This window comes from Nycticebus coucang, chromosome 14, assembly GCF_027406575.1.
Source record: "Nycticebus coucang isolate mNycCou1 chromosome 14, mNycCou1.pri, whole genome shotgun sequence".
In the NCBI taxonomy this organism is placed as follows: Eukaryota; Metazoa; Chordata; class Mammalia; order Primates; family Lorisidae; genus Nycticebus; species Nycticebus coucang.
The window spans coordinates 55101121-55245299 of record NC_069793.1 but is presented as its reverse complement, the minus strand read 5'-3'; the positions used below and the strand labels follow the sequence as shown (position 1 = coordinate 55245299).

At 40.7% G+C, this 144179-nt stretch overlaps 3 protein-coding genes, 1 non-coding gene and 1 pseudogene across 6 annotated transcripts in view; 4 read left to right on the top strand and 1 right to left on the bottom strand.

Annotated features, from left to right (window-relative positions):
* Positions 1-35433: 35433 nt before the first annotated feature.
* LOC128565105 (protein S100-A10-like) lies at positions 35434-35980 on the top strand (annotated as a pseudogene). Its single transcript, XR_008374209.1, has one exon. The product of XR_008374209.1 is annotated as a protein S100-A10-like (transcript).
* An 11918-nt stretch (positions 35981-47898) lies between these two features.
* IPO7 (importin 7) lies at positions 47899-114683 on the top strand. Of its 2 annotated transcripts, XM_053561352.1 has the most exons (25): positions 47899-48133; positions 74351-74432; positions 77613-77766; positions 78327-78485; positions 82249-82405; positions 86785-86874; positions 88884-88978; positions 89091-89175; positions 91739-91873; positions 92621-92720; positions 93630-93706; positions 94006-94122; positions 97818-97907; positions 98450-98615; positions 99441-99601; positions 100753-100881; positions 104137-104203; positions 104292-104417; positions 104661-104758; positions 106200-106295; positions 106979-107199; positions 107298-107503; positions 108341-108547; positions 111044-111160; positions 112552-114683. In XM_053561352.1, the coding sequence occupies exons 1-25, from the start codon at positions 48050-48052 to the stop codon at positions 112647-112649; spliced, it is 3117 nt and encodes a 1038-aa protein (XP_053417327.1). In that variant the 5' UTR covers positions 47899-48049; the 3' UTR covers positions 112650-114683. The 2 variants fall into 2 exon arrangements, with proteins under 2 accessions (XP_053417327.1, XP_053417328.1); XM_053561353.1 differs by lacking the exons at positions 47899-48133; positions 74351-74432 and adding an exon at positions 75266-75281.
* Positions 72562-72854, bottom strand: LOC128565107 (non-histone chromosomal protein HMG-17-like). The gene has a single exon (XM_053561362.1). It carries the CDS (start codon positions 72852-72854, stop codon positions 72582-72584), a length of 273 nt encoding a protein of 90 aa, XP_053417337.1. The 3' UTR covers positions 72562-72581.
* Positions 98190-98373, top strand: LOC128566200 (small nucleolar RNA SNORA23). Its single transcript, XR_008374488.1, has one exon. It is a non-coding gene; the product is annotated as a small nucleolar RNA SNORA23 (small nucleolar RNA).
* Positions 114684-121694: 7011 nt separating the features above from the next.
* Positions 121695-144179, top strand: part of ZNF143 (zinc finger protein 143) — a 69956-nt gene continuing 47471 nt past the window's right edge. Inside the window, exons 1-6 of the mRNA XM_053561354.1 lie at positions 121695-121780; positions 138880-138994; positions 139347-139439; positions 140268-140351; positions 140835-140915; positions 143995-144179. The exon at positions 143995-144179 is cut by the window's right edge and continues 12 nt beyond it. Of these exons, the coding sequence (XP_053417329.1) occupies positions 121739-121780; positions 138880-138994; positions 139347-139439; positions 140268-140351; positions 140835-140915; positions 143995-144179 (600 nt within the window). The 5' untranslated portion in view covers positions 121695-121738. The remainder of the gene's footprint in view (positions 121781-138879; positions 138995-139346; positions 139440-140267; positions 140352-140834; positions 140916-143994) is intronic.

The window sequence follows — 144179 nt, the reverse complement described above, 5'->3', positions numbered from 1 at the left end:
CTGTAGAGAGACTGAAATATAGAATGGTTATATGGGTACTATTGTAAAGTCGAAAATCATAAGTCCAACCATTCTAAGTTATAGCTCATTTGAATACCATAATAACCACCACCACCCCCAGTCCATGAGTCCCCATGATGCTCAGCAGAATACACCCATTGAATTACAAATACATGAATGGTCCCCTCATGGTACCTTATAGACAAGAAAACTGAGACCCAGAGGCATCAAGTGATTTTTCCTATAAACATAGCTCATTTGTGATAGAGTTAAAAAGACAACTCAGATTTCTTATCATTTGTCCAAAGGAAGGGACGATTCTATTCTTTCTTACTACTAACTACTACTTTTGAAACTCACTCCCCCTATGCCCCCTACCTAGGCCCTTAACTTACAGTCTTTGCAGTTCTTAGCCAGCCTTTCACCTAGCTCTCATGTGAGATAAAACAACAGCCTTCTACATCAAGGCTCAGGGGACGCAGGCCACAGTGTCCTCCCACTTTCTCACCACGTTCTGCTCTAGTTCCCAGTAGCCACAAAGCATGTCTTCCACTCAGCACACTTCCACTGTGAGAAGCTAATCTCTCCTGGTTTACCTTCCCTTGACCAGACAGCAAGAAAATCACAGAACTCTGACAGATCTCTTCAAAGAAATCCTCATTTATCAAACTTTCTCTCTCTCTCTTTTTTTATTGTGAGACAGAGTCTCACTTTGTTGCCCTCGGTAGAATGCTGTGGTGTCATAGCTCACAGCAACCTCAGACTCTTGGGCTCAAGTGATTCTCTTGCCTCAGCTTCCCAAGTAGCTGGGACTATAGGCACCTGCTACAACAGCCAGCTATTTTTAGAAATGTGGTCTTGTTCTTGCTCAGGCTGGTCTAGAACTCCTGACCTCAGGCAATCCACCTGCCTCAGCTTCCCAGAGTGCTGGGATTACAGGCATGAGACACCTTGCCTGGCTTCAAATTTCCTCTTCTTGATATTCTTTTCTGGGGCCAAAAGTGGGTGACGGGCTATGGGTTTCGGAACTGATTTGGTGATAACCCCTTGAGCAAGTCCTACATAAATGATCAGACAGGTCTCTTTATAACATAGGGGTACTTTCCATCTATTGTTCTAAGTTCCCCAAAGCAGGAAAACAGGAAGATCTCATTTAACATCCTGTTTCAATTGTATTTATTCTTTTCCAGTCATCTTTGTTTCTTAATGCATTCCAGTTGAAATTTTTTTTTTTTTTTGGTTTTTGGCCGGGGCTAGGTTTGAACCCGCCACCTCCAGCATATGGGACCGGCACCCTACTCTTTGAGCCACAGGTGCTGCCCCCAGTTGAAATTTTTTAATTTAATTTTTATTAGATTATGAATTTCAATGAAAGAACACATAACTCTTACATATTTGAGTTTGTTAGACCTTGTTGGAGAACTGGTCTCTGTTTCCCTACTTCTTCTGCAGGCTCAGTCTTAATCTAATCACTGAACAAAATCCTGCTGAGGAGGCGGGAGGAACTGATGACACTTTAGTCCCCAACTCTGCGATTTTTTTTTTTTTTGAGATAGTCTCAAACTGTCACCCTGAGTAGAGTGCCATATTGTCATACCTCACAGCAACCTCAAACTCGGGGTCAAACGATTCTCTTACCTCGGTTTTTATTTTTCTTTCTTTTTTTTTTTTTTTTAGTAGAGACAGGCTCTCACTCTTGCTCAGGCTGGTCTTGAACTTGTGAGCTCAAGCAATCCACCCACCTCAGCCTAGAGTCCTCCCAGAGTCTTAGGATTACAGGCGTGAGCTACCATGCCTAACCAAACACCAGGCGTCCTCAAACTTTTTAAACATGGGGCCAATTCACTGTCCCTCAGACCGTTGGAGGGCCAGACTATAGTTTAAAAAAAAAAACTTTGAACTTCGAAATTCCTATGCACACTGCACATATCTTATTTTGAAGTAAAAAACAAAATGGGAACAAATACAATTCACACCGCTTCATGTGGCCCGCGGGCCGCAGTTTGAGGACGCCTGCTCTAGGATTTTCTTTCAAAACTGTTGCTAGTCTGAACTTTTCCCTATCAGTTCTCTCAAATAACTGACCTTCAGTCTCTTTCTTGAGATCTAACCCTGCCTTGGACTCTAGACCCAATACGTGGATTTCAATCTTGTGCTTTAGATCCTGTCCTGATATGCTTCCCAGTATCTTGATCCCCCTACAATTGAGGCCTGTGTGCTCCTTTCAATTCCCCATTCCTTAGTAATGGAATCTCTCTGAACTTTAGTCCAGTGGCTGGGATTCTACTGCTGGCTGGAATTCTGTTTGAAATCCTGATGAGTACCTCCTGTCTCAGAATTCTCTGTCTCCTACTAAGACAACATATTTCCTATTTGGCCCCAGCTGCTAATTGCTTGCCTATATTACTGCTTGCTATTTGTCATTGTGCCCTTCCAGTGGCAAAATTGGCCTGCCCAGTGCTATTGGCAGCTGACACAGTGTCCCATTGTGGTACCAGATCCCAATGTCCTCCTCCAAGTCAGCCCTAGGCCACCACAGGAATCAAGCCAGGCATGGGCTAATTCCCATGAGTGGAATGTCTTTTTGTTTTTATTTTTTGAGACAGAGTCTTACTCTGTCACCCTAGGTAGAGTTCTATAACATCACAGCTCATAGCAACCTCAAACTCCTGGGCTCAAGAAATCCTCTTGCCGGGCGGTGCCTGTGGCTCAAGGAGTAGGGTGCCGGTCCCATATGCTGGAGGTGGCGGGTTCAAACCTAGCCCCGGCCAAAAACTACAAAAAAAAATCCTCTTGCCTCAGCCTCTTGAGCTAGGACTGCAGGTGCCCACCACAACACCTAGCTGTTTTATTTTTTTTTTCTATGTTTATTAGAGATGGGGTCTTGCTCTTGCTCATTCTGGAGTCAAACTCCTGAGCTCAAGCAACCCACCTACCTGGGCCTCCTGGAGTGCTGGGATTACAGGCTATATATAGGATTATAGCTGCCACACCTGGCCAAGTGGAATGTTTTTCATGTAACTGCTCTAAACAGTACAACCCTTGAGACCAAATCAGGAAAAGTATAGCTCCTTGTGGATTAGTATTAATCAGGAACAGATGGTTGAGTCACCTGCTGTATTCATTCAGTAACACTCAACCTGGAGCAGAGACTGTTGAGTACTGGGTCCCCATTCAGTGAATGAGTATGTAGTGGATATTTTGCCTACCTAGCATCCTTTGTTGTGGTCAGATACCATAATTTTCCTGCCCCATTTCAATCCATAGAGTTCTGGTAGGATCGACCCAAATCCTAGCTTTAGCACTAGCCAATCAGGGCAACACCACACCCTTGGACCCAATGATTATTTCAGGCATGTGTACATGACCTAAGCTGGGTGATGACAGTCTCATCTGGGAATTTTATTGGAGTTCTTGGAAAAGAGGCACTTTCTTCTGGGGTTACTAAATTGGTACAATGTAACCTGGAGTTGCTGGTGGCCTTTTTTTTTTTTTTTTTTTTGAGACAGAGTCTCACTATGTCACCCTTGGTAGAGTGCTGCGGCATCACAACTCACGGCGACCTCAAACTCTTGGGCTTAAGCGCCCAAGGATCTGGCTTATTCCTTTCCATAGCCAAAGGCAACTGTCTTCTACTATTTCCACTTCTGCTTCAGGTAGTCACCTCCATTATCAAAGTAATGTGCTTATGCTATTTCCTGATATATCTGCTTTAAACATGATTTATTGCTTTCCTATTGTGGTAGATGAGGATGTAGCTCTCCTACAAATACACCACATACACACAACCACTTCTCCTTCCAAAGCCTTCCAAAGTGGTTAAGTATTAATTTTGGTTCACATCAATAGTCAATGTTTATATTATGATTAATATGTATAATTTTCAAAGATAAGTCAGGAAATGTACTATGATTCCTTTCTTGAAAAACTCTAGTGAATAAGAGTTCATTTTGCTTCATCTGCACTAACACCAGGTAATAACTTCAAAATTATGTTTTCTGATCTTAAAAGTAAACATGTTCGTGATGGGAAAAAAAATTTTTTTTTGAGACAGAGCCTCAAGCTGTCCCCCTGGGTAGAGTGCCATGGCCTCATAGCTCAGGGCAACCTCCAACTCCTGGGCTCAAGCAATTCTCCTGCCTCTACCTCCCAAGTAGCTGGGATTACAGGTGCCTGCCACAACGCCTGGCTATTTTTTGGTTACAGCCATTGTTGTTTGGCGCCCGGGGCTGGATTCGAACACGCCAGCTCAAGTGTATGTAGGTGGCACCTTAGCCACTTGAGCCACAGGCACCAAGCCGGAAAAAATTTTTTTAATTAAAATCATCAGTTGGCCGGGAGTGGTGGCTTACACCTGTAATCCTAGCACTCGGAGAGCTTGAGCTCAAGACCAGCCTGAGCAAAAGAGAGACCCCATCTCTACTAAAAACAGAAAAACTGAGGCAAGAGGATAGCTTGAGCCCAAGTTGGAGGTTATGCTGTGTATGTTGGAGGTTGCTGTGAGTTATGACTCCATGGCACTCTACCCAGGGCAACAGCTTGAGACTCTTTCTCAAAAAAAAAAAAAAGGCTCGGCACCCGTAGCTCAGTGAGTAGGATGCCAGCCATATACACGGAGGGTGGCGGGTTCTAGCCCAGCCCAGACCAGCTAATACAACGACAACTCCAACCAAAAAATAGCCAGGCGTTGTGGCGGGTGCCTGTAGCTCCAGCTATTTGGAAGGCTGAGGCAGGAGGATCACTTGAAGCCAGGAGTTTGAGGCTGTGAGGTAGGCTGAAACCAAGGCACTCTAACCTGGGCAAAACAGTGAGACTCTGTCAAAAAAAAAAGAAAAAAAAAGAATTACAACCAAAGCTAAGATTTGCTGAACTCTTCCTTATGTGTTAGGCTATGCCAGCAACACCAAGGTGGGCATGGAATCATTCCCATTTTATTCATATGCAAAGTGTTTGGCCAGATTATGGGACTGGGGTGGAGGTGGGGCAACATTCATAGGGCTCTAAACCCCGGCGGCTGTCCAAAACTAACCTCACCTCTGCCCTGTGCTGAGGCCGCAAATCCTCAATTTACTGAGCAGGGTCTTGCAGAGCCTAAGCACTGCGCTCGGGGGCCTTTATCAAACTGCCAATCCCCTTCTGAACCCTCACGAAGGACACGTGAGGGCAGAAGCAGGCGCGCGGCAGGCGGCCCGGGGCAGCGGGAAAGCGGCGCGGCCTTCCGCGGAGGCCGGAGCCCAGCGGCCCTGGGGCGGAAGCGGCTGAGTCACGGCGTGGGCAGGGATGCTGCCTGTTCCGAGAGGGCCCCAGACGCCCGCGACTCCAGCGTCCGCACCTCCAGCGCAGTCGGGAACCACCAGCGAGGCGGTGACCGGAAGAGCTGAGTCAGCGCAGGCGACAGGAGCGACGCCGGCGGGGAGGGGCGGACGCGCCCAGCGCGCGCTGCGGCTCCCGGCCCGGCGCCTCCCGAGTCCGACTAGCCCGCGCCGTCAGCCCGATCCCGCCCGGAGATTGGAATGTGAAGCTGGAATTTGCCCCAAGCACCAAATACTGCATGCAGGTTTCCGCGGAAGTTAGGGACGTTGTGAGAAGAGACAGCAATGTCTCCAAGACTGGGTAGATTTTGAGGATCAAAGCCACTTGCCTAGGGCCAAAAATGATGTGTCTGTCTCGGTTCCAAAGTGCAGTAAATACTAATTAAAACAAAACAAGCACACACACTTTTTTAATGCAAGAGCAAAACTTTTGGAATTCATAAAGAAAATGAATCTTGGTTTACAATATGAAGTTCCAACAGGTTGTATGTAAGCTGTGCAGAGGGAAGTTTTCATAGGTGCCTGATAAACTTGATCCAAATGGACCAGGACTCAGTTTATCTTCTCATTTCTCCTCACTTCTACATTACTGAGGCCACATTCATTTTTGCATAATGATGCCTTTTTTGCATATGCTTTACTGTTTTTGTTCAAATTTCTCTTCTAGCCAAAATTAACTATACTAGAGAGTTTTCTGGAAAAATAACACCTAATTGCAGTCCCTAAACCATGAACCATGTTTACTTTTGCTTCTCTTGTTACACTTTTGTTCACAGAGTTTTTTATGTAGCTGCAGCAAAGTTAATTTTCAATAGGTGATATTAATGTAAACATTTGCCCATGTCTCACGGATTTTCAGGTTCATTAGTTTTAAGAATTGCATTATGCTCACCACATAAACTACCAAATTGGCCTTCTATTGATGTGCCTGTTGGTTGTTTATGGACTGGAGTTGTTCTCCCTTCCTTTTTTCTGATTGCCAGCTGTTGTCCTCTGTCAGGAAATATTCTCACTGGACAAAACGGTGGAACCCTGTGTGGAAAAGTGGCTACCAACCATTGCACTACAGGGAAAATGGTTTTCTTTTTAAGAGTTGGCATCATTTCCCCAAATATTCTTTTGATATTTTATCCCAGTTGGATAAACACCACCTTTCTTTAATGCTATATAACTGATTGTTGGACATAATTTAAAAGGGTAGACCTTTGCAGAACTCTGACAGAAGTGGGATTCAGAGTTATGTCTGAGATAGTTTCAGTTTCAACAAGCAATTTGGTATTCAATTTCAGTGGTACTGTTTACTAGCTGTGTGACTAATAGCAAGCTATTTAACCTCTCTGTGTCAATTTTCTCACCTGAAACATGGGGATAACAATACTTCATAAGAGCACTTGGGAGGCTGAGGTGGGTGGATTGCCTGAACTCACAGGTTCTAGACCAGCCTGAGCCAGAGTGAGACCCTGTCTCTAAAAACCAGGCGTTGTGGCGGGTACCATGGCAGGTGCCTATAGTCCCAGCTACTTGGGAGGCTAAGGCAAGAGGATCACTTGAACCCACGAGTTTGAGGTTGCTGTGAGCTATGATGCTACAGCACTCTACCCATGACAACAGCTTGAAACTCTGTCTTAAAAAAAGAAAGTTCAGGGCAGTGCCTGTGGCTCAAAGGAGTAGGGCACCGGCCCCATATGCCGGAGGTGGCAGGTTCAAACCCAGCCCAGGTCAAAAACTGCAAAGAAAAAAAAAAGTTCAATACTTTTGTTAAAAGTGAGTAAATAATAGTATAAGATGCAAGCTGGGTTCCATAACTATCTGTATAGTACTTTCAGAAGCACAACAAATTACATTAATTTATTTTTGAATCAAAAGAAAAATGAACATAATCCAGCCTGGATTATATTTGTCTCTACCCCTATGTGGGAACATAGAATTTTAATACATGTACATTATGGGAGAAGGGCGCATGAAGGTAAAAGTGACCAGGGATACAATGTCATGATGTATCTTTTATAAAGTTTAGTTCAATTCAACAGAATGGAAAAGTCTTAAAGAAGAATCCAGAGCACCCTGGGAGACCGAGGCAGGTAGACTGCCTGAGCTCAGGAGTTTAAGACCAGCTTGAGCAAGAGTGAGACCCCATATTTAAAAAAATAGCCAGGCGTTGTGGCTGGCACCTGTAGTCCCAGCTATTCGGGAGCCCAAGAGTTTGAGGTTGCTGTGAGCTATGATGCCATTGCACTCTACAGAGGGCAACAGAGTGGGACTGTCACAAACAAAAAAAAAGCTGAGTGAGAAAACCCAAGAAAAAAGGGATATGTACTGAATAATTCCATATATAGATCTTAGAAAATGGAAACCAGACAATAGTCAGAGATCAGTGGTTATCTAGGAGGTTGATGTGTGGAAGGATATAGGAAGATTCCAAAGATCACAAGGAAGCTTTTGAGGAGGCACATGGATTCACTGCTTAACTGTGGCCACGTTCTCATTGGTGTATAAATATGTCAAAACATAAAATTGAGCACTTAAAAAGAAAGACTCCTAGATCAGAGACAAAGAACTTTATTACTCACCACATAGCAGACAGCATGAGCTTCATATTTTCATCAGTTCCTCTGGCCTCCACAAATTACACGAGGCTAATGTGAAGGCAGACCCAGGTGGAGGCTGTGCACACAGTGGGTTCATGTCACAGCTTAGGAATTTTCAATGTAGGAAACCCCAGTCTTTTAAAGGGGGGTGTTAGCAAACCTGTCCAACTCCTAGAAAAAGATACTATCTCCATTTTCTTTTTTTAAGACAGAGCCTCAGGCTGTCACCCTGGGTAGAGTGCTGTGGCATCACAGCTCACAGCAACTTCCAACTAACTCCTGGGCTCAAGCGATTCTCTTGCCTCCACCTCCCAAATAGCTGGGACTATAGGCACCCGCCACAATGCCTGGCTATTTTTTGGTTGCAGCCATCATTGTTTGGTGGGTCCGGGCTGGATTTGAACCTGCCAGCTCAAATGTATGTGGCTGGCACCTTAGCCACTTGAGCCACAGGTGCTGAGCCAATATCTCCATTTTCTAATGCTGTTTGCTATACATTCCTTTTTCTTTCTTCTTCTTCTTTTTTTGTTTTTGAGACAGTCTCACTCTGTCATGCTGGGTTGAGTGCTGTGATATCATAGCTCACAGCAACCTCAAATTCTTGGGCTCAAGAGATCCTCTTGCCTCAGTCTCCTCAGTAGCTGGGACAACAGGCAACTGCCACAACACCTGCTAGTTTTTTTTTAATTTTTTTAGTAGAAATGGGGTCTCGTTCTTGCTCAGTCTGGTCTCAAACTTCTGAACTCAGGTGATCCACTCACCTTGGCCTCCCAGAGTGCTAGGATTACAGCATGAGCCACCATTCCCAGCCTCTACAAATATTCTTGGAAAGATAGTCTGGATCAAAAGCTGTCACCAGACATGTGGAAACCTGATAGGCCCATAGAGAGTTTTGTCTGTAAACGGAACAGATGTTAAAGTCTGAGAAGAACTGTCACCACAGTTAGAGCTGAAATTTGAGACGAGCCTGATAGGATCACCACTTGGAAGTGGTTGAAAGATATATTCTATTCCTTGCACACAGATGCACTTTTTTTTTTTTTGCAGTTTTTGGCCAGGGCTGGGTTTGAACCCGCCACATCTGGCATATGGGGCCAGCACCCTATTTTTTTGAGCCATAGATGCCACCCCAGATCCACGTTTTTTTTTTTTTTTTGTAGAGACAGAGTCTCACTTTATGGCCCTTGGTAGAGTGCCATGGCATCACACAGATCACAGCAACCTCCAACTCCTGGGCCCAAGTGATTCTCTTGCCTCAGCCTCCCAAGTAGCTGGGACTACAGGCGCCCGCCACAACGCCCAGCTATTTTTTGGTTGCAGTTTGGCCGGGGCCGCGTTTGAACCCGCCACCCTAGGCATATGGGGCTGGTGCCTTACCGACTGAGCCACAGGCACCGCCCCAGATCCACTTTTAATCTCCATTAAATCCAATTTTTAGCACAGTTCCCTCATCCTCAGCCAACACTATGGCTAATCTGGGTTGCTTGCCTAGGAAAGAAGCCTAGACCTTTATACTCAAGAGGTTTAACACAGTTTCCTCACCCTGGTTGGTCTGTGAGTGTTGCAATTACCGTGTTTTGCCGTGTATAATGTGCTCCCATGTATAACGAACACCTATGTTTTTGACCCAGACTTATAAGACAAAAATCTTTCATTTTAATTTCTTAAAAGAGAGCAGAAGTGACTGTGCAGTGGTGCCTCCTTCTCTTGTGAGAGGCACAGAGCTGGTGGCTGCAGAGAAGCCAGGAGCAAGCCCAGGTAGCAGGTGAGAGTGGTCTGGATAACCTGAGCACTTCACCTCCCCCAGCTGTCCCCTCCCAGCCCTCCCTTATCCCCACATTCTCTCATTTCCTATTTCCACCCTATTGGTCGAAATGTGCTCACAGCTGCTCAACTGATAACTGTGGCAGACTTATTTCCCAGGAAGCTAGTGTGAGGGTCCAATGCTGGTCCTGCCTTACCTGGGCTCCTGATGGTAGATCCCTGCCTTTTCCAGTCTGTCTAATCTCTCCTGCAGCTGGCCCCATTCTGAGGGGCCCAAGTCACTGCACGGAAGAGGGAGACTTCCTGATGACACCCCAGGGAAGTAATCTGTATTTTCATTTTTATTTAGTGACTAGACTATTACTTCTTTGAGTCATCTAGACCTTGAACACTCATTAATGTCAGGATGAATGACACTAGCCTTTCTTTTTTTTTTTTTTTTTTTAAGGCTTTGCTAATCCAGAATATTGACCTCAGTTTTTCTCATTTACTGTCTTTCCTTTGGTATATTCTCTCACATCCACCGTTTGAATTGTCTCAATTATCCTAAAGCTTACAAATCTGCAATTCCCATGGTGATACCTGGTTGAGTGCTTTGTTTTTTTCAGCTTTTGGCTCGGGGCAGGTTTGAACCCACCACCTCCAGTATATGGGGCCGGTGCCCTACTCCTTTGAGCCACAGGTGCCGCCCCGACACTAGCCTTTCTTAAACTCAAAAACCCTACGAATCACCTGGAGGACTGGTTAAAATGAGACTCCTGAACCACCCAAATGCACTAAATCAACTCTCCCCGGGGGAAAGACGTGGATATCCATTCTATTAAGCATCCTAAATGCATTTCCCTACTGCCAAGTTTGGGGATTTATACTAACTCAACACATCCGGTGTTCAGAGAAGTCATAGGTTCATTATGGACTCATCTATGAACTTACTTATACTGTTTATGGACTCTCAGGTACTGTTGAGATTTTATGCTTTGCTGCCAGGTACCCCTCGCAGACAGAAACTTCATTAGGACAGAGGTCCAAGGTCACAACAATGGGCTACTAGTAGAACCAGGTCTCAGAACCCCGGTCTCCCACACCCTAGCTCAGGGATCATCTTTCTGGGTGCTGTATCCTCAGGGCTCAGAATGAAGCCAGCTGCGCTAGAGAAGAGGCAGCCCAGAGAGCGCAGGGCAGGATCGACCATCCAGAGCCCGGGGCAGGCAGGGCCAGCCCTGGACCCTCGCGCTAGTTAACTTCCTGGGAAATAAGCCTGGCGGGGTTCTCACCAGAGCGACCGTGGTCATGTTCCCACCGACGGACCTGGGTGGAATAGGAAATGAGAGGATATGAGGATGAGGGTGGCCCTAGAGGGGACATTTGGGGGAGGCTGGGCCCTCAGGTTGTGGGACCACTCTCACCTTCTCCTGGACTTGCTCCCAGCTTTGCAGCAGCCATCTCGGGCCTTGTGAGAAGGAGGCACCTCCTGGCACCCCCTGAGGCCACTTATGCCCTCTTTTCCCCGAGGTTCTGATCCTAATCGTCATGCCGCGACAACAGCATGCCCCTCTGCCAAGATGGAGGTGGTGGCAGTGTCCCATGCCACTGGCCGGGTGCCTGCCCCGGGAGGGATGCCCAGGAAGGGGGGTAGCGCGCAAGGGACACAATCGCCACATTCCAGGTTATTTTTTATATAGGTATCGTTATTGCTTTTTAGAGTTATACTTTTAAGGTGTAAGCATAAATAAATGAATTAAAACATTTACATAGATATGGAATTAGTACTACCAATGTACAAGGCATATCCTTATTTTTCCCTCAAAAATTTAGACCAAAAAAGTATGCATTATACACAGCAAAATATGGTAGCTGTTCACTATCATCACTGGAAACAGAAGTATCATGTTAGTAAGGGTTGATTATCCCTACCTTATATTTAACATGTATAGCAATTTCTTGTTTTGCCTCCTGGCTCACTGGACTAAGAATTCTAAAGTGACCAAGATAATAGTGGTGGCTTTAAATTCAAACTTTCTGTGTTCCAAGTGAATAGAGCAAATCTCACTTTCACAATTTGTTCCCAGATCCATTTATTCTAACCATTTGGAATACATATCAATATTCGTTCAGCACATAAATACATCCTAGAGCACAGTACCCTAAACCCCCAGGGTTCCATCTCCAAGCTGATGAATGAGGTGAGCATTTAACTGGCCACTTCCATTCCATTCACAACAGCTTTTAGATAGGGAATATGGAAGGAAGAGTGGACTTCATTGCCTCTCACCTGCTCCCACTGTTGTGGGTTTCATGGCCTCTCACCTGCTCCCACTGTTGTACTTGATTTGTCATAAAAAGAGTCCCTGTACTGAGGCAATGTTGTATGGAATCATACGATGGTACATCAGGGATTCTGTAAGCCCTAAAATAGTGAAAAGTCCTCCTAGACTCCTTGAAAATGTTTTCTTTTTCCTTTCTTTTTTTTTTTTGAAGAGGGGGTGACAAAGTCTCACTCTGTTGCCTGGGATAAAGTGCACAATTAGTATAGTGTTTTCAATATATTAGACCAAAGCGATGACCTCTTAAGAGATCAAGGTCACTGTGAAGTATATAATGACAGAAGACTGAAGAGTTAGAACCTAGGATCAAGACAGTAAATGTGATAGTAAATAGTAGAAAGTAATGTCTTTACCATTAAAGGCAAGCTGCTTTTAGTCTTTTCTTTCTACAGGCGCACAGCCACACACAAATTGTTAGAAGCTATGTTAATATGTTCCTTGTGTTCAAGCTTTATTTATTTTATTTTATTTTATTTTTTGAGACAGAGTCTCACTATGTTACCTTTGGTAGAGTGCTATCGCACCACAGCTCACAGCAACCTCAAGCGATTCTCTTGCCTTGGCCTCCCAAGTAGCTGGAACTACAGGTGCCCACCACAATGCCTGGCTATTTTTTGTTGTTATTGTTGTAGTTGTCATTGTTTAGCAGGCCCAGACTGGGTTCAAACCTGCCAGCCCCAATGTACGTGGCCAGTGCCCCAACCACTGAGCTACAGGCACCCAGTCTGTGTTCAAACTTTAAAAGAGCCACCCTCTCAAAATGACATTAGGACCAGTTCCAGTTGTGCTCTTACTAGGAGATTAAATCTAAGTCATAAGCAGGTACCTCCATGTCAAATATATTCTCACCAATTTTGACTTCTGCTTTAATCCCCTGCTCATATTATCCAGATCCTGTAATTCTTTTTATATGTAATTAGTTTTCTTTTGGAGAAGAAAAGTTATTTCCCATCCTGTACTGTGCTGAGACCCAACCGGGTCATCAACATGAGCCTGGAGGCCGTAAAGAATGGCAGGGATAGATCTTTTTTTTTTAAAACACCTGCATATTTTATTTAACATGATTATTTAAATTAGGTAAGATTAATAAATATTCATTGGAAGATTGTAACAATCATATGTGCTACAGTAGGCAGGAATAAATCTTTTTTTTTTTTTTTTCCTCCTTATTTTTTTGAGACGGATCTCTTTCTGTTGCCCGGGCTGAAGTATAACAGCATTATCATAACTCACTGCAACCTCAGACTGCTGGGCTCAAATGATCCTCCTCAGTCTCCTGACTGGCTGAGACTACAGCCACATGCCACCACACCCAGCTAATCTTTCTATTTTTTTTTTTTTTTGTAGAGACAGAGTCTCACTTTACTGCCCTCGGTAGAGTGCCATGATGTCACCGGACTCACAGCAACCTTGGGCTCTTGGGCTTATGTGATTCTCTTGCCTCAGCCTCCCGAGCAGCTGGGACTACAGGCACCTGCCACAACGCCCGGCTATTTTTTGGTTGCAGTTTGGCCGGGGCTGGGTTTGAACCCACCACCCTCTGTATATGGGGCCGGCGCCCTACTCACTGAGCCACAGGTGCCGCCCTAATCTTTCTATTTTTTATGGAGATGGGGTCTCACTCTTGCTGAGGCTGGTCTCAAACTCCTGGCCTAAAGCAATGAACTCCCGAAGTGCTAGGATCACATGTGTGAGCCTGGTGACTGGTCTTCAGGGTCCCACTTTCTATCAGTCATCTCAACACTTAAAGAGTCTTGTTGAGGCTTTAAAGCAAATGCTACCCTTAAGATAGAACATTGGCCTGATGAGCTAGGTCTACCCAATTGTTACAGGTGCTGAGAATCTTCTGAAATGCTGTCATAGAGGCCCTTTCTTTCTTTCTTTTTTTTTTTTTTCTAGGACACATTAAAATTTGCTTTAATACTTCTTTGGGGGAAAAAAACCCCCACACTTGTAGTGAATGAACAAGAAACATTTTCTTTTTTTTTTTTTTTTTGTAGAGACAGAGTCTCACTTTATGTCCCTCAGTAGAGTGCCGTGGCCTCACACAGCTCACAGCAACCTCCAACTCCTGGGCTTAAGCGATTCTCTTGCCTCAGCCTCCCGAGCAGCTGGGACTACAGGCGCCCGCCACAACGCCCGGCTATCCTTTGGTTGCAGTTTGGCCGGGGCCAGGTTTGAACCCACCACCCTCGGTATATGGGGCCAGCATCCTACCGACTGAGCCACAGGCGCCGCCCAAAAAGAAACATTTTTATGCTGTTATTTGTGTCTACCATGCCATGAATTCATAGGGGAAGAGGTTCCAGCAGCTCAGGGAGGCACCTTACCATTTAATGTGACAAAGTGTTGATTGACATTTGAATTCGTGGGAAATAGGTCCCAGCACCTTGTATCACTGTTACATGGGACTATTGGTTATCTTGTGTGCCCCTGCTGTACCCATATTATGCCATGAGCTCATGGGGAATAAATAGGTTCTTGCTCCTAAAAACATGGGTCCACTAGTACTCCTGTGTGCTATGTTATATGCTTATTATGCCATGAATTCATAGGGAATGGGTTCTAGGAGCTCAGGCTCCTTTCCGTTAGTTCTCACAAAGTGGGCTTCTCTGGGTGCGCAAGCTGGCGCTTCAGTTGAACCCAGGTACCTTTCTCTTTGGCTTCCTTCTTTTTCTGATCATTTTCCTTCACACGTTTCAGGAAGCTATCTCGGCTCTTAGAGTGCTTAATATGCTCAATACGAACATTAATCCTCTTTGCGAGGATCTTGCCCTTAACTTGTTTGTTTACAACAATGCCAACAGCATGCTGGATAACACTGTAAACTCTTCCAGTTTTGCCATGTAACATTTGTATGGCATGTCTTTTTGAACAGTGCCTATTCCCTTGATGTCCACAATATCACCTTGCTTGTAGATTCGCATATATGTGGCCAAAGGAACAACTCCATGTTTTCTAAAAGGCCTAGAGAACATGTACCGGGTGCCTCTCCTCTTTCCCTTTGTGTTTGTCATTTTGGTGAATTACTGGAAGATGGTGTTTCTGGCCCAAAGGCGAGGCCCTTTCTTTCATTTACATTTTTTTTTTTTTGAGACAAAGTCTCACTATGTCGCCCTCAGTAGAGTGCTAAGACGCCACAGCTCACAGCAACCTCAAACTCTTGGGCTTAAACGATTCTCTTGTCTCAGCCTCCCAAGTAGCTGGGACTACAGGGGCCTGACACAACACATGGCTATTTTTTGGTTACAGTTGTCATTTTTGTTTAGTAGGCCTGGGCTGGGCTCAAACCCACCAGCCTTGGTATATGTGGCTGGCGCCCTACTCACTGAGCTATGGGCGCCAAGCCCATTTACACCTTATTGTGAGTTGTGGCTGACTTACAAGAGCTTTTGTTTTTTTCTTGAAGTCTTCCAATGTTAATAAAAAGTGCACCCACTCTACAGTTCTTAAAATTATCATTGCCCCATAGTTCTTCAAGTGCCATGACCACTGCATAGCCCAACCCCTTCCTTTACAATCAACACAGGTGAGATTCTTAGCAAATGTGATGCCAATACAAGTCAGAGGTTTTCACCACCTCATTTATAGACAGCTATATAGTTCTCATTGCCATAGCAATGGTAGGTAATGCAATTTCTTCCTAATTGTCTGCTTTCTAAGACCATTTTGTGTAACAACGTTCTTAGCCGGGATTTCCCTGAGAGCAGAACCTGAGACAAAGGCTTATGTATTTATAGCAGAGTGCGATTCCAGAGAACAGAAGTGAGAGACATGGGATTAGAACAAGGAAAGAAGGAAGAGTCAATAAAAAAAATGAGCTATGCAGGCTCGGCGGCCATAGCTTAGTGGTTAGGGTGCCAGCCACATATACCAAGGCTTGCGGATTCGAACCCAGCCCGGGGCCAGCTAACCAACAATGACAACTACAACAACAAAATACCTGGGCATTTTGGCAGACACCTGTAGTCCCAACTACTTGGGAGGCTGAGGCAAGAGAATCACTTAACCCAGAGAGTTTGAGGTTGCTGTGAGCTATGATGCAACAGCACTCTACTGAGGGCAACATAGTGAGACTCTGTTTCAAAAAAAAAATTTTTTTTTAAAGAAGTTTAAAGCAGGGCGGTGCCTGTGGCTCAGTGAGTAGGATGCTGGTCCCATATACCGAGGGTGGCGGGTTCAAACCCAGCCCCAGCTGAGCTGCAACAAAAAAATTGCTGGGCGTGTGGCAGGCGCCTGTAGTCCCAGCTGCTTGGGAGGCTGAGGCAGGAGAATCACGGAAGCCCAAGAGCTGTGATGTCATGGCACTTTACTGAGGGCCGTAAAGTAAGACTCTGTCTCTACAAAAAAAAAAAAAAAAGAAGTTTAAAGCACAGTAAGTATATTCTTTTTTTTACCTTTTTTTTTTTTTTTGGATCAACATAATTTAAGTGTGCCATAGAAATTTTAACTATAGGTTCAAGTGTGCTGTTAGATTAAAAAAGGTTGAAAACATTGACTTAAACCTTTATTATCTCTCATTTAGACTATTCCAATTCACTTTTATTTTGTTTATCTGCTCTTAATATCACTCCTTCCAAGTCAACTCTCGTATTAGTACCAAAGTGACCTGTGTAAAATACAGGTAATTATCTAGTTCAAATAATGAGTATAATAGTGACGATGATAAAAAAAATTGCAATAATGGGCTCAGTGCCCGTAGCACAGTGGTTACGGTGCCAGCCACATACACTGAGGCTGGTGGGTTCGAATCTGCCCTTGGCCAACTAAAACAACCATGACAACTCCAACAACAACAACAAAAAGTAGCTGGGCATTGTAGCGGGTGCCTGTAGTCCCAGCTCCTGGGAAACTGAGGCAAGAGAATCGCTTAAGCCCAGGAGTTAGAGGTTGCTGTGAGCTGTGACGGCACAGCACTCTACCAAGGGAAACATAGTGAGACTCTGTTTCTAAAAAAAAATAATAATAAATGTCCTGAACATTTATTATTTTCCAGGTTCTACGTGTAGACCTTTATGTGCATTTTCTCATTTCTCACAAGTCATTGAGCTAAATATTTAAATTTGCATAATGAGAAACTGAGTCTCACTGAAGTTAAATCATTTGTCCAAGGTCCTTCATGTGCAGTATGGTAGAGATCAAATTCAAATCCAAGACTTTTTAGTTCAAATCTTATCTTTTTTTTTTTTCTGAGACAGAGTCTCACTGTGTCTCCCTCGGTGGAGTGCTGTGCTGTCAAAGCTCACAGCAACCTCAATCTTGGGGCTTAAGCGAGTATCTTGCCTCAGCCTCCCAAGTAGCTGGGACTACAGGTGCCCACCACAATGCCTGGCTATGTTTGGTTGCAGTTGTCATTGTTGTTTAGCAGGCCCAGGCCAGGCTCAAACCCACCAGCTTTGGTGTATGTGGCCGGCGCCCTACTCACTGAGCTATGGGCGCCAAGCCTCAAGTCTTATCTTTTTAACCATTCCACAATTCTGTCTTAATAGTCTTAACTTGTCTTAACATGTATTTTTACCTATGGTACAAAGTCTAACATGATAGTCATTTTGGCACTAACTGACCTTTCTGAATTCATCTCCTACTGTTGTTTTTCCCTTTCCATTCCAATGTGACCCATATTCTCATCAATCTACGTTTCTATGCTTTCTTTCTGGAATGCTCTTCACCCTAGCTCCATTTAGGGCTGCAGTCTCCAACCTCCAGGCTGCAGACCAGTACTAGTCCATGGCCTGTTAGGAACTGGGCCACATAGCAGGAGGAGAGTGGCAGGCTAGTAAAGCTTCATCTGAATTTACAGCTGCTCCCCAGGGCTCACATCATTGCTTGAGCTGCACCTCCTATCAGATTCCCCCTCCCCTGCATCCTACCCCCAAAACTGGTCAGTGGAAAAATTGTCTTCCATGGTGCAAAAAAGGTTGGGGACTGCTGATTTAGGGTAGTATCTCTTACTCATCCTCTACTTTGAGAAATTATGGCATATAGTCATTTGAAAAGTCTACCTAGTCTCCTTGAAAATGTTTTCTTTTTCCATTTCCTTTCTTTTTTTTGGGAGGGGGAGGTTGGGGTGACAAGGTTTCACTCTGTTGCCTGGGATAGAGTGCAGTGCCATCATCATAGTGCACTGCAGCCTTTGATTCCTGGGCTCAAGTGATCCTCCTGCCTCAGCCCTCTGAGTAGCTTGGACCACAGGTACACATCACCACATCTGGCTTATTTTTCATTTGTTTGTTTTGTGTAGAGACAAGGTCTCACTGTGTTGCATAGGCTGAGACTGTGGCCATGGTACAGGAGAGTGCTGGGCTGGCATTGTCGGGTGTGGGGCTAGTAACTGGATGAAGTAATGGCCTCACCCAGTGCAGCCTTAGCTTCATTGGAAGGACTGAGCATATTAGTGGCAGCTGAAGAAAAGCTATTTATTATTTTAAATAACTTTTAATTATGGGTCAGGTACAGGAGCTCATGCTTGTAATCCTATCACTCTGGGAGGCTGAGGCAGGAAGATTGTTTGAACTCAGGAGTTTGCGACCGGCAAGGGTGAGACCCCGTGTCTTCTAAAAATAGAAAAATTTAGCCAGGTGTTGTGGTGGGCACCTGTAGTCCCAGCTACTGGAGGCTGAGATTGAGGATCATTTGAACCCAGGAGTTTCAAGTTTCTGTGAGCTAGGCTGATGCCACAGCACTTTAGCCTGGGTGACAGATGCGACTCTGTCTCAACAAAAAAAAAACAACCCAGCAATACACTTTTAATAATGGTGTAATTACAGATTTCACAGGTAGTTGCAACAATAGTACTGACAAGCCCCATGCACTCTTTACCCAATCACCCAATTTCCCATTACCTCTTACACAAGCATAGTAAGAACACTTTTTTTTTTTTTGAGACAGTCACTTTATTGCACTCAATAGAGTGAGTGCTCTGGTTTCATAGCTCACAGCAACCTCAAACTCTTGTGCTAAAGTGATTCTCTCGCCTCAGCCTCCTGAGTAGCTGAGACTATGGGCACTCACCACAATGCCCAGCTATTTTTAGAGATGGACTCTTGCTCTGGTTTAGGCTTGTCTTGAACCCATAATATCAGGCAATCCACCTGCCTCAACCTCCCAGAGTTCTAGGCTTACAGGCATCAGCCGCCGCGCCCAGCCCAACTTTATTTATTTATTTTTTTTGAGACAGAGTTTCACCTTGTTGCCCTTTGGCCTCCCAAGTAGGTGGCACAACAGGCACTCACTACAACGCCCAGCTATTTTTAGAGACAGGGTCTTACTCTTGCTCGGGCTGGTCCTGAGCTCAAGCAATCCACCTGCCTCAGCCTCCCAGAGTGTTAGGATTACAGGTGTGAGCCACCACGCCCAGCCTGTTCTATGTTATTTTCATTACCTATGTAGATTCTTGTAACCAGTGCAATCAAGATACAGGGCTAGTTTATCACCACAACTATCTCCCTGTGCTATCCCTTCATAGTCACACCTATCTCTTTCCTTCACCCTGTTACCATCTCTAATTCTTGATTACCACTAATTTATTCTCTACTTCTATAATTTTATCATCTTGCCACTGTTAATTTTTTAATTGATTCTTTTTCAATATGGAATTTTAACATTTATCTGGAGTGACAGATGGGACACAATGACAATTACAACCAAAAAATAGCCAGGTGTTGTGCTTAGTAACTGTGATGATTTATCTTAGTTATTCTTATTTGTTTACTGATACATTTTTTTAATGTAGGTGATCCTATAACTCCCAAATAATCACAGCTTCTCTTCTTTCCAAATCCTACCTTTCCCCCTTTTTCCTTATCTTACAGCTTTGGCTAAAACCTCCCTTTTATTGCTAAAATGTGTCAAATCATATCCATAGCTTTGGTAATACTGTAGCAGTACTGCATCCCTAGATTCACCTTTCTTTGTAAGTTATGGGAGTTTTTGCAAATACACAATTGGCTATTGCTAACTATTAATATTTTATGTAGATTTCTTTTACATAGATATAATAATAAATTAGGTCTACAATTTAATTTTCTCTCTTTTTTTTTCTTTTTTAAGAGACAGAGTCTCGAGCGGCGCCTGTGGCTCAGTGAGTAGGGTGCCGACCCCATATGCCGAGGGTGGCGGGTTCAAACCCAGCCCTGGCCAAACTGCAACAAAAAAATAGCCGGGCGTTGTGGCAGGCGCCTGTAGTCCCAGCTGCTCGGGAGACTGAGGCAAGAGAATCGTGTAAGCCCAAGAGTTAGAGGTTGCTGTGAGCCGTGTGACGCCACGGCACTCTACCCGAGGGCGGTACAGTGAGACTCTGTCTCTACAAAAAAAAAAAAAAGAGAGAGACAGAGTCTCATTTTATCGCCCTCAGTAGAGTGCTGTGGCGTCACAGCTCACAGCAACCTCCAGTTCCTGGGCTTAGGAGATTCTCTTGCCTCAGGCTCCGGAGAAGCTGGGACTACAGGTACCCACCACAATGCCCAGCTATTTTTTTGTTGCAGTTTGGCTGGGGCTGGGTTCGAACCCGCCACCCTCTGTATATGGGGCCTGTGCCCTACTCACTGAGCCACAGGCGCCACCCAGGTCTATACTTTAATTTTCTTTCACTGTTCTTATCTGGGTTTGGAAACAGCATTATACTAACTTCATCCAATGAGATGTGTAGGTTTTTGCTCTTCATTTTTTTGAGACAGAGTTTCACTCTGTAGCCCAGGCTAGAGTACCATGGTGTCAGCCTAGCTCATAGCAACCTCTAACTCCTGGGTTCAAGCGATCTTCCTGCCTCAGCTTCCTGATTAGCTGGGAGTACAGGTGCCAGCCCTAACACCCAGCTAATTTTTCTATTTTAAGTAGAGAGGGGGCTGTACTCTTGCTCAGGCTGGTCTCAAACTCCTGAGCTTAAGAGATCCTCCTGCCTCAGCCTCCCAAAGTGCTAGGATTATAGGTGTGAGCCACTATGCCTGTTCTTAGGCTTTTATTATTATTTTTTCTTTTTTGAGACAGAGTCTTAAGCTGTCGCCCGGGGTAGAGTGCCATGGCATCATAGCTCACAGCAATCTCAAACTCTTGGACTTAAGTGGTTCTCTTGCCTCAGCCTCCAGAGTAGCTGGTACTACAAGCACCCACCACAATACCTGGATATTTTTTGGTTGTAATTGTCATTGTCATTTGGCAGGCCCAGGCTGGATTCGAACCTGCCAGCTCCGGTGTATGTGGCCGGAGCCCTAGCTGCTGAGCTACAGGGGCTGAGCCTCAGCTATTTTGTTGTTTTTGTTGTCACTGTTGCTTAGCAGGCCCTGGCCAGGTTGGAACCCACCAGCCCCAGTGCATGTGGCCAGCACCCTAACCACTGAGCTACAGGCACCAAGCCTACGCTTTCATTATTATATCTATTTTTTAAACGAGTATCAGTCTATTGAAGCTTCTTTTCTATGTTTAGATATGAATTTACAGGCTCAGCTCCTGTAGCTCAGCAGCTAGGGCACCAGCCACATACACCAAGGGTGGCTAGTTAGAACTCAGCCCCAGCCAGGTAAACAATAATGACAACTGCAACCAAAAAATAGCCGGGCGTTGTGGCGGGCACCTGTAGTCCCAGCTACTTGGCAGGCTGAGGCAAGAGAATCGCTTGAGCCCAAGAGCTTGAGGTTGCTGTGAGCTGTGACGCCTTGGCACTCTACCGAAGGCGACATAGTGAGACTCTGTCTCCAAAAAAAAAATAAATAAAATATATATATATATATATGAATTTAGATACACAAATACAATCATGTTACAATTGCCTGCAGTATACAAGTACGGATGCATGCTGTACAGGTTTATAGCATTGGCTACATGGTCTAGGTTTCTGTAACTACACTCTGTGATAGTCCCAAAATAATGAAATTGACTAAAGACACATTTTTCAGAATGTATCCCCATTGTTGAGTGACATAGGACTGTAATATAATTCATCATATCAACAGAATAAGGTGGGTGGCACCTGTGGCTCAAAGGAGTAGGGTGCCAGCCCCATATACCAGAGGTGGCATGTTCAAACCCAGCCCTGGCCAAAAACTGCAAAAAACAAACAAACAAACAAAAAACAGAATAAGGATGAAAATCCATATGACGGTATCAATAACTGTAGATAAATATTTGACAAAATTGAACACCCTGTTCATATTAAAAACTCTAAGAAATGAATGAACTCTAGGAATAAACATGAACTTTTCAACCTGATAATGTAAATCTATGGAAAAATCTGTAGAAGGCAATGAAATGCACAGTGAGAGAAATCTGACTAGGTTTGCCTAGATAAGAATGGAGGGATTACTAAGGGGCATATAGACATTTAATAAAGTATTTTTTCCCATTTATTTTTTATTTGTATGTATGCATCAGGTACAAATGCAATTTTGCTACATTGCTATATTGCATTGTGGTGAAGTCAGGGCCTTCAGAGTATCCATCTTGGGAGCAAAGCACACTGTACCCGCCAAGCAACCTCCCATCATTCCAACATCCCCCACCTCCCCATCTGTCCAACTGTCTGTTGTCTACCATTTCTACCTCTGCTTCCATGTGTACTCATTATTTAGCTCCCACTTATAAATGAGAACATGGTGCTTGTCTTTCTGTGTCTGAGTTGTTTCAATTAAGATAATGGCCTCGGGGCAGCGCCTGTGGCTCAGTGAGTAGGGCGCCGGCCCCATATGCCGAGGGTGGCAGGTTCAAACCCAGCCCTGGCCAAACTGCAACAACAACAAAAAAAAAATAGCCGGGCATTGTGGCGGGCGCCTGTAGTCCCAGCTGCTCGGGAGGCTGAGGCAAGAGAATCGCGTAAGCCCAAGAGTTAGAGGTTGCTGTGAGCCGTGTGACACCACGGCACTCTACCCGAGGGCGGTACAGTGAGACTCCGTCTCTACAAAAAAAAAAAAAAAAGATAATGGCCTCTACTTCCATCCATGTGGCTACAAAAGACATGATTTAATTCTTTTTTATGGCTGAATGGTATTCCATTATGTATAAAGTATATATAACACATTTTCTTTAGCCAGTCCACTACTGATGGACACAGGTTTATTCCATACCTTTACTGTTGTGAACATTGTGAATAGTGCTGCAATAAACATACAAGTATGTTTTTGTTATACTGATTTCTTTTCCTTTGGGGAGACACCGAGTAGTGGGATTGCTGGATCATATGGTAGTTCTATGGGAAATCTCCATACTGTTTTCCATAGAGGTTATGCTAGTCGACATTCCCACTAACAGTGTAGAAGTGTTTTCTTTCCTCTACATTCTCACCAAATTGTTATTTTTTGTCTTCTGATTGGTGTAAGATGATATCTCATTGTGATTTTAATTTGCCTTTCTCTGATGATTAATGATGTTGAACTTTTTTTCCTATGCGTTTTGGACATTTGTTTGTCTTCTTTTGAAAAAATATCTATTTTTATGTTTTTAGCCTTTTAATGAGGTTATTTGGATGTTTTTATTGAGTTGTTGGAATTTCTTGTAAATTCCGAATATTTGTCCCTTGTCTGATGTATAGTTTGCAAATATTTTCCTCCATTCTTCAGGTTGTCTATTTCACTATGTTGGTTATTTATTTTGCTATGCAGAAGCTTTGTAGTTTAATTAAGTCCCATTTGACTATTTTTGTTTTCGTCCCCTGTGCTTTTGAAGTCTTAGTCATGAATTCTTTGCCTAAAACCAATGTCTAGGAAGCTTTTCCCAGGTTTTCTTCTAGCATTTTTATAGTTTTGGGTTGACATTTAAGGCTTGAATCCATCTTCAGTTGACTTTTTTTTTTTTTTTTTTAGAGACAGAGTCTCACTCTGTCACCCTTGGTAGAGTACCGTGGTGTCACAGCTCACAACAACCTCCAGCTCTTGGGCTTAGGTAATTCTCCTGCCTCAGCCTCCCGAGCAGCTGGGACCATACGCACCCGCCACAACGCCTGGCTATTTTTTTTTTATTGCAGTTTGGCCGAGGCTGGGTTTGAATCCACCACCCTCAATATATGGGGCCAGCGCCCTACTCGCTGAGCCACAGGCGCAGCCCTTGAGTTGATTTTTTTGTATGGTGAGAGACAGGGATCCGGTTTTGTTCTTCTGTATATGGCAATTCAATTTTCCCACCATCATTTATTGAAAAGGGTGTATGTTCTTTTCCTCAGTGTATGTTCTTGTTGACTGTCAAACACCAGTTGGCTGTTAAGTATGTGGGTTTATTTCTGAGTTCCCTGTTCCATTTTATTGGTCTGTATATCTACTTTTATGTCAATAGCACACTGTTTTGGTTTCCATAGCCTTCTATTAATAGTATAATTTGAAGTCAGGCAATGTGATACCTCTAGCTTTGTTCTTTTTGCTCAAGATTGCTTTGGCTGTTCAGGTACTTTTTTGGTCCATATGAACTTTAGAATTATTTTTCTAATTCTGTGAAAAATGATGTTGGTATTTTGACAGGAATTGCATTAAACTTATAAATTGCTTTGGTCAGTAGGGTCATTTTAATAATATTAATTTTTCTAATCCATGAGCATAGATTTTGCTTCTTCATTTGTGTGTGTGACCACCAATTTCTTTCATCAGTGTTTAATGGTTTTCTTTGTAGAGATCTTTTACCTCCTTGCTTATATATATTCCTAGGTATTTTTTTCTTTTGTATCTACTGTAAATGGGGTTGCCTTCTTGATTTTGTTCTCGGCTAGACTGTTACTGGTATACAGAAGTGGTACTGATTTCTGTATGTTGATCTTGTATACTCAAACTTTACTGAATTCATTTATCAAATCTAAGAAATTTTTGGTGGAGACTTTATGGTTTTCTAGCTATAAGATCATGTCATTAGCCAGGCATTGTGGCCAGTGCTTGTAGTCTTAGTTACTTGGGAGGCTAATCCAGGAGAATTCCTCGAACCCAGGTATTTGAGGTTGCTGTGAGCTAGGCTGAGGCCATGACACTTTAGTTCAGGCAACAGAGCAAGACCATCTCAAAAAAAAAAAAAAGAATAGTGAAAGTGGACATTCTTGTCTTATTCCATCTTCTCAAGAGAATGCTTTCAACTTTCCCCTAGTTAAGTAGGATGTTGGGGCCAGGTGAGGAGGCTCACACCTGTAGTCCTAGCACTCTGGGAAGCCTGAGCTCACAGGTTCGAGCCCAGCCTGAGTAAGAGGGAGACCCTATCTCTAAAAAAAAATAGCCGGGTGTTGTGGCGGGCACCTGTAGTCCCAGCTACTTGGGAGGCTGAGGCAAGAGAATTGCTTGAGCCCAAGACTTGGAGGTTGCTGTGAGCTATGATGCTACAGCACTCTACTAAGGGTGACAAAGTAAGACTCTGTCTCAAAAAAAAAAAAAGGTAGTATGTTGGCTGTGAGTTTGTCATACATGGCCTTTGTCATTTTAAGGTATAAGTCTTCTATGCCTATTTTGTTGAGGATTTTCATCAGAAAGGGATGCCAAATTTTATTGAATGCTTTTTCTTTTCTTTATTAAGTCAAATACACATAGATCATAAATACATTTATACATATGTGGGGTACAATGTGTTGATTTTTTTTTAATACAATCTGATGTGGTCACATCAAATGAATGCTTTTTCTATATCTGTTGAGATAATCATGTGGTTTTTGTCCTTAACTCTGTCACATTTATTGTCTCGCATATGTCAAACCATCCTTGCATCCCTGGTATAAAACATATTTGATCAAAGTGTATTATCTTTTTCAAGGTGTGTTGAATGTGATTTGCTAGTATTCTGTTGAGGATTTTTGTAACATAGATAATTTCTGAGGGAACAGATATGTTCATTATGATGATTGTGATAATGGTTTCATGGATATGTGTACATGTCAAAAATATCAAGTTATAAGGCAGGGTGAAGTGGCTCACCCCTATAATCCTAGCACTCTGGGGGGCCAAAGCCGGTAGATTGCCTGAGCTCACAGGTTCAAGATCAGCCTGAGCCAGAGCAAGACCATGTCTCTAAAAAACAGCTGGGCATTGTGGCAGGTGCCACAAAGTAGTCCCAGCTACTTTGGAGACTGAGACAAGAGAATTGCTTGAGCCCAAGAGTTTGAGGTTGCTGTGAGCTATGATGCCATGGCACTCTACCAAGGATGAGAAAGTGAGACTCTGTCTCAAAAAAAAAAAAAATCAAGTTATAATCTTTAAACATGTACAGTTTATAGTCAATTATATTTCAATAAAGCAAAAATAAAACAAACCCTTGGCCAGGCATGATGGTTCATTCCTGTAATTATAGCACTTTGGGAGGTTGAGGCAGGAGGATTTCTTGAGTCCAGGAATCTGAGATTTCAGTGAGCTAATGTTGATGGCTACAGAGTGAAGCCTTGTCTCCAAACAAGTAAATAAAAACCCTATGACCAAAGAATAAAAAAAAAAAAAGAACCTGTTTTTATTTGTAGAAGACTGAATTATATATACAAAAGGAATCTTTGAAAGAGAACTACTAAAATCAGTAAGTTAGTTTAGCAGGGTTACAGGATATAAAGTCAAAATGCAAAAATTGATTGTGTCTTTAGATACAAGCAACTAACAGTCGGAGAATGAAATTTTAAAATATCCTTAACAATATCAGAAAAAGCATAAAGTATGTAGGAATACATTTAATAAAATTTGCACAAAGGCTATACATTGAAAATTAATAATATTAAAATTTTTTGAAATTCCAAACAGCTTTCTATACTACCCAGAAAGAGGTCTATATAGTGTTGATCTGGATTCCCATTAAAGGAAACTTTTCACAATATCCGGAGCCCTTGATGTCTTGCAAATGAAAGAGGAGGATGTCCTCAAATTCCTTACAGCCAGAACCCACTTAGATGCCCCAACCTTGACTTCCAAATGGAACAGTACATCTGCAGAAGGAAAAGTGATGGCACCTACATCGTAAATCTAAAGCGGACCTGGCAGAAGCTTCTGATGGTAGCTCATACCATTGTTGCCTTTGAAAACCCTGGTGATGTTAGTGTCATATCCTCCAGGAATACTGGCCAGAGAGCTGTGCTGAAATTTGCTACTGCCACTGGCGCCGGTCCTATTGCTGGTCGCTGAACTCCTGGAAACTTCACTAACTAGATCCAGGCAGTGTTCTGGGAGCTGTGTCTTCTGGAGGTTATTGATCCCAGAGCTGACCGCCAGCCTCTCACCTGCCTACCATTGCTTTGTGTCACACAGATTTTCCTCTGCATTATGTGGATATCACCATCCCATGCAACAACAAGAGAGCTCTCGCAGTGGTCTGATGTGGTGGATGCCTGATCTCCACTTCTACAGAGATACTGAAGAGATTGAAAAGGAAGATCAGGCTGCTACTGAGAAAGCTGTGACCAAGGAGGAATTCCAGGGTGAATGGACTTCTCCAGCTCCTGAGTTTACTGCTACTCAGCCTGAGGTTGCAGACTGGTCCGAAGGTGTGCAGATACCCTCTGTGCCTATTCAGCAGGTCCTCACTGAAGATGGGGCACTCAGCTTGCCACAGAAGATTAGTCTGCAGCTTCCACTGCTTAGGCCACTGTATGAATAGGAACAACCAGGGAGTGGTCTTAAGCTGTTCTTCCACAAGTTCTTGTTCATTTTTTTTTTTTTTTTTTCAGACAGGGTCTCACTATGTTGCCCAGGCTGGAGTGCAGTGGCTATTCACAGGCACAATCCCGCTACTGATCAGCACGGGAGTTTTGACCTGTTCCGTTTCTGACCTGGGCTGGTTCACCCCTCCTTACGTAACCTGGTGGCCCCCGGCTCCTGGAACGTCACCATGTTGATGCCGATCTTAGTGTGGATACCCCATTGGCATAGCGCACTACAGCCCAGAACTCCTATACTCAAGTGATCCTCGCGTCTCAGCCTCCTGAGTAGCTGGGACTATAAGCACGCACCACTGCATCTGGCATTCCACAAGTTCTTAAACAAGATGGAAGTAAGGTTGACAGAAAATAAACATCAGTTTTAAAAAATGCTAAATAGGGCAGTGCCTGTGGCTCAAAGCAGTCGGGCGCTGGCCCCATATGCCAGAGGTGGCAGGTTCAAACCCAGCCCTGGCCAAAAACTGCAAAAAAAAAATTTTATAAAAAAAAAAAAATGCTAAATAAATGGAGATATATACTGTGTTTATGGATTAGAATACTCAATATTATTTAAATGTTAATTTTACCTAAATTGATGGAATATTATTTAAATGTTAATTTTATCCAGATTAAATGGAATAACTGACTTTTTTTTTTTTTTTACTATAAGTTAACTAGCTGAATTTTCTTTTCTTTTCTTTTTATTTTTTCTTACTATGTTGTCCTCGGTAGAGTGCTATGACTTCTCAGCTCACAGCAACCTCAAACTCTTGGGCTTAAGCTATTCTCTTGCCTCAGCCTCCCAAGTAGCTAGGCACCTGCCACAATGCCCAGCTATTTTCTTGTTGTAGTTGTCATTGTTGTTTAGCTGGCCCAGGCCAGACTCCAACCCACCAGCCTTGGTGCATGTGGCTGGCACCGTAACCACTGTGCCACGGGTGCCGAACCTAGCTGAATTTTCTAATTATACACGGAAGTATAAATAACCTGGACTAGTCTAAACAATTTTGAAAAAGAGTAACAAAGTTGAAGGATTTACAATATCTGACTTTAAGATGTACTACAAAAGTGGAAACAACCTAAATACCCCCCAACCCAGGAAAAGATTAACAAGCTGTGGTATATGTATACCATGGAATACTATTCAGCCATTAAAAAAAATGGAGACCAGGGCGGCGCCTGTGGCTCAGTGAGTAGGGCACTGGCCCCATATGCCAAGGGTGGTGGGTTCAAACCCAGCCCTGGCCAAACTGCAACAAAAAAATAGCCGGGCGTTGTGGTGAGCGCCTGTAGTCCCAGCTGCTCGGGAGGCTGAGGCAAGAGAATCGCATAAGCCCAAGAGTTAGAGGTTGCTGTGAGCCGTGTGATGCCACGGCACTCTACCCGAGGGCGGTACAGTAAGACTCTGTCTCTACAAAAAACAAAACAAAACAAACAAAAAAAAAAATGGAGACTTTACAGCCTTCATATTAACCTGGATGGAAGTAGAACACATTGTTCTTAGCAAGGCATCATAAGAATGGAGAAGCGGGCAGCGCCTGTGGCTCAGTGAATAGGGCGCCGGCCCCATATACCGAGTGTGGCGGGTTCAAACCCAGCCCTGGCCAAACTGCAACAAAAAAATAGCCGGGCATTGTGGCGGGCACTTGTAGTCCCAGCTACTCGGGAGGCTGAGGCAGGAGAATCGCCTAAGCCCAGGAGTTGGAGGTTGCTGTGAGCTGTGTGACACCACCGCACTCTACCGAGGGCAATAAAGTGAAACTCTGTCTCTACAAAAAAAAAAAAGAATGGAGAAGCATGAATCCTATGTATTCAATTTTGATATGAGGACAATTAATGACAATGATGTGGTGGGGGTGGGGGAAAGGAAGAACAGAGAGGGAAGGAGGGAGGGGGTGGGGTCTCATTGCGTGCACAATTATAAGAAGGACTTTACCTAATAAATACAATCAGTGTAACCTGGTTTCTTGTACACTCAATGAATCCCCAACAACAACAATAATAATAATAATAATAAAAGACATATTAGAAAAGTACATTAATGAGGAGATGGTACACAAAGCTAAGCATATCAATGAAACAAGTATTAACCCCTCCCCCATAAATCTACATATTTGGTCAACTGATTTTCAATAAAGGGGTCAAGGTAATTCAATGGTCAAAATAGAAATTTTCAGACTGGGCTCAGTGGCTCATACCTGTAATCCTAGCACTTTGGGAGCCCAGGCAGGAAGATTGCTTGAGGCTAGGAGTTTGAGACCAGCCTGGGCAACATAGTGAGATTCCTTCATTCCTGGGAAAGTGAGGGAGAAAATAAAGAAAAAAGTTTCAACAAACTGTGCTGCACTAATTAACTGGATAGTCACATAAAAAACAATTAGCCTCAATCTTTACTTCATACCATGTACAAAAACGAACTTAAAATAGATTATAGACCAAAATATGAACGCTAAAACTATAAAACTTCTAAGAGGCTGGGCATGTAACTCAGGCCTGTAATTCTAACCCTTTGGACGGCTGAGGTTAGAGGACTGCTTGAGGCTAGAAATTGTAGACCAACCTGAGCAACATAGCAAGACTCTGTCTCTACAAAAAGAAAAATTAGTTGGATGGAAGTCATGGCACGTGCCTGTAGTTCTAGGTCCTTGGGAGGCTGAGGCAGGTGGATTGCTTGAGCCCAGGAGTTTGAGTGAGGTTACAGTGAGCTATGATTGTTCATGGTACTTTAACCTGAATGACAGAGTTAGACTCTGTCTAAAACGAAACAAAAAACCCCAAAACCTTTCTCAGAGAAAACATAGGAGAAATCTTTACTATCTTGGGGTGAGAAAGGTTTTTTATATAGAGCACAAAAACAAAACCATATTAGAAACAATAGATAAGTCACACTTTATCAAAAGAGAAAAGCTGCTTTGTAAAAGATCAAATAAAAATATGAAAAGACAAGACACAGAGTGAAAGGAAATATCTATAATTCAGAAATCTAACAAAAAGAATTGTATCTGAGATTTCCCATAACTCAGTAACAGGAGACAATAAATATATATATATATATTTTTGAGACAGAGTTTCACTATGTCACCCTTAGTAGAATGCTGTGGTGTCACAGCTCACAGCAACCTCCAACTCTTGGGCTAAGCTATTCTCTTGCCTCAGCCTCCCAAGTAGGTGGGACTACGGGTGCCTGCCACAACACCTGGTATTTTCTTGTTACAGTTGTCATAGTTGTTTAGCTGTCCTGTCCAGGCTCAAACCCGCCTGCATCCCCTGGGTGCATGTGGCTAGTGCCATAACCACTGTGCTACAGGCACCGAGCCAATAACCCAGATTTTTAAATGGGCAAAAAATTTAAACACTTTACAAAAGATGATACAAATAGTCGAAGGCATATGAAAAGGTGCTCAACATCATTAGTCATCAGAGAAATATATGTTGTAAAGAATGACATACCAGTACATGTCTGCTCGACTGGATACACTTAATAAGACTGAGAATTCCAACTGTTGGTGAAGATATGGAACGACAGGATGCCTATTAATTGTTGGCGAGAATGTCGAATTGTACAAACCATATGAGAAATAGTTGGGCAGTTTCTTACATTTACAATGCAAACCAGCCATTCTATTCCCAATTATTTACCAGAGAAATGAAAATACATATCTGCACCAAGATTTGTATGCACAAATATGCATGTCAGCTTTATTCACAGTAGCTAGCTGGAAATGACCCAAATGTTCATCAACAGATGAATGGATAATTATTGAATCAAGTTGATGGACTGCCATTTAGCAACAGGAAGGATGGAAATACTGATTCACTCAACATCTTCAAAATAATCTCAGAAACATGCTGAGTGAAAAAGCCAGACAGAAAAAGTACTTATTAAATGATTCCATTAACGTGAAATTCTAAAGAAGACAAATCTATATGAAATTCTAAGGAAGGGTGGTGCCTGTGGCTCAAAGGGGTAGGGCACTGGCTCCATATACTGGAGGTGGCAGGTTCAAACCCAGCCCCGGCCAAGAATTGCAAAAAAAAAAGAAATTCTAAGGAAGACAAACCTGATTGATAAAGACCATCAGTGGTTGTGGTCAGGGGCTGGGTGTACGTGGATTGACTGGGCATGGTGGTGGAGATACTCTATATGTTGGTTCTGATGGTGTTACATGGGTATATACCTTTGGGAAAATTTATTGAATGGTAAGCTTTAAATGAGTTCTTTTTATTGTACACAAATTATATCTTGAGGAAGTTGAACTTTTAATTTTTTTATGTCATTTGGAGTAGCAGTTCTCTACCTGTGGGTTGCAACCCCTTTGGACTCTATTAAATGTTTGAGGCAAAAAAAAAAAAAAAAAGGTTTGAGGCATTAGGAAGGTTGAGAACCACTGATTTGGAGTGTTAATTTCAATTTTGCATAAATCAGTATACTTAAAAGAAATGTAATGATAAAATGATCTTCAATGACAATGTTCAATACAAGATGACCTTTCTTTTTCTTTTTCTTTTCTTTTTTTTTTTTGATTTTTGGCCGGGGCTGGGTTTGAACCCGCCACCTTTGGCATATGGGACCGGCGCTCTACTCCTTGAGCCACAGGCGCCGCCCTCTTTTTCTTTTCTTAACTTTCAGGGATGAACAAAATTGTCTTTTATCTTTTCTTTACATATATTAAGTTTTATACACATAATGATATCAAGCTGCTGAATGTGCAGACTCACAGCTACTGGGAACAACTTTCCAAAAGATGATACAAATAGTCAAAGGCATATGAAAAGATGCTCAACATCATTAGTCATCAGAGAAATATATATTGTGAAGAAAGACATACCAATACATGTCCACTCAACTGGATACACTTAATAAGACTGAGAATCCCAACTGCAGAAAATAAGACTGAGGGTGGGAGGAGCAACATGGCAGCCAAGTAACAGCTTCTTTGCAACCAGGCCCGTGAGATGGGGACAGAAGACTTCAGGCATCTCTGCCCAGAAACATCCCTCTGGGGACACAGGGAGATAGGGAGAGACTTCTGGACCCCACAAAGAGGACAAAAGCAGTGGAGAACTGGCAGGTGGTTACATTCGGTCTGAGGCTGCCACAGCTGTAACTACAACAGCAGCGAGATTGCAGAGAGGAAAGGCTTTACCTGTGGGCTGTTTTGTTTTTTTGGACTTGGGCACACCGTTGAACTACCTCGGGAGAACTTGGGCGAGAGTGCAGATGACTTTAAGCATTGTCTAGGACTCCAGACTGAGCCGCTGAGCCACATTGGAGATAATATTGTTTAGCTGTGGGCCATCCACACAGACATTGTGGGATAACTGCCCCTGCAGGCTCTGCCCTCGGTGTCACAGAGTGAAGATTAGGCCCGGGGATCTTGGGGCGAGTAATTTAGGACTGAGCAGCCTAAAGGCGGGGACTAAGACACCGGAGAAGAGCAGGGATTTCAGTGGTTGGCAGCAACAGGACTGCCTTACAACCTTGGCCCTCAGGGGAATATAGTGAGACCAGTTTTGGTGCACGGATAAGCAGGCAGCCACTTCAGGAGAGATCCCAGCGACAAGTGCTTTCCTGGGAAAGCTTCTGCTTAGCCAAGGTTAACAGTTTAAAGTGTCTTTTAAGTGGGCGGAGGAGAGATTTAGGGTCTCAACCCTGCAGGCTTTGAGAAATCAGCAGAGACCTCCAATCTCCATCTCGGACAGCTGTATCAGCATTGTGATTAACATCTCATGCCCCAGAAGATCACCTGTTGCCCAAACAATATTCAGCAAGATATATATACTGCTTTGTTTTGATTTTTGTTTTTATTTCAACATTTTCCCTCTAGATTTCTCTTCCCCTCCTTTTTTTCTTTCTTCATTTTTTCAGTTTAAATATAATTTGCCATTGTTGCTTTTATTACCAATTAGAACTTCATTTTTGCTAGTGTTTCTGCCTCTATTATTTGGTTTTTCTCCCATTTGGTTTTATCCTGTAAGATTTTTTGTTTGATTTATAGTATTTTTGTTTTTCCTCTCTACTTGGTGGAGGTGGGGTACTGTGTCTGAACAGGCTGGCAAAGAACTGCTAACCTCAAGGGAACTGCTCAACCCAGCACTCCCAGAGATTGGGGATTTTTAAGGTTGGGTCAAAGTACCCTACTGTACATCTATATTACTCCTGTTTCCCTCTTTCTGTGGCTCTCTTTTTTTGTTAATATTCCCTTTTACTTACCCCATTTCCATTCTCTTTTTTCTTTTTCTAAATCTTTTTTTCCTTCTTGCTCTTCAATCTTCTCCTCCTTGTGATCCTGTACCAAAAGGGCTCATCAAAACCTTAGGCCAGAGACATGGTAACTTAAAGAGCAAGAAGAAGTGAAAGGAAAATTAGGGCAAGGAAACAGATAAAAGAAAACACTTATGAGGAAGAATCATCAGAAAACTCCTGGCAACATGAAAAACCAGTCCAGAGCAACCTCCTCAAGGGACCAGGAGGTAGTTCCACCTATAAAGAAATGTTAGAAATGACAGAAAGGGAATTTAAAACACAGATGATGAAAACAATGAAGGAAATGGCTGAGAAAGTGGAAAATAACCAAAAGGAAATCCAAAAACAGAATCAAATAAGAGATGAACGATGAAGAACATAGAAAGGATATGAGTGGCGCCTGTGGCTCAGTGAGTAGGGCGCTGGCCCCATATACCAAGGGTGGTGGGTTCAAACCCAGCCCCGGCCAAACTGCAACAAAAATATAGCCGGGAGTTGTGGTGGGCGCCTATAGTCCCAGCTGCTCGGGAGGCTGAGGCAAGAGAATCACCTAAGCCCAGCAGTTGGAGATTGCTGTGGGCTGTAATGCCATGGCACTCTACCAAGGGCATAAAGTGAGACCCTGTCTCTACAAAAAAAAAAGAATATAGAAAGGATATAACAGAGCTAAAGGAATTGAAGCAGTCTATTAGGAAACTTAAAGATGCAATAGAAAGTATCAACAGATTAGACTGTGCAGAAGAAAGAATCTCAGAGGTAGAGGACAAAGCTCTTGACATATCTCAGATAGTTAAAGAGGCAGAAAAGAAGAGAGAGAAAGCAGAGCATACATTGACAGAATTATGGGACTTTATGAAATGTTCAAACATATGAGTTATAGGTATCCCAGAAGGGGAAGAAGAATCCCCCAGAGGAATGGAAACCATACTAAAGAATATTATAAATGAAAATTTCCCAAATATTACCAAAGATTCTGACACATTTCTTTCAGAGGGATATCGGACGCCAGGTCACCTCAATTCTAACTGAGCTTCTCCAAGACACATTGTGATGAACTTGTCCAAAGTCAAGACAAAAGAAAAGATTCTGCAAGCTGCCAGGAGTAAGCGCCAGTTGACCTACAGGGGCAAATCCATCAGGGTGACTGCAGACTTCACTAATGAAACTTTTCAAGCAAGAAGACAATGGTCATCTACCTTTAATCTACTTAAACAGAGCAATTTCCAGCCCAGAATTCTATATTCTGCTAAGCTAAGCTTTAAAATTGATGGAGAAATCAAATCATTTACTGATATCCAAACATTAAGGAAATTCGCCACAATAAGACAGCTCTACAGAAAATACTTCAGCCTGTTCTACACATTGACCATCACAATAACTCAACAGCAAAATAAGAACTCAGAAATTAAAGGACAGAACCTAACTTCCACAATGATGCAAAAGATAAAACTAAGCAATGGACTCTCACAAAATAAGATGAATAGAACACTACCACGCTTATCAATTATCTCAATAAATGCTAATGGCTTGAATTTCCCACTGAAGAGGCATAGATTAGCTGACTGGTTTAAAAAACACAAGCGGGCGCCCCAGCCAGCTAGCGTCCGCCGCGCCTCTCGGCCCAGTAGATCTCACCAACATGCCATCTCAGATGGAGCACACCATGGAAACCATGATGTTCACATTTCACAAATTTGCCAGGGATAAAGACTACTTAACAAAGGAGGACCTCAGAGTGCTCATGGAGAAGGAGTTCCTGGGATTTTTGGAAAATCAAAAAGACCCTCTGTCCTTAGACAAAATAATGAAGGACCTGGACCAGTGCTGAGATGGCAAAGTGGGCTTCCAGAGCTTCTTTTCCCTAATTGCGGGCCTCACCATTGCATGCAACAACTATTTTGTAGTACACATGAAGCAGAAGGGAAAGAAGTAGGCAGAACTGAGCAATTATTCTGCCCTGAAAAGTGTTCTCTCAAAGGATTGCTTCAAACATCTGCCGCACAGCTTCTCCCTATATAAGGATTTCATGAGCAGATCAGGATCCTTAGAATATATACAAATAAAATCCAACTCCCATTTGTCAAGCAGAGAAGAAAAAGTTAATTAAATGCCAGATGAGCTTTTGTTTTTTACATTGTTTGCATCCACTTGCCCTCAATAAACATAATCCTTTTTTTAGTTCCAAATTTAAAATAAATAAATAAATAAAAGTAAAAAACACAAGCCATCCATTTGCTGTCTACAGGAAACACACTTAGCTTCAAAAGACAAATTAAAACTTCGAGTTAAGGATTGGAAGACAATTTTTCAGGCAAACGGAATTCAGAAGAAAAGAAGAGTTACAATCCTATTTTCAGATACATGTGGATTTAAAGCAACTAAAGTCAAAAAAGACAAAGATGGTCACTTTATATTGGTCAAGGAAAAATACAACAAGAAGACGTTTCAATTCTAAATATTTATGCACCCAATTTAAATGCTCTCGGATTCTTGAAACAGACCTTACTTAGTCTGAGCAATGTGATATCCTATAACACCATAATAACAGAGGACTTTGACACTCCTCTTACAGAGCTGGACAGATCTTCTAAACAGAAATTAAACAAAGACTTAAATGAGACCCTAGAACAACTGTGCTTGATAGATGCATATAGAACACTCCATCCCAAAGATGAAGAATATATATTCTTCTCATCATCCCATGGAACATTCTCCAAAATTGATCATATCCTAGGACACAAAACAAACCTCAACAGAATCAAAAGAAATGAAATTTTACCTTGTGTCTTTTCAGACCACAAGGCACTACAGGTGGAACTCAACTCCAGCAAAAACATTCAACCCCACACAAAGGCACAGACATTAAACAACCTTATGTGAAATGATAGTTGACTGCAGGAAGAAATCTTTTATTTCATTAACTTCCTTGAGCATAACAACAATGAAGACACAAGCTACAAAAACCTGTGGGATTGGCTTAGTGCCTATAGCTCAAGAGTTGTATACCAGAGCTGGCAGGTTCAAATATAGCCTGGGCCTGCCAAACGACAATGACAACTACAACCAAAAAATATCCAGGTGTAGTGGCAGGTGCCTGTAGTCCCATCTACTTGGGAGGCTGAGGCAAGAGAATCACTTAAGCCCAGGAGTTGGAGGTTGCTGTGAGCTGTGACACCATGGCACTCTACCCAGGGCAACAGCTTGAGGCTCTGTCTCAAAAAAAAAAAAAAAACCTGTGGGATGCAGCAAAAGCAGTCCTGAGAGGAAAATTGATTGCTTTAGATGCCTACATTCAAAAAAACAGAAAGATAGTGCATCAACAAACTCACAAGCCATCTTATGGAACTGGAAAAAAACAATCTAAGCCTAAACCAGCAGAAGAAAAGAAATACCCAAAATTAAATCAGAGATCAATGAAATTGAAAACAAAAGAATCATTCAGAGAATTAATGAAACAAGGAGTTGTTTTTTTGAAAAAATAAATAAAATAGATAAAGCTTTGGCCAGAATAACTAAAAATAGAAAAGTAACATCTCGAGTAACCTCACTCAGAAATGTTAAAGGGGAAATAACTGATGCCACAGAGATACAAGAGATTATCTCTGAATACTACCAGAAACTCAATGCCCAGAAATTTGACAATGTGAAGAAAATGGATCAATATTTGGAATCACACCTTCTTAGGGCGGAAGAAATAGCCAAGAAGAAATAGACCTCCTGAACAGACCAATTTCAAGTACTAAGATCAAAGAGACAATAAAAACTCTCCCAACAAAAAAATGCCCTGGTCTGGATGGAAAAGATGAGTTTTTTCCCATACTGCAGAAATTATTCCAAAAAATTGAGGAGGAAGGAATCTTCCCCAACACATTCTATGAAGCAAACGTTACCCTGATACTAAAACCAGGAAAAGACCCAACTAAAAAAGAGAACTTCAGACCAATTTCACTAATGAATATAGATGTAAAAATTCACAACAAAAATCCTAGCCAATAGATTACAGCTTATCATCAAAAAAGTCATACATCATGATCAAGTAGGTTTCATCTCAGTGATGCAAGGCTGATAACGCAAATCGATAAACGTTATTCACTGTATCAACAGAAGCAAAATCGATAAACGTTATTCACTGTATCAACAGAAGCAAAAACAAAGACCATATGGTCCTCTCAATAGATGCAGAAAAAGCATTTGATAAAATCCAGCATCCTTTTCTAATTAGAAAGCTGAAGAGAATAGGCACAGGTGGCACATTTCTTAAACTGATCAAAGCTATCTATGACAAACCCACAGCTAATATTTTACTGAATGAAGTAAAACTGAAAGCTTTTCCACTTAAAACTAGAACCAGACAAGGTTGTCCTCTGTCACCATTACTATTCAACATAGTGCTGGAAGTCCTAGCCAATACAATTAGGCAAGACAAGGAAATAAAGGGAATCCAAATGGAAGCAGAGGAGGTCAAACTCTCTCTCTTTGCTGATGATATGATCTTATACTTAGAGAACCCCAAAGACTCAACCACAAGACTCTTAGAAGTTATCAAAAAATACAGTAATGTTTCAGGATGTAAAATCAATGTCCTGAAGTCAGTAGCCTTTGTATACACCAATAACAGCCAAGATGAGAGGTTAATTAAGGACACAACTCCCTTCACCATAATTTCAAAGAAAATGAAATGCCTAGAATATACCTGACAACCTCTATAAAGAAAATTATGAAATCCTAAGAAAGGAAATAGCAGAGGATATTAACAAATGGAAGAACATATCATGCTCATGGCTGGGAAGAATCAACATTGTTAAAATATCTATAATTCCCAAAGCTATCTACCGATTCAATGCCATCCCTATTAAAATACCAACATTGTGGGCGGCACCTGTGGCTCAGTCGGTAGGGCGCTGGCTCCATATACTGAGGGTGGCGGGTTCAAACCCAGCCCTGGCTGAACTGTAACCAAAAAATAGACTGGCGTTATGGCGGGCGCCTGTAGTCCCAGCTACTTGGGAGGCTGAGGCAAGAGAATCGCTGAAGCCCAGGAGTTGGAGGTTGCTGTGAGCTGTATGATGCCATGGCACCCTACCAAGGGCCATAAAGTGAAACTCTGTCTCTACAAAAAAAAAATAAAATAAAATAAAATACCAACATTGTACTTTTAAGACTTGGAAAAAATGATTCTTCGTTTTGCGTGGAATCAGAAAAAAACCCATATAGTTAAGGCAGTTCTTAGTAATAAAAATAAAGCCAGGGGCATCAGCATACCAGATTTTAGGCTGCACTACAAGACCGTAGTGGTCAAGACAGCATGGTACTGGCACAAAAATAGAGACATAGACATTTGGAATCGAATAGAAAACCAGGAAATAAAACTAACATCTTACAACCATCTAATCTTCGATAAACCTAAAAAGATCAGACCTGGGGGAAAGACTCCCTATTCAATAAATGGTGCTGGGAGAACTGGATATCCATATGTAAAAGACTGAAACTGGACCCACACCTTTCCCCACTCACAGAAATTGATTCCAGATGGACAAAGGACTTAAATTTAAGGCATGAAACAATAAAAATCCTCAAAGAAAACATAGGAAAAACACTGGAAGAAAACAGCCTGGGAAAGACTTCATGAGGAAGACTGCCATGGCAATCACAACAACAACAAAAATAAACAAACGGGACTTAATTAAACTGAAAAGCTTCTGTACGGCTAGGGAGACAACATCCAAAACAAATAGACAACTACACAATGGGAAAGGATATTTGCATATTTTGAATCATACAAAAGCTCGATAACTAGGATCGATAGAGAACTCAAATTAATCCATGTGAAAAAAGCCAACAATCCCATATATCAATGGGGGAGAGAGATGAATAGAACATTCTCTAAAGAAGATAGATGAATGGCTAGCAAACATATGAAAAAATGCTCGTTTCTAATTATTAGTGAAATGCAAATCAAAACCACCCTGTAATATCATCTAACCCCAGCAAGAATGGCCCACATCACAAAATCTCAAAACTGCAGATGCTGGTGTGGATGTGGAGAGAAAGGAACACTTTTACACTGCTGGTGGGACTGCAAACTAATACAACAAATTTGAAGGAAGTATGGAGAACCCTCACAGAACTCAAGCTAGACCTCCCATTTGATCCTGCAATCCCATTACTGAGCATCTACCCAGAAGGAAAAAAAATCCTTTTATCATAAGGACAGTTGCACTAGATTATTTATCGCAACTCAATTTACAATTGCCAAAATGTGAGAACAGCCTAAATGGCCCCCCAACCCAGGAATGGATTAACAAGCTATGGTATATGTACACCATGGAATACTATTCAGCCATTAAAAAAATGGCGACTTTACAGCCTTCGTGCTAACCTGGATGGAAGTGGAAGACATTATTCTTAGTAAAGCTTCACAGGAATGGAGAAGCATTAATCCTATGTATTCAATTTTGATATGAGGACAATTAATGACGATTAATGACATGGTGAGGGGTGGGGGAAGGGAGAGCAGAGAGAGAGAAGGAGGGATGGGAGTAGGGGAAAGGAAGAGCAAAGGGAGGTGAGGGAAGGAGAGACGGGTGGGGTCTTGGTGTGTGACACACCTTTTGGGGGCAAGGCACAATTGTAAGAGGGACTTTAGCTAATAAATGCAATCAGTGTAACCTGGTTTCTTATACCCTCAATGAATCCTTAACAATAAAAAAAAAAAGAAAAAGAAGAAGAAAAGAAGACTGAGAATTGCAACTGCAGAAAAAGATTTTCTGGGCTCAGCGCTGGTTTCTCAGTGGTTACGGCACTGGCCACATGCACTGGGGCTGGTACCTGGCCTGGGTCTGCTAAACAACAATGACAACTGCAGCAAAAAATAGTTGGGCGTTGTGGTGGGTGCCTGTAGTCCCAGCTATTTGGGAGGCTGAGGCAAGAGAATTGCTTAAGCCCAAGAGTTGGAGGTTGCTGTGAGCTGTGATGCCAAAGCAGTCTAATGAGGGCGACATGAGACTGTCTCAAAAAAACAAAAAAAAGCAAGAAAAAAAGAGAAAGATTTTCTGCAGAAGATCCTCATTTCTTCTGCTTATAATCCTAGCACTCTGGGGAGGATTGCTTGAGCTCAGGAGTTTAAGACTAGCCTGAACAAAAGTGAGACTCCATCTTTACTGAAAATAGAAAAATTGAGGCAAGAGGATCACTTGAGCCCAAGTTGGAGTTTGCTGTGAGCTATGACAGAACAGCACTCTACCCAGGGCAACAGCTTGAGACTCTGTCTAAAAAAAAAAGAAAAAAGTAATAATAATAATGATAAATAAAATTAAAAAACGTTCTTCCCTGCCCTCTTAGCTTCCTTTTTTCTCAGCCCTTTCCCAGCCACCAATAACAATTTAAGTTTATACTGAGCTTTATAGTTACAAGGCCCTTTCAAACCTTATTTTATCCTCAGAATAATTTCGGTGGCTTGTGATATGACTATTTACTTGCTTGACAGAAGGAAAAAAGAACTGAGGACCAGTGAGAAAAAGAGTTTTAACCATAGCCACACGGTTTTTTAAAATGCTTCAGGATAGAATTGATAACTCTTTTCTTGGCTTCTATGTCTTTTACCCCTACATTTTGAATTGTTTGGCGAAAAAAAATATTTCCAAGGTGTAAAAATGAATTCCCTGGGGCGGTGCCTGTGGCTCAAGGAGTAGGGCGCCGGTCCCATATGCTGGAGATGGTGGGTTCAAACCCAGCCCCGGCCAAAAAAAAATGAATTCCATGTATCACTTATTTACAAATATAGTGATTACGTTTGCTGAAAAAACTAAATTTTATGAAAAATTTTGTCTAAAATATTTTGGAGATTTGAAAGAGGTATAACATAGGAAATACAGGATGTGGGTTTTAAGTAATTACAAGATTTCTTGACAGAATCCAGCCACCTCAGACATATCAGAGAGGGACTCTGAGATGCCATTGAGAGCTGGGTACTGGTTACTTAATTATCATCAAAGATCTCCTCATTGTATTCATCTACAAAAGCCTCCAGTGGAAGGTGTAAAGGGAAGACTAATTCTTTTCATTCCCTTATAACTCTTATGGACACTTCCCAAACACCCTTTCCACTCTCTTACCTCCAGTCAGAGCTTTTTGAGCAAAAGAACTGCTATTTCTAAGATCAGTTAACCAATTCACCCCTGAATTTTTCATTATCTCTTCCTTATTTTTATGTAATTTGATCCTAGCACAAAACTAGCTTTTTTTCTTTGAGACAGAGTCTTATTTTGTCACCCTTGGTAGAGTGCGGTGGCATCACAGCTCATAGCAACCTCAAACTCTTGGGCTTAAGCGAGTCTCTTGCCTCAGTCTCCCAAGTAGCTGGGACTACAGGTGCCCACCAAAACGCCTGGCTATATTTTGGGTGTGGTTGTCATTGTTATTTGGCAGGCCCGGGCTGGATTTGAACCCGCCAGCTCCGGTGTATGTGGCTGGCACCCTAGCTGCTGAGCTACAGGTGCTGAGCCTCAAAACTACCTTTGAAACTTTAAACTTGGACAGGTGCAATGGCTCCCAGTGGCTCATGCCTGTCATGCTAGCACTCTGGGAGGCTGAGGCAGGAGGATCCCTGGAGCTCAAGAGTTTGAGGTCATCCTGAGCAACAGCTAGACCCTATCTCTACTAAAAATAGAAAAACTAGCCCGGCATTTAGGAAGGTACCTGTGGTCACAGTGATTGGGGAGGCTGAGGCAAGTAGACTGCTTGAGCCCAAGAGATTGAGGTTGCTGTGAGCTATGATGACACTGTGCCACTCTATCCAGGGCAACAGACTAAGACTCTGTCTCATAAAAAGAGAAAAAGAGAAAGAAACCTTAACCTTGCCTAAGATGGTAACTATGTTGGCTGTGGCGCTGCAGAGTAGGAATCTGGAGTGCAGTGAGGTTAATTTTTTTTTTTTTTTTTTTGAGACAGAGTCTCACTATGTCGTCCTCAGTGGTGCTGTGGTGTCACAGCTCACAGCAACCTCCAACTCTTGGGCTTAAGTGATTCTCTTGCCTCAGCCTCCCAAGTAGCTGGGACTACAGGCACCTGTCTGGCTATGTTTTTTGTTGCACCCTGGGTGCATGTGGTCAGCGCCATAACCACTGTGCAACCGGCACTGAGCCACAGTGAGGTTACTTAATTATGTTAAGACAGGCCTGGGTGGCATCTGTGGCTCAGTGAGTAGGGCGGATGACCCCACATACCGAGGGTGGTGGGTTCAAACCCAGCCCCGGCTGAACTGCAGCTGCTTGGGAGGCTGAGGCAGGAGAATCGCGGAAGCCCAAGAGCTAGAGGTTGCTGTGAGTCCTGTGACATCATGGCACTCTACCGAAGGCGGTAAAGTGAGGCTCTGTCTCTACCAAAAAAAAAAAAAAAAAAGACGGGCCTAACAAAACACTTTCTCCATTAATCATCTCACATTTATTTATTCAGTATCCACTAATTTTTTTTTTTTTTTTTTGTAGAGACAGAGTCTCACTGCACCGCCCTCGGGTAGAGTGCCGTGGCGTCTGGCGTCACACAGCTCACAGCAACCTCCAACTCCTGGGCTTACGCGATTCTCCTGCCTCAGCCTCCCGAGTAGCTGGGACTACAGGCGCCCGCCACAACGCCCGGCTATTTTTTTGTTGCAGTTTGGCCGGGGCTGGGTTTGAACTCGCCACCCTCAGCATATGGGGCCGGCGCCCTACTCACTGAGCCACAGGTGCCACCCGGTATCCACTAATTTTTGATACAGTTCACATCAAAATTTCCAGCCATATAAGTGACACTTTTTATGTCACTAGCTTAACAAAATAAATCTACAAATAAGTTGTGTGTTCCTGAGTGGTCTTGGGCCCAATCTCTTTTTGTGGATACAGGAACTCTGTCTCCTTGACAGGGTCTTTGTACCTGGCATGTTCTGTTCTTTCTGAAGGAAGAGACACAGGCTTCACTCCAGCTGTAATCTGCAAGCTTTGCTGGCTTCCACTCCCCAGTGCTATAGCTTAAGAATGATACTTTTCACTGCCACTTCTCCCTTTCAGTTTTGGGGAGTGGGAATTAACATTTTTGGACCTCCTGTGTGCTAGGTTCTTTACATACATTGTGCTGTGTTATAATCTTCACAATTCCATGGTATGCAGGTCAATTCTGGAATCCAAAATAGATATGTAATATTGTAAAAAGGACTAGTTTTGGAATCATAAGGTTTCAATTCTAGCTTAGCCACTTATAAATCATTTCTGGTTTATTCTTTCTTTTCTTCATTTATTCACTGAAGTATTTACTGAACTTCCTACTAGTCATTCAAGCTCTGTGGTAGGTGAGGATACAAAGGTGAAAAGAACATATTCATGTTTTCAAGGCCCTCTCTTTGGGGAGCAGGGCAGGGGGAAGAAAATTCTTAACAGATTGTATTGGTACAATTATAGACAAGTTATTATTATGAAAATGTCATGATTTTTTTTTCACTGAGCTTTAGGCTCTACATTTGAAAATCAGGAATAATTACACTTCATTTCCAGGCACAGGGACTGGCACATTAAATGTATTAATTTTGCAAAGCCCACTATTTGAGGGAAAAGCTTTTGTGTGCCTCCCTTTCTTTCTTTTTTTCTTTCCCTTCTTTTCCCCTCCTCTTCTCTTTCTCTCCCCTCTCCTTCCTTCCTCTTCCCTTCCTTTTTTTATAAACTAAAAACAGTAAGTGGGGCCAGTGCTCAAGCCTGTAAATCTTAGCACTTTGGAAAGCAGCAGCAGCAGCACTTTGGAAGCCCAGCGGGGCAGAGTGGGCTACAGTGAGATCTTATCTCTACAAAAGTTTTTTTTAAAAATTAGCTGGGTGTTAGTGACACATGCTGGTAGTATCAGCTATTGAGGAGGCTGAGGCCAGAGGATTGCTTGAGCTTGGGAGTTGGAGGTTATAGTGAACTATGATGACATCCTTGCACTCTAGCCAGAGCAACAAGGAGAGATCCTGTCTCAAAAACAACAACAAAAAACCCCCAACAGTAAGTGACCATGTAAAAAACTGTATTTGAACGCTTGTGACCATGTTGTGAAATATTTGTAACCTAACAATAAATGACCATGTAAAAAATTCTATTTGAGGCGGGGTGAGCTGGCTCGCGCCTGTAATCCTAGCACTCTGGGAGGCCGAGGCAGGTGGATTGCTCGATTTCAAGAGTTCGAGACCAGACTGAGCAAAGAGCAAGACCCCGTTGATGTGCTGGGGAAATGAAGAATGTGGAATTAATGAGAATTTTCTGAGAGGAAGGGTAGAAAAGTACAAGAATAGACATGCAGAAGACATATATGGGCAAAAGGGTTTGTTCTGGCAGGATTATCACATAGATTAAAGAAGGTTATTGAGGTATCCACGATACGTGGAAGAATAAGGAGCAGTACGTCCATAGGCAGCATGGCATCCCAGAAAGAGCACTGGACTAGGAATTCACAGACCTCAGGTGTCATTTATAGAATGGGAACTGTTCGTTTTTGTTCAGTCTTATTAGTATGTTTTTCATGAAGACATTTTAAAACTGTAAATGATATAGAATATTGTAATTGCATTATTAATTATATATTGGGTGGCACCTGTGGCTCAAAGGAGTAGGGCGCCGGCCCCATGTGCCGGAGGTGGCGGGTTCAAACCCACCCTCGGCCAAAACCACACACACACAAAAAATCATATATTAACTGTAAAATGAAATTGTATCTACATATACTTTTTTTTCTTGGAAACAGAATCTCACTATGTCAGCCTAGACTGCTATTGTGTCACAGTTCACAGCAATCTCCAACTCTTGGGCTTAAGCAATTCTCTTGCTTCAGCCTCCCAAGTAGCTGGGAGTAGTCACCCGCCACAATGCCTCGCTATTTTTCTGTTGCAGTTGTCATTGCTGCTTAGCTGGCCCATTGCTGGGTTTGAACCCGCCAGCCTTGGTGTTTGTGGCTGGTACTGTAACCACTGTGCTAAGGGCGCTGAGCCATACATATACTCTTAATTTTCTCATATAAGTGTGAATAAACAGTACTAGCTTCGGAGCCATAATATATTCATTAATTAAAAAATACTGTCAAAAGCAAAAAAAAAGCAAGACCCTATCTCAAAAAAAAAAAAATAGCCAAGTGTTGTGGCAGGCGCCTGTAGTACCAGCTACTCAGGAGGCTGAGGCAAGGGGATCACATGAGCTCAGGAGTTTGAGGTTGCTATAAGCCAGGAGTTAGATACCATGGCACTCTAACCTGGGTGACAAAGTGAGACTCGGTTTCAAAAATAAATAAAATTGGATGCTTATAATTAATCATATCTATTAATATAACTTGATCACAGTAATAATAGATATAAAAGGAAATTACTCAAAGTCTCACTATCCTAGAAAATAAATGATTTGCATTTGCCAGCCTTGCTTCCCCAGTCTTTGTCCATGCTCCAAACTGTGTCCCTACATAATCGCTTTCCCATTGCTACAAAGTATATCATATTTATAATTTTTAATGGCTTTGAAGTATTTAATTGATTGGGTTCTTCTAATTTATTTAATCATTTCCATATTGTTAGACATTTCTCTTCTTCTTCTTTTTTTTTTTTTGAGACAGAGACTCAAACTTTGTTGCCCTGAGTACAGTGCCATGGCATCACAGCTCACAGCAACCTCAAATTCTTGGGCTCAAGCAATCCTCTTGCTTCATCCTCCCAGGACTACAGGCTCCTACAACAACGCCAGGCTATTTTTAAGGAGGAAGTCTCGCTCTGGCTCAGGCTGGTCTGGAACCTGTGAGCTCAGGTAATACACTTGTCTTGGACTCTCAGAGTGCTAGGATTACAGTTGTGAGCCACCTGACAGGGCTTGTTTGACATTTCTCCTTTTTTTTTTTTGTGGTTTTTGGCCAGGGCTAGGTTTGAACCCGCCACCTCTGGCATATGGGACCGGCGCCCTACTCCTTGAGCCACAGGTGCCACCCCGACATTTCTCTTGATAGGCAGAGTCATGCAGTGGAGAGGATGAAAAGTTGGAAAATATATCTTAGGTTTGAACTTCTTATAAGTGACCTCGGGCAAGTTATTTAACTTTCTGAAACCATTTCTTTGAATATTTTTAAAAAGCTGAGGTTTGTTTTTGTTTGTTTTCCGTTTTTTTTCTTTGTTACAGACAGACCCAAGGACCCATCTCCCTATGTTAAGCAGGCTCAGGTGCAGTGGCTCTTCATATGTCCCATTATAAGGCACTGCAGGTTCAAACTCCTGGTCTCAATTATCCTCCTGCCTCAGCTTCCATAGTATGTAGGCGTGCACTACCCTGCCTGGCTAAGAAGGTGAGTTTTTTTTTTTTTTTTTTAAGACAGAGTCTCACTATATCGCCCTCTGTAGAGCACTTTCGCATCACAGCTCACAGCAACCTCCAACTGCTGGGCTTAAGTGATTCTCTTGCCTTTGCCTCCCAGGTAGCCTGGACTACAGGCGCCTGCCACAGTGCCTGGCTATTTTTTGTTGTAGCTGTCGTTGTTTTAGCAGGTCTAGGCTGTGTTGGAACCCGCCAACCTCGGTCTATGTGGCTGGCACCGTAATCACTGTGCTTTGGACGCCACACCAGATGGTGAGTTTTAACAGGGATTATGCTTTTCCTCTGCAGATGGAGGTGATTTATGTAAGCTGCTAGCTAAAATTTGGATACTCAATAAAAAGCAATAACTTCAATATCTGGTAATTACAAATAGGTCGTGTGATAAATATCCTTTACACATAAAGCCCACTTAAATAACTGTGCTGTTTCCTTAGGATGAACTCTCATGAATGGGATTACATTTTTATAGCATTTAGAAACACATCTCAAATTGCTTTTCAAAAAGTTTCACAGCTACTAGCAATGAATTGCACCACACATTGCATCATAGTCCCTTTATGTTCTCCGTACACATATTATGTGAAATCTTTGTAATTGACTGTTTTAATTTTCTTTTTGTGAAGTTCGAACATTTTCAGTCGGAGGACAGCTCAGGCAGCCACGTGGACTGCGGGCCGCGTTTGTGGACTACATCTCCCAAGGTGCTCAGCGGCGCGCTGACAGGAAGTGGCCGGAGCATCTCCCGCCTCCACGCCAAGGCGAAGAGGTTCTATCCGGGGCCTTGGCGCTTCTCTTTCCTTTCGCGCCGGTTGCCGCTGCGGAGCACGGCGGGTCCATGTGCGCAGTGAGTGGCCCTATTCCTGGCCCAGTAAGCACTTGAGCTCCTGGTTTGACCGAGTCCGCGCCGCGATGGACCCCAACACCATTATCGAGGCCCTGCGGGGCACCATGGACCCAGCCCTGCGTGAGGCCGCGGAGCGCCAGCTCAATGAAGTAAGGACGCCGGGCTGGCGGTGGTGGCGGGCGGGCAGACAGTCTGTGGCAGGCCGAGCCCCGGGGCCTGGCCCGAGGCGCTGACGGCGTCGCTGGGGGCCCAGCTGGAGGGGTGGAGCGGAGATCTGACGGCGAGTGCCACTCCGGGAAGCCTCAGTGTGGTGCGGCGGTGGTGGTTGCCGCCAGTGCTGCCTTCGCGTCGGATCCTGAGCTGGGCCTCTGGCAGTGGTCGAAGCATGAGGAACCGGCTGAGGCGAGGCAGGCGTGACGGGGTGGACACATGGCCGGCTCGGCTGGCCGGCAGCTCTCTGGCTCTTTACTCGCTCGTTCCTCGCGCCCAGGAGGGGGCGAAACTTACTGGGAGGTTTTTCAGACAGTTCACGACCAGTCTCGCCGGCGCCGGGTCTAGAGGTGCTCCTGGGAATGCAGACTGGTCCATTGAGGGCTGCGCTTGTCAGCCTTGTCACTTAGCTGGGTTAATCAGTGACCTGTCTCTCGGGCACAACTTCTCCTCTCCGAGTGAGCTGTTTTGGGAAAGCTTTTCAGGGGAAAGTCAGCGCCTCTTTGGCAGAGCAAGGGTAGTAAGTAGTACGGGGATACTCGCATTAGTTTCGATCTTTGCTTTTCTACTGTCATAATGCCTCTGTTGGAAGGGTCAGGTGAAGTGCACCTTTCTAGGTATATCAACACCACTGATTTCTTAAGTGACCTTGGGCTAGTTGTTTAACCTCTTAATCCTGAGTTTCCCATTCATAAAATTACGCCATTAAGGTTGCTGTGACAGCCAAGAGAGACAATGTAAGTCTGAGTGCCTTGAAACGTGCCAAGCTCCTTCTCAATTCAGATCATTGTATTCACGAAGGGTTAGTTTCTTTTTACACTGTATTTTTGGGTGACCACCCTTTAAAAAACAGCTTTATTATGCGGATATTTCATTATATTATCTTCGGCATCATTTTTCGTTTATAAATTTTTGCAGTTTTATATATTAATGATGAGTATTTTAAAGCCGCCTTAAAAGGGCTGCAGTTAACTTCTATGCCAGTTAATAACTGTCTTTAGAGTACTACTGAATCTACCAGCTTTGGTGTACATTTTTTAACTTTAAAATAGAAATTCAGTTATTTTATTCTTTTCTTAGCTAGTAGGTAAAGAATTTTAAAACATTATATTTTTATATTACCAGAAATAGCAGGCATATTACTAATAGTACATACTCAGTATATAGTGCTGTACTGAAGATCCTTGCCCTCTTGGAACTTACAGTTCAAGAAGACCACCCTCTGAGTTTAGACAAATTTAAATGTAAAATTATTTAAAAATAAAAAGTTGATTCTATTTTATATGTATGTGGAGACCATTATTATACTAAGACTGATGGTTACAGGGTCAAATTCTTAGACTCAAAGTCACCTTGAGAGGAGCTTACATTTCTTTGGGATATAAAATAGTGAGTTGAAACAAATTCCTACTTTGAGCCCTTGGTAACCATGGAGAGAGTTCTGGATTACTTTTGTTTTGTGATAGACACGGGTTAAGATGAACATTATTTTGCTTATGGAGTAGTAATGCAGTTGTAAGTCTAGAACACCTGAAGGTTTAGTCATGGTGATTTCTATCATGACTTTGCTCTAATAGCACATTATTTCGTAGTTTCAGTTTTTTGTTTTTTGTTTTTTTTGCAGTTTTTGGCCGGGGCTGGGTTTGAACCCGCCACCTCCAGCATACGGGGCCAGTGCCCTACCCCTTTGAGCCACAGGCACCACCCTAGCACATTATTTTGACTAAACATACTTGTATGTAATCATTTAAAAAAAAATTACTGCTTGAAAGAGTTTTTTCCTTTATATGAAAATTGGATAAATGATACTTCCTGAAAATGTGAAATTCATTTATTCTTCAAGCAGGTATTATATGTCTAGTTATATGAACATCTTATAATACAGACCTGGAGTGAGCATTTTTTTTTAGAGAGATAATCTCACTGTATTGCCCTCTGTAGAGTACGTGACGTCACAGCTCACAGCAACTTCCAAATCCTGGGCTTAGGCAATTCTCTTGCCTCAGCCTCCCGAGTAGCTGGGACTACAGGGGCCCGCCAGAATGCCTGGCTATTTTTTTGTTGCAGTTTGGCCAGGGCCGGGTTTGAACCCACCACCCTTGGTATATGGGGCCAGTGCCCTACCCGCTGAGCTACAGGCACCGCCCTGAGTAAGCATTTCACAAGCTAGTTTTTGGAAGAGAAATGATCAAAATAGTATTCAAAGCCTTTTTTACTTAATCATTCAGTTGCTGTTTTGGAATACTATGGGACAGTGAACACTGCTTATCTTTTTTGTCAAAATGTATTATTTGGCCTGTATTTCTGTGATTATTAGCTGTTTACATTTTGTGAATTTCTTTCAGTTATTACACACCTATATTTTTAGTAATTTTTTTTTTTTGTTTTTTTGTAGAGACAGAGTCTCACTTTATGGCCCTCGGTAGAGTGCCATGGCCTCACACAGCTCACAGCAACCTCCAACTCCTGGGCTTAAGCGATTCTCTTGCCTCAGCCTCCCGAGTAGCTGGGACTACAGGCGCCCGCCACAACACCCAGCTATTTTTTTGGTTGCAGTTTTGGCTGGGGCCGGGTTTGAACCCGCCACCCTCGGTATATGGGGCCGGCGCCTTACCGACTGAGCCACAGGCGCCGCCCCTTTAGTAATTTTTTTAAGGTAACTTTTCTATTAGAATATTTATTCTTATCCTTAATCTTTATTTCATTTTAACACACTGTTTTCTCCCTCCTTTCTTCCATTTGTTTTGACTTCCTTGTGGCAGAACTTTCATTGTGAAAACAGATTCCAGATAAGTCTTAAATATAGTAAGGATGAGGAAGTAACATTTTATTTCTGGGAGGCTCTTGCTTTGGAGAAGATAGATAAAGGAATCATTCTGTGATGTTTCCTATTTCACTGAAGCTGTGTTTTGGTTCGTTTAGTTAAAAGAAAAAGATCACTGATATTTGAATGAATCTCTAGGCTAAATGAAGTAATAACTGACTCTGTAAAAACTGTAAATGTTAAAAAAAGTATTAATAATGTAGATAGCTTCAAAGCAAAACAGTGCTACTGCTTCAGAGCCTTTGTTCTTAATTGTTATTAATATATATGCTTGGAACTCAGTAATCTACCTGATTGTTCTCTAACTTCTTTCTATCCCTGTTCTAATTTCTCATTATTAAGGAATTCCTTGAGTGCCATATTCCCTATCTCCCTTCACTTGTTTATTTTTCTCTATAACACTGATGTATCATACATATTTTACCAATTTTCAAACATTATTATTATTATTTATTTATTTATTTATTTTTAGAAAGAGTCTCAAGCTGTCGCCCTTGGTAGAGTGCTGTGGCGTCACGGCTCACAGTAACCTCAAACTCTTGGGATTAAGTGAGTCTCTTGCCTCAGCCTCCCAGGTAGCTGGGACTACAGGTGCCTGCCACAACGCCCAGCTATTTTTTGTTTGTTTGTTTTGGTTGCAGTTGTCATTGTTGCTTTAGCTGGCTCAGGCCAGTTTCTAACCCACAAGCCTAGGTGGCTGACTGGTGCCTGATGCACTGAGCCACGGGCGGCTCCTTTGAACAAGTTATTTTAGAGATGGGAGTCTTGCTGTGTTGCCCCAGCTGGAATATAGTGGCTGTTCACAGGCCTCAAGTGATCCTCCTGCCTCTGTCTCCTGAGTAGCTAGCATTATAGGCTGGGTGTGGTGGCTCCTTATTTTGCTTATTTTTGTTCTCCCCACCATAATTTTAACTTTCATGAGGTCAGGAGTTTTTGTTACTATTATTCTTGATTTACTGATCTTAGAGTTTATTTGCTGACTTCCTACTATTATACTAGGGAATAGTAGAGGCTATAGTTCTGTGACACCACTCCCACCTAAAGGATTTTTTTTTTTACTACATATAGGTAAAATTAAAATTCCATTATGCTATTAAGGATCACAGTGAGGACTGTCTTTCTGGAATGTATTTTGAGGATACATTTCACTTACTACTGTTCCTCACTGACTTACTTGATAGTATGCTGGTATTTTGGTGCCTTTCTTTTTGTTTTTTGGACCACTATTATAACTTTGGCTCCCATTGTTGTTTCTCAATCTTTCTATCGAAACTTTGCCTTGAAGCCTGGAGAAAGCAATTGAAAAGTTCAAATGAGGCCAGGCACGGTATCTCATACCTGTAATCCCAGCACATTGGGAGGCTGAGGTGGGTGGATGAGTCCGAGACCAGCCTGAGCTAAAGTGTGACTCCATCTCTAAAAATAGCTGGGTGTTATGGCGGGCACATTTAGTCCCAGCTACTTGGGTGGCTGAAGCAAGAGAGTTGCTTGAGCCCAGTAGTTTGAGGTTGCTGTGAGCTATGGTGCTAAGGTACTCTATGGAGGGCAACATAGTAAGACTGTCTCAAAAACAAACAAAAAAAAGGTTCAAAAGTTCTTAGAAATGAAATTGAAGGCCCCTTAGCTATTTTATTGTTGTGAACTAGCTGAGTGATCTTGCGAAAGTTATTTAACTTCTAAGCACCAATTTCCTTATGTATATAATGAACATAGTACTGGTATCTTTATCTCATTGTATTATATATGCATTGAGTGAGGTGACACATATAAAAAATTTGGGAGAAGTGTTTGGCCCCTACTAAGTCCTCCATATTATTTTGAGCTACTGCTTATGTGTTAATTGATTAACAAACAAATTGAAGGTGCCAAACAGTTTGTTTCTTACTTCAGTCTACTGTCTTGGTAGTTGTGCATCATAGTGAAAAATGATGCTTTGGGCCAGGCACAGTGGCTCACACCTGTAATCCTAGCACTCTTGGAGGTCAAGGCAGGAGGATCCCTTGAGCTGGTTCTAAACCAGCCTGAGTAAGAGTGAGACACCATCTCTACTAAAAATAGAAAATTAGCCACACACTGTGGTGGGTGGGTACCTGTACTTGGGAGGCTGAGGCGGGAGGATCATTTGAGCCCAGGAGTTTTAGGTTGCTGTGAGCTAAGCTGACGCCATGGCATTGCAGCCCAGGCAACAAACAGAGGGGGACTTTGTCTCCTCCAAAAATAATAATAAATAAAAGTGTTTTTAAAAATGAGGCTTTGGTCTCAGCACCCATAGCACAGTGGTTATGGTGCCAGCCACATATGCCGAGGCTGGTGGGTTCCAACCCAGCCCAGGCCTGCTAAACAACAATGACAACTGCAACAAAAACATTCGGGTGTTGTGGTGGGCACCTGTAGTTCCAGCTACGTGGGAGGCCGAGGCAAGAGAATCTCTTAAGCCCATGACTTTGAGGTTGCTGTGAGCTGTGATGCCATAGCACTCTACCAAGGAGGACATAGTGAGATTCTGTCTCAATAAAAAAAAGAGGCTTTGGATACTGAGATCAGTAAGAAGCATTATCATCGCAGTGAGAGTTGGCACAATTATAGGCACAGTGCCTGGCATGTAATAGGCTCTCAGTAAATATTTGTTGAATGAAGAAAGAAATAAGTAAGAGCATGAGTAATTGAGATGTTAAGAATACTCATCATTGAACCTTTAAAAAGATTTGTTTTAAGGCTGGCTATGTGTCTTTTTAATTAAATGCTATGCTTTTGGGATTAATTGACATGTATATATTTAGAAGTGGCATTTTTAAAAAAGTACTTTGTTTAGGTAATTTAAAATATGTGACATTTTTACTATTTATTCACTCAATAAACAGTTGAGTGTTTATTATGTTCCAGAGAGTATTTGGTCTTGAGGATACAAAGACTGCCCTATCCTACACATGTACACACACATACATGCAGAGACACTTGTTTCTTCATTTGTAATATAGAAATAAAACATCTGAAGTTTTTTGGCAGATTCTGGTAATAGTAATCACTTGGCCTTCTTTCTACTTTAGCTGACAAGTGTTCTTCTATGGAAGCCTTTCTATAGGCAACTCTTTACTCATGCTGCTTACCGTCCTCGGTAGAGTGCTGTGACGTCACAGGACTCACAGCAACCTCCACCTCTTGGGCTTACGCGATTCTCCTGCCTCAGCCTCCTGAGCAGCTGGGACTACAGGCACCCACCACAACGCCCAGCTATTTTTTGGTTGCAGTTTGGCCGGGGCTGCTTTTGAACCCACCACCCTCGGTATATGGGGCCGGCGCCCTACTCACTGAGCCACAGACACTGTTTTCCAGGAAGGTTTTCCCTATATTCCAGCTTATGTTGACCTTTCCCTACTTTAATCTTCTGTGGTACTGTGTTAATGTACAACTAACATCTAATCTTACATTTTATTTTACATATTTTAATTAATTTCTGAAACAGAATCTCACTCTGCTGCTCAGGCTAGAGTGTCATGGTGTCATACTAGCTCACAACAATCTCAAACTCTTGGGTTCAAGTGATCCTCTTGCCTCTGCTTCCTTAGTAGCTGGGACTACAAGTATCCACCACAATGCCAGCTAATTTTTCCTATTTTTGGTAGAGACAGGGTCTCCTCTTGCTCAGGCAATTCTCTAATTCAAGCATTCCTCCTGCCTTGCCTTCCAGAATGCTAGGGTTACAGGCTGGAGCCACCACACCCTGCGACTCATTTTAATTTTACTCGAAGGAGTTGATAGTTAACCTTCTACTACTTAGCTCTAGTGGGAATAAAATCTATTTAACCAATAGATAAAAGTTTTTTTTTTGTTGTTGTTGTTTTTTTTTAACCCCTGGAAGTTAGGGAAGAGTTGACACTCCAAATAATTGTTTTTTGTTATTTAAAACATATTTGAGGAAAAAGTGAGGTCCTATGATACGGAGATACTGTCCTTGATTGAGTGTATCCAACACTGTTCATAAGAGAAAGTCCTGCTCTTGTGAAGCTTACATTTGAAATGAAGTTTTAAATGTAATGCTAAGGAATTTCTTTTGAAATATTTATCCTGAATAATAGTTCCTAGTCTAGTTCATTTAACAGCACATCTGTGCGCTAGGCGTGGAGCTAAGTAGTTAGAAATAGATGCAGAGAAACTAATGATTCTTGCTTTTCTGGAACTATATAGTCACCATATCACTGGCCCTTACAATACATGTAGTCAGTACTATAATAGAACTATGTATAAGTTTTCTGTGAGAAAACTATTAAAATCTGACTTTGGTGAAGGCAGATGTGATCTCAACATCAGTAATCCCTCCTGTTATATGTGTAGCCATAGTGAAATTAGAAGTCTTATCTATTAGCCATTTAAACCTTCAGTTCCAAAGCTGAGTGTGCTATAAAATGGTCACGTAGGTTATCAAAGGACTTATGAAATGTTTTTTTTTTTTTGTAGAGACAGAGTCTCACTGTACCACCCTCGGGTAGAGTGCTGTGGCGTCACACGGCTCACAGCAACCTCTAACTCTTGGACTTACGCGATTCTCTTGCCTCAGCCTCCCGAGTAGCTGGGACTACAGGCGCCTGCCACAATGCCCGGCTATTTTTTGGTTGCAGTTTAGCCAGGGCTGGGTTTGAACCCGCCACCCTCGGCATATGGGGCCGGCGCCCTACTCACTGAGCCACAGGTGCCCCCGGACTTATGAAATGTTTAATTAATTAAAATCTTAGGTCTGGAAGAGTAGAAAATAATGGCATATTTATAGGATAATTTGGCATATCTAGAAATTAAGCACAATATTTGAGGATTTAGTGTGTATTTTTAGAAGACCAGAATACTAGTTTGAGAAGTAATATTCCTTAGCCAGGAATATTGAGAGGTAAATACTATTCTGAATTTGAGAGAGGGAAAGTCGCTGGATACTTTGTTATTCAGTGACATAGCATGTTAAAGATCTGAATATAGTGCTACATTAAGATTTGTAGGAAGGCTGGGTGTGGTAGCCCATGCCTGTAATTCTAGCACTTTAGGAGGCTGTTATGAGAGGATTGGTTGAGACCAGGAGTTCCAGACCAGCCTGAGCAACATAGTGAAACTGTCTTTTCAAAATGTAGAAAATGAGGCCCGGTAGGGTGGCTCATGCCTGTAATCCCAACTCTCTGGGAGGTCAAGGCGGGTGGACTGCTTGAGCTCAGGAGTTCAAGACTAGCCTGCATAAGAGTGAGACTCCATCTCAAAGGCTGAGGCAGGAGGATCACTCGAGTCCAAGAGTTTAAGGTTGCTGTGAGCTACGATGCCATAGCACTCTACCAAGGGCAACAAAGTGAGACTCTCTCTCAAAAGGGTAGGGGGGAAGTTTAGAAAATAAGCTGGGCATAATGGTGCTTTCCTGTAGCTACTAGCATCTCAGGAGGCTGAGTGAGGCAGGAGGATCATTTGACCTCAGGAGTTTGAGGTTGCAGTGAGCTATAATGATGCCATTGTACTCTAGTCTGGGCTACAGAATGAGACCCTGTCTCAAAAAAAAAATTGTAAAGAGGCCGGGCACAGTGGCTCACTCCTGTAATCCTAGTACTCTGGGAAGCCAAATCTGGTGGATAGCCTGAACTCAGCAGTTTGTGACAAGCCTGTGTAAGAATAAGACCCCAGTAGAAAAACTAGATGGGCGTTGTTATGGGCTCCTATAGTCCCAGCTACTCCGGAGGCTGAGAGGCAAGGGGATCGCTTGAGCCCAGGAGTTTAAGGTTGCTGTGAGCTATAGTCACCCGAGTGAGACTGTCTTAAAAATTGTAAGGAAACAATGATTTTCTTTTTCGGATATAGTAGATGAATATATAATTTCATGTGTGAGTGGCACATTAATGAGTCTGATTGAAAGTGAGCTTTTTCTTTTGGTTGTGAAATAATTTATAATAAAGAAGTTTTTTAAAACTCCTTAGTTGGAAAGCCTGTTAAGTATTGAGTATTAGTGTTATTTAATGAAAGCAGGAGAATACATTGAAGAGTCTCAGCCTGGTCCTGATTATCCCACATTGATGACTTAAGCTCATTATGCCTCATAGGTATAGTAGGTAAAGTGGCTGTAGTATTTACCTTTAGTAAAGGGCCCGTGGTGGCTCATGATTGTAATCCTAGCACTCTGGAAGGCCAAGGCCAGTGGATTGCCTGACATCACGAGTTTGAGACCAGCCTGAGCCAGAGTGAGACCTTGTCTCTAAAAAATAGCCAGATGTTGGGCGGGCGCCTGTAGTCCCAGCTAGTAGGGAAGCTGAGGCAAGACTCTATCTCCAAAAAAAAAATAAGAAATTCTTTAGTAAAAAGGAAGGGTTAGAAATTATTTGGCTTTTGAAATTACCTGGGTTATATGTATTCATTTTATGTAAAAAAAAAAAAACAAAACAATGTCCTTAAGTCTCCTCTCTCTTTCTTGTAAATGTTTGGAAGTACATCAGCTAATTGAAGGTCTCTGATCGTATTTCAGTGGAGAGAAAGAATTAAAAGTTATGGTCTTGAGAGTAAGCTTTAGACTCAGCGCGCGTAGCTCAGTGAGTAGGGGTTTGAGCCTGGGCCTGCTGAACAGCAATGACAACCGCAACCAAAAAACAGCCGGTGTTGTGGTGGGCGCCTGTGGTCCCAGCTACTTGGGAAGCTGAAGCAAGAGAATCGCTTAAGCCCAAGACTTTGGAGTTGCTGTGAGCTGTGATGCAAAGGCATTCTACTGAGGGCAACATAGTGAGACTCTGTCTCAAAAAATAATAATAATAAAAATAAAAAGAAAGAGTAAGCTTTAAAAGATACTGACATTAAGGTGATTGCATCAGAAAATGTGGGTGTAGAAGGAAAACTGATTTTAGAGAAAACATGAGTTAAAGTTTAAGTCTGATCTGAGGAGCTAGCTGGTAAACATCAAGAAGAAAAAGTCTAGCACACAATGGAAATGTGGCACTGAAGTTTAGAAGAGAAAGCAGCAATGGAAAAGTGATTTTTTTTTTTTTACTACAGGTGATTAGACAGGAGTATGATAGAAGTTGGGGTGGACTGCAGTGCTACACTTTGAGCTATACCTATTGTGGGAACTTGTAGAAACATCTGAAAAAGGAGATTGGAGATTGTGTGCATAAAAGTAGGAAAGAAGCCAGCAAAAGAGAATTTCAAGTAAGAAGACTGTGGTAACTTCCCTTTTCCTACATAAATTTCATAAATTTTCTACCAGTGAGCATGAATTACTTTTTGTAAACAAGTAAAAAAGCTATTAGAAAAAGAAATAGGTATTGACATTTATTTCTAAATGAGAGAAGTTAAAGCAAACTGAAGACTTTCTGGGGTAGCGGAAGCTTTTAAAGAATTGGTAAACCGGGTGGCGCCTGTGGCTCAGTGAGCAGGGCGCCGGCCCCATATACTGAGGGTGGCGGGTTCAAACCCGGCCCCGGCCAAACTGCAACCAAAATATAGCCGGGCGTTGTGGCGGGCGCCTGTAGTCCCAGCTACTCGGGAGGCTGAGGCAGGAGAATCACCTAGGCCCAGGAGTTGGAGGTTGCTGTGAGCTGTGTGAGGCCACGGCACTCTACCGAGGGCCATAAAGTGAGACTCTGTCTCTACAAAAAAAAAAAAAGAAAAAAAAAAAAAAGAATTGGTAAACCTTGGGGAAAGCAATTTCTGATTACAAGGTTAGTGAGTGGAATATTAATAAGAGTTCAGGTTAAGATTGTAAGTTAAAAGGGTGGCGGTGTTGGGAAATTTGATGTACACATGTGTGCTTTTCTTCTTCTACACTTGTATAGTTAGCGACATTCTGAGGAGGACAGAGGAGGCAGGGGGGAAGCTGCCTGTGGAGTAGAAAAGTGGAGTAGGTTTTTCAGGCCTGTTACTACTGGCTGTGATAATAGTGATTTATAGACTTTGTATTGCTTCAAGACCTCATCTTCTTACAGTATAGATCTGCTCATGTAAAAGCTTTTTAAAAAGTTCACATGTGGGTGGCACCTGGGGCTCAGTGAGTAGGGCACCAGCCCCATATACCGAGGGTGGCGGGTTTGAACCCTGCCCTGGCCAAACTGCAACAAAAAAATAGCTGGGCGTTGTGGTGGGCACCTGTGGTCCCAGCTACTTGGGAGGCTGAGGCAAGAGAATCGCCTAAGCCCAAGAGCTGGAGGTTGCTGTGAGCTGTGATGCCATGGCACTCTACCAAGGGCAACAAAGTGAGACTCTGTCTCTCTCTCTTTTTAATTTTTTTTTATTGTTAAATCATAACTGTGTGCATTAGTGCAATCAAGGGATTAAAAGAAATTTACATGTATTAGCTCTTGGTTATCACATTTGACCTATTTTTTTTTTTTTTTTTTTTTACCTATTCATTTTTGTTTTAACATTCTTTTTCATTCTCCTAGTAATCTCTTTAACATAATCTATTCTGCTTTCCTATTTAATATTTTTCTCCTTATCTCTAGGTTTATGTCCTTTAGGGTCTAACTTGAAATTTTACTATGTAGTACAATTAGAATTAATCTCCCAAAGTCACTTTACGTATTACCTTTTTTTTTTTTTTTTGTAGAGACGGAGTCTCACTTTATGGCCCTCGGTAGAGTGCCGTGGCCTCACACAGCTCACAGCAACCTCCAACTCCTGGGCTTAAGCGATTCTCTTGCCTCAGCCTCCCGAGTAGCTGGGACTACAGGCGCCCACCACAACGCCTGGCTATTTTTGGTTGCAGTTTGGCCGGGGCCGGGCTCGAACCCGCCACCCTTGGTATATGGGGCCGGCGCCCTAATGACTGAGCCACAGGTGCCGCCCACGTATTACCTTTTATCTCCAGTATCTGGCATGTTGTAAGGGGGATGGACTTTAAAGGAGATGGAGAACAGAGTTGAAATTGGTGAGGATTTTGATGAAATGGGGTAGAGGTAACAGATAATGAAGAGATTCAAAATTGTCTAGAAATGTGGCTTATTGTTATGGTTAGGCACTTTTTCTTTTTTAAGACAGAGTCTCACTTTGTTGCCCTTGGTAGGGTGCCATGGCGTCATAGCTCACAGCAACCTCAAAGTCTTGGGCTTGAGCAATACTCTTGCCTCACCCTCCTGAGTAGATGGGGACTACAGGCACCTGCCACAATGCTCAGCTATTTTTAGAGTTGGGGTCTTGCTCTTGCTTAGACTGGTCTCAAACCTGTGATTTCAGGCAATCCATGCACGTCTACCTCCCAGAGTGCTAGGATTATAGGCATGAGTCACTGTGTCTAGCCTGGATAGTCACTTTTTAACTTGAGCATTGAGAGTTTTAACCCTAATTAATGATATATAATGACTCATTGGTTGTTTCAATTCTTCTAGAAGATGGAGCATCCAGAAATTACATTTATACTTTGACACATAAAATAATCTATTGTAGCATCTTCTGAAGCCTAGATTGATGCTTGATAAACTGTTGGTGATACCATGATTATGCCAATTTTAAAGGTTTTAAGGTGTTTTGTTTTTTTTTTTCTGGTTTTTGTGATAAAGATTGATATTCATGATTTTTTTCTTTTCATTTTCTTTTTTTTATTGTTAAATCATAGCTGTGTACATTAGTGCAATCAAGGGGTACAATGTGCTGGTTTCATATACAATCTGAAATATTCTCATCAAATTGTTCAACATAGCCTTCATGGCATTTTCTTAGTTATTGTATGTAGACATTTGTATTCTGCCTTTAGTAAGTTTCGCCTGTACCCATTATAAGATGCACCATAGGTGTGGCCCCACCCATTACCCTCCCTTCACCCTAACCTCCCCACTCCCTTCCCCTTCCTTGGCCCTTTCCTCATAGTCTTGTGCTATAGTTGGGTTATAGCCTTCATGTGATAGCTATAATTTAGCTTCGTAGTAAGGCTGAGTACATCGGATACTTTTTCTTCCATTCCTGGGATACTCTGCTAAGAAGAATATGTTCCAGCTCCATCCATGTAAACATGAAAGAGGTAAAGTCTCCATCTTTCTTTAAGGCTGCATAATATTCCATGGTATACATGTACCACAATTTGCTACTCCATTCGTGGGTCGATGGGCACTTGGACTTCTTCCATGACTTAGCAATTATGAATTGGGCTGCAATAAACATTCTGATACAGATGTCTTTGTTATATTGTGATTTTTGGTCTTCTGGGTATAAACCTAGTAAAGGAATTATAGGATCGAATGGTAGGTCTATTTTTAGGTCTCTAAGTATTCTCCAAACATCCTTCCAGAAGGAACGTATTAGTGTGCATTCACACCAGCAGTGTAGAAGTGTGCCCTTTTCTCCACATCCACGCCAACATCTCTGGTTTTGGGATTTTTGTTATGTGGGCTACTCTTACTGGGGTTAGGTGATATCTCAAAGTAGTTTTGATTTGCATTTCTCTGATGATTAAGGATGATGAGCTTTTTTTCATGTGTTTGTAGATCGTGCTTCTGTCTTCTTTAGAGAAGTTTCTCTTCAAGTACCTTGCCCATCCTGAGATGGGAACAAGTGTTCTTTTTTTTTGCTAATACGTTTGAATTCTCTGTGGATTCTGCTTATTAAACCTTTATCGGAGGTATAACCTGCAAATATCTTCTCCTATTCTGAGGGCTGTCTGCTTGCTTTACTCACTATGTTCTTGGCTGTGCAGAAGCTTTTTAGTTTGATCAGGTCCCAGTAGTGTATTTTTGATACTGCTTCAATTGCCTGGGGAGTCCTCCTCATAAAATATTCACCCAGGCCGATTCCTTCAAGAGTTTTCCCTGCACTTTCTTCAAGTATTTTTATGGTTTCATGTCTTAAGTTTAAATCTTTTATCCAGTGAGAGTCTATCTTAGTTAATGGTGAAAGGTGTGGGTCCAGTTTCAATCTTCTACAGGTTGCCAGCCAGTTCACCCAGCACCATTTTTTTTTTGTGTGTGTGGTTTTTGGCCAGGGCTGGGTTTGAACCCGCCACCTCCGGCATATGGGACCGGCGCCCTACTCCTTGAGCCACAGGCGCCGCCCAGCAGTAAGGAAAGAATTTTTTTTTTTTTTTTTGGTTTTTGGCCAGGGCTAGGTTTGAACCCGCCACCTCCAGCATATGGGACCGGCGCACTACTCCTTGAGCCACAGGCACCGCCAGTCCCAGAACCATTTGTTAAATAGGGAATCTTTTCCTCACTGTGAATGTTTTTAATTGGCTTGTCAAAGATCAAATAACAGTAAGTAGCTGGATTTATCTCTTGGTTCTCTATTCTGACATCTATTTCTCTGTTTTTGTGCCAATACCATGCTGTTTTGATCACTATCGATTTATAGAACAGTCTCAGGTCTGGTAGCGTGATTCCTCCTGCTGTGTTTTTATGGCTGAGTAATGTTTTGGCTATTCGAGGTTTTTTCTGATTCCATATAAAATGAAGTATTATTTTTTCAAGATCTTTAAAATATGACAATGGAGCTTTAATAGGAATTGCATTAAAATTATATATTGCTTTGGGAAGTATAGACATTTTAACATTGTTGATTCTTCCCAGCCATGAGCGTGGTATGTTTTTCCATTTGTTAACATCTTCAGCTATTTTTTTTTTTTTTTTTGTAGAGACAGAGTCTTACTTTACTGCCCTCGGTAGAGTACCGTGGTGTCACACGGCTCACAGCAACCTCCAGCTCTTGGGCTTATGTGATTCTCTTGCCTCAGCCTCCCGAGCAGCTGGGACTACAAGCGCCTGCCACAAAGCCCGGCTATTTTTTTGTTGCAGTTTGGCTGGGGCTGGGTTTGAACCTGCCACCCTTGGTATATGGGGCCGGCGCCTTACCAACTGAGCCACAGATGCCGCCCCTCTTTTCTTAAAGTTTCATAGTTCTCTTTGTAGAGATTGTTCACGTCCTTTGTTAGGTATACTCCCAAATATTTCATCTTCTTTGGCACTACTGTGAAAGGAATAGAGTCCTTGACTGTTTTTTTCAGCTTGGTTATTGTTGGTATATATAAAGGCTACAGATTTATGGGTGTTGATTTTGTAGCCTGAGATATTGCTGTATTCCTTGATCACTTCTAAAAGTTTTGTAGTAGAATCCCTAGTGTTTTCCAGATATACGATCATATCATCTGCAAAGAGTGTAAGTTTGATCTCTTCTTACCCTATGTGGATACCCTTGATCGCCTTTTCTTCTCTAATTGCAATGGCTAAAACTTCCATTACAATGTTAAAGAACAATGGAGACAATGGGCAACCTTGCCTGGTTCCTGATCTAAGTAGAAATGATTTCAATTTAACTCCATTCAATACGATATTGGCTGTGGGTTTGCTGTAGATGGCCTCTATTAGTTTAAGAAATGCCCCTTCTATACCAATTTTCTTTTTTTTTTTTTTTTGTAGAGACAGAGTCTCACTTCATGGCCCTCGGTAGAGTGCCGTGGCCTCACCCAGCTCACAGCAACCTCCAACTCCTGGGCCCTATACCAATTTTCTTAAGTGTTCTGATCTTGAAGGGATGCTGGATATTATCAAAAGCTTTTTCTGAATCAATTGAAAGAATCATATGGTCTTTATTTTTTAGTTTGTTTATGTGCTGAATTACATTTATAGATTTACGTATATTGAACCAGCCTTGAGACCCTGGGATAAATCCCACTTGGTCGTGGTGTATAATTTTTTTGATGTGTTGTTGGATTCTGTTTGTTAGGATCTTATTGAGTATTTTTGCATCAATATTCATTAGTAATATTGGTCTATAATTTTCTTTTCTTGTTGGGTCTTTCCCTGGTTTGGGGCTCAAGGTGATGGTTGCTTCATAGAATGTGTTGGGTACCATTCTTTCTTTTTCTATATATTTGTAAGAGGTTTAGTAATATAGGTACTAGTTCTTCTTTAAAGGTTTGGTAGAATTCTAACGTAAAGCCATCTGGTCCTGGGCTTTTCTTTTTAGGGAGATTTTGTATAGTTGATGCTATTTCAGAACTTGATACAGGCCTGTTCAACATTTCCACTTCATTCTGGCTAAGTCTTGGTAGGTGGCGTACTTCCAGGTATTGGTCGATTTCTTTCAGATTTTTATATTTCTGAGAGTAGAGTTTCTTGTAGTATTTGTTAAGGATTTTTTTAATTTCTGAGGGGTCTGTTGTTATTTCATCATTACTATTTCTGATTGAAATTAGAGAATTTACTCTTTTTTCCTGGTTAGGTTGGCCAAAGGTTTATCTATTTTATTGATCTTTTCAAAAAACTAACTTTTGGATTTATTGATCTGTTGTATAATTATTTTGTTTTCAATTTCATTTAATTCTCTGATTTTGGTTATTTCTTTTCTTCTGCTGGGTTTGGGGTTGGAGTGTTCTTCCTTCTCCAGTTGCTTGAGATGTCCCATTAAGTTATTGACTTCCTCTCTTTCCGTTTTCTTGAGGAAGGCTTGCAGTGCTATAAATTTCCCTCTTAGGACTGCCTTTGCAGTATCCCAAAGGTTCTGGTAATTCGTGTCTTGATTGTTGTTTTGTTCCAAAAATTTGGTGATTTCCTTCTTAATCTCGTCTATAACCCATGTATCCTTCAGCATAAGGTTGTTTAGCTTCCATGTTTTTGTATGGGTATGCAGGTTCCTGTTGTTATTGAGTTCAACTTTTATTCCATGATGGTCTGAGAAGATGCAAGGAATAATTTCTAGTTTTTTAAATTTGCCGAGGTTAATTTGTGGCCTAGGATGTGGTCGATTTTGGAGTATGTTCTGTGGGCTGATGAGAAGAATGTGTATTCAGTTTTGTTGGGATGAAATGTTCTGTAGATGTCTGTTAAGTCCAGATGTTGAATAGTTAAGTTTAAATCTAAAATTTCTTTGCTTAGCTTTTTTTTGGAGGATCTATCCAGCACTGCTAAAGGGGTATTAAAATCTCCAACTACTATGGAACTGGAGGAAATCAAGTTCCTCATGTCTGTTAGAGTTTCTCTTATAAATTGAGGTGCGTTCTGGTTGGGTGCATAAATATTAATAATTGAAATTTCATCATATTGAGTATTACCTTTAACAAATATGAAGTGTCCATCCTTATCCTTCCTTATTTCAGTTGGTTTAAAGCCTATTGTGTCTGTGAATAGGATAGAAATGCCTGCTTTTTTCTGCTTTCCATTTGCCTGGAGAATAGATGACCATCCCTTCCCCTTGAGTCTGTATTTGTCTTTTAATGTAAAATGCGATTCTTGTATGCAGCAGATATCTGGCTTGAGTTTTTGTATACAGTCAGCCAACCTGTGCCTCTTTAGAGGACAATTTAAACCATTCACATTAATTGAGAATATTGATAAGCCTTTCGAGAGACTGGTGGACATTTTTAATTATTTTGCGACTGTGGAAGTTGGAATTTGATCAAAATTTTTTGGATGGGTTTACTTTTGTGGTGGAGGATTACACTGGTCTTTATGGAGGATAGGTCTGAAAATATCCTGGAGAGCTGGTTTAGTTATATGGCAAATTTCTTCAACATGTGAATGTCGTTAAGTATTTAATTTCTCTGTCATAAATGAAACTCAGTTTAGCTGGGTACAGGATCCTGGGTTGAAAGTTATTTTGTTTTAGGAGATTAAAAGTCTGACCATCCTCTTCTGGCTTGAAAGGTTTCAGCAGAGAGATCTGCAGTTATTCTAATAGTCTTGCCCTTGTAGGTGATGGTTTTCTTTCGTCTGGCTGCTTTCAGTATTTTCTCCTTCATATTAACTTTAGTGAGATTGATTATGATGTGTCTGGGGGATGTCTTATTTGGGTTGAGTCGTGCTGGAGTTCTGAAACTGTCTGCTATCTGAATTTCAGAATCTCTTGGCACGTCTGAAAAGTTCTTTTTCATAATCTCATGGAGAAGAGACTCTGTGCCTTGTGAAGCCACTTTGTTGCTTTCGGGGATCCCTATAAGATGAATATAGATTTTCTTCGAATTATCCCAGAGCTCTCTGAGAGAGCGATCTGTTTTTGCCCTTCATTTCTCTTCTTCTTTGAGAGTTTGGGAGTGTTCGAAAGCTTTGTCTTCAATGTCAGAAATCCTTTCTTCTGCTTGGTCCATCCTGTTACTGAGGGATTCTACTGTGTTTATCAGATCTTTGAGGGCTTCAACTTCTTGTCTCAATGTGTCAAAATCTTTGGTCATTTGGTCTTTGAATTCATTGAATTCTTGATACATCTTTTGGGTTACTGCTTGGAATTCTAATTCGATCTTATTTGCTATCCATATTCTGAATTCGATTTCTGACATCTCAGCTATTTGTGCATGGGATCTTGTGGTGTATCTGCCCCATTGATCTTTGGGGGAGTTGATCTACTCTGATTATTCATATTGCCGGAGTTTTCCTGTTGATTTCGCCTCATGATTGTTTTTCACCATTGCCTCTGGCCGTCCTCAGAGTTGGGGAGGTGTCTCTCCAAGATTAGACCCCAGCGGTATCACTCTATTGTTGGTGGATCTTTGTAGGGAGTGACCCTGTGTAGTTCCTCTGAGGCTGTCCCTGCCAGGGAGTTTTGGTTGTAGAAGCAGCTTCAGAGTGTGACACAGCCAGATCCAGCAACAGGGCAGGAGGTGGTGCGCTCGGTTCTGGGAGTGCCTGGCGCCCCAGTGACTTTGGCACAGAGAGCCCAAGGCTCCAGCAGTCTCTGGCCAGGAGAAGGGCTCTGCGCAGAGGCAGGGAGGCTCCAGAGTGTACGCTGCTACCAGAGTCCTTGGCCAGACGAGCTGGCCGGTGTGGAGGCAGGGAGGGTTCAGGAGGGAGGACGCAGTGTTGCGTGGCTCCTGCAGTTCCTGGTCATGGCATGCGGAGGCCTGACGGTCGTGGGTTGGGGGTCATGGTGCAGGTTTTGTGAAGGTCCAGGCAGCGCCAAGCCCAGGAGTTTGAGGTTGGTATGAGCTGTGACGCCACGGCACTCTACCCAGGGCAACAGCCCGAGACTCCAGTGTGCCAAAACCCATCTCACTCTGCCCCTGAGGGTTAAGGCTGTAAGGCAGCTCAGTCCCCACCTTGAGGCTGCTCAGTCACTAGGTTACTAGCTCCCACCCGATCTTTGCTCTGTGACCCTGAGGGCGGAGCTTGCTGGGGCAGTTCTCTCACAATGGTTCCCTGCTGCCCACAGCTGAACGCTAGCTCCATCCGGCTCAGCAGCTCAGTCTGGGGCCCTAGACAATGCCCAGAGATCTCTGCACTCCTGCTTAAGCTCTCCCCAAGGCAGTTCAGCTGAGTGCCAAGTCCAAAAACACTGAAACAGTTCACAGGTAAGGCCTTTCCGGTTTGCAGTCTCACTGCTGCTTGTACTTATGGCTGATGGCGGGATTAGGTCGATCGAACACATGCAACCACTTGCCAGTTTTCCACTGTTTTTTGTCCTCCTCTTGGGGTCCAAAAGTCCTTTGCTGATTCCCTGTATCCTCAAAGGGATGTTTATAGGCAGATCCCACCAGCCAGAGATGCCTGGAGTCTTATCTCCCCAGACTCCAATGATTTTTTTTTTTTTTGCATAGAGACAGTCTCACTTTATTGTCCTCTGTAGAGAGCTGTGGCATCACACAGCTCACAGCAATCTTAGGTGATTCTCTCGCCTTAGCCTCCTGAGTAGCCGGGACTACAGGCACCGACCACAACTCCCGGCTATTTTTTTTTGTTGCAGTTTGGCTGGGGCCCGGTTTAAACCCACCACCCTTGGTATATGGGACCAGCGCCCTACCCACTGAGCCACAGGCGCCACCCGATATTAATGATTTTTTAAATTTACTTTTAAAATGACCACAAAACATGAAGAAAGCTCTTTTTAATATGCCATAGTTTGCTATATCCAGGAATGTTAGAAAGTTATTAGACATCAACCAATGCTTAAAAGAATAGTTTTTCCTACTTTGAAGAGTTAATGTATGTCTTTTATTTGATCTGTGTTTTATAATTGTACAGATCTGAGGCTTTTTTCTCTCCCATCTTAAACTTTATTGAAATATAATTTATATAAGATAAAATTCACCTGTTTTAAGTGGTAATGGTTTTCAGTAGATTTATCTAGTTGTACATCCATCACCACAGTAGGGATGGTTACATCCCTTATAACCAGTTTGTAGTTTATCCTCCTTTCAGCCTCCTTCCTCCGTTTTCTTAAGATTCTGGTAAATAATATTTAATATTGCTCTAGATTTGTTAAATTTGGGTGAATATAAGGCTTCCTATTTCAGGGATTTCGAATAGGTGGAGATATGTGTGGAGTAGCTAGGTAGATGTCCCAGGTTTTAGTTTGCTTGTGGTTTCCCTCCTGACTGAAATATCCTTTCTTTCTAACTCTTAATCTAGCTCATTGTCTGAAAGTTAGGCTTTTTTCATCATTTGTACTTCTAAAATTTATAATTGTATGGGTTTGAAGGTAGTAAATGAAGTTAAATGTTTATTTTCATAGTTCAATTTCATTGATTTTTTTAAGAATAACTGTTGAATTCCCTCATTTAACATTTGCAATTCAATGCTTTTTAGTATATCTACAGATTTATAGAACCATCACTCCAATCTTGAGGATATTTTCAGAATCCCAAAAAGAAAATTCATACCCTTTAGCAGTCGCTCTCTATTCTGGCCCCTCCACCCCAGCCTTAGGCAGCCATCCATCAGTTTGCTTTCTGTTATATGAATTTGCCTATTCCCAGCCTTTCATGTAATTGAAATAATATGTAGTCTTTTGTGACTGGCTTATTTCATATAGGATGTTTTCAAGGTTCATGCATGTACTTCATTCTTTTTTTTTGAGACAGAGTCTCACTATGTGGCCCTCAGTAGAGTGTCATGGCATCACAGCTCACAGCAATCTCAAACTCTTTGGCTTAAGCGATTCTCTTGCCTCAGCCTCCCAAGTAGCTGGGACTAAGGCGCCTGCCACAACACTGGGCTATTTTTATTTTTTGGTTGTAGTTGTCAATGTTGTTTGGCAGGCCTGGGCAGGATTTGAACCCACCAGCTCAGGTGTATGTGGCTGGTGCCCTAGCCGCTGAGCTACAGGTGGCGAGCTAGTACTTCATTCTTTTTATTGCTGAATAGTATTCTTTTTTTTTTTTTTTTGGCTGGGGCTGGGTTTGAACCCACCACCTCCGGCATATGGGGCCAGTGCCCGAGTCCTTTGAGCCACAGGCGCTGCCCCCTGCTGAATAGTATTCTATCAAATATGAATATGCTACATTTTATTCATTCATCTGTTTATAGACATGTAGATTGTTTCCAGTTTGAGGCTATTTTTTTTTTTTTTTTTTTGTTGAGACAGAGTTTCGCTTTATTGCCGGGGCATCACACAGCTCACAGCAACCTCCAACTCCTGGGCTTAGGCAATTCTCCTGCCTCAGCCTCCCGAGTAGCTGGGACTACAGGCGCCCGCCACAATGCCCGGCTATTTTTTTGTTGCAGTTTGGCTAGGGCTGGGTTTGAACCTGCCACCCTCAGCATATGGGGCCGGCGCCCTGCTCATTGAGCCACAGGCGCCGCCCAGTTTGAGGCTATTATTAATAATGCTTTTGGGGTTACTTTTTTATTTTGAGACAGAGTCTCATTCTTTGCCCTGGGTAGAGGGCTGTGTGGCATCGTAGCTCATAGGAACCTCAAACTCTTGGGCTCAACAGTTCTCTTGTCTCAGCCTCCCAGGAGCTGGGACTATAGGTACCCAGACAGTTTTTCTGTTTTTAGTAGAGATAGGGTCTCATTTTTGCTCAGGCTAGTCTCAAACTTCTGGCTTTAATGCATCATCCTGCCTTGACCTCCCAGAGTGCTAGGATTATAGGTGCGAGCCACTCCCACTCACTCACTTTATGTTGTTGTTGAGACAGAGTCTGACTTTATCGCTCTGGGTAGAGTGCTGTGGCATCACACAGCTCACAGCAACCTTCATCTCCTGGGCTTAGGCGATTCTCTTGCCTCAACCTCCCAAGTAGCTGGGACTACAGGTGCCCGCCACAACACCCAGCTATTTTTTTGTTGCAGTTTGGCCGGGGCCAGGTTTGAACCTGCCACCCTCGGTATATGGGGCTGGTGACCTACCCACTGAGCCACAGGCATTGCCCCACTCACTCACTTTTTACCTAGTTTTACATGTGAATAACTACCACCCAGACTAAGATATAGATATACATATACACACATATGTAAAATATTTATATATATGAAACATTTTCATTGGCTTACGAAGTTCCTTTGATACTCATTTCTGTTTTTCCCATGCTTAAGAGAAGTTGTGTACACAAAACCACATTACATGGGTTTCATGGGTAATTTAGGAACTAAAGAACAACTCAGCCGTATTCCCGTTATGCCTACTGATGATGTTAGAACATATTCTTTAAGAGAGATGAGATTTGTTATGTCTTGAAATTTTGCTAAAATATTTTTCATATATTATTTACCCCGTACAGCCATCATGTGAAGTAGATTGTATTTATTCTCTCTGTCTCTCTCTCTTTTTTTTTTTTTTTTTTTTGAGACAGAGTCTCATTTTCTCACCTTTGGTAGAGTGCCATGGCCTCATAGCTCACAGCAACCTCAAACTCTTGGGCTCAGTCTCCTAAGTAGCTGGGACTACAGGCGCCTACCACAACGCCTGTCATTTTTAGAGACGAGGTTTGGCTATGGTTCAGGCTTGTCTCGATCTCATGATCTCAGGCAGTCCACCCATCTAGGCCTTCCATAGTGCTAGGATTACAGGCATGAGCCTATTCTCTGTTTTTTTTTTGTTTTTGTAGAGACAGAGTCTCACTGTACCGCCCTGGAGTAGAGTGCCGTGGCGTCACACGGCTCACAACAACCTCTAACTCTTGGGCTTACGCAATTTTCTTGCCTCAGCCTCCCGAGCAGCTGGGACTACAGGAGCGTGCCACAACGCCCGGCTATTTTTCTGTTGCAGTTTGGCCAGGGCTGGGTCCGAACCCGCCACCCTCGGCATATGGGGCCAGCGCCCTACTCACTGAGCCACAGGCGCCGCCCTATTCTCATTTTTTAATTGAGACTTAGATCTACTGAATCAACCTGCTCAAGGCTTAACTATTTAGGAAGTGGCATCACCTAGATTTACACAAGACTATCTGATTGCAGCAGTCAATTCCAGGAATTCATAAATTAATGCAGAAGATATGTGGTGTCATGTAAATGACCCGAAAAGCACCATAGTACATAGTAGTATGGATAGTAATATCCTTTGTGGGCTTATCTGTCTATCCCTTACATATTAATGCTCTTTATCACTCTGCATTGCCCCTCAGCAATAACATTTGCTTCCAAGGCATTTATTGACTCTTTCAATTCATTCAGTAATTGCTTTTTTAGTATCTTAAATGCCAAGCATCATAAGGAATTGAGCAAACATAGTCCCCACTCAGTGGAATGTAAAGTCTAATTAATAGATGAAACAGCCATAACACGAGTCTGCAAATATGATAATTACAGACATGTGATAAGCATTATCAGGAAAAAGAATGGGGGTTATGAGTATAGTATGAGGCCCTATTGTGTCTTTTTTTTGTTTGTTTTTTATAGAGACAGAGTCTCACTTTATGGCCCTCAGTAGAGTGCCGTGGCCTCACATAGCTCACAGCAACCTCCAACTCCTGGGCTTAAGCGATTCTCTTGCCTCAGCCTCCCGAGTAGCTGGGACTACAGGTGCCCGCCACAATGCCTGGCTATTTTTTGGTTGCAGTTTGGCCAGGGCCGGGTTTGAACCCGCCGCCCTGGGTATATGGGGCCGGCGCCTTACCCACTGAGCCACAGGCGCCACCCCGGGCCTATTGTGTCTTGAGTGGTGAGACAGGGATTCTTTTTTTTTTTTCCAAGCCAAACTGTATCCAGCTTTATTAAAGATACTTTTCGTAAACAATCATGGTATTTCAGGCAGGACATGGGCAGACGATCGTTAACAGTATACAACAACTTTTAAACTCCCTTCTTCAATGTTCTACCAAAAATCAGAAAGCCACTATAAAACCCAATGAAGTCTTCATTTGATGCTCTGAACAGGGAAGTTTAGAATGAGGGTTGACATTTCACATTTAGCATGTTGTTTAACAACTTTTCACAAGCTGACCCTGACTTTCAGGAAATGAAATGAAAATGGTAGAATTTATCTGAAGATCCAACAATCTACAAATGGAACTGCTGCTCTTTTGAGGGATGCCATCTCAGTGGTATTATTGAAAAAGTCCAGATTCCTTGATATACTGGTAACCAATTATTGGGGGTCAGGTCACAAGAGGTGACTGGGTTTAAGGTGACTGGGTTTATGCTGAAGACTGAGGGAGAATAGGACATAAAAACAAATTAGTTTTTCCATACCACAAGGCATTTGTGCCAAGGTAGCTGTGTGTCAACATCAGGGAATCCCTCCTCTTGGGAGCCAAGAGGAAGTCTCTCAAAACTAGAGGGAAAAAACATTTTCCCTCATATCAATCTAGCTTTGGAGAAATTCTATTAGTGACATATGCCCCTTCCCCAAAAAACAATGAAGTGTTCTGTGTGCTAACAACATAGCTTAAAAAACAAACAAAATTCTGCATTTTTATAAAACTTGATAAAAAATAGTATTTCAAACTGTACAGTCACCAGAAGTACGCAGTTATCAAAAATGCACACACTTCACTTGGCATCTCCAGCACCTTCAGCTTTCTGTGCCTGATCTGTTTTGGCATCTCTGTTTTCTGCAGGGTTATTCCCTTCCTTGCCAGCGTCAGCTTTTCCCTTTTTCCCTTTGGATACCTTCTCTCCCTTCTTTGCAGGGGCCTTTTTAGGCTTGGGCTCTGGCTTTGGAGGAGCAGGTTTAGCAGACAACCTTGCGGGTCTTCTCTGTGGTTTGTCCTTTGCCTTGACTTTATCTCCTTTAGCATCCCCTTCAGCCTTTCTCTTGGGCATGGTGGCAACGGCGGCGGGACGTAGGCCCTGTATGCAGGGATGCAGCGACGCGCGAGCTTTGGTTGGTCTGGGGGGTCGTTCTCGCCTCCTCTTCTTCACACTGCTCGAGAGACAGGGATTCTTTAAGGAAAATGTTTAAGCTGAGACCCAAAGAATGAAGCTGTGAACCAGTTTAACTATGGTAGAGCATGTGAGAGAAGAACATTATAGGTAAAATGTCACAGCATTTACAAAGACTGTGAAATGGGGTGATTTGGTTTTCTTTTTGCTTTTATTATTTTAATTGACATATGGTAATTATGCATAGCTATGGGGTACAGCTTGATATTTTGATACATGTATACAAGATGCAATGATCAAATCAGGAAAATTAGTGTATCCATCACTTCAAACACATGTCATTTCTTTGAGTTGGGAGCATTCAAAATCCACTCTTCTAGCTGTTTGAAAATATACCATAAATTGTTAATTATGGTCACCTTACAGTGCTATGGAACACTAGAATTTATTTTTACTATCTAGCTATTATTTTGTATCTATATACAAAATGTATTGGTATAAATGAATCTAAAGAAGGCTAGTAAGGTAGAGCAATTGGTGGGGTGTGGGTGAAAAACTTTGTTAAAATGAGGCTGTAGAAAGAGGCCCGGGCAAAGTATCTTTAGGCAGGGCCTTGGGAGGTGCAGTAGGAAGTTGTTAAAAGGGTTTGATTTACAATTTTAAATGACTATGGGTTGCTGTGTAGAGAATGGTTGGGGACACAAATAGTTAAATAAGTCTTGACGGCTGGAGTAGGTCAGTGCTATTGGGGATGGAGAAAGTGAATGCATTAAAAAAAAAAAAAACAAGCATTTTGGATGTAGAATTGACAGAATTTGATGTATTAAATTGGGTCAAAAAAGAGAAGTGGTGAGGATTGGTGGTACAGCGAAGTGCAGCAACAGCTTTTAGGGGGAAAGATGCCCAGCCCTTGGGGCTCATGCCTGTAATTCTAGCACTCTGGGATGCCAAGGATGGTTTGAGACCAAACTGAGCAAGAGTGAGACCCCATCTCTACCAAAAATAGAAAAATTAGCTGGGTGTGGTGGTGTGTGCCTGTCGCGCAGCTGTGCTCTGGAGACTGAGGAAGGAGAATCACTTGAGTCTACGAGTTTGCAGTGTGCTATAATGAATGATGCTACTGCACTGTAGCCTGGGCAACAGAACAAAACCTTGTCAAAAAAAAACCCAAAAAACTGTTTTGGGATAAATGGGAAGTGCAGTGGTATGCAGCAGGCAAATACAAACATCTAAAATGTTTTTAGTATTTAAATAAATAATCCAATTCATTTGAGTGCAATATAGGGGAAGGCAGTGATGAGAAATAAGCCCGGAACAAGTTATTGAGAGTCTTCTATGCAAGCTAAGCAATGGAAAAATATTGAAGTTCCTTAGATCTTGTTATTTAAAGTATTGTTTATTTGCAGAAATTTAAAATGTACTTTTTTTATTTGTAGGCACACAAGTCTCTGAATTTTGTTTCAACACTGCTCCAGATTACTATGTCAGAACAACTGGATTTACCTGTGAGACAGGCAGGCAAGTTTCCTCAGTTATTTTCTCGAGTATGTGTAATATATTATTTAAAGTATTCATAATTGAATAGCAGAAGTATCTTGGTATGACCCTTCAGTGATTTTTTTCCCCTGAGAATTTGTTTACCTTCAGTGTTTACAGCAAACAGTAAGTGCCTTATTAGTTGGTGGCAGAGTGTAAAGGAATAATCTGACATTTAGTTGAATTAAAAGAGAAGCTACAAGAAATTGATGGGGTTTATTGAAAGCTTCTATATATGCTCAGTTTTCTTCCCTGATAGTCTGATTCTGAGACACAAACCTGTTTATGCTATTATTCCTTACACTTTTTGCTTTTACTGTTTCAGCAGTTCAAAAAGTACTATTTCTTAGTTCCTGTTTAACATATTGAGCAGTTCCCTCAGTATCTGTGAAAATGTGGTTCACTGTTTGTGAATATTATTAGTCTGTAAAATAATGGAATTCACACCTTTAATTTCCCCTTAGTTTATTTGAATGTGTAATAATTTTGGTAAAGGAAATATAAAGTACCAAATAGCTTTACTGTTCTAGAAAAACAGATTATATATTTTTGTTATTTCTTGCTGTTTTTCCCATATTTATTTTGTTAAAAATTTTTTTTTTTTGCTTTGCTTACTATACTTAATGTTGTATAGTAAGCATTTCCCTTTTCTTTACATAGTTTTAGTCTTCATTTTCATATTTTAATGGCTAAATTATCATAATGTGCCGTATGCAATGAACTGTTTCTCAATTGTTAGAATTTAATCTCAGGTCTATTTTGTTAACAGTTATATTTCCAGTGCCTAAAATATTGCCTGGCACACTGTAGGTGCCCAGGAAACAAATGAATGTAAGTTGTTTATGATTTACTTATTTATTTATTTTTACCTGGACTGTACTAGACAGATACTATTTTTAAATTTTTTTCTTTTTTCTTTTTTATTCTCAAATGCATGAATCAGATATGATTTATTAAAAAGAATTAGTTTTATGTAAGTTGCACAATAATGGAACATTTTTGTACCTATATAATATAGTAGTTTGGCCGAACCCTGATCAGCAATAAATCTTTTTTTTCTTTTTTAATTTCTAATTCAGTAGAAAAGGGCCACTTTGATTATGCCTTTTTTCTTTTATATTTAAGTCATTTCTTTTACAAGTGAAGTTTATGTTTTTTAGGTAAGAATCTTTGCCTTTAAATCAAATTTTTTTTTTACAACTTAAATTTTAAGAAGTTACAACTAGCATTTAGGAGGGATCTTAACATGTTCTGGGGACTTTGTGTGTATTAGAAAATTAAGTTTTGCTAGACAATTGTTTAGATGCGTATAAAACTGGCAATAAACTTTGGAATTGGTTTAAAAAATTAAATTGCATCCTTGGAATAATTGAATCATACTCTAATGCTTTGGTCCCTAGACTGTTAAGGGACCTGGGTAGAAGAATTGTCTTCCTTCGATCCGGTTCCTGGCGCCAAATTTGGGGACTACTGCTCTAATGCATGACTTATGGTAGTTTCATCTGCTAGACTTTGATTTAATTCATTCTGTCTATAAGAAGAGCCTCAAACATTCTATATGGAATAGACTGAATCATGAGATCCTTGCAGTGCAGTTCTCAGTTGTTTATGTCTTTTGTTTTAAGCACAAAACTTAAATTAAGTCAAGTATATATCCCATTCTTTTATTTATTGAGATGGGAAGAAATACTCAGAGCTACATCCAGAAACACTGAGATTATTATCAGGTCTTAATTTTAGTCTTGGTTCTGTTTTGGAGGAAAAAAAAATTCTGTAGTATTACCTGGACTATGTTGGTTCCATATACTGAGTCAGCATTCTTTATTGGAGGTGTAGTTTATCTTAAAACTTTGCTGAGGAGTATTGTAATGTCTAGTCTTAATCCTTTTTGAAGTACTGTGCTATAAGATGGGCATATTAATTTGATTCCCAGAATAAAGCAAACTAGAGTATAAAAATGCTAATTCTGTCAGTTATCCTTGTTCAAATAGATACAAGACTCCAGGTAAGAATTTCAGATCAGAGAAGAGCCAGTGTTTTTTTTTTTGAGACAGTCTCACTATGTCGCCCTGGGTAGAGTGCCATGGTGTCACAGCTCATAGCAACCTCAAACTCTTGGGCTTAAGCTATTCTCTTGGCTCAGCCTTCTGAGTAGCTGGGACACAGGCACCCACTACAACGCCCAGCTATTTTTTTTTTGTTGTTGTTGTTGCAGTTGTCACTGTTGATAAGCAGGCCCAGGCTGGGCTCGAACCCACCAGCTCCAGTGATGTGGCCAGCGCCCTACTCACTAAGATATGGGTGCAGAGCCAGAGCCAGGGTTTTGCAAAATATAGGAATTAATTAATTTTTAATAGAAATTAATTCTATTTCCCTTTACAGCACATCCTGTATATTTGCGATGCCCTTCCCCCTTCTCTCTCTTAGGGCTGGGTAAAAAGCATTGTTAGCAACCTAGATTTTGCTACATCAGTTAACTTTTGTCAAGTAGCAATGTGCAAAGGTAGCAGTGTAGTAGCTGACAGAAAATAATGATGTCTAAATTTTTGAACACAGCCAATTCTCCCATGAAATACCATGAATTTGAAGTGGCATATGATTGAAATACTTAGATTTATGGACTAAAACAGTGATAAAAATTGTTTATCACCTTTGTGTGGTTAATTATAACAGCTATGTGTGTAGGATGATTTTGTCTTTAGAAGCTTCATTTAGAAAACAATTAACTCTAATAGAAAACAGTATAAAATGGGCAGTGCCTGTGGCTCAAGGAGTAGGGTGCCGGTTCCATATGCCGGAGGTGGTGGGTTCAAACCCAGCCCCAGCCAAAAACCACAAAAAAAAAAAAAAGAGGAAACAGTATAAAAAAATGTTTTGGGTAAATGTGATGTAAAAAAATCTTGTAAAGTTACGTTTGTGGTATGTTTATTTGCAAGGTTCTCTCAGACGATGTCTTTAATAACAACTTTGTGGGTAATTGCTATAACTGTTAAATTTATATTTTATGGACCTTAAAAAATAATTTAATGTAATATTTTGTTTATAAAAGGATAGCTTTATGAACAATGGTCTGAAAGAAATGCTTAAGGTATGGACACTTAACAGGCTTTTTCATGGTGCTTTCATAGTAAACATTTTTTGTCAAACTGATCTGTATTTTAGGTGTTATCTATTTGAAAAATATGATAACACAGTATTGGCCTGATCAGGAAACGGCACCAGGGGATATATCTCCCTATACTATTCCAGAAGAAGATCGACATTGTATTCGGGAAAATATTGTAGAGGCCATTATCCACTCTCCTGAACTCATCAGGTATGTATATTTTTTAAATTCACCCATTGTTGCAGGTATGTAATTTTGAGGGGGGTTTATGTATAGCCTGTCACTTTTGAATTAGTAAACCTAAACAACAAATGCTGTTAAAGTAGAATGAATGCCTTTTGATTTATTTCCTTACTGCAGTTGAATTTTCTATTTATAAAACAAAAATATATATATAAAACCTGTGACAAAACAGGATGATCAGATAAAAAGAGGGTAAAAAAAGCTATGGAATACTATTTTATACTTTATATTATATAGTCTTAATATATGAAAACTCTTATTTTTGTAGGATTTTACAGAATTTTTAATGAATATAATTGATATTTTAAAAATAAAACTTGTCAGTTGCCAGGGATGCATTTTAAAAATATTTGTTGGGTTTCTTTTAAATGAGTAGAAACTAGTAATTTTTGCTAAGTGACTTATTTTTAATCTGCATTCTGTGTACAAGGAGTGGGGTGCCGGTTTCAATTAGGTTTCATTGTGTAAGCCTGCAAAATCTTGTCTAAGTAGGATTTCCTTGTCTTTGCTGTTTATTTTATTTTCAGGGTACAGCTTACTACATGCATTTATCACATCATCAAACATGATTACCCAAGCCGCTGGACTGCCATTGTGGACAAGATTGGCTTTTATCTTCAGTCTGATAACAGTGCTTGTTGGCTAGGAATTCTTCTTTGCCTTTATCAGCTTGTGAAAAATTATGAGTAAGCATCTCTCAATTTTAATTTAGTATTTTCTTTTTGAAGTAGCATTTTTATTATAATTGTGCAGTTTCTTCTGCTGATTCTAAGGAACTCCTTGTGCCCTTTTTTCTTAGTCACTATCTCTTTACCTGTTCATAAACTCTAATGGGCTATTCAGTAGGTCCTGATAGAAGGCCTTCAGATAAGCTTTTCATTTATTTTCTAAAAGTGAAAATGATTGGAGTACATTGAGCTTTAGAGCTCTTCTTTTTTCGAGACAAGAGTCTCAAGCTGTCGCCCTGGCATCACAGCCCACAGCAACCTCAAACTCTTGGGCTTAAGCAATTCTCTTGCCTCAGCCTTCTGAGTAGCTGGGACTACAGGCACCTGCCACAATGCCCAGCTATTTTTTTGTTGTTGCAGTTGTCATTGTTGTTTTAGCTTGGCCCCAGCTGGGTTCGAACCTGCCAACCTTGGTGTATGTGGCCAGTGCCCTACCCACAGAGCTAAAGGGTGCTGCCCAGCATTAGAGCTCTTTATTCTGGCTTTCTCTCTGGGTTTTTATCTTAATTTGGGTTCTTAATAAACTTGAAGAATCTACCTTTAATTCTTTAAGAATATGTTAAAATTTCATGTTATCTTTTTAAATCAATGTATTTTGAGGAATTTATAATTACTGAATGCATTTTATACATACTTGAGCAAATTGTGGTTCATGTCAGTAATTAGAATCAGTAAGAAAGATTTTAGGCCAAGGAATCATTTTAGATTTGGGTTTAGGGATCAGGAAAAAAAAAAAATTAACCTAGAAAGCTGAGGTATAGAATTAGGAGTGGTAAGCCAAATGTTGGAGGAATTTTCTCTTAAGTGTGTGGTGAAAGTAATGAAATTGATAGGCACGTGAATGTTTTGATGTGGAAAAATTAGGAGGAAGGCGCAAGGAAGACTTATTTTTTTTTAATAACATGATGGTGACTTTTCTGTTCCTAACAGCTACACAGATGCCATTGTGAGCCCTCTGATACTGGGACCTGTAATTATTCTCCAATAGCCTCTTTGGGTCCCATCTCAAAGTAGCTGGTGAACTGCTGCTTATGTTGTAAGCAGGATAGAAATATACTGTTCACAGCATTGGTACTGATGTTTTCTTGTGTTCCCTCCAGCTTCCCATCTTCCTGCTAAATTAAGGTCCAGTTGTTGCTCCAACCTATGTCAGAGTGCTAGTTGTTGTAGTTCTGGTAAGTGAGTGATTTATTAGAGTGAAAACAAGAAGCTGTTAATGTCATTGAGGAGGTTCAAATCTCTCTTGTCCTATCATCTTACTAGGAGAGAATATGTCAGAGATGGGAGATATAGGAGGCTGTGACAATATTAGAATTGTAGTTCATTTTTAGTCAGTGATTGTGGTACACAGGGTGTTCACAAGGGATCTGTGTGGACTGAAACAGTTTTAAGAAAATTTATAGAGAAATTGGAATTTGTGGTGGTCTTCAGGAGCATAGATCCTCAGAAAATGTTTGTCAGTTGAAGAGGAAGGTGTTTCGCACCATATGAAGTACTGTGAACAAAGAAAGGTACAGAGGTGGAAATTTGAGACACTATTTAGTGGATAGTGAGCAGATCACTTAATGATACTGATAATTTCTGGTGAGAGATTGTGGATAATTTTGGACTGGCTAATTAGGACCATGTTATAGAGGGATTTGAATACCACAGTGAGAAATTTGGGTGTGATCTTTTAGATACTGAGGAACGATTAAAGATTTTTTTTAAACAAAATAATAGACTAGATAGTAATTTCGGGTTTCCTGTGAGTTCGCCAGTTTGACGTATCATAGCCTGTGATAATAGACTTTTATTAGTGTCATATTTTCACACTTTCAATAACTTTTATGTTTTATGGGTTAGTAATATATTTGTACTATAAATTACTTTCATCTCCGTTAGCTTAGATTAACGCCTAGTACTTACTATTCAACTCCTACTCTATTCAGTGCAGTGAGGGAGGTAGGAGAGCAGATTGTCTAACATGGAATAGGCATTCAGAGTCTTTTAGGGTGCTCATCTGGGGTGGGTAAATGGAAAGAGTTACTTAGTGTTACTTTTAGTGTTAAAAGGGAATTTTGTCTGTAATTATTGTAGTTTGCATATTCATTACAGAGTACAATTGGCTTTCTTTTATAAATTGTTATTTCCAATTTGACTCAAAGAAAGATACAGATAAATTTTTAAATGTATGGTAGGGATAATTTCTTAGCACATGAAAGTAATATTTAAAATCATGTAGGCTGGGTACAGTGTCTCATGCTTATAATTCTGTCATTCAGGAGGATTGAGGCAGGTGGATTGCTGGAACTCAGGAGTTTGAGACAAGCTGAGCAAGAGGAAACCCTGTCTCTACAAATAATAGAAAAACTAGCTGGACATCGTGGTGGGCACCTGTAGTTCCAGCTACTTGGGGGCTGAGGCAGGAGGATTGCTTGAGTCCAGGAGTTTGAGGTTGCTGTGAACTGTGATGACGCCATGGCACTCAACCCAGGGCACAGTTTGAGACTCTGTCTCAAAAAAGGAAAAAGAAAAAAGAAAATTGGCGGCGCATGTGGCTCAGTGAGTAGGCTGCCGGCCCCATATACCAAGGGTGACGGGTTCAAACCTGGCCCCAGCCAAACTGCAGTAAAAAAAATAGCCGGGCGTGGTAGCAGGCGCCTGTAGTCCCAGCTACTTGGGAGACTGAAGCAAGAGAATCTCCTAAGCCCAAGAGCTGGAGGTTGCTGTGAGCTGTGATGGTACAGCACTCTACGGAGAGCAAGAAAGTGAGACTCTGTCTCTAAAAAAAAAAAAAAAAACGTTAATTGTGTTATTAGCCTTAACAGTGAATTAATGATTTTTTTTTATTCTTGGCAATTTACCTATGTTCTCATTTCACTCAGTAGGTAAAAGGCTTTATCTTTACCTTTTAAAAACGTAATCAGATACTCAATTCTAAGGTTTATTTTCGCTCTTAAAGAAGAAGGGTACCAATAAATGAAACCTGAGATCTGTTGTGCAAAACCAATTTAAAGCATTTTAGATAATCACCTATACCAAAAGGAGATAAGCTTTGGCTATTAGAGTTAATGATTTAACACATGTTTATACACGGTGGCCATAAAGTCCGAGTGCAGTTTAAACAGTTACAACTATTTAAGGATGGTAGTATATAATCAATTTTAATTCTCTTGAAATTATTTCAATAGAGGTTAGAGTAACAGCTGGACCTTTCTTTAGCAGGAAGATGGCTAGCTGGTGGGAACACAAGAAAACACCAGTACCAATGCTGTAAATGGTATATTCTCTCCTGCTTACAACATAAGCAACAGTTCACCAGCTAGTTCTATTTCATTCTTCTATTTAAAAAATAGATGATTGTATCTTCTCATTTGTATCAGTATTCATTGCATAATGGTTAAGAGAGGAGACCCTGGATTCTAGCTACTTAGGTTCATGCTTAGATGTGTAATACTAGGAAAGATAATTTCTATAAAATTGGGGATACTAATGGGGGCCTTGGAGATTATTAGCCTCATAATAAATGTTCAGACCTATTATTTCAGGTTTTACTCAAGTTGGTTTTTTGTGTGGTTTTTCTCCCAGAGTAGGTTTTTCTTTTTCTAAATTGGTTAGGAAGTATTTGATTATATTTGTATAAATAAACAAGTAGGTTACACACATTCACACACACACACACATATATATAATTGTGGAAATAAATTCTTACAGAATTAGTTTATATTCCTACCCAAAGGTATAAGAAACCAGAGGAGCGGAGTCCATTGGTAGCAGCAATGCAGCATTTTCTGCCAGTTCTAAAGGATCGTTTTATCCAGCTTCTTTCTGATCAGTCTGATCAATCTGTCCTCATCCAGAAACAAATATTCAAGATCTTCTATGCTCTTGTTCAGGTAAATTTTATAAAGCAGATTTTATGTATGTAACATTAGTCTTATCATTTACCACATTAAAAATTAACAAAGAATTTTAGCATCTCAATAATTACATTTAAAAATCTAGATCAGTGGTTCTCAACCTGTGGGTCATGACCCACAGGCACTGAATTAAAGGGCTGCCGCATTAGGAAGGTTGAGAACCACTGATCTAGATTAAGTGGACAGTTTGCTAGGAATGTATAAATTGGCCTAAATTGTAAGTCTAAACAAGCCTATTTCCCCCAAATATGTAGAAAAAGAGCCCTAATAAATCTTAAATTGTAAAAGGGCAATCTCAAGTTCTTTTATAACATCCAGCACAACAAAATTAGTAACTTTTTATATCTCTTACTTTAATTTATGAGTCTGAAAATCAGTTACTTGATTACAGTTGAAATCTAACACATACTGATGCAAAATATAGATTGTCCTAATAAATATAAAACTTATTCTAAATTTGATACAAAAATACTCATTCTGTGGACTTGACTACCACACAGTAATGGAGTTCATTATTTATGTATATTCTAAATCTTTCTAGGAAAACATATCTACAAAGGAAATGGCTGAGTCTATATCTCAGTGTAATGTAATTACTTATAAAACAAATTTTGGGGGGTTAGGATTTAAATTGGTTCTTTTGTACCATATTGCCATAGAAAGATTTGTTTCATCTACTAAGATTTTGATTTAAGTCCCACCTTTTCTTTTTGAGACAGAGTCTCCCTTTGCCACCCTCAGTAGAGTGCTATGGTGTCATAACTCATAGCAACCTCAAACTCTTGGGCTCAAGTGATTCTTTTGCCTCAGCCTCCCGAGTAGCTGGGACTACGGGTGTCCACCACAGCACCCAGCTATTTTTAGAGATAGGGTCTTGCTCTTGCTCCAGCTGGTCTAGAACCCTTGGGCCCAGGCAATCCACACACCTGGGCCTCCCAGAGTGCTAGGATTACAGGTGTGAGCCACCACTCCTGGCCTCCCACCATTACTTTTTAAGCCTGTGGCTCAGTGAGTAGGGCACCGGCCCCATATACCAAGGGTGGCGGGTTCAAACCCAGCCCCTGCCAAACTGCAATAAAAAAAATAGCCAGGCGTTGTGATGGGCGCCTGTAGTCCCAGCTACTCAGGAGGCTGAGGCAAGAGAACCACCTAAGCCCAGGAGCTGGAGGTTGCTGTGAGCTGTTACGCCACGGCACTCTACCAAGGTTGACAAAGTAAGACTCTGTCTCTAAAAAAAAAAAAAAAATAAGGTGGCGCCTGTGGCTCAAAGGAGTAAGGCTCTGGCCCCATACACCAGAGGTGGTAGGTTCAAAGCCCCGGCCAAAAACTGCAAAAACAAAAAATTTATTTAAGGCCGGGTATAGTGGCTTGCAACTATAATCCTAGCACTCTAGGAGGCTGAGACCAGGTGGATTGCTTAAGCTCAGGAGTTTGGACTAGCTTGAGCAAGAGTGAGACCCGGTCTCTACTAAAAATAGAAAAAACGAGCAGTGCCTGTGGCTCAGTGAGTAGGGCGCCAAGCCCCATATATTGAGGATGGAGGATTCAAACCCAGCCCCGGCCGAACTGCAACAAAAAAATAGCCGGGCATTGTGATAGGCGCCTATAGTCCCAGCTACTCGGGAGGCTGAGGCAAGAGAATTTCCTAAGCCCAGGAACTGAAGATTGCTGTGAGCTGTGTGACGCCAGGGCACTCTACCGAGGGCGATAAAGTGAGACTCAATCTCTACAAAAAAATAAAATAAATTTTAAAAGCGAGCCGGGTGTTATGGCAGGTGCCTATAGTCCCAACTGCTTGGGAGGCTGCGGCAGGAAGATCGCTTGAGCCCAGGAATTTGAGGTTCCTGTGAGCTATGACATTACAGCACTCTACACAGGGCACAGAGTAAGACTCTGTGTCAGACAAAAAAAAATCATTTAAATCTGTGACTTCACTTCCACCAAGACTAGCAGACTTACTCCATCGTTTGGTTGAATTTTGCATGTCTTTGCTAGACCTTTAAAGGTAACTGCCAATCGGGCTGCGCATGTGGCTCAAGGAGTAGGGGGCCGGTCCCATATGCCGGAGGTGGCGGGTTCAAACTCAGCCCCGGCCAAAAAAAAAAGGTAACTGCCAATCTTTTTTTTTTTTTTTTTGAGACAGAGTCTCAATATGTTGCCCTCAGTAGAGCTGTGGTATCACAGCTCACAGCAACCTCAATCTGTTGGGCTTAAGTGATTCTCTTGCCTCATCCTCCCAAGTAGCTGGGACTACAGGTGCCCACCACAACTCCGAGCTATTTTTTTTGGTTGTAGTTGTCATGGTTGTTGGGCAAGCCCAGGCTGGGTTTGAAACCGTCAGCTCTGGTGTATGTGGCTGGCGCCCTAGCTGCTGAGCTACAGACACTGAGCCATAACTGCCAATCTTAATTAGTCTAAGGGCACTTTAATGCCATTCTTTTGGATTTTTCCTATAAAATTCTTTGTAAAGTAATATGAATTTATAATATCTATATAGTCTTCATATTTTTTCTAACTGGTAGGGTGATACCTTTTAGATTAAAAATGCTTTTTTAAAACTACCCAGGACATAGAACAAAATAAATAAAATCTTCTCAACTTATTTTGAGACTAGCATATCCTGCTATCAAGATATAACCCTATCTCACTTGTGAAAATAGATGTCCTAAGATCCTAAATCAATTTTTTTTTCTCTGTAGGTGTTAACAAACTTGTTTTAATATGTACACACATATTTATATTCCAGTGTGCCAAATTCCCCTCCCCCCTTTTTGAGATAGTCTCACTCTGTTGCCCTGGATAGTGAGCCATGGTGTCGTCATAGCTCACAGCAACCTCAAACTCTGCTGCTCTAGAGATCTCTTGCCTTAGTTTTTCTAATTTTTTTTAGTAGGGATGGGGTCTTGTTTTTACTGAGGCTGGTCTTGAACTTCTGAGCTCAGCAATGCATGGGCCTTGCCCTCCCAGAGTGCTAGGATTACAGTTGTGAGCCACCTCGCCCAACTTCAAATACCCTTTCTTGAACCAGGGGAGAACTCTACCTGGAGACTCTCTAGAGCAGGCGTCCTCAAACTGCGGCCCGCAGACCACATGAAGCCGTGTGAATTGTATTTGTTCCCGTTTTGGTTTTTACTTCAAAATAAGATATGTGCAGTGTGCATAGGAATTTGTTCATAGTTTTTTTTTTTAAAAAAAAACTATAGTCCGGCCCTCCAACCGTCTGAGGGACAATGAATTGGCCCCCTGTTTAAAAAGTTTAAAAAGTTTGAGGACGCCTGCCCTAGAGAAAGCCTCAAAGTGGTGGTCTTCACAGATGACACCCAACAGGGGTCACTGTTAAGATATTGGCTTTTCCAGCCTACTGAAAGATAGGATTTATCCCAGGAATGCAAGAATGGGCAACAGTAATAAATTTGGGCTGGGCAATGTGGCTTACATCTGTAATGCCAGCACTTTGGAAGACCAAAAGGGAAAGATTACTTAATCCCTAGTGTTTTAAGACTAGCCTGGGCAATATAATGAGACCCCTATCTCTATGGGGGGGGGGAGTAAGTGGGGGTAATGGCACATACCTGTATGTTAGGGAGGCTGAGGTGGGAGGGTGACCTGAGCCCAGGAATTGGAGACTACACCGAGCTATGATCATGCCATTGGGTGATAGAGCGAGAACCTATCTCAAAGAAATTTGAACTCGGTGTGGTGGTATGCACCTATATAGTCCCAGCTACTCAGCGGCTGAGATGGGAAGGTCTTTTAGCCCAGTAGTTTGTATATGGCCTGAATAATGTAGGGAGACAACATTTAAAACAATTTTTGTGATTAATACTTAACATCAGAAGAGAGACCTGTAACTGTCTTTATGGATGTCAGATAAGGTATTTGATAAAATTTATAACCATCTCTGCTTTAATGTTCAGTAGAAATCCATGATAAATATCATACTTTATGGTGAAAATGAAATATAATCCCAATAATGGAATACAACAGGAATGCCCACAGTTACTTCCACTATTTCCCATGGGAGATAACTAAGGAAAGAAATTTACCTGTGTACTAAAAGCCAGAAAAGTAGATTGAATAAAATGCTTTTAGTACTGTGAAGAGTAAAAGAAGTGACATTTTATAGCCGGGCGTTGTGGCGGGCGCCTGTAGTCCCAGCTACTCGGGAGGCTGAGGCAGGAGAATCGCTTAAGCCCAGAAGTTGGAGGTTGCTGTGAGCTGTGTGATGCCACGACACTCTACCGAGGGCAATAAAGTGAAACTCTGTCTCTACAAAAAAAAAAAAAAAAAGAGTAAAAGAAGTGACATTTTTTTTAGTAACGATTTAAAAATACTAATTCTTGATTTTTGCTTAGTATACATTACCGCTGGAGCTGATAAATCAACAGAGCCTGACAGAATGGATAGAAATTTTAAAGACTGTTGTGAACAGGGATGTACCTAATGTAAGTTTCTGTGTTCTCTTACATTGCTAAATATAAGTATTTAGTGCTCTTTTGAGGACTTAACTGGTATTTCCTATAACATTCTTTATAAACTTTTATAATTTGTGATGTATTTTGTCTAGGTATAGAGATACCTTTTTATTTGTTTATGTAAGTGCATATGCTAAGTAAAAAATTGTGAAGGGTTATTTCATTTATTATTGCTTAGGTGCTGTATGTATCTATATTTCATCCTAATTCATCGGTGTCTTATTTTCTCAGTTTTTAACTAAATTAAGAACTTATAACTAAATTTTAGCTTAATAATTCGTCAGATGCCCACAGAGGAAAAATTTGATTTACAAGTTGGCCAAACATTGTAGTTACATTATTTTTTAAAAATAACTTCATTGCAATAAGACTTAATATGCCCCAGCATTTACCCTTTTAAAATGCACAACTCAGTGGGCTTTAGTTTATTCAGAGTTGTCTAATTACAGTTTTTTAAGTTATCATCTTTTCTTTATAATCTAATTTTCTAGAGAGATAGGAGAATGTGTAAGTTCTAAAATATCTACTGTTTTAAGTGTTATTATGTGCTTTACTTACTACTCAAAAAAAAAATACTTCTGAATTTTATTTTAAACTTAGACATTGGGGCTTTATATTATTTATCCAGTATAATACTATTAATGGCATAAGTAAGACCACTCTCCTGTGTTTTGTAGTTTATTGTTTAATTTTTTTTCCAGATTGTTTTTCAAAAAATTTTAAAATAATGCAGAAATAGGAAACTGGCAGGTATTTTTCTGTACATGTTTAGTTGGAATATATAACTTAAAGTTCTCAAAGGTATTAACTATACCTTTTTGGTGGTATAGTTAATATTCAGTAACATGTACAGGTTATAGATGAGCAGTTTAGGGAGTTATTAAATTATATGAAGGTTTGCCCGTGGCTGGTTCTAGTAGTCATCGCTGCCTCCATTATTCTCATTTCTTAATAATAGATTTTGCCTGTTTTAGAACTTTAATAAGTAATCTTTTGTTTCTTCCTTCTTTCACATAATATACTATGCTTATGAGATTCATTTATGCAGTGTAGTTCCCTTTTATTGCTGAGTGATAACCTATTGTATGAATATTCCATAGTTTATGTATATATTCACATGGTGATGGGTATCTGGGCAGTTTTCACTTTTTCAGGATTATAGGTAAAAGTAGGGAACGTCTTTATGTGTCTTTTTGCGATCTTGCGCTTTCACACCCTTGCATAAATACCAAAGAATGGAATTGGCTCATGGGGTAGGTGTATATTTAACTTTATAAGTAACTTCCAGAATGATTGCCAAAGCATTGCTTTCACTGGCAATGGACGAGAGTTTCAGTTGCTCTGTATTTTTACTTCTTTAATCTAGCTTAAAAAATACATCAAGTAGGTTCGGCCCCTGTAGCTCAAGCAGCTAAGGAGCCAGCCGCATACACCAGAGCTAGCAGGTTTGAATCCAGCCCCAGGCCTGCCAAACAACAATGACAACTACAACCAAAAAATAAAAATAAAAAATACATCAAGTAGTGAAGCAGTGAGCATGCCTCTTAGATTTAAGAGTTAATATTTTTGCTGGGCATGATGGCTCATGCGTATAATCCTAGCACTCTGGAAGGCCGAGGTGGGTGGATTGCCTAGCTCACGAGTTCAGGACCAGCCTAAGCCAGAGTGAGACTCTATCTCTAAAAAAAATTGGCAGACGCTTGCAGCCCCAGCAACTCAGGAGGCTGAGGCAAGAGGATCTCTTGAGCCCAAGAGTTTGAAGTTGCTGTGAGCTATGACGCTACAGCGTTCTACCAAGGGTGACAAAGTGAGACTCTTGTCTTAAAAAAATCAGTTAACATTTTTCCAAGTTTAAGCTTTTATCGTGAAAGGCCAACAGTGAAGAAGCATTCACATTTTTGTGAATCTGTTCTTACCTCCTACTGTTCCTTCTAGATTATATCATCTCTTACTATCATTAAATACACGTCTCTTTTAAGGAAACACTTCAAGTTGAAGAAGATGATAGACCTGAGTTACCATGGTGGAAATGTAAGAAGTGGGCTTTACATATTTTAGCAAGGCTTTTTGAAAGGTAATTGATTTATCTATATATTGTGATTTAAGTTTATTTTTAAGCTTTTGATTTTATAAGTGCTGGTATAAAGCATTATAATGAAACAATAGACATTCTAATATTCTTTTAGATATGGGAGTCCTGGCAATGTTTCTAAGGAGTATAATGAATTTGCTGAAGTATTTCTGAAGGCATTTGCTGTCGGTGTCCAGCAAGTAAGTCTGAGATACTATTTCTACATAGAAACATGATACCTTTAAGTTAATTTGTCTTCTAAAGAGTGCATGTTTGAACTCTTAGCAGTTCTTATTTTTGGCTTAGGACCCCAGAAGACATCCATGGGCTTTCATTTATGTGGGTTGTACCTAATGATGTTTGCCAGGTTAGAAATTAAAACAAAATATAGCAGGTATTTAAAAGTAATAAATTCCTTACTATCATTTTTTCTAATGTCTGGCTTAATAAAAGGCAGCTGGATATTCATGCTTTTTTTTGCATTCAGTCTGTTTTAATTTGTTGTGGTTGACATAAAGAAAATTTGGCTTTACAGGGATGAAGTTGGAAAAGTTGATATTTTAATAGACTTTACAGATAATTATGGAAATTATTTGATAATTACACCAGAATTGTTCAATGGTAGTTTCTTAAAAGTTAATCACAACGTGGAATTTGAAATTACAAAAACAAGCCTTTTGCATTCTTTTACATTAAAACTCATTGGTATGGGCTCGGCACCTGTGGCTCAAGCGGCTAAGTCGCCAGCCACATACACCTGAGCTGGCAAGTTTGAATCCGGCCTGGGCCCGCCAAACAGCAATGACGGCTGCAGCCAAAAAATAGCTGGGCATTGTGGCGGGTGCCTGTAATTTCAGCTACTTGGGAGGCAGAGACAGGAGAATCACTTGAGCCCAGGAGTTGGAGGTTGCTGTGAGCTGTGATGCTACGGCACACTACCCAGGGCGACAGCTTGAAGCTCTGTCTCAAAAAAAAAAAAATCATTGGTATGTATTGCACTTTGAGACTTTGATTCATACTTGATTTTGAAACATCCTGCATTGGTCATTTTGAAAATGTTGACTCATTGAGTTATTACAGATTTTCCAAATGTTTATACATTTCATTATGCAATTTAAAAAGAAGATCAGATCGGGTGGCTAATACTTGTAATCCCAGCACTTTGGAATGTCAAGACAGGAGGATCACTTGAGACTAGGAGTTTAGGAACATCCTGGGCAACCTAACTGGACCCTGTCTTTACAAAAAAATTTAAAGATTAGCCAGGTGTGGGCTGGGTGCAGTGGCTCATGCCTGTAATCCTAGCACTCTGGGAGGCCAAGGCTAGTGGTTGGCCTGAGCTCACAGGTTTGAGACTAGCCTGAGCCAGAGCAAGACCTGTCTCTTAAAAAAAAAATAGCCAGGCATTGTGGCAGGCACCTATAGTCCCAGCTATTTTGAAGGCTAAGGCAAGAGAATCGCTTAAGCCCAAGAGTTTGAGGTTGCTGCGAGCTATGATGCCATGGCACTCTACCAAGGGGGACAAAGTGAGACTCTGTCTCAAAGAAAAATAAAAAAAGATTAGTCAGGTGTGGTGGTGAGTGCCTGTGGCCCAGCTATTATGGAGGCTGAGGCTAGAGCCCAGGAGGCTGCAAAGAGCTGTTATCCACTCTGTGCCACCCTATTCTGGGTGATAGAGCAAGACCTTGTCTTTTTAAAAGAAAAAGAAAACCATGTTTGTTAATATCACCACCAGTCATCAGAAATCTATTTAAATGTTGGAAAGCTTTTAAATTAATGATGGTAATCTAAAAATTCTAGAATTCTAATTTTTACTTGAAAGTTCAAATTTTAGCATCAGTAATATTGTTTCTTTGGTGTGGCAGGTACATTTCATTCATTTTTGAGAAAAAAAAATCTATCACCTGCCTAAGTCTAAATAACCATTATTTGTCTGTCAGTTCTTTCAAGTGTAAAATAATGTTTCATAGAATAAGTGAATATTTCCGCTTTCAACTTGATCTCATGAATGCTGTATGTATACTTCTCATTTAATCATATTTTTTTTGTTCATTAAGGATATTCTTAACAAAAACTTAGTCTACAATTAGGGCTGTAAAGAATACAGTGGACTAATAAAATTAGAAGATAGTTAAAAGAAAAAAAAAAGAATACAACGACCTTAGTTTCACATTCCCTTGATTCAGATTAGGCATCAGAAGTTTTATCACCATTTCTTTCATGCCATTGATGCAAATGTCAACACAGTAAGAAAATAAAAAACGCAATAACATTTTAGCATTATTGTAAAAATAGCTTATCCTAGTTGACCCTCTGAAAGGGTGTTAGGGATCACCAGACGTTTGTGGACCACGCTCCGAAAGTTGATACTCTGAAACATAAAGTAGAATTAGAACCCTTGGCAGATACAAAATAAGATTGACTCATTTGGGTATGGTTTTCCTAGGAGATGAGTTTAACAAGATAGTACTGTCTCAATGTGTTTTGTTTAGTAGGTAGCAAATGGTTTTCTCTTCTTCTTAATCAGAAACTAGTCCTTTTGACACAGTATTACTTCAGATTGTTCATTGTTTAAATGCTTTAGGAATAAACATGTGTTGCTAACACCTAATCTTAAAGTTACATTCTCTCAAAAAGAATGTGGTTGTCATTTTTCGATGATGACTTGGGCATTAAGGCATGTGTCAACCGTTTTTACTGGCTTTTAAGTGGTTAAAATTTCTATTTGAACTTTGGTTTTTGATAGAACATTTTTTTCCAAAGGTTTTATTAAAGGTGTTATATCAGTACAAGGAGAAGCAATATATGGCTCCTCGAGTTCTGCAACAGACATTAAATTATATTAATCAAGGAGTTTCCCATGCCCTCACCTGGAAGAATCTAAAGCCTCATATACAAGTAATAATTTTGTATCTTAAATGTTTTTCTGGCCAGTGTAATAGAAATAACGTCAATTGTCATAAAGAATGAAAAGCTGCATGTTTTATTGTGTTAGTCTGGTTGTGGAGATTGTTTTGAGTGTGCAACAGAAAAAGGAGATGTAGGCTCGGCGCTTGTAGTTCAGCGGCTAAGGGTGCCAGCCACATACACTGAAGCTGGTGGGTTCAACTCCAGCTCAGGCCTGCCAAACAACAATGACTATTACAACCAAAAAATAGCTGCTCATTGTGGCAGGTGCCTGTAGTCCCAGCTACTTTGGAGGCTGAGGCAAGAGAATCGCTTAAGCCCAAGAGTTTGAGGTTGCTGTGAGCTGTAACGTCATGGCACTCTACCCAAGGCAACAGCTTAAGACTCTGTCTCAAAAAAAAGAAAGAAAAAGGAGGTAACACTGACGTAACGTTATGAGAGGTATTTTGTGAATATTTGTTTTTTAACTTAAAACTGTTACCTTCAAACTTGCATTAAAGTTTTACTGTTGGATTGTGGTTAACATTTTATAATGTAAATTGAAGTAAGCAAGGGACTTTATTTCAACAATTATTTCCCAAGATAGTTGACTTATCTCCTGTTTCTATAAGTAATATATTTGCTTTATTTAGAGCAGGGAATTTGATAGAATAAAATTTTATATTTAGTAGTTAAAGGAATATGAAAGTTTAAATTTGAAAACTGAAGGCTGTTACTTTCTTAACTTTTAAATTGCAGGGCATTATCCAAGATGTTATTTTTCCATTGATGTGCTATACAGATGCTGATGAGGAACTCTGGCAAGAGGACCCTTATGAATATATTCGCATGAAGTTTGGTAAGGGATTTTCCCCTTTTTAGAAATAAAATATGCCAGTAGTTAAGATTAGGGGGGTGGCGCCTGTGGCTCAGCAAGTAGGGCGCCGGCCTCATATACCGAGGGTGGCGGGTTCACACCCAGCCCCGGCTAAACTGCAACCAAAAAATAGCCAGGCGTTGTGGCAGGCCCCTGTAATCCCAGCTGCTTGGGAGGCTGAGGCAGGAGAATCGCGGAAGCCCAAGAACTAGAGGTTGCTGTGAGTCCTGTGACATCATGGCACTCTACTGAAGGCGGTAAAGTGAGACTCTGTCTCTACAAAAAAAAAAAGATTAGAGTGATTGTGCATATCCAACCTCGGGGGTATTATGGCCCCAGGTTTGGTACTAAACACTTTGTTTTTAATGTGATTTATCTCTTTTGTAGACCTTTTTGAGGTTATTTATTACCTGTGGAATTTGATAATGATAATCTTATTTTTTAACAGACACAAATACAGTAGTGTTATAAAGTTATGAACGCTGAATATACTTTAGGCATACGCCAAAACTGTTACATAATCAGTGTGTTTCAATTTTATTTTTGGATCCCATCTCAGTTATCATGTATATATCTATGGGAATTGAGAAGACACATTGGAGTTACAATGAGTCCCTACATGGCAGTAAAGAATTATGATTTGGTTAACTTTTTTTTAGTCCTTCTTCCTACCAAAATCTTTTGTACTTTTTGTAATTTGTATTTCTGTGACTGTATTATAAATTATATGGGGATATAGGTTCATTTTCATACTTTTAAATGAAGTTTTGGTACATTTTCTTCATGCTTTTTTTTTTTAACAGCATCATTTGTAAACTATGTAATGTAAAAATGTTTGGTGAACAAATTGAAATTGCCATTTTCTGTCTTAATTTTAAATTTGTTTTTTAGATGTGTTTGAAGATTTCATTTCTCCTACCACTGCTGCCCAGACACTTTTGTTTACAGCCTGTAGTAAGAGGAAAGAGGTAAGTAATGTGTAGATAACTTTTGCTATATTATTTTAAATTTATTCAAATATACATTCAGTTTTAAATGTTAGTATGGATTTTTTGTTTATTTTTGGTTTTATTTTATTTTTATTTTTCAAGATAGGGTCTTGTGTTGTCATCCTGAGTAGAGTGCTATGGCATCCTCACAGTTCACTGCACTCAAATTCCTGGCCTCAAGTGATCCTCCTGCCTCAGCTTCCCAAAGTGTTTTTCCCCTGTTTTTCAAGCACTGTTGGAATAGCCAATAAAGTACTACTTTGCTCTTTTTAATTTAGGTACTGCAAAAGACCATGGGATTTTGTTACCAGATCCTTACAGAACCAAATGCCAATCCTCGAAAAAAAGATGGAGCCCTGCATATGATTGGCTCTTTAGCAGAAATACTTCTGAAGGTATTGCTTCTTTTGCGTATATGTGTGAGTGTGCAGTTAGTTTTATAAAATCAATAGGCTTTGTTGAGATCCAGTACACAAACCATGCAATTTGCCCTTGCAAATTGTTTACAAAAAGTTGACACCTCAGTAGTTTTTATTTTATTCACAGAGTTGTACAGCCATCACAGCCATGCAATTTCAAAACATTTTCATGACTCCCCAAAGAAACTCTATACACATTAGCATTCACTCCCTGTTTAACCCCAAATCTCCCAACCATGGGCTACTCGTAGTCTTCATTTGTCTATACGAATTTGGTTTTTTCTGAACATTTCATATAAATAGAACAGTATAAAATGTAATGCTTCATTTATTTGTCAGGTTTTCAAGGTTTATCTATGTGATAGCATGTGTCACTGTTTTTATTGCAAATTATATTTCATTGTATTAATATACACGTTTTGTTTATCCATTTGTCAGTTTACACTTTGGGGCTGTTATGAACATTTGTGTACAGATGTTTTCATTTCTCTTGGGTATATACCTAAGAGGGTCTAAATTGACGGTCATATTTTGAGATGTTACAGGACTGTTTTCGAAGTGGATGTATCATTTTATATATATATATATATATATACATAAAAGGATTTCAATTTCTCTACATCTTCAAGTATTATTTTCTGTCTTTTCGATCATAGCTGTCCTAGGGAATATGAGGTAGTATCTCACAGTAGTTTAGGCTTGCATTTTCTTAATGGCTAATGATGAGAATCTTCTCATGTGCTTATTATCCACTTGAATATATCCTTTAGAGAAATATCTATTCAAATTGCCCATTTTTATTTAAGTAGTCGAATTGTTAGAAATATTTCATATTATGATTTGCAAGAATTTTCTGCCATTCTTTAGGTTATGTTTTCACTTTTTTCTGTACCTTTTTAACTTGTTTTGATCAAACGTTTTCACTTTCTTGAAGGTATCATTTTTTTTATTAAATCATAGTTGTGTACAATAATGCAACCATGAGGTACAATGTTGAAGGTATCATTTGATAAGATTTTAATATGTCCAATTATTATTTTCTCTTGTTGGCTTGTGCTGAAAGTACTTTTATTAGTCTGAGTTATCTTTGCATGTTGCAAGATAATTGTAAAAGTGTTTTTCTTCTCAATGTATTAATCTTGATGGCAGTTTGTAAAATTGAATGCTGCTGTTTAACTTAGTGGTACAAGCCTTTTCGAGGAGTTTGTTAAACAAAAAACACATCAACACTTATAAAATTGGAGAAGACTACAGATATAACAACTAAATGCAATGTGAGATCCTAGACTGGATCAGGAAGCAGAAAAAGATACATCATGCTTTTGTTACACTAGCTTTATAACAAGGACTGGCTGATTAGATTATGTTTAGCGGCCACATCTTAATTGTACATGCTATGTCTGACTTATTATTTAAGATCTATGGCCAGGTGCAGTGGCTCACGCCTATAATCCTAGCACAGTGGGAGGCCGAGGCAGGTGGATTACTTGAGTTGAGCCAGGTTTGGCAGTGCTCAGGAGTTTGAGACCAGCCTGAGCACAAGTGAGACCCCATCTCTACTAAAAAAAAATAGAAAAAAGAAAACCTAGCTGGGCGCAGTGTCGCACACCTATAGTCTCAGGGCGCTGAGGCAAGAGGATTGCTTAAGCCCAAGAGTTTGAGGTTGCTGTGAACTATGATGCCATGGCTGTCTACCCCAGGCAACAGAGTAAGACTCTTGTCTCAAACATACAAAAAAAAGGGAAGAAGAAGAAGCAGCAGCAGCAGCAAATATTTAGTCATTATCCTTTCCCACTATGACAAACCTTTCTTCACTGAATTGGATGTTATTTTGTGTGGATGTTGTATCTTTCAGCTTTTCTTTGTTTAAGACAGGGTCTTGCTCTGTTGCCCAAGATTAGAATGCAGTGCTGTGACAGCAGTCTCAGACTCTGAGCTTAAGTGATCCTCCTTCCTCAGCCTCCCAACTAACTGGGACAACAGGCGTGCACTGAGCTAATTTTTATACTTTTTGTAAGAGACAGGATCTCACTCAGACTGATCTGGACTCTTGGCTTCACACGATCCTCCCACCTGGACTGCCTTTCAACTTTTCTGTCCTCATCCACCTGTCCTTCTCTTAGTTTACAAAGTATAGGTTAAAGACATTCTAATTATTTATTATAGGAGACTGGGACTACTGAGAGTTCTCTTGACACATTGAAGTACTTTATCCTTATTCTTCACCCAACTTCACTTAATGGTAGCATCTTACATAGTCAGGCACAATTATCAAAACCAGGAATTTAATTTTTATATGATACTATCAATCTACAAACCTTTTTCATATGTCACAAGATTTACCACTTACTTCCTTTTCCCTGGTTCATGATCCCATATGGGATCCCACAGTGCATTTAGTTGTTATATCTGTAGTCTTCTCCAGTTTTGTGTAAGTATTGATACTGTTGGCATTTTATATATATATATATATATATATATATATGTATATATATATTTTTTTGGGGGGGGGGGTGCAGTTTTTGGCCAGGCCTGGGTTTGAACCCGCCACCTCTGGTATATGGGGCCAGCGCCCTACCCTTTGAGTCACAGACGATGCCCCTAGCATTTTATATTTTTAATGTTGACTTAATAAACTCTTCTAAAAGTTTATTACCACTTAGAAAATACTCAACTTTCAGATTAATGAAAGTGTCTTTTTTTTTTCCCCTGGATTCCATTTTGATGTAGTATCTTTTTAGAATCCAATCCGTTGTTTTTCTCAGATTATGTTCAGTTAGAAACTTTACAGAGAATTTTAATGATTACAGAAGTTTCATAAAGCCTGGGTACAGTGGTTCACCGTATAATCCTAGCACTCTGGGAGGACAAAGTGGGTGGATCTCTTAAGCTCAAGAGTTTAAGACTAGCCTGAGCAAGAGTGAGACCTCGTTTCTACTAAAAAATTAAAAAAGTGAGGCAAGAGGATCACTTGAGCCTAAGAGTTTGAGGTTGCTGTGAGCTATGATGCCCTGGCATTCTGGGTGACAAAGTGAGAATCTGTCTCAAAAAAAGTTTCATAAGAAAAAAAATTGTATAAAGTAAGGAATAATATTAACCACCTTTCCAATAAATAATGAAATACCATTACTGTTAAGATCTGGTATAGTGACTTTCTAATACGTGCTATAAAAACATGTAAAAGTGTATTGAGTGTTTTGTTGGTGGGTAAAATTCTAGAATAAGAAATTTGGTTGTAGGCTAGGGTGCAGTGGGTCATACCTGTAATCCTAGCACTCTGGGAGGCCGAGGTGGGTGGATTGCCTAAGCTCACAGGTTCGAGACCAGCCTGAGCCAGAGGGAGACCTCATCTCTAAAAATAGCCGGGTATTGTTGCAGGCACCTGTAGTCCTAGCTACTCGGGAGGCTGAGGCAAGATAATTGGCTTGAACCCAAGAGTTTGGGGTTGCTGTGAGCTATGATGTCATGGCACTCTACTGAGAGCAACAAAATGAGACTCTGTCTCAAAAAAAAAAAAAGGGGGAAATTTGGTTGTAAATCCTGGGATTCAGAGAATCCCAGTGGGTGGCATGACATTAATAGTCATTTTTTAACACTGGTGTATCAATTTTGAAATTAAGATGATGGTATATTTGGAACTGTATCAAAATAATTGTTGTTTATATTTACAGAAAAAGATCTATAAAGATCAGATGGAATACATGTTGCAGAATCATGTGTTCCCTCTCTTCAGCAGTGAACTGGGCTATATGAGAGCAAGGGTATGTTTTAAAGCTGTGTATTACACATTTATGTTTTGTAGTGAATGACCTTTTTAAAGTTTATTTTAATTGACAAATAATAAATTTTCATGTTGTACATAGTGATGTTCCTGTGTAATTATCTCAAATGAATGACTCTAAATTTTATTTCAATAGATTTAGACGGTATAAATAGCTTTTTGTTATGAACGACTACGGATTTTAATATTGAAACCTTTTAATGTTCACTTGAGAACCCGTATTTATTTTAGACTTTTGTTTAATGTAAATCTTTAAGTGGCTGTTGTAATGTGTGCATAGTTTTCATCTATGACTGGTAGCAGTGTCTGTCTGTGTTTTGCATGCAGATCTTGCTATCCACACAAACATCATGCAGCCAAAAAGAAACTTGGGATCATAGTACCGGTCTAGTGTTGTCTCTTACGACACACCTACCACTGGCCAGCCTCCAAATTCCCGCACACAGAACTCTGGGAATAGAGATGAATTTGGGGGAATTTAGTGCATTTTCTACTAAGTAATTCATTGCATTTTCTACTAAGGCTTGCTGGGTACTTCATTATTTTTGTGAAGTAAAGTTCAAAAGTGATCAGAACCTTCAAACAGCCTTGGAGCTGACAAGAAGATGTCTTATTGATGATAGAGAAATGCCTGTGAAAGTTGAAGCTGCCATTGCTCTTCAAGTGTTGATCAGCAATCAAGAAAAAGGTAAATAGGGGCAGCACCTGTGGCTCAAAGGGGTAGGGCACCGGCCCCATATACAGGAGGTGGTGGGTTCAAACCCAGCCCTGGCCAAAAACTGCAAGAAAAAGGTAAATGATTTGTTGTCAAGAACAGTGAATGTGGCTTGGCGTCCATTGTCCAATGGTTAGGGCACTGGCCACATACACCAGGGCTGGTGGGTTTAACCTGGCCCGGTCTGAAAACAACTATGACAACAGCAGCCAAAAAATAGCTGGGTGTTACGGTGGCTGCCTGTAATGACAGCCATTTGGGAGGCTGAGGCAAGAGAATCTCTTAAGCCCAAGAGTTTGAGGTTGCTGTGATGCCATGGCACTGTACCGAGGGACACTGTATCTCAAAAAAAAAAAAAAAAGAATATCTTTACATGTAATTATAAAACACATAATACTAGAAATTGAGCATACTTTTTTTTTTTTTTTTAGAGACAGAGTCTCACTTTATCACCCTTGGTAGAGTGCTATGACATCACAGCTCACAGCAACCTCCAACTCCTGGGTTTAGGCAATTCTCTTGCCTCAGCCTCCCCAGTAGCTGGGACTACAGGCACCTGTCCCAACGCCCGGCTATTTTTTTTGTTGCAGTTTGGCCGGTGCTGGGTTTGAACCCACCACCATTGGTGTATGGGGCCGGCGCCCTGCTCACTGAGCCACAGACGCTGCCTGCCCATGAGCATACTTTTAATGTAAAAGTATTTCTTTTTTACCCTTTGGTGTGTGTTGTATTAGATTTTAAGAAGTTTTAGTTTTGCCCCACAAGTTTTTACACGCCCTCCTTTTTTTTCTCTTATAGCTAAAGAATACATCACACCATTCATCAGACCTGTAATGCAGGCTCTCCTTCATATTATAAGAGAAACAGAAAATGATGACCTTACCAATGTGATTCAGAAAATGATCTGTGAATATAGTGAAGAAGTTACTCCTATTGCAGTAGAAATGACACAACATTTGGTATGTTGTTTGAGCCTATCATTTATACAAGTATTTCAGTTTTTCTTTTACTATGTTCCTGGAACTGTGTTACAAGTGGTTTGCTTTATTTACCATATAATAAATAGTTCACAGACTTTACTGTATAGCAAGTACTATTCTTAACCCTTGACAGATATTTACCAAGTACTATTCTTAACCCTTGACAGATATTTACCTATTTAATTCTCACACAATACTGTGTTTATTCATATTTCATATAAAGAAAATATGTGGTATAAAAGGGTTGAATAAATTGGCCATAGCTAGACAAAGTGAGGCTGGCCTTCATGTTTGGAACTCCATGGTATTATATTCTTAACTGCTACCTCTGGCTACCATATTGTCATCTTGGTTATCTGTGTAGTTTCCTGGAATGCTGAAAATGATTAAATTTTACAAAAGGCAGTTCTAGAAACCCGTTGATGATTAAATATGTCTGTTTGGGGCATTGTCAATTGTTAGTAATATTAATGAAAATATTCATCATATGGATCTCTTTCTGTTCCTTTCCTTATTTAATCCTCCTAAGTCTCTCTATGCAGTCCAATTGACATATCAGGAAGGGTCAAGAGAGGCCGAATAGATTGCTTAAAGTCAACCAGTAAGTGGCATAGCAGGACCGTTTGATTTCGTAGCTCAAGCTCTTACTAGTCCTTTGGAGACATTGATTTGTCGTGGTATTTCGTGAGAACAGTTTAGAATTAAAAGTCAGAGACCAAGGCTTGGCAGCAAGGGTGCCGGCCACATACACTGGAGCTGGCAGGTTCGAATCCAGCCTTGGCCTGCCAAACAACGACAACTATAACAACACAAAACAATAACTGGGTGTTGTAGCGGGCACCTCTAGTCCCAGCTACTTGGGAGTCTGAGGCAAGAGAATCACTTAAGCCCTAGAGCAGCAGTTCTCAACCTGTGGGTCGACACCCACAGGAACTGCATTAAAGGGTTGTTGCATTAGGAAGGTTGAGAAAAACTGCCCTAGAGTTTGGGGTCAATGTGAGCTGTGATGCCACGACACTCTACCGAGGGCGGCATAGTCAGACTCTGTCTCAAAAAAAAAAAAAGTCACAGACCAAAATGTGTTTATAATGCTTCAATAAGAAACCTGAGTTATATTCTTTTGAATCTAGGCAATGACATTTAACCAAGTGATTCAGACTGGGCCAGATGAAGAAGGAAGTGATGACAAAGCAGTCACTGCTATGGGAATTCTGAATACAATTGACACACTTCTTAGTGTAGTGGAAGATCACAAAGAGGTAAGAAAATGACCCAGTGTTGGCACAGTTTTTAGGGAATGTCAAACTCTTTTATAATGCAATGACTAGTCTATGTCAGTTTTGTTTTGTTTTTAAATAATAAAAAAGTCATTTTAAGCAATGTTCTCTGCCTTTTTTTTTAAGGGCTCTGACTTACATAACTCTCTGATCATCTAGTTCACCTTGATTTTGACCTTTCTTTATTTTATTTTTTTAAAGAGACAGAATCTCCCTTCCTAGCCCAGGCTGTAGTGCTGTGATCCTATCCTCACTGTAACCTTGGACTCGTGGGTTCAAGTGATCTCCGTCAGCCTCTTAAGTAGCTGGCACTGTAGCTACGCACCACCGCCCCTGGCTAACTTTTTAATTTCTTTTTTTGTGTGGCAGGATCATACGCATTAGCCACTGTGCCCAGCCTTGATTTTGCCATTTTTAAATATTTCTCTTTTGTAAGGATAAGATTAGTACCTTATAAATACTTTATGTTCTAAAATAATAGAAGAAATAGAAAGCGTATACTTGTTTTATGATCTCTTTATCTTGGGCTCCTTGCTTTGTTAACATTTCTCAGATCCTGAAGTATATAGTGTGATTCCCAGGAAAATGTATTCTTCTTAGTTTCCATGCTTTTATAAATTTGTTTAAAATTTTTTGATGAACTATACACACCAGAAAATTTATCCTCTTAACCATTTCTAAGCATACAGTTCATTAGCATTAATTACATTCACATTTTTATGTAACCATCACCATCATCTTCCTGATTTTTCTCTTTTCCTGTTGTCTTTTGGAAAAGAATGATAATTAATGGATTTTTAAAAATGAAATTATTTAAAACGCATAGAAAAGCATAAAGAGTTGGGTGCAGTGGATCACACCTGTAAACCCCACTTGGGAGGCTGAGGCCGGGAAATTGCCTGAGCTCATAGGTTCGAGACCAGCCTGAGCCAGAGTGAGACCCCTGTCTCTAAAAAATAGCCAGGTGTTATGGCAGGTGCCTGTAAGTCCCAGCTACTTGGGAGGCTAGGCAAGAGAATTGCTTGAGCCCAAGATGTTGAGGTTGCTGTGAGCTGTGACACCATGGCATTCTACCAAGGGCAACAAAGTGAGACTGTCTTAAAAAAAGGCATAAAGAACAGAAAAAATATAACCAATACCTCTTTTTTTTTTTTCCAGTTTTTTGGTGGTTATGGATACATACTAGTTGTATATATTTATAAGGTATATCTATTTAACTGTCTGAAAACACTTTTGCCCTCATTAAGTATCCCCACTTTATCCCCTCACCCCCTTCTACCTTTTCCAGCCTCTGGTAATGACCATTCTATACTGTCTCCACAACAATTGTTTTTAATATTTAGCTCCCATGTGTGAATGAGTACATGTAACATTTGTCTTTCTGTCCTTGGCTTATTTTTCTTAATATAATTTAACCAGTATACTTCTTAATCACCACTTGGATTTGTTACATTTTATCATTTTACAATATGTTCTTCAGACTCTTCTATTAGAAAAGAAAATTTGTGGGTGGGGCGCGGTGGCACATGCCTATAATCCTAGGACTCTTGCACTCTTGAGGCCGAGATGGGCAGATCACTTGAGCTCAGGAATTCAAAACAAGCCTGAGCAAGAGTGAGACCCTGTCTCTAAAAAATGGCTTGGCATTGTGGTGGATACCGGTAGTCCCAGCTCCTTGGGAGGCAGAAGCAAAAGAATCGCTTGAACCCAAGAGTTTGAGGTTATTGTGTGCTGTGACACGATTGCACTCTAGTGAGGGCAACAAAGTTGAAACTCTATCTCAAAAAAAGAAAGAAAGAAAAATATTTTTAGGCCCAGTGTAGTGGCTTGTGCCTATAATCCTAGCCCTTTGACAGGCTATGGCAGGAGGATTGCTTGAGGCCAAGAATTAGAGACCTTCCTGAGCAATATAGCGAGACTCTCTACCAAAAATACAAATATGTAGTCGCTGAGCACTATGGCTGAGGCAGGAGGATTTCTTGTGCCCAGGAATTTGAGGCTGTAGTTAGCTATGATATGCTATTGTACTTTAACCTGGGTGACAGAGCAGGGTCCTCTCTCAAAAATAAATAAATACTGTAGTCCCAGCTACTCGGGAGGCTGAGGCAAGAGAATTGCTTAAGCCCAGGAGTTGGAGGTTGCTGTGAGCTGTGTGAGGCCACGGCACTCTACCGAGGGCCATAAAGTGAGACTCTGTCTCTACAAAAAAAATAAAATAAATAAATAAATAAAAGGGAAAACAATTTCAGGTAGATGTAATTAGAGCCCTCAGGAGATCACTCTTTTCCCTACTTATTTCCTTTCCCTAGAAGTAACCACTGTCAAGAATTTCAGGTTTAAAATGCTAACCTATTTCTTACCCATAAACTGTGCATTGTTTTCAGATCATCTACGTGTTGCCTTTTGCAGAAAACTAGTAACTTTTGTTTTCTGTATTGTAGTTGGGGATAGGCAGGAGCCATGAGCAATCCAGTAGCTACTTTATTTACCAGATGAATTGTTTATTCTGTTTGACGCATTCAAAATGTATTAAATGCCATGTATTTGAAATGAATGTCTTGGCTTTTGTATCTGATTAGTAGATATTATCATGTTCTCCTGATCCTTTAATATTTTTATGGTCCTCAGATTTTGGGTGGTGTTGAGGTTCCTACTGACAATTACAGACATATTTATATTTCCTGTCAGTCTTTTTTTTTTTTTTTTCTTTTTCCTGTCAGTCTTGAATGACTTGGGGCCTGAGTTCACATTCCATGCTTTATTATATCTAATATCATTTGAAAAATGGAGGTAATTTAAGAATTATTGGGATTACTGGGAATAATGCCTTTCATCAGATAATGTCTCTGTAAGTCACTCACAGTGGCTTTTCAGTTACATCAGGCCTGAATTAATCTATTTATAAACATGAAGAAACTATAGGCTTTCTTCAGAATTGTAACTTTTTAAATTTTTATAGCAGTTTGACCTTTTCTGGGATGTTATTTTTTCCTTCATTTTTAGGTAAACTGAGCTGGTTATTCCTTGTATTTTTCCCACTATACTGGTATTTCATTAAATTTCAATCTCAGACTGGCTCACTATTTCATAATATATAAATCATTTTAAAACAAAGACTTAAAATGATTTCTCAACGACATGGACTTTATATTTAAGTGTATTGAATTACAGTATGCATTATTTTAGTAATTCATTCAGTGTGCTGCAATTCCATATTATTTTTTTCTTTTCTTTTAGATAACCCAGCAACTTGAGGGAATCTGCTTACAGGTCATTGGTACTGTTTTACAACAGCATGTCTTAGGTATTATACCTCTGATTGTGCTAAGAATTTAGTGCTATTTCACATGAACAAGCATTTTTTTTTTTAATACCTAAGTATTCTTTTTCAGAATTCTATGAAGAGATCTTCTCTTTAGCACATAGTTTGACGTGTCAACAAGTGTCTCCACAAATGTGGCAGTTACTACCCCTTGTATTTGAAGTCTTTCAGCAAGATGGTTTTGATTACTTTACAGGTAAGTCAAATCAGTAATACTTAGGATTTTCCCCTTATTTTGATTTATTTGTAGCTTTTGATTCGAACATATACTTTTGAATGTTCCAACTGCTTCTTTGAAGTGAATATATTTGTATTCCAAGTGGGTATTAAAAACAAAACAATCTCATAGGTTTGTCTTCTTCTAAGTAAATTTTTCAGAAGCAAAGATAAAGCATTTGTATTAGTAAAAATGTGTGACTGATGCTTTTTATTAATACAGATATGATGCCTCTTCTCCATAATTATGTAACAGTTGATACAGACACACTTCTATCTGATACCAAATATCTTGAAATGATATACAGTATGTGCAAAAAGGTAGGTTATTTTTATATAATATCAGATTTCATGAAGCTACCACTGTAAAATTTATGAAATTGTAGGTTGGGTGCAGTGGCTCACACCTGTAATTTAGCACTTCGGGAGCCCCAGGTAGGAAGATTGGTTAAGGCCAGGAATTCGAGAACAGCCTAGGTAACATAGCAAGACCTTGTCTCTGGCCAAAAAAAAAAAAAATTTAGCTTGGTGTGGTGGTACATGTAGGCTGACGTGGGAAGATCACTTGAGTCTAGGAATTTAAGGCTACAATGAACTGTGGTTGTGCCACTGAATTTGAGTCTGGGTTATAGCAAGACCTTGTCTCAAAACAAACTAAAAGATCAGACTCAGTGGGTCATACCTGTAATTTTAGCACTCTGAGAGGCTGAGGCGGTTGGATTGCCCTGAGCTCTCACAGATTTGAAACCAGCCTGAGCCAGAGTGAGGCTTTGTCTCTAAAAATAGCCGGACATTGTGGCAGGTGCCTGTAGTCCCAGCTGCTTGGGAGGCTGAGGCAAGAGAATTGCTTGAGCCCAAGAGTTTGAGGTTGCTGTGAGCTGTGACGCCATGGCACCCTACCAAAGTGAGATTCTGTCTTAAAAAGAAAAAGAACTAAAAATCTTGTAACTAGAGGTACGGGATAAATTTATTTCCCCCTATAGATTGGTTTTGATTTGGGATCCATCAGCATCAAAGTTGTTGTAATGAGTAGCATTTGAATTTCCACCAATGTTTGTTGCAGGCTATTACGGCATATGTAGCACAGTGGGTAGGGCGCCCACCACATACACTGAGGCTGGTGGATTCAGACCTGACCTGGGCCTGCTAAACAACAATGACAACTACAACAAATCCCTTAAGCCCAAGAGTTTGAAGTTGCTGTGAGCTGTGACGTTACGGCACTCTACCAAGGGCAACATAATGAAACTGTCTCAAAAAAAAAAAAAAATTAATTGTCTTGTCTTGTGAAGGTTTTAGATATGCTTGTTCTTGATTGATATCTTTCCCTTCTGAACACGTAGTCAAAATAATCATTTGGTTACGCTATTTATCATTTGCTGCCAATTACATTGTTTATGTTAATACTCTGGGAATAGATAAGTATCTATACTATCTACTGTTCTTTTACAGAACCCTTATCTGTAAATTTACAGTCTTCTAAGGTTTTACTAGCATATCAAGTTATGTATTCTTCATTTCTTGTATGCGAATTTAGTAGCTGTCAACATGCTATATAGTTGTCACTATAGGATAAATGCTTTGATCACATCTGTGCTTTGTCATCTGCACAATGAACACTGCAGTAATTCATATTAACTAGAATACCTTAAGCAATACTCAGAGCTTGTACACAGGAAAAGGAGAATTGTTTCTCTGGTTTAAAGATAACTGATTCAAAGATTTCATAAAGCCTCACTGCATCTTATATTGTGTTCATCAGGTTCTTACTGGAGTTGCAGGAGAAGATGCAGAGTGTCATGCAGCGAAATTGTTAGAGGTCATTATTCTACAGTGCAAAGGGCGTGGCATCGACCAGGTCAGTGAGGCTAGTGATGACTCATATTTGAGGCTTCACAGTCTTTGCCTTCCACATTTTTCTCTTCCTTTTGGGGGCATTTGTTGTATATTCTATACATTTTTGTTTATTGTGACACCTAAACTTTTTAAATAGTTTAAAATTTAATTGATATATAGTAATGGTCATATTTTAACATATATAGAGGTATGATTGGTAAGTTTTATTGATACTTTGTTATTAGGCAAGGTAAATTTCGGCTTAAGATTCTCAGTAGATTTAGTAGGTTTCCACTGTCCGTTTTAACAGGAACATTGTGAAGCCATAATTGATGTGGTAAGGCTGTAATAGCTCCATGAAGACTTGACTTTCACTAAAATTAGATTTTCTAGTGAATAATAAATATTGGTCATCTAACAGAACGAAAGAGTTAGTTGAGGTGACAGATTAATATGGGTAGGATAGTCAGGATGCTCTTTATTTATTTATTTTTTTTATTAAATCATAGCTATATACATTAGTATGATCATGGGGCCCCATACACTTGGTTCATAGACTGTTTGACACATTTTCATCACACTAGTTAACATAACTTTCGTGGCATTTTCTTAGTTATTTTGCTAAGACCTTTACATTCCACATTTACTAGGATTCTCAGGATGCTCTTAATGACAGTCTCGGTATATCTCGCTCTTTCTTTACAGTGCATTCCCTTATTTGTTGAAGCAGCTTTAGAAAGACTAACAAGAGAGGTTAAGACAAGTGAACTTCGAACGATGTGTCTACAAGTTGCAATTGCAGCTTTATATTATAATCCACACCTGCTACTCAATACCTTAGAAAATCTTCGCTTCCCCAATAATGTTGAGCCAGTTACAAATCATTTTATTACACAGTGGCTTAATGATGTTGACTGTTTCTTGGGGTAAGTAACATAATTTACAATTTTATTTATTGTTTCCTTTGTGAGAAACTGCTTATTTAAGAAAAAGAGAGAAATCTTTTTTCCCCCCCCCCATTTAGGCTTCATGACAGAAAGATGTGTGTTCTTGGATTGTGTGCTCTTATTGATATGGAACAGATACCACAAGTTTTAAATCAGGTTTCTGGACAGATTTTGCCAGCTTTTATCCTTTTATTTAATGGATTAAAAAGAGCATATGCTTGCCATGCAGAACATGAGAATGACAGTGATGATGATGATGAAGCTGAGGATGATGATGAAACCGGTAAGCGATTTTGGTGGAAGAACACAAAACTTCTATACATAGAAATATCACTGTATTTAACTTGTCTTCTGGTCCTTCTCCCAAAGAAATGTGGGGTCATAGCCAAATGTTTTCGTGTTGCTTATTCATAGAAAGACTTCCTTATACACTTAACGTAATGCTTAGCACAGGGCACTTACATCTGATTGTAATTAACACATACAAAGGTACACATGTCATTATAGTAACTGTTAGATTTATGTTTTTATTTTATTTATTATTTTTGAGACAGTTTCATTTTGTCACCATTGGTAGAGTGTTGTGGCATCATGGCTCACAGCAACCTCCACCTCTTGGGCTCAAGTGAGTCTCTTGTCTCAGCCTCCTGAGTAGCTGGGACAACAGGTGCCCACTACTATTCCTGGCTGTTTTTAGAGATGGGGATCTCATTCTTGCTCAGGCTGGTCTTAAACTTGTGAGCTCAGGCAATCCAACTATCTTGGCCTCCCAGAGTGCTAGGATTACAGGCATGAGCTACCTTGCCTGGCCCAAGATTTATGTTTTTAATGTTGTCTTAATGTATCCTGTCATCTATCTTACCATCTGTTAGTACCAAAAACTAAGTATTTATTCAGTTGTGATTTTTAATTTGCTAACAGTGATTGATACAGTTGTCACTTCATTGAAAACAAAATATTTTACTATTACAAAAGTACCTATTTTTGACATGATTGCAAGAGGGACTTTACCTAACAATTGCAATCAGTGTATAACCTGGCTTATTGTACCCTCAGTGAATCCCCAACAATAAAAAAAACAAAAACAAAAAACAAAAGTACCTATTTTTTGACTTGGCAGAGGAACTGGGGAGTGATGAAGATGATATTGATGAAGATGGGCAAGAATATTTGGAGATTCTAGCTAAGCAAGCAGGGGAAGATGGAGATGATGAGGATTGGGAAGAAGATGATGCTGAGGAGACTGCTCTGGAAGGCTATTCCACAATCATTGATGATGAAGATAACCCTGTTGATGAGTATCAGATATTTAAAGCTATATTTCAAAGTAAGTCGACTTGTTATGTATAGATTGAATGAATTCTTGTAATTTCTCTCTGCCTCTTTTTTTTTTTTGAGACAAGAGTCTCACTTTGTGGCCCTCAGTAGAGTGCCATGGCATGACAGCTCACAGCAGCCTCGAACTCCTGGGCTTAAGCGATTCTCTTGCCTCAGCCTCCCAAGTAGCTGGAACTACAGGTGCCTGCCACAACACCTGGCTAGTTTTTCTTCTTTGTTATTGTTGTTGTCATTGTTGTTTAGCGGGCCTAAGTGGGTTTGTACCTGCCAGTCTTGCTGTATGTGACCTGTGGCCAGCACCCTACCCGCTGAGCTACAGGTGCCACCTTCTCTCTGCCTCTGAAACAAAGGGTTTTGGAGATACCAAACCCAAACTAGAAAAAGATTGTTAGGCAAAGTAACAAAAATAATTTCTAATGTTGCTTTAGAATCTTTGTTCTTTTTTATTTTGTTTGCTGTAGAGTTTGAATATTCTTTCTTCATCCTATTAATTTTACATTTAGAATGTAATAATGAAAGATCACATCATGGAAAAATAATGTAGTTTTTAAAAGTTAAACAGTGACAGTTTTCTCTTTCTGACTTCTGATTCACAATCTCCCAGCTGACCTCAGAAGTAACACTCTTTCTTACTTATGTGTTTCTGTTAGTTATTTGTTAAAGTATTTGTGTTTTTTTTTCCTATCTAAAGCCACACTATTCGCTATTCTTTTTTTCTGTCTTCTGTGATATTTTAACCAGTTCAGTTATTACTAAGTCAATACTTTTCAGTTTATTCAGATTTTCAGCTTGTAACAGGTAACTTGATCTTAAGAATTTTTAATTTCTTTGCAGTCAGACTTTTCCAGGAATAATGTGTGTGGCTCCAGAATACTAGTAGTCACTTTGGTTTTTACCATTATTTACTTTGATTTCAACAATGTATAATATCTGTATTCCACCATTCAGTTTAAAAGATTAAATTCCCACTATCCTTGAAACACCCTTTCCTTCTGGAATTTACTACTATTATATATCGTTCCTAGGCATTGGGAATTCTCTGATAACCAAGGGTTTAGTCTTCCAAGCCCATGACAAAGCAGTTTTGATGCAGGATTGGAGAAATACAAAGGAATGGTTTCTGCGCTGCATGCCAGCAGAACTGATTGTGGTGCCAAGAACTACTGACTTGCTTTGTGTATGCCTTGTGTTTTGTAGATATAAACACATGTCAATCCCTAAAAGATTGTTTCTAATATAGGGCCCATGTTCTTGTTAAAGATGGTGAGATTTTAACACCTGATTTTGTGATATTTAGGGGAAATGTCCCCTCTGAATTTGACCATTATTTAGGCCATAATATAAAAATGTGTGACCATTTTAATTTTAACTGGGGGACTGTAAAGCTGCCTTTCTATGGAAAGAAAATCAATTATTGAAGGAAATGTTTGGAGTAGGGAAGACAAGAAAAATAAGGTGCTTATTTTATATTATTCATCATTTACCTGCATCTACTTCTCATTTTTCTTTTTTAATTTAGAGATTTGAGAGTTCTAACCAAAGTAGCCTTCATTATTTTCAAGTTGCTTTAACTCTGAATCTTTTTTTTTTTTTTTTAAGATAAGAGTCTTACTCTGTCTCCTGTATAGAGTACTCACAGCAACCTCAAACTGCTAGGTTTGAGTGATCCTTTTGCCTCAGCCTCCCAAGTAGCCGGGACTATAGACACCCACCACAACACCTGGCTAGTTTTTCTATTTTTACTAAAGTAAAAATAGTACTTTTCAGGCATGTCTTGAACTCCTGAGCCTGGGCAGTCCATCTGCCTCAGCCTCCCAGAGTGCTAGGATGAGCCTAGACAACTCTAAATCTTTTATTTAATGTGGTTAGATTAATTTCATTCCTGAAGTCCTCTACATTTTTTCATTATGTGAGAATGGGTTTAAACTCTGAATCCTTGTTTGCTAGAAAAATAAATAACAAGAATGAATAGATTGTTTTGTTTATTTTTGAGATCGAGTCTCGGTCTGTCATCCTTGATTGAGGGCTGTGGTGTCATAGTTCACAGCAACCTCAAACTTCTGGGCCCAAGAAATCTTCTTGCCCTCAGTCACCCAAGTAGCTGAAATTATAGACGCCCACTACAATGTCCAGCTAGTTTTTCTATTTTTAGTAGAGATGGGATCTCACTTTTGCTCAGGCTGGTTTCAAACTCCTGAGCTCAAGCAATCTGCCTGCCTCAGCCTCCCAGAGTGCTAGGATTACTGGCATGAGCCACTGTGCCTGGCCAACAATGAATAGATTTTTTAAAGCATAAAGATAAATGAATTAATTTTTATTCCTATATCTTTGTCTCACAAATAAAATAACTTTAAAAATTATTGGGAAAACACAAAATAGATCAGAATTTTAGTGTTGGGAGTAGATGGGATAGGAGAAACAGGATAGGAGCTACCAGACCTCTTATTAATGTTCTTTTTCTTTCCCCTTGTTTTTGTTTGGATAGCTATTCAAAATCGTAATCCTGTGTGGTATCAGGCTCTGACTCATGGTCTTAATGAAGAACAAAGAAAACAGTTACAGGACATAGCAACTCTGGCTGATCAGAGAAGAGCAGCCCATGGTATGTTAACCAATTAATAACTTTATATACAACTTCTGAATTTTAAAATTATAGAAAGGGTATAGATAGTTGTTGCAGGTGTTAGGAATTAACTCTAATCTGAGGGATTTAACATAGGAAAAATGAATTTTGTTTTTTGCTACGGTTTATTTTTAAATATAGTTAAAGACTGTTTTCAGTGTATAAGAGTGCTTAAGCTTATGGTGATGCATTTAATAGAAAGTTCTATTAGGGGGGCGGCGCCTGTGGCTCAGTGAGTAGGGCGCCGGCCCCATATGCTGAGGGTGGCCGGTTCAAACCCAGCCCCGGCCAAACTGCAACAAAAAAATAGCCGGGCGTTGTGGCGGGCGCCTGTAGTCCCAGCTGCTTGGGAGGCTGAAGCAAGAGAATCGCGTAGGCCCAAGAGTTAGAGGTTGCTGTGAGCCGTGTGACGCCACGGCACTCTACCCGAGGGCGGTACAGTGAGACTCTGTCTCTACAAAAAAAAAAAGAAAGTTCTATTAGGAAGCCAAAAATTTAAAAAGTTAGGAAGTGTTTTTTTTCCTCAGGAGTACAAGGTGTCCATAAAGTTCATGTGCAATTTAAAATAGAAAACTATTAAAGAAAATCCCAGGCAAGTTTTCATTTGTACACATTTCATTATGCTAACACCATTAACTAAACTAGCTTTATAATTATAGTCAAAGAAGGGTCCTCCTTACAAATAAGGCATAGACTTCTGAAGTGTTACGTTTTGTATTTGCTTGCTTCATTTGATTCATTGGATTTAGAGATCAGACTTTACTGATATTTTTAACTCAAAATTTTGTATCTAAAAGATTTTTTGTTTGGGGACAGAGCCTATGGCTCAGTGAGTAGGGTGCTGGCCCCATATACCAAGGGTGGCTGGTAAAAAGAAAAAGTTTTTGTTTGTTTGAGACAGGTCTAACTGTGTAGAGTGCTATGGCGTCACTGCTCACAGCAACCTCAAACTCTTGGGCTTAAGCAGTTCTCTTGCCTCAGCCTCCCGAGTAGCTGGGACTTTAGGCACCCACCGTAACGCCCAGCTATTTTTTTGTTGCAGTTGTCACTGTTGTTTAGCAGGCCCAGGCCGGGCTCGAACCCACCTGCCTTGGTGTATGTGGGCGCCACCTAAAAGATTTTTTTCTTAACACTGGGGAATGAAAAATGGCTATGGGGTCTACAGCATACAGTAGCAGAGATTATATTCTCCACATAGTGCTTGTCCCTGTATATTTGGAAGAAGACTAAAGATAGACTTAGGAATTTCTTGGCTATTACTGGTACCATATCAGTGGTTAAGCTATTGGTTTATTAATATCTTATCAACCCTCCCCCCAAGTCAGTAGATGATTGAATACTCTGTTAAATTTTACTTATTTGTTTTCTAGAATCCAAAATGATTGAGAAGCATGGAGGGTACAAATTCAGTGCTCCAGTTGTGCCAAGTTCTTTCAATTTTGGAGGCCCGGCACCAGGGATGAATTGAGTTTATCACTTTCTTTCCTGCTGTGTGATTGTAGTGAAGAGCTTGTGTTCCTCCTAGTAGTGGTTCCAGAACTGGTTCATGTTATCTACTCTAAACTAACTGATCGATAGATGGACAAAAAAAAAAAACCCAGGAGATGGGACCTGATCATGCACCCTGGCACTGGAAAAGAATCCAGAGGGATTTGGGGAGGGAGATAATTTAGTGGGTATTTTCTTTATTTTTTGAAGAAAGTAAGATCCTGACTGAAGCTTTAAAGTGACACTGTGGAAATCTGAAACAAGAGGGGATGCCATGAAGGCAGCTTTTCTTTTTCTGAGGAAAAAAATAGGCATGGGCTACAGGACTATTTAAAATGTCTCATTTACAGTATATAAAGCTCAAAGGTAGATACAATTTTTACACCTATGAGTATGTCCAATTTCTGTCTTTTCCTCACCATTGGATATCTATTCTTTGTATGTAAATAAGATAAGGTAATCTGATAGCCTTATTCAACCTTCATCATTTCCATTCATCAAAGATTGTTCCTATGTAGACTATTGGACATTTATTGTAGCACTACATAACTGATTAAAAAAAAATCTGTAAATGAATTAGCACTTTCATATTGAAACAAGCCTGCTAGCCTATGTATAAAATAGCAAAATGTTTGCTGTTTATAAAAAGAAGGGATATCATGGGGAGGGGGGCAGGGGTAATTTCAAGTTATTAATTTAAAAATGAACTAGCAATTTTGTACCTAGTGACTTTGTGGTACACTCACCTCTGATTGTGACTTGAATTCGGTATGTAAAAAGGGGGTAGTGATATTTCATTGCTGCTAAAAATGGCAACTTCCTCTGTGTCCTGTTTTTTCTTAAAGCTCTCAGTGTGCAAGTGGATATTTGGATACAAGACCTTACTGTAAACAAGTAAGAAAGGTGGTATCTGAGGCATGTAAATTGGATATCGAGTTCTACTCTTGAAGATAAGAGTATGGCTAAACATCTATATATGCAACCTATTAAAAAAACTTAATTCGGCTATTATGTCTTGATTTGATTGTAGTTTTTTCCCTGATTATAAAATTTTTTCCTTATTGGCCTATTTTTGTCCTATACTTATAAAGTAGAAAGCGCACACTTAAAATTTGACATTTAACACCTGCCCACTCCCATTTTCCCCATATCCTCTATCCCTCTTGTTGATTGTGGTATCTGATCTTAACTGTATAGGCTGAAGGCACATGGTTCCCTCCAAAAACCACTATTGATACCACTGCAAAATGAGCCCAGCAACAAGACGGTGTAGAGAGGTTGGCTTGCTTCCCTCTCTTCCTAACTGCATGTTGAAAAATAAGCCCTTATTGATCTTAAACATCTGTCAGATGAGTCATACATTGGGTTATTTTTTATACATATGTATACACACAATATTTCAAATTGAAAGCAACATCTCAATAGATTAAAAACTATTACATACTGTTATCTAAAACAGATTAGAACATTTATAACTGTAAAAGTGAAACAAATGCACATATTGAAATTTAAAATGCATAATTAAGAAAATCCATTGGTGTTGTGTTTTTCTTGTATACCAATAATTAAGCCAATACTGTTGGCATTGTTTGGCTTTCTATTTTAACACTGAAGAAGTGAAAGTATTTCCTATATTTATGAATTTACTACTAAAATCTTGGCAAAAAAAAAAATTGTCTAAAATGTGTGGGTGAAAACTGTTAATCAGGTGTGTTTCTACCCTTACCCCACCCCCCAAGTTGGACACCAACTATATACCTAGGTTGCTTAAAGGGATTTCACTATTATATAAAATCAATAAAATAAAAATGGAGTTGTACATATGCAACATTGTGTACAGAGGGAATATTGAAAAGTATTAAAGAAACATTCTTGTCTTCCTTTACCTGTTGTCCCCTGATACCTAGTCTACTTTTTAAATTTTCAGACTTCATTGCTCTTTGAATTGATAATTCCAGTTTTCAGATTACTGTTATTGGAAAATCATATCTAATAAAGGTTTTAGTTATTCCCATACACAGTATGAGGTTTTGCTTTAAGAAAATGTATTGGCATGTCTTTGAGAACAAGTATGCTTCCTGTCTCATATAACTTAACCTCCATTATTAGATTTCAACTTAACATTAGACCTATAAACTATTTAGTGCTCAAATGGTAATTTCTGATACATCAGATATATATGTGTCAATTTTTATGATTTCCTTTAGCTTAATACCAAATTGGTTTGTTATAGATCATGAATGTTAATATGTATTAATTTCTAGATGAGGTTGCAGGACTTTTGGGAAATTTTTGAAAGTTCATGTTTGTTAATGACAGGCTTTAGCAGAAAATCATTTTGTAAATAGGAGCGATCCTTTTTTTTGTGGTTTTTGGCCAGGGCTGTGTTTGAACCCACTACCTCTGGCATATGGGACCAGTGCCCTACTCCTTGAGCCACAGGCGCCGCCCAAGGAGCGATCCTTTTTTTAAAAAAAACAAAACCTGTCAGTATTAAGGAAGTTGTTTCTCTGCAGGTAATAAAATGGTGGCACACTGTATTAAGATACTGTGACTAGTGCTATATACTCACTTCTGAAAGAGACCACATTCCCCTTGGTAACCTACTCACCAAGCCAGTGCCTGATCCACCCTTCTAAGCAGTTTTGGAACTCTTTCTGGAATGGCCATCAGAGCTGTCATACTACCCTTGATGTCCTGAATATCATCAATATGTCTGCTTTCAGTATTTTCCTTTATCCTCAAGTAAAGAAAAAAAGTCCTTGGGGGCCAGATCAGGTGAGTAGGGAGGGTGTTGTAATATAGTTACTTGTTCACTGGCTAAAAACTTCCTCACAGTGCACTGTCAGGATACAAGACCCACACCTTTCTCATGCCAAGATTTTCCTGACTTTCGCTATTGATGTTTATCTGGCCTGCCATGCTTCTCACAGCATGATTTTGAGGCATAACTCAAGGAATTTTCTTGCAGTGTTATTGTCAGTTCTGTTGCTTACTCAGGCCCTGACCTCTCATTAGTGAGTTTCTCTCCCTTCACAAAAACATTTGGTCCATTTGTACACTTCTGTTTTCTTCATGGCATCATCCCCACGAACTTTACCAATATCTCTCTCTGATTTCACTTCTACTCTAGCCAACTTTAACAATAAATGTAATGCATGCCTGTAATGCTAGCACTCTGGGAACTGAGGCGGGTAGATTGCTTGAGCTCAGGCGGTTGAGCAAAAGCTCAGTTCAGCCTGAGCAAAAGTGAGACCCCATCTCTACTGAAAATAGAAAAACTGAGGCAAGAGGATCACTTGAGCCCAAGAGTTTGAGGTTGCTGTGAGCTGTGATGCCATAGCACTCTACCAAGGTTGACAAAGTTAGACACTGTATAAAAAAAAAGTGATTACATGAATGACTATACTGTCTTTGGCAAAGATTTATTAGCAGAGCATCTTGTGTAATAGGCATACTGTCTTTGTAAAAAGAATGACCTAAAATTAAAACACCAGTCTTAAACTCAGTTCTGTTCAATGTAGTTTAAATTTTGGTGATTATCTGTGACGATTTATTAGTGTCTACTAAAGTCCACCTTTTACCCTTAATGAGGCTGGCTACCCTTGCAATAGTGCTTAATACGTTGGCTCATGGTAAAGGTTTCCATGTACTTCTAGAAAGGGCTAAAGATGCAAAACATTCTCCAAATGACAAAGCAGCTGAGAAACCAAAGGAGTCCGACAAATCTGGTTTGTTGGTATGATTTATTACGGGGCCTTGACAAAAGCATAGTCTTAGGCAGCTGTAAGACTGATCTCTCACTGTACCACAACCCCCTAGACCCAGGGCTGAAATCTGGGGGAAAGATGTGTGTGCTATGGAAGTAATGTGTAGGTGACAGAATGCTGCTGAAATCAGTGCATCAGCATATCGAGGGTTGTTTTAAAGAAAAGGAGAAACTTAAAAGTGAATAGGTTTTCCTACATAAAGAATAATATAGGTGGCTCATGCTTGGGAAGCTGAGGCAAGAGGATCGCTTGAAGGCAGGCAATACAGTGCAACTCTATCATACATGCACCTGTAGTCCCAGCTATTCAAGAGGCTGAGGCAGGATGATTGAAGCCAAGAATTCAAGGTTACAATGAGCTATGATCGCACCACTGTATTTCAGCTGGGGATGACAGAATGAGATGCTGTCTCTAAATTTAAAAAAAGATAACTACATCAGCTAGATATTTTGGCGGCATTCCCAAACTCCGGGTTAGTCTGGGAATTAGCACTTAAAGTCAAAAGTGTTTTTGGAGACTGTACTATAATCTCTACTGGGGGAGAAGGAAAAGTTATATTTAAAATAAATCCCAAAGTTAAGAGAAGGCTCTTCCTAAGAGAACAGAGATTCCATAACATACATAAAATTTAAGCTGACCTAGAGATGCAAAGACCAACATTAATAGCAGCAGATTAAAGCTGCTTCTCCAAGTCTTCTAGACAAACTCAGCTCACTAAAGTGATACAGTGCTGGTATAGACCCCCTCATCCTTTGTATATAGTAGTACAAATGGACCAAGACAACTTACTATTTAAACTTTGAATAAACAGATGACACACCCTTGTCATTTAGTGACAAGTACAGCAAGCTGCATACATTATTGCCTCTTATGTAATAGAGGTCAGAACATAATGACCATCAAAAGTGGCTGGTCAGGGCGGCGCCTGTGGCTCAGTGAGTAGGGCGCTGGCCCCATATGCCAAGGGTGGTGGGTTCAAACCCAGCCCCGGCCAAACTGCAACAAAAAAATAGCCGGGCGTTGTGGCGGGCGCCTGTAGTCCCAGCTGCTCGGGAGGCTGAGGCAAGAGAATCGCGTAAGCCCAAGAGTTAGAGGTTGCTGTGAGCCGTGTGACGCCACGGCACTCTACCCGAGGGCGGTACAGTGAGACTCTGTCTCTATAAAAAAAAAAAAAAAGTGGCTGGTCAATGTGGTTCTTAAAAAGACTCACATCTGTTATTGTAATGCTGTGAGGCTGTGGTAGGTAGACTGCTTGTGGTCAGAACCACCCTGAGCAAGAGAGAGAGACCTCATCTCTACTAAAAATAGAAAAACTACCAGGGCATAGTGGTGGGCGCCTGTAGTCCCAGCTACTCAGGAGGCTGAGGAAAGAGGATTTGCTCAAGCCCATAGAGTTTGAGTTTGCTGTCAACTATGATGACACCATGGCACTCTAACTAGGGTGACAGAGAGCTAGGTAGCCACCTACAAATCCTTGATTTTAGCATTTTGGGAGAAACATTTTAAGTAATTTTTATGTGTGTGATATAATTATCTCCCTACCAGGCTTTTTAAAGGACAGGTGATAATTCACCTTTATATATTTATAGATGTTGTTTCACCTATGGATTGAAATTTCTCAATTAAACTAAACATACTTGTTTCATATCACAGCTTTTTAAGGTTTCTGTTATAATCCTTGTTAACAATTCCAACAAACCAGAAACAGAAGAGAGTTGCTCAACCTGTAAAAGGCATCTACCAAAACTCTAAAGCTAATATACTTAATGGTGAAGGACTAAAGATTTCCCCCTTAAGATTAAGAGTAAGATAATCTGTCATAGAAGTAGAAAAAAAATTAGGGGGAAAAGAAAACCAGGACGAGATGCCCTCTTTTACCACATGTAGTCAACACTTCATAGACAGTTCTAGGCAGGGCAGATAGGTAAGAAGAGGAAATAAAAGGGACCCGGATTGGAAAGTTAATCACAATAGTGTGGTACTAGTATAAGGATAAACCGATGAGAGAAAAGATTTACAGAAAAAACAACGAATAAACCAATGGAATAGAACTGAGAACCCAGAAATAAACCCTTTAATATAGGGCGGCGCCTGTGGCTCAAGGAGTAGGGCGCCAGTCCCATATGCCGGACGTGATGGGTTCAAACCCAGCCCCGGCCAAAAAAAAAACCCTTTAATATAGTTAGGGTAAACTGACTTCTGACAAGGGTGCCAAGACCATACATTCAATGTGGGGAAAAAATGATCTTTGGTCAGGCATGTTAGCTCACACCTGTATTCCCAGCACTCTGGAAGGCCAAGGTGAGGGATTGCCTGGGCTAACCAAAGACAAGACCCCATCTTTAGTAAAAATAGGAAAACTAGCCAGCCCTTGTGACAGGTGCCACAGCTACTGGGGAGGCTGAGGCCAAAGGACTGCTTGAGCCCAAGAGTTTGAGGTTGCTGTGAGCTATGATGACGCTATGACACTCTAGCCTAGGCAACACTGTCTCAAAAGAAAAAAAAAAAAGAATACTTCAACAAAGGCTCTGAGACAGCTGGGCATCTACAAGTAAATACAAAGTTATAAAGTTGGTCCCTTACCTCACATCATACACAATTGTTTAAAACAGATCAAAGATCTAAATGTAAGATTCCTGGGGGAAAATATAGGCATAAATCTTCATGACTTTGTATTAGGCAGTGGTTTCTATCACCAAAGCACAAGTAACAAACGAAAAAGCAAATTGTACTTCACCAAAACTTAAAATGTTGTGTTTCAAAGGATAAGTTTCAAGAACGTGAAAAAGACAACCGTGAGAATGAAAGAAAATATTTGCAAAAGTATATCTGGTAAGATACTAGTATCCAGAATATGTAAAGAACCCTCACAACTCAACAAAGACCATCTAATCAAAAAACGAGCAAAAAGCCAGGCATAGCTGCTCACACTTGTAATCCTAGCACTCTGCGAGGCCAAGGCAGATGGACTGCTTGGGCTCGGGATTTCAGGACCAGCATGAGCAAAGTGAGACCCCGTCTCTACTAAAAATATAAAAATTGGCCAGGCATGGTAATTCATGCCTTTAGTCACATCTGCTGTGGAGGCTGAGACAAGAGGATCACTTGAGCCCAAGAGTTTGAGGTTGCTGTGAGCTATGATGATGTCACAGCAACCTGCCCAGGGTAAAACATCTGTCTCAAAAAAATAATAACATAAAAAATACATATACACACATATATATGGCATCCATAAAGTTTATGTGCAACTTAAAATAGTTGTCTATACATATATATGTATGTGTATATTTGTTAAAAAGTGGAAGTTGAGTGACATTAAATGTGTTTAGTCTATAAACCAAGGACTCCACTCTGGGTCCATGAGCCCTATAAATCTGCAAACTTTTTAGTATATTTTTCATAGCTTTCATCGACATAAAAATCTCTTGCAATTCTGGTAGTCAAGATAAGATCATACAAGGAAAGCAGCCCTCCTTTTTCTGAAAGCTGTTTTACACATTTTAAAAGGTGACTAGGCATACTTGGGAGTTCAAAGCAGTAGGATGTATCTTTTGCAGGAAAGGAGAAAATCTTTCATTTTAGGCAAATGTCTATCCAATATATCTCAGCTCTACTTGATAAAGTAAATTGAATGTCCTCCTTGTCAATTTGTTTTTTATCTCTGCTCTCAACTTCTCTGTAACAAAGATAATCTAATAGGCAGGAAATTGTTTTAATCGAGCAAAATCCTCCAGTTTCAAGTAACCTAATCCAATTTTATCCGTGACATTTTTCTTACAAAGGCTTAAAAAGTAATCAGAACTACTCTAAACTTCTCAGGGTTTGTGTTCATACGAAGCTTAAATAAATTTCTATTCCCTTCGAATGGCATTTGGGTACCAGTTATGCCTTGAGTAGGGTCTGCCTAACCAATAAAATGGCAATGTTGCATCTTTCATGTGCTTCAATTACAAATCAAAACATTTTTAACTATCCTCCCTTCAAGGGCTGGTTATCTTAACATTTTTTGATCCCACCCCCGCCCCGTCCATTCCCTAATCACCTGAAATGCATGACACCAAATCAAATATCCTATTCTCTCCCTGTATTTGTAAGCAGGATCTAAAACTGTCACAGTTGGCAAGCCTCCTCATTTTCTTGGCATCTCAATTCTACAACTGGCATGTTTGATTTAACAAATCCTGCACCTACATGCCTTATCTCATCTTAATTCGGCCTGGTTACCAAAGCAAACTTCTACTGATTACCTCCTGAAATGACTAGTATTTTCCAATTTTTAGAAAAGCATTGAAATCCACACAAAAAAACATTACACAAAAGCCACAGCTTATCTGTTGTACTCATTCTTGGTTTTAGGGCGCCCGACTGAATCCTTTCTCCACTCTTTTAACTTTCCTTTAGTTTGGACAAACAAAAAGGGAAGAACACACAAAAGAACGCAACGACACCATTTCAGACGGCTTCAAATTTTGAGCAGAAAACTACACGAAAGCACAAAAGCAGCCGTTGTGTAGTATATCCCAGCCGAGTCCAAGACCACTGCCAAGTTCCGCCGGAGTTTCTGTAGAAGGTCACCCTCCCACCGCACGGCGATGCCCCGGAGACTGGGAAAGGCAGGCCCAGCCTGACAGCCAGTCACCGGCATACAGCAACCCTCGGGAAAGCAGAGCCCACGCCTAAGACCAAGGGCTTCAGCCGGAACTGAGAGCCTCCAGGGAGCTCAGTGGACCTCCATGAGCCTCCCATCCTATCCTACCCTTCCATTCGACTTCCCTCCCAACGGGACGACATTCAGCAATCGCTAGGCTAAGTTCAAATGGTTTCAAATGCGCCCCGGCAAGCCCAAGGGAAGATCCAAAGAAGCCTTCTCGCCCCTGTGGGGAAAATGGCGCCCGTCACCCCTGCTCCCTCCCGGGTAATCACAAGGACCAGCCTCCCTCCCTCGCTACAAAATGGCGCCTCCCGCTGAGGCCCCAGAATCGGCATAATTCACTTGTCAGTGAGGCGGTGTCCGCCTGGGACCAGCGGTTCTGCCAACCAGTCAGACACTACAGCTTTGATTCCGTATCTTGCGCGAGCCACTTAGACACCGACTGTAAAGCCAGCTCCGACTGCAGGAGGGTGAAGGGGCGTGGCTTAGACGGTTTTTTTCCGCGTCGGCTAAATTTGGGCCAATGGCAAGCAGAAAGCGTCCAGTGAGTGACGTAATGACAGCCCAATGGAGGCTGGGGGCGGGCCTCAGACACGCTATGCGGGTTGCGGGGCCTGGGGGCCGGACGGCTGTTTCCTGTCCTGGTGCATGGTGGTCGGACGAAGGAATTGTTGGAAAATTTTCTCGGAGGTTCGTATATAAATGTGTTTTTACCCAGTGTGCATTATTCTCCGCCCGGCCGCCGCCCTTAGCGCGGCGGCGCGGGCCTGCTTGGGCCCGGGCTCCAGCTCCCGCTCCTTAGCCTCCGCCGCAGGCCCTACCGATCCTATGGGCCGGCCTCGGTAGCGGCGCCTAGGCAGAAGCGGAGTTTATTAATAACCCGCGGCCGCCACTCTGGGGCGGCGGAGCTTTTGCTGAGGACTCAACCCCCACCCACTGCCTCTGAACACTGCGCCCCACCTGTTCCCCTCAGGGGACCGCCGAGGGGAGGGAGCGAAAGAGGGGAGGGTGGAGCCCTCGGGAGCCTGGCGGCGTTTCTCGGCTTGACCTCCGCGCGGAGCGCGTCCCCAGGCGCCGCCGAGGCGGAGCTCCTCCGGCGAGGACGCCGGGCCCGCGGTCTGCATCAAGCCCCACTGGGGCGCCGGCGGCAGGGCTGGCCAAGGGCCCTCTCCGGACCCCGCCTGCAGATAGCACCCAGAATTTCCCTCCCAAATCTTGGAAAGATTTCTTGTTTCCGTGACATAGCTTTTTTTTTTTTTTTAGGTCCTTGAAACCTAACATCAAAGTATTAGAAATTGGCAATTTTATCATTTTCCTTTTATTCCTTTTTTTCCTTCTGGCTATATAATGAACAAATCATTATAGTCGCTTTGTAGCATTTTATTGTGGGACGTAAACCGATTTTTATTCCTTCACTTTTGCTTTTTAACATTGATATTTTTCATCCATGTTATAACAAAGTTAAAAAGAGTAGGAAAGAAAGCTACCACTGCCAGCCCATTGTTTAAAATCAACTTCAGCCTTTGCTTTGGAAGTATCTAAATCAGCTAAACAAATGGGGATGTGGTGAGAGATTTTAGATTTGAGGTTGTGGTCGACTTTGCAGAGTCTTACTAGAAGATACGTATGCTCTCTGTAGTTGACAAAAATCAGTACAACATGTAATATTTTTTCTGCTGAGTACGTAGTTTTAAGTTCATTATTAAGTGTTTAATAAGAAAATGTGATCAGGAGATCACCCTCAATCACTAGTAAGATGAATAATTTCATCCTGGGATATTTTGACTATTTGGAAATTCTATTATCAGTCAGCTGTCTACAGATACTTTAGTGCCTTTATTTTTCACAGCTGTGCCCCCTTTTTGTAAATAATGGCTTTATTGGTGTAAATCATGTACCGTACAATAACCCATTCAAAGTATATGATTAGGGCGGCGCCAGTGGCTCAGTGAGTAGAGCGCTGGCCCCATATACCGAGGGTGGCGGGTTCAAACCCGGCCCCGGCCAAACTGCAACAACAAAAAAAATAGCTGGGCGTTGTGGCGGGCTGTAGTCTCAGCTACTCCGGAGACTGAGGCAAGAGAATTGCCTAAGCCCAGGAGCTTGAGATTGCTGTGAGCTGTGACAGCACCGCACTCTACCCCCGGTGACAAAATGAGACTCTGTCTCTTAAAAAAAAATATGATTAGGTGAGTTTGACTGCGTTGAGCTGATGACAGTTTTAGAATGTGTTCACACACACACACACCCCAAAAAAGCTGTACCCATTAGTAATTACTCCCCATGTTCCTCTCAACTCTTCTACCCTATCTTCAAGTTTTGGATTTTCCCAGTCTGTACATTTCACACAATGGAATCATAAAGTATAGTTTGTGAGCTTTGCCAAGTTTGTTTATGTTACAGCATATATCAGTATGTTTTTTCTTTTTATTGCCAAATATTTTATTGTATGAACATACCGTATTTTATTTATCCATCATTTGATGGAAGTTTGAGTAGTTTATGTTTTGGCTGTTGTACATAGTGCTCCAATGAACTTTGTGTACAAGTTTTTGTGAACATCGGTTTTTATTTCTCCTGTGTATATATACCTAGGAGTGAAATTTCTGGGTCATATGGTTAACTCTAGGTTCAACCTTTCAAGGAACTGTCAAACTTCCAAAAATTCCTGCTTCATTTTGCATTCCTCCCAACAATGGATAGATTCTAATTTCTCCACATCCTTGCCTATGCTTGTTATGACTAGTCTTTTTTATTATAGCCTTTCTAGTGTGGATGAAGTGGTTTCTCTTGTGGGTTTGATTTGTATTTCTGTGATAATTATGCTGAGCATTCTTTCACGTGCTTATTGGTCATTTGTATATCTTTGGAAAAATGTTCGGATCCTTTTCCTATTTTAAGCTTGGATTATTTGTTTTTTTTAATTGTTGGATTGTGGCAATTCTTTATATACTATGGAATAGAAGTCTCTTATCAGATACATGATGTACAAAATGTTCATACTCCTTTGCTGCACAGTTCATTGTGTTCTTCAGGGAAAGATGACCTAGCTATATTGGGGAATTGTGCTTTTACTACTACTTTAGCTGTTGTTAATTATTTACAATGTGTTAATTTTATATTTGTATATGCATCCTATGATCATGTGAGGAGAACTTTCTGAGTCCTGAAGTTTTCATCATTAGTTTTGAGTTTTTTTTTTTGTTTTTTTTTTTTTTTGAGACAGTCTCAAAACTGTCGCTCTGGGTAGAGTGCCATTGTGTCATAGCTCACAGCAACCTCCAACTTGGGCTCAAGCCATCCTCTTGCCTCAGTTTTTCTATTTCTCGTAAAGACGGAGGTCTCGCTTTTGCTCAAGCTGGTTTTGAACTCGTGAGTTCAAGCAATCCACCCGCCTTGGCCTCCCAGAGTGCTGGGATTACAGGTGTGAGCCACCGTACCCTGCCAGTTTTGAGATTTTTATCTTGTAGTTTTTGAGGTGAAAGAGAGGGAAGTTACATCTCTTTTACCTAGTTCTGAGTCTTTTTGCTTCTGGCTTTATTTCAGGACATAGTGGGGAGGAGGGTGTTCTTTTTCTTTTGTTTTGCAAAGAGACAGGGTCATACTTTTACCCAAGTGGTGTAGTCATAGCTCACTGTAACCCTGAACTCATGAGCCCAAGTGATCCTCCAGGTGCAGCCTCCCCAGTAACCAGGACTATAGGTGCCCATACCACTCCTAGCTAATTTTTTTTTTTATTTTGATTTTTTGGTTTTTGGCCGGGGCTGGGTTTGAACCTACCACCTCTGGCATATGGGACCAGCGCCCTACTCCTTGAGCCACAGGCACCGCCCCCTAGCTAATTTTTAATTTTTAAAAATTTTATTTATTTATTTATCCTTTTGTGAGACAGAGTCTCACTTCATTGCTCCTGGCTAGCATGCCCTCATGTCATAACTCACAGCAACCTCAAACTACTGAGTTTAAGTCATTCTCTTGGATCAGCCTCCTGAGTAGCTGGGACTACAGGCACCCACAACATCTGCCTAATTTTTCCATTTTTAATAGAGTCGGAGTCTTACTCTTTCTCGGGCTGGTCTGGAACTCCTCTGATTTCAAGTGAACCTCCTGCCTCAGCCTCCTAGAGTGCTAGGATTACAAGCAAGGGTGAGCCACCTTCCCTGGCCATGGGCCATGCATTAAGTATACAAACACTAATGAAAGCTGATTAGCAAAAAAAAAAAAGTCCATGAATACTTTTCTCTATATTTGACACCACAGATAAGCAAAACAGTCCTCATTATTCAGTGTGCAGGTTGGAGAGCCTCCTGCCTCAAGCTCCTCTGTGGTTGGGACTATAGGCATGCCTGGCTAAATTCAAATTGTTTTGTAGAGACAGGGTCTCACCATGTTTCCCAGACTGGTCTTGAATTCCTCAAGCCGTCTTCCTACTTTGGTCTCCCAAAGTTCTGGAATTACAGGCATGAGTCATTTCCTCGGGCCAATAAAAAAATAAATTTTAAAATTTATGTTGCAGTGAGAACTCTGCTCTGTATGGAAATACTTGTCCAGTAATATGTAGTAACAAGATGTTTAATTCCAGACAACATTTCTTATACTTAAAATACCACTCCCATGGGCGGCGCCTGTGGCTCAGTCTGTAAGGCGCCGGCTCCATATACCGAGGGTGGCGGGTTCAAACCCAGCCCCTGCTGAACTGCAACCAGAAAAAATAGCTGGGCATTGTGGCGGGCGCCTGTAGTCCCAGCTATTCGGGAGGCTGAGGCAAGAGAATCGCTTAAGCCCGGGAGTTGGGTTGGCTTAAATCCTTACTAAACCTAAAGCAAGTACTAAAGTTATCTCTTTTTGCAGTACTAAAGTTATCTCTTTTTGCAGGTGAAGTTTAGAGTACCTTGTCCAGCCATTACATGGCAAGGCTGGGATATAAACCTATGAGTGGGGTGGCACCTGTGGCTCAAAGGAGTGGCCCCATATGCCAGAGGTGGTGGGTTCAAACCCAGCCCCGGCCAAAAAACTGCAAAAAAAAAACCTAAACCTATGAGTGGTTCAAAAGTCCAGTTTTTCACCGAGATTTTCAGTAACCTGTCAAGTACTAAGCTCTTTTAACTTCTGAAATAAAGGGTGCATATGGTTCCTAGAATGATACATATAAGCATGCATGTTATTGTGTTATTTACACACATCTTTATGTTAAATAATGATTCATACATTTGGCCTTATATTGAAAATACAGAGGTTTATATTTTCTGGACGTTATAGTTACAAGAAGTTAGAATCATGCCGGAGGTGGTGGGTTCAAACCCAGCCCTGGCCAAAAACCACAAAAATAAAAGAAGTTAGAATCATTTAAATTAATGGCAGTTTAGTCTTGGCGCCCACAGCACCAGCCATATACACCGAGGCTGGAGGGTTTGAACCCAGCCCAGGCCAGCTAGAACAACAATGGCAACTGCAACAAAAGGTAGCTGGGCCTTATGGCAGGCACCTGTAGTCCCAGCTACTAGGGAGGCTGAGGCAAGAGAATCGCTTAAGCCCAAGAGTTTGAGGTTGCTGTGAGCTGTGACACCCCAGCACTCTACCCAGGGCAACATAGTAAGACTCTGCCTCAAAAAAATAATTAATTAATTAATGGCAGTTATACACAATATATAACAGCATATTGTAAAAGGTGAGGGAAAATGAAAAGAGATGGGAATGAAGATCTAATCTTTAATCTTACCTCAGGTATGGGCGGTGCCTGTGGCTCAAGGAGTAGGGCGCCAGTCCCATATGCGGGAGGTGGCGGGTTCAAACCCAGCCCTGGCCAAAAACCACAAAAAAAAAAAAAAAAAATCTTACCTCAGGTACTTACACATGACTGCTGACACGTATTCATTTGTTCACCAGATATTTTGTACGCGTGTATGTAGATCCTGGGAATTCCACAGTGATCAGGACAGACAAGGGTCTGTCATAACTCTTAGAGTTCAGTTACAAATTTTGGTAAGTGCTATGCTAAGAAGGAGATAAAAGAGTGCTATGATAGAGTAAGGAGATGGTGGTAGAATGGCACATATTTTAAATAGGAAATGACACCAAACAATATGTGTAGAGGTAGAAGAGTTTGATATGTTCTAGCACTTCATTGTGGCTGGATATATACATATATAATGGAGAAGGACAAGTGGAAAGGACTCTGCAAAACGAGTTATGATAAACTCATTTATGTAATCATAAATTTCAAAAATTCAAAGATCCGTAAGATGCAGTAACTTAACCGTATCAGATCAGTGTTCTCTTTTTTAGAAAGAAGAAACTGAAGCTTAGCAAGCAGGTAAATTAGCTAGGAGCTGAATGGGATTCAAGTGGATAGCATGCCAGCAAATTATAAATTGTGTACAATGAAAGCAGTGACAATAAAAACATGATTACTAATTCAGAGTGACCTGCGCTGCAAGCCAAATAATAGCTAATTCAGGAGGATTCAGATGAGAAATGAGATCTGGGTGGTGAGGAAGAGGCACTATAGAAGAGCCAGTGATGGCTGGATTAAAAATTTTTCCCTGGATTGCCCTTTTTGTTCTTAGGCCCCTGAGGAATGTTTACTTATTTTTTTATGCCTCAATTCATATCCTTTTTTTTGCATCTCTGAGACAAGTGGCTCAAAGGAGTGGCCACTTTGTTGTATTATTGTATTATTGCTTTTAGTGTATTGTATTATTGTATTGTATTTATTGTATTATTGCTTTTGGTGGGGTGGAAGGGATTCTCACTCTATCACCCAGTCTGGAGTTGCAGTGGTGTGATCACAGTTCACTGCAGCCTGAACTCCTAAGATCAAGCAGTCCTCCTACCTCAGTCTCCTGAGTAGCTGGGATCACAGGCATGAGCCACTGTGCCTGGCTAATGCTTTTCTTTATAGTAACTATCATTTGAAATAATGAGTTTTATTTTATTTTATTAATTTATTTATTTTTTTTAGAAATGGGATCTCCCTCTTGCTCAGGCTGGTCTCTAACTCCTGAGCTCAAGCAATCTACCTCCCCCAGGCTAGGATTACAAGCGTGAGCCACCACGCCTTTTACTAGTTTTATTTTAAAAACCATGAAAATATGTGGCAATTTTTTCTTCAATTTATAGAATGGATATGGTATAAATTAGAAGTCCTTCCCCACTCCATCCTCCATCTGCTGGTCCCATAATTGAGAAGTAATGACTTGAATTTTTAAATTATATATACAAAAATATGCAAATATTTATATATGTATTTTAGAAACAAGAATGTTTCATTTATAGATGTCCTGTATTTAACCTTCTTTTATTGATGGTCTTTAGATTGTTAAACATCTTTTGCTATTACAAATAATGCTTCAAAAAAATAATGTATCGGCGGCGCCTGTGGCTCAAGGAGTAGGGCGCCGGTCCCATATGCCGGAGGTGGCGGGTTCAAACCCAGCCCTGGCCAAAAAACCACAAAAAAAAAAAATGTATCAGGAAACTTTGCATACTTTTGTGAGTGCTTGTTTAATAAATTCTAATTTACGGGCTGCGCCTGTGGCTCAGTTGGTAGGGCGCCGGCCCCATATACCGAGGGTGACGGGTTCAAGCCCGGCCCCGGCCAAACTGCAACCAAAAAATAGCCGGGTGTTGTGGTGGGTGCCTGTAGTCCCAGCTACTCGGGAGGCTGAGGCAAGAGAATCGCGTAAGCCCAGGAGTTGGAGGTTGCTGTGAGCTGCGTGAGGCCATGGCACTCTACTGAGGGCCATAAAGTGAGACTCTGTCTCTACAAAAAAAATAAAAAAATAAAAAAAAATTAATAAAAAAAAATAAAATAAAAATAAATTCTAATTTACGGGCGGCGCCTGTGGCTCAGTCGGTAGGGCACCGGCCCCATATACCGAGGGTGGCGGGTTCAAACCCAGCCTCGGCTGAACTGCAACCAAAAAATAGCTCGGCGTTGTGGCGGGCACCTGTAGTTCCAGCTACTCGGGAGGCTGAGGCAATAGAATCGCTTAAGCCCAGGAGTTGGAGGTTGCTGTGAGCTGTGTGATGCCATGGTACTCTACCGAGGGCCATAAAGTGAGACTCTGTCTCTAAAAAAAAAAAAAATTCCAATTTACTTGGTCAAAGATTGCATTTAATAATTTGATAGGCAGTGTTAAGTTGTCCTAATTGTATGGATTATTTCCCTCTACTCTCTCTCTCTCTCTATATATATATATACACACACATATACATGTATATGTATATATGTATTATATATTTATTTTATTTCATTTATTTATTTTTTTTTTTGTAGAAACAGAGTCTCATTTTATCGCCCTTGGTAGAGTGCCATAGCATCACACAGCTCACAGCAACCTCCAACTCTCTAACTCCTGGGCTTCAGTGATTCTCTTGCCTCAGCCTCCTGAGTAGCTGGAACTATAGGTGCCCGCCACAGGTGGGTGCCTGTAGTCCCAGCTCAGGAGGCTAAAGCAAGAGAATCACTTGAGCCCAAGTGTTGGAGGTTGCTATGAGCTATTACGCCACAGTCCTCTGCCAAGGGCAACAAAATGAGACTTTAAGTGCTGTAGCGTCACAGCTCACAGCAACCTCCAGCTCTTGGGCTTAGGTGATTCTCTTGCCTCAGCCTCCTGAGCTGGGACTACAGGCACCCACCACAATGCCTGGCTATTTTTTGTTGCAATTTGGCTGGGGCTGGGTTCGAACACACCACCGTCGGTATATAGGGCCAGCACCCTACTCACTGAGCCACAGGCACCGCCCAAGACTCTTTCTCAAAAATAAAAATAAATATCCGGGCATTGTGGTGGGCACCTGTAGTCCCAGCTCATAGGGAGGCTAAGACAAAAGGATCTCTTGAGCCCAAGAGTTTGAGGTTGCCGTGAGCTGTGACACTATGGCACTCTATCACCCTATATACTATATATATTTTTAGTAGTTTTGGTCATGGTAGAGGAGAATAATAGACAACCATATTAGAAAGGTAAGTAGAGGCCAGATTGGAGAGTACCCCTATGAGCAGCATGACTATGGAAGATTAGAGGGAAAAAAAGTGTTCAAATCTGGAAGCATTCCACCTGAAGTTTCCTTTGCAAGGGTCTTAAGTTCTTACTCTTCTTTAAAATAACCCAGAATGGGCCAGGCATGGTGTCTCATGCCGGTAACATAGCACCTGGGGAAAATGAGTAGGATTGCTTGAGGCCAGGAGTTCAATGCCAGCCTGACAAGAATAAGACCCCGAATCTACATAAAAGTAGAAAAAAAAAATTAGCCAGGTGTGGTAGTATGCACCTATAATACTAGCAACTAGGGAGGCTGAGGCAAGAGAATCACTTGAGCCCATGAGTTCCAGGCTGCAGTGAGCTATGATGATACCACTGTACTCTTCCTTGGGTGACAGAGCTAGACCCAGTCTTAAAAAAAAAGAAGAATAGAGTGGCTTGTCTTGACCCAAGGTTATCCCAATTTTAAAATTGAAAGCCCCCCCCTTCTAAAAGGTATATTACTAAGTAAACTAAAGTTATTTAAAAATAAAATTAAAAATTTTAAAGTGTGAGGCTGGGCACAGTGGCTAATGCCTGTAATTCTAGCCCTCTAGGAGGCCGAGGCAGGTGGATTGCTTGAGCTCATGAGTTCAAAGCCAGCCTGAGCAACCGTGAGACTCACCTCTCTACTAAAAATAGAAAAACTAGCTGGGCGTAGTGGCACATACCTGGTCCGAGCTACTTGGGAGGCTTAGGCAAGAGGATTGCTCAAGCCCAACAGTTTGAAGTTGCTGTGAGCCGTGATGCCTGCCAGGGCAACAGAGTGAGACTGTCTAAAAAAAAAAAAAGAATTGAGGTATAATCACCATACAGTAAAATGCATATATCTTTGGTGTTCAATTTTTTGGGTTTTGACTTTACTCAAAAAAAGATACAGAGCATTTCTGTCAGCACAGACGATTCCATTGTTCTCCTTTCTAGTCAGTCCTCTGACCGGCAATCACATTTTGGTTTCTAGTCATTGTAGATGAATTTTGCCTATTTTTAGAAGTTATATTAATGGAATAATACAATATACGTTATTTTGTGTCTGCCTTATTTCCCTCAGCATAATTTTTTTTTTTTTTTTTTTGAGACAGAGCCTCAAGCTGTTGCCCTGGGTAGAGTGCTGTGGCATCATAGTTCACAGCAACCTCAAACTTCTGGACTCAAGCAATTCTCCTGCCTCTGCCTCCCAAGTAGCTGGGACTGTAGGCATCTGCCACAACACCTGGCTATTTTTTTGGTTGCAGCCATCATTGTTTTTTGGCGGGCCCAGGCTGGATTCCAACCCACCAGCTCAGGTGTATGTGGCTGGCGCCTTAGCCACTTGAGCCACAGGTGCCAAGACTCAGCATAATATTTTTGAGATATTTCATTGTTATTTCATGTATAGTAGTTTTTTCCCTTTTAATGCTATTCCATTGTATAGGCTTAACATTTATCCATTTTTTTATTGATGTACATTTGGATTCTTTATGGTTCAGAACAATTTTGAATAAAACTGCTATGAATATTCTTATACAAATATTTTTGTGGGTGTATGTTTTTATTTCTCTTGGGTAAATAACTAGGAATAGCTGTTTAATTTTACGTTAGAGTAGAGGTTAATGATCCATCAGAGTAGTTTCAATGGAGTTAGAGGCAGAAACCAGAGCATAGGGGGAAATCAGGAAGTATTCTTAGTAACAACTTTTTTTTTGTTTTTTGTTTTTTGTAGAGACAGAGTCTCACCCTATGGCCCTCGGTAGAGTGCCGTGGCCTCACACAGCTCACAGCAACCTCCAACTTCTGGGCTTAAGCGATTATCTTGCCTCAGCCTCCCGAGTAGCTGGGACTACAGGCGCCCGCCACAACGCCCGGCTATTTTTTTTTTTTTTTGGTTGCAGTTTGGCCGGGGCCGGGCTTGAACCCGCCACCCTCGGTATATGGGGCCAGCGCCTTACCGACTGAGCCACAGGAGCCACCCAGTAACAACTTTTAAAGAAATCTAGCTGTGATAAGAAGAGGCTAGTAGTTGAGTCAGAAGTGAGAGTTTACTTTTTTTATTTTATTTTTGTATTTTAAAGTTACTGATGGAGGAACTGGGGTGGGGTTTCCAGGAGAAGTCTTTGAGATTTTTAAGAAAGAAAGTTTCCAGAGATTGATTTTATCTTGTAGGAAGGTAATATGGTAGGATAGAAAAAATGTAATGTCAATTCAAATGTACTCAAGTGATAGGTTTGTTTGTAAGGAGGTCTTCTATTCTACAAAGTTGGGGGCTGATTAATTTGCTGAAAGTAAAGTGGTCAGGTGGGAGAAGGGGCAGGGTTTGAGGCAAATTGAAAATATTTTAAATAGCACTGTAAGAAACAAAGGAACATAAGTTTGCTGGACAGTTTTGAGGATTCGAAGGAGGTTGGAAGAGTCCAAGAATGTTTATGGCCCTGTAGGAATACTCCATTGAACGCTATCTCCTAAGTTGTTAGAACTGAAAAGTATTTTCCAAATATAAGACTTGCTGATCATGGTGACTCAGGCTTGTAGTATCCCAGCACTTTGGGAGGCCAAGGTAGAAGGATCACTTGAGACTAGGAATTAGAGACCAGCCTGAGCAACATAGCGAGACCGTCTCTACATAAAAATAAAAGTTAACCAGGCATGGTGGCATGTTCCTATAGTTCCAGCTACTTCGGAGATTGAGGCAGAGGATCTCTTGAGCCCAGGAGTTCCAGGCTGCAGCAAGCTATGATGATGCCTCTAGCCTGGGCAACAGAGCAAGACTCTATCTTATAAATAAATAGTGAATAACTAAGGAAGAGACCTACACAAACAATTATTTCTTACTAAAGGTATATGTTTTAACTATCCATGTTTAGTGTCTTAATCAGTGCATTTTTAGGACAAGATCTACTCATTAGAGATGCAGAGTCCTGTGTCAGGAATTCCCTCTATAATCCAGTTGTCTAACAGTGCTTTGCTCTCCTTACCACAACAAGATGAGCAACTTGGGTAATAAAATATTAACATATACAGCGTTCATCTTGGGGGAAATAAAGTATAATCTAGCATCGTAATTTTGAAATGACATGCTTTTTACCGTGTTTTTTTTTAGATAGAGTCTCACTTTTGTCACCCTCCATATAGTGCTGTGGCGTCATAGCTCACAGCAACCTCAAACGCTTGGGTTCAAGTGATTCTCTTGCCTCAGCCTCTTAAGTAGCTGGGACTACAGGCGCCCCCCCACAGCTCCCAGCTATTTTTACAAACAGGTCCTCACTCTTGCTCAGGCTGGTCTCAAACCTGTGAGCTCAGCGTAATCCACCCGCCTCAGCCTCCCAGAGTGCTAGGATTACAGGTGTGAGCCACGGTGCTTGGCCATGCTTTTAAATAGAATAACATCAAAAATGGTATTTGGAATATGTCAGAACCTTTCTGTTTGCTGCTTCTAGTCCTCAAATTTCCTGGACTCACTGAAAGCAAACCAAGATGCATTTACCAACCTGCTTTATGCAGGAGTGCCTTATTAGGCCATATAAGTTAATGCTACTTTATTGAGGTTTAAGAGAGATTTTTCTTTCTAGTTCTTTTTTGGTGGGGAGGGAGTCTCTGTTGCTCTGGGTAGACTGCCATGGCATCATAGCTCACAGCAACCTCAAGGTCTGGGGCTCAAGCCATTGTTTTGCCCTATCTCCCAAGTAGCTGGAACTATAGGCACCAGCCACAACACCTGACAGTTTTTCTGTTTTTAGTAAAAATGGGGTCTCACTCTTAACCAAGCTGGTCTTAAATTGCTGAGTTCAAGCAGTCCAACCCCCTCAGCCTTCCAGAGTGCTAGGATTACAGGCATGAGCCACCATGCCCCAGCTTTTATAAACTTCTTTTTCATGTTAATGATTTAGTTATGATCAAACCACCATGAAAATGGACATTCCTGTTGACTAGGTCTAGATGGTCTCTTGTCTCTGCTCTCAGCTCTTTTTCTCACAAGCATTTTTAGGTTTAATCCTAGTAGGCCTTATCTCAACTATAATTTCAAAGGCATCAAGTTTGACCTACCTGGCAGTCAGTTTCATATATTCAGTTTCTCAATGGTTTTGACATCCTTCAAGTTCCAGCATTCCACTTGAGAGATAATTCTACTGTCCCGATTAAAATTGGTACTATGAACTCTTTCTCCACGCTTTACTCTGTAACATCCTGTGGAGTCTGTGAAAATGTGCTTCATTTGCCAGCATGTTCTAATTACTTTGTACTTAATTACATTTAATCAATGGAACACGCTTAGTCCCTGGCTATGTTTAAATATAGCTAAAGAGTTTTGGAAGACAGTTTCTGCCATGCTAATAAAAGCAGTGTGAATGACCACACTGATATGGAGAACTTTTTCTAATACAGAGTAAATTTATATGGAAAATTTGGAATTAAGAGCAGGTAACAGAAAGACAGATACTTTGCCTGAGTTTAGGACCTGAGTCTGACAGCTTCTCAAGGCCTGGTTTATGTGGCTTTGTGCAGAGAGACATCTAAAATTTGTTAATCTAGATTTTTTAATCATTGCTTATCACAATAAAGATTATTTGCAAGGCTAGGTGCAGTGGCTCACACCTGCAATCCACTGGCTGAGGTGGATGGATTGCCTAAGATCAGGAGTTTGACAACAGCCTGAACCCATCTCTAAAACTGGCCCAGTGTTGTGGCAGTCACCTGTAGTCCCAGCTACACTGGAGGCTGAGGCAAAAGGATGTCCTAAGCCCAAGATTTTGAGGTTGCTATGAGCTATGATACCACAGCACTCTACCAAAGGAGTCAAAGTAAGACTCTGTCTCAAAAAAAAAAAAAAAAGCTTACAGTTGTATTTCTTGCTTTTATGTCTAAACCATTAGATTTATATTATCATGATACTTTTTTGTAATAATTGTTGTTAACAAGTTAGACTAAACTTGAAATGTCTAAGGGCTTCACTTTTTTTTTTTTTTGCAGTTTTGGCTGGGGCCGGGCTTGAACCCACCACCCCAGCTATATGGGGCCTGCGCCCTACTCCTTGAGCCACAGGCACTGCCCCGGGCTTCACATTTTTAAACTTGAATTTATGAAGCTACTTAGAAGTTATTAGAGTATACCAGAAGTGGTTTCTTCAAACCACTAAAGAAACACTTAATATTTAGCTTTTAAGAGATGAAGAGATGAAATCTGATAGTTACCAATTTTAGCCATCATTTGTCACATGTTCTTTTCCTTCTTGCCAGTAATTCTGAGGTCAGAATTTTTGCTTTTTAAATTATGAAATCTGTCACACACAGAGGAATACAAATAATTGCATAAACACTCAGCTTTAATAGACCATAACTTTTTTTTGAGACAGAGTCTCACTACGTTGCCCTCAGCAGAGTGCCGTGGCATCACAACTCACAGCAACCTCAAACTCTTGGGCTTAAGGGATTCTCTTGCCTCCCACATGGTTGGGACTATAGGCACCCACCACAATGCCCGGGTATTTTTTGTTGCAGTTGTCATTGTTGTTTTAGCAGGCCCAGGCCAGGTTTGAACCCACCAGCCTCGGTGTATGTGGCCAGTGCCCTACCCACTGAGCTATGGGCACTGCCCAAACCATAACATTTTGTCATATGTGTTGAAATTTTTTTTAATTATGGTGAAAAACATAAGATTTACCATCTTGGCTGGGCATGGTGGCTCATGCTTATAACCCTTGAACTCTGGGAGGCTGAGATGGGTAGATTGCCTGAGCTCAGGAGTTTGAGGCCAGCCTGAGCAAGAGTGAGACTTCCTCTCTAAAACTAGCCAGGTGGGTGGTGCCTGTGGCTCAAGGAGTAGGGTGCCGGCCCCATATACCGGAGGTGGCAGGTTTAAACCCAGCCCTGGCCAAACTGCCAACAACAACAACAAAAAAATAATAAAGTAAGATAAAATAAATAAATAATAAAAACTAGCCAGTCGTTATGGCAGGCGCTTGTAGTCCCAGCTACTCGCTTGAGGATTGCTTGAGCCCACGAGTTTGAGGTTGCTATGAGCTATGATGCCGTGGCATTCTACCGAGGTGACGAAGTGAGACTCTCTCTCTCAAAAAAGAAAAGATTTACCATCTTAACCATTTTTAAGTATACAGTACAGTAATGTTAACTATACACACAAGTGCATCAGTTCTTTTGAAGTTTTCCTTTTTTTTTCTTTTTTTTTTAAGACAGAGTCTTACTTTGTCACCCTTGGTAGAGGGCCATGGTGTCATAGCTCACAGCAACCTCAAACTTTTGAGCTTAAGCAATCTTCTTGCCTCAGCCTCCGGAATAGCTGGAACTACAGATGCCCACCACAATGCCCGCCTAGTTTTAGAGATGGGGTCTTGCTCTATCTCAGGCTGGTCTTGAACTCCTGAGCTCAAGCAATTCAGTGGCCTCCACCTCCCAGAGTGCTAGAAGTACAGGCCTACTTTTGAAGATTTTCATTTTGCCTGACTGAGTAGTTCCCCTCCTTCCAAATACTACTTTACTTTCTGTTTCTAAGAGTTTAGCTTCTTAGCCGGGCGTTGTGGTGGGTGCCTGTAGTCCCAGCTACTCGGGAGGCTGAGGCAAGAGAATCGCTTAAGCCCAGGAGGTTGCTGTGAGCTGTGTGAGGCCACGGCACTCTACCGAGAGCCATAAAGTGAGACTCTGTCTCTACAAAAAAAAAAAAAAAAGAGTTTAGCTTCTTTAGATACCTCATATAAGAGGAATCATGCAATATTCGCCTCATATAAGAAGTGAGTTACTGCATTTGCCTCATGCAGTAATTCTGTGTCTGAAAATTAGCCTGTCCCAATCTTATACTCATAAGGAGTCTACATAGAAGGGTACTAGTGTTATTTTGAAGTTTCTCTGTTAGCCCTTGGGGGTGACAAGGAAGTTTCAGGTTATTCTATAATCAGTTATAGATCATGGATCCTTCTGTAACTGACCAGCTTTTATCATAGCCCTAATACTTTCCTGTGAATCTGAACCAGAGTCCTCACCAGTTTATCGTGTTCCTAAAACACTATAACTGATTCTAGAGTTCTTTAAGCAACTCTAAACATAAATATAATTACAAATTATTACTACTATCTACCTATTATTTTTTTAAATATTGACACTAAAATCAGATCTTTAAGCTGGGCATTCTGGCGGGCACCTGTACTCCTAGCTACTCAGGAGGCTGAGGCAAGAGAATTGCCTAAGCCCAGGAGTTGGAGGTTGCTGTGAGATGTGACACCATGGCACTCTACTGAGGGCGATAAAGTGAGACTCTGTCTCAAAAAAAAAAAAAAAAAATCAGATCTTTAGACCTAGAAAGGCCCCCAAGAGATCTTCTGATCCAGTTGCCTGGATCAAGGTTGCTAAATTATACAACTGAGATAACCCAAGGCCCTCAGATGTAATTGGATCTGAAGGTAAAAGAGAAGAGAGTTGTGGTGGTGTTTTGTGTTTAATCAATACATTTTGTGTACCTACTGTGTGCCAAGCACTTTTTAGGCACTTGGGTCAATAGTGAATATATAGATAATCTCTATTCATTCTAGTGGAGGGGGAATTTGGTAATCAAATAAGTAACCACATGTGATATGCTGAATAATAAGTACTATGCAGAAACGTAGGAGGAAAGAAGGATAAGGTATACCATGATTGGGTAGTTGAGAGGTACAGTTTGAAATGGAGTGGACAGGGGAGCTCTTTTTTTTTTTGAGACAGCATCTCAAGCTGTCGCCCTGGGTAGAGTGCCATGGAGTCACAGCTCACAGCAACCTCAAACTCTTGGGCTTAAGGGATTCTCTTGCCTCCACCTCCGAAGTAGCTGGGACTACACGTGCCCACCACAATGCCTGGCTATTTTTTTGTTGTTGTTGCAGTTGTCATTGTTGTTTTAGCTGGCCTGAGCCGGGTTCTAACCCGCCAGTCTCGGTGTATGTGGCTGGTGCTCTATCCACTGAGCTATGGGCACTACCTGACAGGGGAGCTCTTATTGAGGTGACATTTGAGCAAAGACTTAAAGAGGTGAGGGAATGAACAAGAAAGATACTACACAAAATGTTTCAGGCAGAAAGAACATCAAGTGTAAAGGTCCTGAAGCAGCTCAACATCCATATATTTGAGGAGAAGCAAGGATGCCACTGTTGTTGAAGTGAATGAATGAGATGGAGAGTAGGAAGAAATGGGGGGGGCAACATCATTGGCCTCATAGGCCAGTGTAAGAACTTTTGGATTTTACTCTGATGAGAAGTCATCAGAAGATTTTGGGCAGGAGAGGGACTTGAGCTAACTTTTCCCTTTAAAGGGCACTGACCACTGTGTTGAGAAAAAGTGTAGAGAGGCTAACATAAAAGCAGGAAGACAAGTTAGGATGCTGTTAATGTAACACAGATGAGAGACTGGGTATGGCTTGGATAAGGGAAGTAATAGTGAAGGCTGTGACATGTAGCTGCCAAAGTCAGGATAGATCTCTGAAGATTGAGTTCACAGCATTTGCTGATGGATTATTAAGTGGGAATCTTCAGTTATAAGCCAAAGGACTTTAATTATGGGGATTTTAGACATTATACGAGACTAAAGGGCAAGACTTATCAGTGTGCTCAGTAGTTACCTATTGAATTATGAGAAGGATGCCTTGGACTTTGGGCTAAGACTCTTACTTTGCATATTAAGTGAAATTTAATCTTATTTCAAACACCATTTACATCATTAACAATTTTTTGTATTTCATAAATATTCTTTGTAACTTTTTCCATAGGTATCATTATTTGTTCTCAAGTGCCTATTTTTTTCTTCAAGGTAGAAGATGTTGTTAGCCCAAATAAATCGAGATTCTCAGGGAATGACAGAGTTTCCTGGAGGAGGAATGGAGGCTCAACATGTTACCCTGTGTCTGACAGAGGCAGTAACTGTGGCAGGTGAGCTGTAATGTCTGATAGGACCATGTAGATTTGAAAATCATTTTTCTTACAGAAAGATTAAAATTTACAACACTGTGTGTTTATTTCCCTGTTCCTAATTTAGCAGGAGACAACACAAACCTAAGCCTTTCTATGAGCATTTTTATCTTGGTATGGATGTTTGGTACAGTAAGGCAAGGGAAAAGTTTTTGTAAATGCTGAAAGAAATCTCATTTGAGCCTGTTATGCAACCTCCCTTTTGCCTCATCTTCACCTTCTCAAAAAAAAAAAATAATAATAATAATAATTAATTTAATCAATATGTGCCTATGATAGTTATCTAAAGACAATAATTATTTTTTTATAATAGATGGTGACAATTTAGAAAATATGGAAGGTGTAAGCTTGCAAGCAGTAACACTTGCAGATGGTTCTACCGCTTATATACAACACAATTCTAAAGGTATGTGCCTCACATGTGACTGATTAATACCAGCAATTCATAGCCTCAGAGCTTGAGCATCTAGCAGCTACACTTTCTTTCCAATCTCTCTGAAAAATGCTGGACTGCATATGATAATTTTAAATTATTTCAATTTAACTTACATTTCTTTTGATAATTCGGGGATGCCTTTAAGATATTTGGAAGATACTCTGGGATACCAAGGTAGTAGGGGAGCAGGGAATGTCTGGCCTATTTCTAGCAAGCCCTGTTTTGTTTTTTTTTTTACTTCTTTATTATTTAATGTCTTTATCACATATGCATAAGAGTAAAAACATAAAACCTTGTCTCTGAATCAGTGTTTACTTTGCTCTAGGAAATAGCCTGGTTCTCAAACTCCTTGTTTTTATAGAGCACATAAAAATTACTACTGAACACATACATACATATACAAGTGTCTGATAGCCCCCGGGAGTTAAAATAACAACTGGCCTCACATACATTGACCCATCTATCTCCCCAGCATCAGCTTCCTTGTGGTCACTGATTCTAAGTAACTCTGAAAGGTATATAGAGGTTCAACTCATGTAGGCTCCTGCAATGAGTCACTCTTCCTCTTGAACTCATCTAATTGAAAATTGGAGGGAAGGAAAGATGGCTGAGGGAGGATTTTCTGCTTTCTATAGGATCACTGGATGTGTTATTGAATTGCCTCAGAACATTGAGGGAAGAATCAAGATGAACATGAGCTTAAGTAGTGTATGTTTTTATAGTTGATATAATTTTGAAATTGTATAAAGTTACAAATGTTTGTCTGTCCTAATTTATTAGCTTTAATCTCTTCTTCAGATGGAAAACTCATAGATGGCCAGGTTATTCAGTTGGAAGATGGCTCTGCTGCGTATGTTCAACATGTACCCATACCTAAAAGTAGTAAGTATTTAAGATACACTCCAGCTTCTCAGACTTTAGTGTTTGTGGCCCCCAGATCCCTCTGCCTCCCTAAACTTGGTCCTGATTCCTTTTCTTCTGAAAAGGGAGATCAGTCAGTGCTATAGGATCTAAAGCCTATTTATCTTAACCAAGACTTTCCCTCAAAGAAAAGTAGTTCCTGACTGTACTTTGGAGTTAAATGGGCAACAGTCCTAAGTAAATATTTCTGTTATTTGAGCTGAATCCTGTCTGTCTCTCATTTTCTTCTCTTTTCCCCTTCTTTGAATTCTCCCCATCTCCTAATATATATTCCTAAAACAAATACTCTAATATCTTTTTACCTTTAAACACTCAGAGAAGTTTTATTGAAATTACTTAAATGTTCACTGTCTTAATGGTTTATTGACCCTCTTGTTCCTAAGTGAGTTAATCAGAACATACAGGACAATGTGGGATCTAAATGTAAGTATTGTTCTTGAGCAGGGGACAGTTTGCGTCTAGAGGATGGTCAAGCAGTGCAGTTAGAAGATGGAACCACAGCATTTATTCACCATACCTCCAAAGGTAAAATAGCTTTGGAAATATGAATAACATAAGACACGAAGTGGGAGTGTGAGGAGAAAAAAGACCTGTGTTTAGCTGCTTAAATACTGTTATGAGAAAAAAGAATTGTGTTTGTTCATTGAAGTACAGGCAGCAGCTTTGGGCACGATTTAAGGAAAATCTTTCTAATAATTTGAGCTGTCTAGTAACAGGCTGGAGCAGCAAACCCCTTTCCCTGGAAGATTTCAAATAGAGATTACTTTTAAAATGCCAAAATGAGTATTTGACAGTTAAGTTGTTGGCCAGGAGCCGTGGTTCACGCCTGTAATCCTAGCACTCTGGGAGGTCAAGGTGGGTGGATTGCCTGAGCTTAAGAATTCAAGACCAGCCTGAGCAAGAGCGAGACCCATCTGTACTGAAAACAGAAAACCTAGCCAGGCATTGTGGTGAGTGTCTGTAGTCCCAGGTACTTGGGAGGCTGGGGCATGAAGATGACTTGAGCCTAGGAGTTTGAGGTTGCTGTGAACTCTGAGTATTCTACCCAGGATAACTGAGTAAGACTCAGTTAATTGAGACTCTGTCTCCAAAAAAATAAAGGGTTGGGCAGTGCCTGTGGCTCAGTGAGTAGGGCGCCGGCCCCATATACCAAGGGTAGTGGGTTCAAACCCAGCCCCGGCCAGCTAAAAGAGCAGTGACAACTGCAACAAAAATAGCCAGGTGTTGGGGCAGGCGCCTGTAGTCCCAGCTCCTACTTGGGAGGCTGAGGCAAGAGAATCGCCTAAAGACAAAGAGTTGGAGGTTGCTGTGAGCTGTGATGCCATATCACTCTACCGAGGGCAACACAATAAGACTCTGTCTCAAAAAAATAAATAAAAGAAATAAAGTGGTGCCCGTAGCTCAGTGGGTAGGGCACTGGCCACGTATACTGAGGCTGGCAGGTTTGAACCCAGCCCGGGTCAGCTAAAACAACAATGACAGCTGCAACAACAAAAAAAATATACGGGCCTTGCAGCGGGTGCCTATAGTTCCAGCTACTTGGGAGGCTGAGCAAGAGAATTGCTTAAGCCCAAGAGTTTGAGGTTGCTATGAGCTGTGACGCCATGGCACTCTACCGAGGGCAACATAATGAGACTCTGTCTCAAAAAAATAAATAAAATAAATTTAATAATAATAAAATGAAAGTTAAGTTGTTGATTTCATTTCTTCCTCTTAAATATCATTTTTTAAGGATATAAAGGATATAAAGGATATAAAGGATATATCCTTTATATAGGATATAAGGATATAAAGGATATAAAAAGTATAAGTTTATGTTTCAGGAGGGGAGAAAAGGGAAAGAGTGGAATTAAATACAATTTTTTAAGCAATTTTTTTGCCTATTGTGTTTATCTTTAATTAAAACTAAATAAACATTTTTAAAATATAGGCAATCCCTGGGTTACAAATGAGATGGGTTCTGTAGGTTTGTTCTTGTATGTAATTTGAACTTGTGGATACTTGTACTTGTATGTAAGTTGGAACAGGTACAATTACCTATTATATTTACCTATTACCTGTAATGACCTCCATTCATAAGTGTGAATCACATGTCAGTCAGATGTTTATAACTCAGAGACTTATTGTAAAGCCTCTGTTTATAAGTGCAAACTGAATATTAGTCAGATGTTTGTAATTGGGGGACTGCCTGTACCAGAAGCAAATATGGCAAAATGTTAATGTTTATTAACATTGTAAAGGGAGTACCAGAGGTTTGAGGTAGAATGAGTAGGAGTAGTGAGCACAGCTCTACTGCCAGAGTATCTGGATTCAAATCTGTGTTCAAAGCTAGTACTTTTTAGCTGTGTAACATTAAGCAATTGCATAGCTTCCCTGTGCTTTAGTTTTGTCATCTGTAAATTAGTATCCACATCGTAGGATCATTGAGAACAGAATGGGCAAGCACGTATGTAAAGCACTTAGAACCATGTTCAATAAATATTTTATTATTACTTAATAAAATCCTTTATTGTGGGCAGCACCTGTGGCTCAGTGAGCAGGGTGCCGGCCCCATATACCAAGGGTGGCGGGTTCAAACCCAGCTCCGGCCAAACTGCAACAAAAAAATAACTGGGCGTTGTGGCGGGTGCCTGTAGTCCCAGCTACTCAGGAGGCAGAGGCAGGAGAATCGCCTAAGCCCAGGAGTTGGAGGTTGCTGTGAGCTGTGTGACACCACAGCACTCTACCAAGGGCCATAAAGTGAAAACTCTGTCTCTACAAAAAAAAAAAAAATCCAAAAAAAATAAAAAAATAAATCCTTATTGTACAATGTTATATAACGTACTTTAGAAAGAATGTTTAGTTGTGAAACTGAAGGAGGAAATCTTTATAAAATTTAGAATACTGAGCGGCACCTGTGGCTCAAGGAGTATGGCGCTGGTCCCATAGGCCGGAGGTGGCGGGTTCAAACCCAGCCCTGGCCAAAAACCACAAAAAAAAAAAAAAAAAAATTTTAGAATACTTAAATTTGTAAATAAATTTGTTTAATTGAAATTGAGAAAAAATAAACTCAATTTTTTACTTTAGCAATGGGAGTTAATCACAGGTTTATTGTAATTGGCTAGATTTGTCATGTTACAATGCTGTATATGTTTTGGTATATATAAAATAATAAAAACACCATGGACTTTGGAGTTATGCTGACATGAGTTCAAATCCTGATTTCTCTACACACTGATTTAGATTATATTGTAGGGTGGCACCTGTTGCTCAAGGAGTAGGGCGCCGGTCCCATATGCCGGAGGTGGCAGGTTCAAACCCAGCCCCGGCCAAAAATCAAAAAAAAAAAATAGACTATATTGTATTTGTTTATTTTCTGATTCCTATAGAAAGTGACTTTACTTCCCCAAACCTCAATTTCCTATTGATACAGTGGGAGTGGTGAATACGTACATTTACCTGCCTCTCAGAATTGTCATGAGGATTAAATCAAATAACACATATAAAGCACATGGTCCAGTGCTCGTAGTAACTACTCAATAGAAGTACATGTCCTTCCTCTAAATGTGTAAATGTTTATCAGACTTTACCTTTAATTTAACACCATTCTCTTCTACTCCCTCAGATAGTTATGACCAGAGTGCATTACAGGCTGTTCAATTGGAAGATGGCACCACTGCTTATATCCATCATGCAGTGCAGGTACCACAGTCTGATACCATCTTGGCAATTCAGGCTGATGGGACAGTGGCAGGTCTGCACACTGGGGATGCAGCAATTGATCCCGACACGATCAGTGCTTTGGAACAG

Coding starts and splice junctions, on each gene's coding strand:
- IPO7 (XM_053561352.1), top strand. CDS start 48,050: ATGGACCCCAACACCATTATCGAGGCCCTGCGGGGCACCATGGACCCA. Junction 98,616..99,440: donor GATCAGCAATCAAGAAAAAG/GTAAATAGGGGC, acceptor TTTCTCTTATAG/CTAAAGAATACATCACACCA. Junction 104,759..106,199: donor TATACAGTATGTGCAAAAAG/GTAGGTTATTTT, acceptor TGTGTTCATCAG/GTTCTTACTGGAGTTGCAGG.
- LOC128565107 (XM_053561362.1), bottom strand. CDS start 72,854: ATGCCCAAGAGAAAGGCTGAAGGGGATGCTAAAGGAGATAAAGTCAAG.